General features: G+C 43.0%; 1 long non-coding RNA gene across 2 annotated transcripts; it reads right to left on the bottom strand.

Annotated features, from left to right (window-relative positions):
* Positions 1-57,556: 57,556 nt before the first annotated feature.
* On the bottom strand, positions 57,557-143,747 carry LOC132325496 (uncharacterized). 2 transcript variants are annotated; one of them, XR_009485967.1, is made up of 5 exons: positions 143,460-143,747; positions 142,612-142,786; positions 111,706-111,787; positions 109,088-109,142; positions 106,155-106,767 (listed from the first exon to the last, which is right to left on the bottom strand). It is a non-coding gene; the product is annotated as an uncharacterized LOC132325496 (long non-coding RNA). The 2 variants fall into 2 exon arrangements; XR_009485966.1 differs by lacking the exons at positions 106,155-106,767; positions 109,088-109,142; positions 111,706-111,787 and adding exons at positions 57,557-59,595; positions 59,682-59,807.
* Positions 143,748-144,179: the final 432 nt, after the last annotated feature.

Raw genomic sequence — 144,179 nt, 5'->3', positions numbered from 1 at the left:
TTAATCCCAAATGAAATAAATGTCCTTACAAACTGCTGTAGAAATAAATTTGACTTCACACAAAGGTTTCTAATTTTACCAACAGATAAAATCTTATTTTCAGGTGAGTGAGCCATGTCATAAAGAAGATAGAAGGTCATATCGAGGGCTTTTTAAAACTGTGTTGTTCACCTGGGGATGCTACAAAGGAATAAGGACAGGGCATAAGTGGTGTTTTCCCCTATGGCAGGTTCTCAGCTGACAGAACAACTAGAGCGTAACTGAGCAAAGGCATAAAAGCTGCTCTAGGACCACTGAATATTCTGCCTGTCAGTATTTTACTGAGTTTGAAATGAAGGATCCTTTTTACATTAAGAGAAAAAATGACCATCTTGCCAAGCTAAAAGATTTGAGGCTTGACTGTACTGTGAACTCCTCCTGTGCTGGCTGAAGGAGATTACCCAGAGCAGCAGACCCCCAGATGTGCCCACAGCCACAGAAATTGCAGCAGGGACTGCCTACAGCCCCCTCCATTAGCAGCCTCAGGCAAAATGACTTGCCTTTGGCTAGCAAGAGCCTAAACTGATGGCTTGTATTTTGCAGTGTTTCACTTTTTGACTGCTATTTGCACCATCTGAGTTTCTGTGCCCAGACGCTGCTGCCAAAGCCGCAGGTGAAGTGCTCAGAGCAGCCTTAGCAAGAGCCTTTCCCAGCCCACACGCCACAATTCATGTTCCTCATCTCAGCTGTGCCATGATTCACTCCTTCTCCTGCGCCCTCCCAAGAAATTGTATTAAGTCCTGTTGTGTATCTCACTGAACTGTGACATCTCAGTCAGGGCGGGCTTTTATTCTTGAACCTTGATAGCAACAATAACAGTTTAGCAGGGATACACACTGTGCACAGCGAAAAAAACCAAAGATCCCAAAAGGTTCTCCTACATTCAATCATAAGAAACAAAACCCAGTCTTTCCTTGTAAATTTTGCTATATATTGTTACACTGGGTCACAGATGTTAGTCTCCCCTTGGCATTCTCTCTTCCCACAGTTCACAAACAAACGATTCTCTGAGGTGTTGAGAAATCTGCACAACGTGAAATGGTAGATATGAAATGTGATTTTTTTCCCTTGGATTTACTCATTTCTACAATATCATCGGAGGAATATTTCAAAACAGTCCCAGATCTGTTTTTCCTTACTAGCTCATTTAAATTGTCTCTTGGGTACCCTAACCTACTTTCTGAGACTATACAACTGCCTTCCCTTGTAGCATGCTTGCTTTGCAAGTTTTCCCTTTAAAATAAGGTTGGGTATTTTACTCTCAGCTACTTTGGCTTTTGTTATTTCCTTAAATAGTACTACAGTCATTGAAATACACAATCTGTATCCTGCCTTATGTCACAACCTGAATAAAAAAAGCAGTAGGCTGGTATAAAAACATAGATGTATTACAGAGCAAAACTGTCATTAGAGGGAGAGGAACTCAATTCTCCTGCAGTAACTCAGAAATGTTTTCTACTTCATAACCCTCCATAATGTCTCCATTGAAGGACAAATAAAGCACAAGTACATTTTGACCTGAGAGTATAAGAGAGGTTTACATTATTCTTACTTTGAAGAAGGATGAAAGCACCTGAACAGCTGTAATTCAGAAACAACCACCTTGTAGCAGTGTTTGGCTGGGCTGATCATCTTCCCCAGACTTTCATGACCTACTGCACAAGTATTTGTTCTGTCTACCCTCTAAGAATGCCTTTTCATTAGGTTTCAGTTTATTATACTCTTGACTTTCCCCTCAACTGTCTTTTGCCCAGATATCTTCATCCTTTGCAACTTCCTACTTTGTTTCCTCTAGAAAACAAAATCAACTGTTATGTAGCTAGTAACAAAGATCACGTATAACATTTTTTCCATTCTGCAAGTCTAATCCCTTATGAGCCAGATAATAATCAAATTTTTAATTCTGTGGCAGATGAAGTAATTAGAAGAATCTTTAGTTGAAGTTTAGTTCAGTTGCTTTACTCAACCAAGCTACCCCTCTAAAGGAATGAGATTTTAGTGCTGAGTAACCAATGTCATGCAAAACAACACAGCCCTTACAGCAACCATACTGTAGTAACTTGTGCATTAAGGATACAGCCAACAGTAGAGTTTGTGGAGGTTGTCACACTCTACACACACTGCAAGTATTCCTTAACAGGGAACAAACCAAGGCCAAGATTTGCCTTGTCCAAATTAAACTACATAACCAAAACAAGGTTATTGACAGTTTAGGATACACCCATTGTTAGAAAGGTTTCACCAGTATTGGGAAAGCAAACTGAGCATCTCAGTGAGATGGCAAAAATGTGAGGCCTAGTGACCCCTGCAACTTCAAAAGAGAAAAATGTCATATCTGGGGCGAGGATCAAGCAGAAAAGGGCAAGGAGGAGACAGGGGACATCTCACCCAGGGCCTGCTGAGAGGTGAGCAGTATGATGGGCTTCAAGGCAATAACTATTCAGACAGTGGCAATGAGCCCTCTTATGTCACAGGGGCACGTGTATATCTGGACCCTTTGGGGCAGCAGAAATGTTAAACACTTCAGGAACTGTAGGGTATCTGCTATTTTCCAAATTCAACTAGCTGGTTTTAATGGTATAGCACCTAGCTCTGTGGAGTCTTCCTGTACAGTCAGGGCTCACAGGCACTGGCACAAAATAAATACCACCCCTTTGGAGGTGTAATTGTGCTCAGTCATGAAGCATTTCAGGATTTACAAAGCAAAAATAATACTTAACTCAGTGGAAAAATATTCTTGTCCAGAACTTAGTGAACGTGAACCAGGGACCCCAGGACTTGGAACAGCAATTTTTAAGTAAACATGGATGCAGAAGGCCATGGAGATGTCTCTCTAGCCCTCAGTCTCACTGAAGAGACAAGCTGAGAACAGGGATATAGTGGGTTATAATTAATATTTTAAGCTCTGCTAACCCTTTCAGGCCTTGCCTGAAGCCATTCCCTGGCTCAAGGACCATATATGGCTCTCAGCTGCCTGTTTTACAGTAAAGCTGTGTATTTTGACACACTTACGCCACATCTGCACCTGCTGAAAATTCTCTGCTGCAGTGTATGCCCACAGAGCTCTTCCAAGGCCATGTCTGAGAAGGCTTCACTATCAGGACTGGTGTAATGTCCAACTCTGTTTCTGTGGATGCATGATCCAAACCCCACAGGACCTACTCTGAGGAACTGGCAATTACCCTACCTCAGCTGGATGGATGGAATTAGACCTTCTGCAAGAAAGAACATTTCCCCCTCACCATTTTATCTCCAGGTAGATGACAGTATGATTTCTTTGCTCAGGAACTAGCCTGGTTGTGGTCTGTATGGAGCCCATTCTCTCTCTGTAGTCTCTCAAATCCCTTTAGATCTTATCTGACCTTTTCACTTGGCAGCTTCCTAAGCAGGAGGCTTAGTTTCCCTTGACTGTCATCTATAAGGAGATCTGACTTCAAATCTGCCAGCCAGGGGATCCAGGAAACAGGACTTAGAAACAAGCACCAAGGGAAGGGAAGCCAATGTCATCATTGAGAGCAGTTGAAAAAGATGGACAAGTGTGTATGCACTAAAGGAAAGGCAAGCCAAGGAGGAGACATCAGGATCCCAAAATCTCCAGAGGCTGTGGCAAGAAAGAGGGCTGACTGGTCACCAGGGCAATGCAATGGTTTGACAGGACATGTGGATAGCCTGGTCCAGGGGCAGTGTCCACAGGTCTCTCTCAAGCACCCTTACAAGTCTGCTGAGCCATGGTTCATTCTGCAGGCTCATGACAGACACAGAGAGCTGTGAGCACTGAGCTAGCAGGTGGATCCTGTACAGTGGATGCCCCACCCCTGGAAGTGTTCAGGGCCGGGTTGGACGGGCATCTGAACAACCTGGTCTAGTGGAAGGTATCCCTGCCCATGGCAGGGGGGTCAGAACAGGATGATCTTTAAGGTCCCTGACAATCCAGACCATTCTATGTTCCTGTGATACCATGCACCCACAAGGTTTGCAGCCCCAGCCTCTGCTCTGTCTCCATCTGTAACCTGCAGTAGTACATTGCTTTGGGCTTTTTTGCAAGCTGCCTCAGCCAGCAGGCAGAGCTGGATGGTCCTTCTCTCATTGGCAGAAGGGTCTCTCCTTGCTGGTGGCCAACTAAATTCTTCCCCTCCAACTCTGAGTAAAGTACCAGTTTAATCTCAAACGCTGACTAAAACCCTACTTCGATCTTAAATTTAAAAATCACATCAAGCTCTTTGAAAAAAACCCCAGGCCTTCATTATCATGAAGTGGGGAGTTAATCAAAGGATGTTTTACATTTTCCAGGAAAGGAACCTCTGAAGCGTTTCCACTTAACTTGCTGGAATTTAAGGAACAAGCCAATTAATTTGTGACTTGTGGAAGAACTTGAGGGCCTACTGTAAATTCTTAAAGACCCTTTAAAGTGATTTAAATGTTACAAAAAGTACTGAGACACCACCCTTGGAGACTGAAAATACTTTATTTTCTGCAGAGGAGCTCGAGTTGCCCTCTCAGTAAAGCAGCGTGACTTGGACCAGCTAACCTGAGGATGGAAGGCAGGTGTTACCCTACACTGGTTCTGGTTGAACAGACATTTGCATGGACCCTTTCTCACACACACACATTTGTCTTGAAGCTTGTCAGACTTCATTGGAAGACAAACTTTGCACTAAACTGCTGTGCTGAATTAGGTCCTTGTACTACGTGGCTTCTCTGCAGAGAAGAGTAAATGTCAGCAGTTACAGCTGTGATTCTCTGCCACGTAAATTGAAATAATACCAGAATTAAGCCAGAATGCCATCTGCAAGAGATGACGGAAAGGTAATAACAGCTTTGGCCTTCAGAAGAGATGTAACTACTCAATATTTTGAGGAGCAGCTGAGCTCGCTTGGTCTGCTCAGCCTGGAGGAGACTGAGGGGAGACCTCATTGCAGTTATAACTTCCTCTTGAGGGGAAGAGGAGGGACAGACACTGATCTCTTCTCTGTAGTGACCAGGGACAGGACAGTCTGAAACTGTGTGAAGGGAGGTTTAGGCTGGATATTAGAAAAAGGCTCTTCATCCAGAGGGATGGGCAGTGGAACAGGCTCCCCAGGGAAGTCGTCAGGGCACAAAGCCTTAGAGAATTCAAGAAGCTCTTGCACAATGCTCTCAGGCAGACGGTGTGGTTTTTTGGGCTATCCTGTGCAGGGCCAGGAGCTGGACTTGATAATGCTTGTAAGACTCTTCCAACTCAGAATATTCTCAGAATATTCTGTGATTCTCAGAACTACCACTGAGCAGTAGTTAAAGCCACCATGAAGGCTTTACATTTGAGAGTTGGGAATTCACGAGGGCACAATTTCTTCCCTGTGTTTCAGTACTTTACACCATATCTCATTTTTCTTCTCATGTGAGCTGCCATCTCCTTCCCCAGTCATTAGCCCCAGATATTCTGGCCCCTGATTTTGGAGTGATCCATCACATTCTATGGATGTGAAAACAAGTGGCTCTTCTGACTGAGTCGAAGGATGCCTCTTCTCTCTTTAGCAAGAGCAGGCAAAGGTAAGTGACTATAACACAGCAAAAACACAGCACTTCCCACTGTGCCTGTGCCTCTACTTCATCCCTCACATCCTGCAGGATTTCTAAACCAGTTTCTTTGGAATCCATATGGGAGAACCTTAGTTTTCTCCCTAATACAAGCTCCAGTTAGGGATTGGTAAATGGTTCACTCCTTGTCAGCTGCCTGCACCATTCCTGACATTGCCTCCCCGGTCACCTGGCTATACTACAGGAAACCTCTTTCCCTCCCCTCAATTTCCTCCAAACCTGGACTTCAGGAAGGTGGTGTCCACTCACCACAGGTGTCCCCATCTATAGTGAGAGCAGCAGACCTAATTTTTTGTACTCCCAAAGCAAACTCACTGCTCCCAAAATTTGGAATAGAAATGAAGGCAGCTTTAGGAAGAATTAACATATCTCTTTGAGGGTCCTTCCCTCTCTCTGGAGTGGGTACATGGGAATTCAACACACAGCTCCCACAGACCATCTCCAAGAGTCAAGAACCTAAATACTCCCAAAAGTGCTCAGTAAGCACTTTAGTGCACACAATGCTCTGCTTTCAGCCTTGCAGGCAGTGTTTTCTTGTCAATCTGTGCACATTATATGCAACATTGAATACAGGGAGGAAAAAACGGGTGATTTTATGAGAGGAAGGCTGGCAGCAGAACTTTTGACTGCTACTACACTTCAGAGCTCTGAGCTTACTCACTTGCATAAGCAAACCTGAACCACACTGAATAATTTATTTTTTCCCCTTTACTTCACTCCTGTATTGATTCGAAGGGACATCTCACATGCCACAGACTTAGTATTGTCACAACATAATCTCATGTGAAGAAGTCAGAAGAATATTATTTGGCCTGATAATATTGTTTCCAAAAGAAAATTACAGTGGGGCATCAAAGGGAAAGGAATTATTCTGAATGGTAGTTCATTAAATCTTTTTATTTACTTAAGGAACAATGTTGTAGGAGATAGATAGAAAAACAGGCATTATGTGGAGGTGCAGGCTAGAAATGGGAGAATCTATTTTAATTATAAAGAAGTGAAAGTTAGAAAATATTTAACACAAAAAGGAGGTATATTTTTGTGAAGGTTTCTGTATAATCTAAACCCATTTCCTCTGCTTCATGTTGACATGACATTCTAAACGAGCACTTGGGTTCAAACCAGAACATCATTGCCAGACCAGTTTGCCAGACCAGCCAGTGGGCTGATATCCCAGCAGCTCTGCACAAATCAGAAAAGCCAGTGGCTGAACTCCACTGGCAGAAACATATTGCAGCCCTTCTTCTCCTGACTCATTAAGCAGCTGACAAGCCAAGTCAGGGAAGCATTTAACATTAGTTCCCACTTATAAAAGACCCACTCAAGAACTTTAAAGAGCACAATGTCCTCAGTATCAAAGAGGAACCATAATACAAATTCACATCAGAGAGACTGTGACAGTGAGAGGACATAGCTCCACCAGCTTGAGTAAATGTCCTACACAGAGCATTCAGGCTTATGCCTCGCCCTGTGCTTTATTACAGAGCTACCAAGAAGATAATTCAGACTCCTCCTGTCCTTGACTATGCCTACAATATCACTCACTAAGAAGCATCAGTTCTCTTGCAGAGAGCACAAGAGGAGCATTAGGATCTGTCATGCACAGGCAGGGGCACCCAGAGCCAGCACTGCTGGGACCTGCCAGCTGATGCAGTCCCTGTCACCCTCGTGCTGCACCATCTGTGCCAACGGGGAATGTGTGATCCCTGGGCAGCTCCAGCCCCTCCAGCTGCTAATGCAGACAGGTGCCAGCACATGCCAGCAGTGTGCAGGTGCACACACACAGCCTTGCAGGTGCAGCACACACAGCCTTGCATGGAGAGCAAAGCATGACCTGACCCCAAAGGAGCCAGCTCTGCTCTCCAGCTCAGCTCTGCCAGAAGGTGCATCCCAGAGATTCTGTGGTGCTGGAGCAGCTGGGTGCAGTGGTCACATCCAGGGGGACTGGGGGTACACCAGCTCAGCTACTCAAGGCGGTTTTATGCAGCTATTCATAGAAATGTTGATTTTTGCATCAAAAAATGAAATTATAGCACATATGGGACTCTTCCTTTTTGTTTTATAGAAAGGACCTTGTCTTGCAAAGGAGTCCAGCTGGGCAAGCCTCTACAGCAGTGGGCACCTTCACGAATAAGGGCCAGGGCAAAGGCAGGGACAGCTACACCCCTGCTGCTGAGAGCTGAGTGTGGACTTGAGCTTCGTAACCCTCTCCAGCCCAAAATGTTGCATGGACCATTCATCTGTAGCACCTTTAAATCTCTAGGGTGCAAATGAGGGACACCTCTTAAAACTAAAGTTGAACCACTGCTCTTAAGAGAGTGTGGATTTTTATAGCCATGCATGCTAGAAAAGCTATATTAATATATGCAATTGTGCAAAGCTACAATTCATTAGTTTAAATGTCACTTAGTATATTTAATCAGTGTACAAGCTCTTTAAAGGGATAATTCAAACTAATTTGACACCCTTCATCTGCAAGATCAATATTTTGCAGGTTTATTTAATCTGTCGAACTCTGTTAACACTCAAGCAAAGTGGTCTCTCCATTGTCAAATTTCAAGAAAAAATGAGAGGAGAAACTTCCATTAGTTCTGAGAAGTGGAGACAGCCAGGAGCTGAAGATAAAAATACCTAATCACTTGTAACCCAGAGATTCCTGAAACATATGGACACTTTGAAAAGAAAATCTGAAGTCAGAATTGGAGAGCTAATATATGCCTCATTAAATGAATATTTTTCTAACATTTCTTTATTCAACCTAATTTTCGTGTCAAATTCTAGCACATACATTCAAGTTTTTTCTAAATTTAATATGATAACAAGAAAGTACTCAGGTTATTGTAAAAAAGCTAACAGTACTCAGGAATAAAGTATCTGTCCATCATCCCTGTGGTTTTGTATGTGCTTAGAGAAGGAAGAAAATCCTTGAAGAACTTAATATTGTCATGAGTAAGCTTCACCTAAAACCCTGTCTGATTAAAGACATTTAACAGCCATCTAGCTGGACATGCTTCAACATTTCCACAAGTTCAAGTACTGAAAAAATTCATTCCCTTCTGTAATTTCAAGGGGAGTGTCCTGCCAAGATGTTTGACTCAAGCTGTTGTGAATATAGGAGGACCAATTTTAAATTTATTGCCACAATCCAGCGCTACATGTATAAAAAAGCAGAGAAATCTGAGACAGCCTTCCACTGTTTCTGCAAATCATTATTATTTTGTACACTCACATTGCTTAACAAAAAGTTGCAAGAGTTTATGTCTTATATCACAATAGAATTATAACCTATCCCTTTGGCATACTCTTACACTTGACAGTCCATAATGAGCAAATTAGTAGGTAAAATTTGCATAAATTATATTATTCCTGTTTTTACAGGTCTGTATGAGATTTCTCAACTCACAGAAAAGAGTAAATCTCCTCTCCTTTCATGGGGTCTATCTTCAGATGCTGCAACAACTACCAGTGTCATGGTCATCAATTAGGTGTAATTTCAATGGCTAGGAATATATAAATAACACTGGGATTCAAACCTAGATTGTGACTGTTCTCTCAGTTCAGCACCTTCATCATCCCAGGCCAGGAGATCCTGGAGACAATCCCTTGTACAGCCAACATCCAGGATGGGTACAGGGGTATGAATCAATAACACCCTCAGCAATCAAATGGTCATGTTGTCATGGTCATCCTTACAGGCAGATGACCCGTCCTGTAAAAATATTTTAGGTGTACCCCTTTGCCTTTTGGTAGCTGTTAAAATAATTTCTGATTAATAAAGCTGATTTTATAAATAGCTGATGAAATAAAGCTGATTTTAAATATACTGCATACATGCAAACTGCTGTTTAAGGAAACAAAACAGCCATCAGCAAAAATATTAGAGACTGAGTTATTCAGAAATTAGTATTTCCTTTCCCAGGGGTATGTCAGTCATCTCAGATCTTTACTTCAGTCTGACCACACTCCTCATCCTTCTAACAGCAGCCTTGGTGGACATTTGCCAGAACCACTCCCCGAGGGTGTCTTGGCTTTCCAGAGACTTTTACCTCCCTTTCTCCTCCAGCCCTCATCCCAGATTTGTGGGGAGCTCCATCTGAAGGCTGTGCCACCATCCAGCTCTAATCCCCTTGGCTGTGGTGGAGGCACCAGCAGCTCAACCACCTCCATGTCCATGGGCTGCTTATCTGGGAGGAAAGTTTATTGCAGCTCCATTAGTGCCCTCACCAGAAGGAGAGTTTGCTGCCATTACTCAAGGACCTGTCCAATACAGAACCACTAAACCTTTGCAGGGGAAACACAAGCATCTACTGACAGCAAGATTTTGTGTTTGCACAGCCATGAATGGACCTCTTTAGACACCACTTTACAGGAAGTGTCCTTCCTCTTGATGCAGGTAAACAAACCACAAGCACTTGGCCAGATAACATTTCTCCCTGTGGTCACATCTCCCATCTAAAACTACACCCTGAATTTTTTGTGGATGTGCAGTGCAGGAGAATCTGAGGTAAGTTCAAAATGGGAATGTGGTTTTTGGGTTTTGCTCAAGCTCTGCTGTCCTTTGTTAAAGGTTTGCTCAGGATGACATCAGAGAGGGAATCAAATTGCATCAAGTTCCATAGCATAGTCATACTTTACAGAAGGTATTTTGATTGATCCTGCACTCCTGAGAACGACTTAAAATATGGACCAGGTACCACCTTACTGGGAAATATTAACCAGAAAGAACATCCTCCCAAAAAGGGACAATTATTTTAAAATTATTTGAAATATTGAATAAGTGAATTTTTACTAGAGACCTAAGTAATGCATTTGTGAAAGTAATGCTGAAATGCATCAATGGGCAAGCCTGGCAAAAGCATTCCTTTACATCCTGGAATCTTCCTTCTCCTTAGGGATAAGCAGTTGCTTCCTGGCTGCTGTAGGTACCATGCAGCCACTTGCTGGTGATGTCAGAGTGACAGATGTCTTGGTCCAGACCAGGGGTCCATGTGGAAATGGGCTTTCCTGTCTGCTCAGAGCCTCACAGGAACCTGTGGAGCCCAGCCAGACATAGATCACAGGGCAAGGACAATGTTCAATTTCCTCACAGCAAAAGAGCTACTAATGGAGCATGCAAAAACTATGGTACAACATACTGGGCAGCACACACAACTTGGTAATTGCCACTGAGTCTGTGTGAGACTCCTCTGTAAAGTTTCCAGTGACCTTAAATTCTCTGTTTGTGGAGTTAGACACCCCACCCCCAATAGCTCCATGCTCTGCTATTTCCCATTAATATTTCCATAGCTCACATGTCATGATCACAACCTTTGTTTGGGTCCTCCTTCATCCATTCACCCTATTTATTCTGAAGACCTATCCTAAAATGGCCTTCCATTCTTATTTATAGGCAATGCCAAAACCCAGTTTATCAGCACATTGCACTTTGTGTGAAGACCTTTATTGCAAACATTGCTGGGAGTTTTCCCACAGGGACAGGCCCAGGGAAACTCCTCTAGCAAATTCCTGCTGCCAAAGCTTTCATCCTCACAGCATCCTCCCTCCCTGTAAGCCAGTTCCTCACAGACAGTGCAGTTGCTAAAGCAGCAGCAGTTCTGCTTGCCTGTCATTCCTCCCTGCAATATCATTTCATGTATGCTCAGTGCAGTGGCACTTTGCCCTGTTCACCAGGTACAGGTAGCAGAATCCACCCCCACTTTATACCTTATTCTATCCATTCTCCTTTGTTTCCAAAGTTGTCTTCAAGTCTTTTAGGCTGTTGAAGTCAGACTAATGAAACCTATTCTACTAGCACTCACCAGCCTCAAAAAATTATGCAATGAATGCTTAGGAAACCATCATACATTTCCAGCAAGGATGAAAAATCTGTACCAACAGAAAATGGCTTTAGTCTGCAACTCTGTTTTGCCCACTGCACACAAGAAAGAGGGGCGAAAAGCAGGGTAGTTGTAAAGAGAGGTTAACTGGTATGAGCAGGAGATTACAGTTTGTCATGAGGAGTGAAAAAGAATGGTTCATTTTGCTCACCCTGGGCTGAGAAGAAATATGATTGCACTTTCTAAAGACAGACATCACAAAACAAGGCATAAACAGAGGGAATGCATTTTATACTGTAAATGGGACACAAAAGTAAGTAATTACCTGGAGACAGGATAGCCAAGCTAAGGAGTATCCATCTCCATATAAAGCAATCAATGTATTTGATAATGAGACACTATTGTCTGCTATAGGAAGAAACTCAACTCAGTGCTACTGCAGTTGGAAACAAGCTTTCAGAAAGTGTAGTTTCAAGCTTCTAAAATGGGAGCTTGCCCACCTCCCAAGGAGCATTCTGACTACCCACCTCTGAACTCTCCAAGTCCCTCTGTTGGAGCATGGGACCCTGGGGAGTGAGGAAACAGCAGCACTAAATTCTGTGTCCAGTGCTGCCCGCCTCTGCTGGAAGCAGCAGCAGCAGCCCTGGGGTTTTCACCTACTCAGTAAAGCAAGTTCAGCCCCCCTGTCAGAGCAATGTGTACACACACCCAGGAATCATCCTGTTCCTGGGCTGTCCAGCTGCCTCCATTCACTTCCCTTGGCTGTCCTTCCTAAGGGGTACCTCCTCTCTTCCCTCCCTCTGGTAGTACTGCCCATTTCCTTCACTTTTCTTCTTTGCACGGCCTCTGCAGTTTACTTGTGTCTACACCCTGTGATGTGCTGATTTGGGGGACAGGGCATCCCCTCTTTCCTGCCCCATGCCAGGTTCCTGCTCCCTCACTACACTGTGCCTTCCTGCAGCTCCAGTCTACCAGCAAAAGCTGAGAAGTTGCCCTGCCAAGGGAGCATCTGCTGCAAATACATCCTCCCAGAGCAGAAAGCAAGGCTGCATCAGCTCACTGTGAAACTGCAGTTTTTGCCTGGGAAAGCCATTCAAACATCACAAACAACAAAGAGACCGCCTGGATACTGTGCCATTTTTGTAGTCACCTTTTGAGTCCAGCCACACACTGAGCCCATTATTCCTGTTCTGTCCTCACTCATTAACAGTGATACTCCATCCCTGACCACTTCACTGTTTCCTGTTGTGTACCTGTAGCCATCACATTTCCTCTCAGACAATCTTATTTAAGCTCAGGATGTTGTGATAAATCCTGGATTCCTCGGCTTTTCCACCCAGGCTTAATTTTCAGACAATTTTGTGGGCTTGCTTCATGCTGAATTCCCTCCAATTTTGTCTGCTGGAGACAACAGAATTGTTTATCAAGGTGGACAGCAGTACTGTGCTTTCACACATGCTAAACCCCAATCCCCCCTTAAAACAAACAATTTGGCAGCATGGGTGGCATATGTGTGCTTTGGATCCATCTTCCACTCCCCGTCTCTCGATCTCTCATGCCTCCTTCCCCATCTCTGTCTCAGTTCCTCCTAATTAATAGTCCTTGTGCATAAAATTTTCTCAAAATAATTATTTGCACAAGTTGTCTGATTATGTCATTTGAAGGCCTGTTTTGATGGCCTGTCAGATGTATCAAGATGACCTCAAATGAGGGCAGCATGTGTGAAAATGCAGGAATTACCATTGCAATGGGGTGTGAGGATAAGTGCTCCTGCAGCCTCAGCCAATAAATCCTAACAGTCAAGCCCCACCAGAGATGTGAATACCTCTCCTTGCACTGCACTCCAGGGAAGAATACCTCCCCTGGTAAAGAAAAGAGACACTGTTGATTAGCTGGAGCAAAGAAAGATGAGTGTTAAAACTAAAGAAGGCAGAGCTTCCTGAACATTTCCAAATCATCCCCCACATCACAGGGTCTGTCTTCCACATCCCTCCAACCCTGGCGTTGTACAAGCAGCATCTGGGCTAGGAACAGTCTGGTGAGGCTGCTGGACATAGCAGTGCCCCAGACCAGAGTAGCAGGCATGAACCCACCAAGGTAAGTGCTGTTTCTCTAGCTTTCATTTTTCTTTCAGACTCATTAAATTTTATTTTATATCCCATCATCTGTAAAACCACAATAAAACCTGTAACAAAAGTAAAGGAAGGGCACTCCAAAACAAAAAGTATCCACATACATACAGCAGCCTACCTTCCTGAAAGAGAGAAAAACTACCAAAAGAGCATTTAAATGAGCTGAGATGTTTCATACTTTATTTTTGCCTTTATACCACATCTCAGCTGTTGGATCACAAAGAAAATTCAGGGGAATGTAATCCTGATGTTATAAATTAGACGTCTCTGGGATGTCAATCCATAACTCTAATATAACCTCTGCAGGTTCTCTCAACAGCTTTAGTCTTCACAGATGAAGGGTTGACCTTGTAATTCCTAACAGGAAGAGGCTTCCCTCTGCTTTCACTGATCACTGCAGGAGACAATAACTCACAATAAAGATTTCAGCCCAGCAAGACTTCTCTCTTCCCTCCCTGCTTTTATATTTGTACATTCAGAGATGATCTCTGCAAGTGTTCAGTCTGTATGCTGTGTATTCCAAAGGAAAGAGGTTTCCACACACATGTAGAAGGAGACACACAGGTAGATTTCTCTTAAGGGACGCTGAATTGCACCATCCCTTTCAATGTGTTAAGGCATCTGCAAGACACATGCAGCTCCTGGAGCCAGTGGGAAATTTCAGATTCATGAAATGGATGAGGCTGGAATGCTCCTCAGCCCCTTGTAGCTGGGTTTCTCCTGGAGGACACCTCATCCAACCTCACCTTTTCAGAGCAGGATGCTCAGGACTATATCCGGTCAGGTTTTGGCATCTCCACCAGCAGGAATTCCAGAGCGTCCCTGGGTAACCTGTGCCAGAGTTTGGCCACCCTCAAGAGAAAAAAGTGTTTTCAGATGAAATTCCATGTGGTTTAACTTGAGCCCAGTGCTTCCTGCCCTGTCAGCATCTGGCTTTCTCTCCCTTACTCCCCTCTTTCTTCCTTTCCAGCAGGTGTTTATACACATGAAAATCCAAAAGAACCACCAGCATCTTTAGCCCCCAAATTCAGCATGAGGCTATTGTTTTCTCCTCTGAGAGTGCTTTAGGGCCCAAAAGGCTCGCAGGGGATTTCACAGTAACAATGCCACGAATCCTTTGGGCTGGAAGCCTCGAGAAGATTTGCTTCTGAGTTTTTGAAGGCAATATAACTTGGAAGAGTGGTGGTATATAATATCAGTTCCAAATATTTCTTTGGGAACACCTGAAAAGGACATATCTGAAATGAATTTAACTCTGGTTTCTAACCTGTGCTTATTTTTAGCAAAGTGTAGGTGTGACAATAATAAAGATAGTGATGTCTTAAAAGAAATTATGAAGCATGACATTTATTTTCACCCTTCTTCAAAATCCTTTTTTATTGATCTGACTTGTACAATTTATAACCATGGCTGTATAAAGATAAGAAAAGGGACTGGGCATGCCTAGAAGTGAACTGTGAAAATCCTTTGAATGCTGCAGAGCTGAAAGGTAGCTTTAACCACTGAAGTGATCTAAGATGATGATATATTATCTGCTGAACAATTTCCAACTAATCCCATACTAATAATATGTGTTGATCATGTGTGAGCCAGAGATAGTGTTCAGGACAGAAGCCTGCAAGAAAGAAAATTAGAAATTCCTATATGATGTTATTCAGTGCAGTAGCTTCACAGTAAAGCAGACAAAATCAATACAATAAATACAAGTGCTTTACTGAGGTCAAATGTGGGATAAATAGTTTAAATATTTGACCAAAGGAAAAACATTGTCTCTTCAGATTGGTGAGGGAGTAGATTCTAAGAAATACAGATCATGTTTCCAATTTGAAGTTTACCTTATTTTACATTTGTTTTGTCAGATGGACTTCGTGTCTGCATAGACAGGAAGCACAAATTCTGCAGCTGGGAATCGACTCCAAATTTGTAATGTTCAACAAAGCTTCAGTGGTAAGAAATGCCTTTACCTAGAACAATTATACTTCTAGAATGGACCCATATTATGTCCATGCTTGGTGCCAGCCAAAGGACTTGTTACCATCTACAGGGCTTTCCTTCTCTATCCAAGAAAAATTCAGATTAGACTAGGTTTGCTCTTACTATGCTACTAATATCTTGCTATCTCTTCCCAGCACAGTGCTCCAGAATATTTTTGGTTGGTGCAAGGCAAGTTCTCCATAAACACCTTTCCTTGTGTATTTTCATGAAAATGTTGTCAATTTATTCATGACACCATCATCCCAGACATTCCATGGTGTAACAGTTTATACTGGTATATGCAACAGCACAGGAAAGCTGCAAGATCATAAAGAGTTGAGACAACCCAAATAAAGGGGAATGTTGCTGAAGGATCACAACAAATCTCTGATGCTGCTCCTCAGTAGCCAAACTGGATAGATTTATTTAGCTGGTTTATAGTAGTAAGGCTAAGGATGGCTTTCATCAATGTCTACAGCACAGCTCAGTTTTGTTGTAGCCACAACAGAGATAGAATTTCATTCTGCAATATTCACTGAACAGAAAACAAAACAAGCAAAACACAATAACTGCCCCCACACCAAACCCTAGTGACTCATGCTGCAGGTACCTCAGGACATCTGAGCACCCTCCTGAAGGCTCTGGGCTGCAGACCACTGCTCACCTTCTTCCTCCAACCCACAGAGCTTCCAGCCAGGGCATTTTCACTGGTGACAGCCTCATCTGTTGGAGAAAGGGAAATTTCTGGGGCTAGTTTAGGACAAAATGAAGCCTTTATCCAAGCACCAGCTCCCCAGCCTGCACTGCCTGTGAAAGGCTTTCCAACAGCCTCACGCTATGTGTGCAACACATACGTGCGAAACTCCTACTCTCTAAGAACCTGCCTTAGAAAAGAACAGAAGAACCACTAAAGTGTGATACATATAAGTCACATCACTTAACAGAATCCCAAGTAGCACATGGTGGTTATAAGAAGCTGCAGCAAATGAAAGTGTCTAGAGCAGAATGAGAATATGTGCTACAGCTAGTAATATATGCAGCACAAACGTTTTTAGAAAGAACCATCTGGGTGGTGTGTGTTACCTCACTGCCACTACCACCACTCTTCCTTTTGAAAACTTGGGGGTCTTGATAACATTGGTGGGGGAGGGAAAACCAAACCAGGAGATTTTCTGTTTTTTCAGCACCTACCTATTGTACAGGTCAGATCAACAGAATTTTCAGAAAACTAAATTGTAATAGAAACAGTTTGCATGCAATGTGTTTCAGTGAGTTCAGTAACTCTCACTATGACTGCTTTCAGTACAAAAAAGACAAACCAAATCAAAACAAAACCAGTTTGCTTCTCCCTACCTTTAGCCATTTACAGCCAAATTTTCACAAGCATGACAACCTCTGACCCCATGCTTACACCTTTTAAGACATTGCATTTTTCTGGTGTTTTCATCAAATTCCTTTATTGTTTTCTTCTATTTCCCCCCATTCTCTCTCCATATATGTATATTAATTAGATCATGTTTAATTTAAAAAGCTATTTTTTCTCTTTCAAATTTCCCAGAAAGAAGAAAATTTAGTTTTAACATTTCTCAAGGAAGATTTTCAGAAAAGTTTTTTTTTGAGAGGGAACTTCTTAATTTTTGACATCATCTGGGCTACTCCACTTTCAGCTTTCCCATCCTATACCACATGAACAGGGTGCATTTTTCCAGAGTTCATGGTCCTTACCTATTGATTTTTCAGATTTCTGAGAATATAACAAGCAAATTTGCAGTTAATGGGGTCATGCTAACAATTGTATCTTAAAACAAACAGCATGGTTGGTTGATGTTTGAACAGCAGTCAAGTTTACTGAAGCAAAAATATTTCTTTACTTGCGCTTTCCAACACTTGTTGGGACCTCTCAGGGTGAAATGCAAGGGGCATTGAGGAGTACAGTAATCTATGGTGAAGAGGGGATGAAAAATTCTAGCCAATATATGAAGCAGGACTCACCAGACAAGAATCTAGATGAAGTTAGGATAATACCTCTGGGGGGAAAAAAGAGAAGAATACCCACTGCATTTTAATCTAATTAATGTGAAGAGAAATCAATAATCCTACATTTTAAATAAACTTAAAAAAAAAAAAAGGTGGGCAGCAGGAGAGGTTTTAATTAGACATGTATCTTTTGTCTACTTAGGCACAGAGTTTTGTTTGGAGAGCTCTTCATCAAGTGTCAGGGCTCACAGAAACAAGCAGTGCCAAGGCTGCTGCTTTTTGAGTCATAGGTCAAAGAGCCAAAGGGAATGGTAGGGCAATTTTTCAACAAGAAGGAAATATTGGCCCAAAATTAAGTCACAATGAATTACAGCTGGTGGGAGGAATTTGGAGACATGCCAAAGTGATTTTTGTCACTCTTGGTTAACTTACTGGTAGCTTTAGTGCTCGAGAAGCAGGAAGAATAGTGACAGAAACAAACAATGTGCAGTAGGGGCACCCACGCTGCCCCTGTTGTACTCACCCAGCTGGGAGCCACCACAGGCACTTGCAGTGTAAGTCAGAGCAAATTTTATTGCTTAATGCAGTTTGATCTCCCAGTGAAAACTTCAATTTCACCTCTGTTTACTTGGAAGCTGCTAGAGAATTATCCCTCTCAATAACTGTCAGGCAAAGAGCACATCCCACCCCTGTGCTGAGAGCATGAAACTCCCCTTTGATTGAAACATCTACACCCTGCATAATGCAGGTTTGACAACAGCAGTACTGCAGTTATTACTCTGGTGGCAACCAAATATTTCCCCTCCTTTCCCTTATTTTTCAAGCCTCTAAGCTTTGGTGACATCACACTATTAACTTACACTAGTCACTCCTGCCCCAGAGAAATACAGTTTGAGGCTTTTTATTTCTATGTTAGTAAACCACATCCCTGATTTTTGATAACTTGCACTGCAGCAGGATAATCTGTGTTCTGATCCCAGGGCAGCAGAAATTCCTGCTCTGTTTTAATCACCTGGACTCAGCCAGCATATCATGAGAAGATGAGTTTGTACATATTTTAGAGACATTGGGAGCAGCTAAATTCCTAGCACAGGTGGAGGCTTGCTGGCACAACCAAGAGGAGAAAGCTGTGACTGCCATCACAGCAGGCAGACAGACACAGGTTAATTCTGTGCACCAGCAAACTCAGGCCTTGCTTAACTGGTTCAGCTACAGCAATTCTGTAAGTTGTAATTTAGGAGATTGAAACCAGATATTAGTTGCCAATTTTTATCTCTCTTCAGGACCCCTGAATTGCCTCCTTTTCCAGTTTCATGTCACAGAACTATTTCCAAAAGCTCAGTATTTTCAGAAGTTGACTTGCAGCTTAGTTTAGAATATCAGCACTGAGGCCAACACAGCCACACCAACGTCCACACTTACTGGTATTTAGTTGACTCAGTTCACTGTCAACAGTTCTGATTCCTCCTGGCTGGCAATTACAGCATCTGTGATATGAACCTGGTGTGCTTCAGTGTGCTGATTAGCACTTGGACTCGCTTTAGGCTCATCCACACTAAGCTTGCTCTGTTTACAGCAGCTAACACTGAGATTACTCAGTAATTGCACTTGTGGGAACTGTAGCAACTGTGTTAGAGCTCAGTATGTTGTCTGCATCACCACTGACCACATTCAAAGTTATCTCAAGCAATCTCCAAGGAAATCTCGTCAGCTATGTGTGGTCAGAAAAACAGCTATAAATATGTCTTGAAAAAAAAATGCACAGCTCCTTCTCTCTATGTACACAACTCAGAAATGAATGTGAATCAACACAGCCCAAATTGCAACTTTGAGAAAAATCAGATAAATAATGTGCATGCTAAAATGATGTGGAAGCAGGGACCCTCACAAAAAAGTTTGGTGCAACACAAAACCTGAGACACATCAACAGAAGAGCTCAGTGCTCACACTCTCTAGAAAGGACAAAAATAAACACGGGAAGAACCAGAAGGGGGGAAAAATGGCATAAGTATAAAATTTCCAAGGTACAGTCCAAAGAAATGGATGAAGACAAGAATGTCTTACAGCTCATTAAAATAAAAGCCAAATTTACTGCTTGTCCTCATTTCTTACTTGAAAGGCACAATAAAATAAGATATCATGAAAAACTAAAGGGTTGACTGCAGTGGAGCCAGGCAAGGAATACTTTTTAATGGGAGCATAGGGAGGGTAGGAAAAAGAGGGAACAAATTAAGACCATGGCTGTTTCCTCAGACTGCATAGCATGTGACACCATCTGATAAACAGAACTGGAATTCAAGATCTATCAATATGGCATCAACAAGGATCAGTGAGGACGTTTTCAGAGGACACTGGCCCACAAAATGAGTGTCTAGGAATTCCAGAATAGCAGCCTTCATGCTGACACTTGCTGGATTTCACACTTTATCTCACAATGACCTACAGATCATCCTTTCCAAATGGCTTGTGTATGCTGAGAACATCTGCCAGGACTCCAGCTCTGTGGGGATAGCCTTAGCAGCAACTTGACTACCATGTGTCTTTGCTGGAAGAAACAGGACTGAAGCCATGTATGAGAAATGTGTCAATATGTTCCCATTCATATCATACACACAACTACTCTGCTTTAATGTCTTTTTGGTAAGTCACCCAACCAAAGCAGTTCTTAAAAGTCTCACTGACCCCCATACCAGCTAATTTAGAAGATGCAGGAGCAGCCTTTTAAACTGGACTAGTAAAATTCAATTGGCTAAACTGAAGCCTGTTTGCAGCCTGCTTTTAACTTCCTGGGGGATGTACTGTTTAATATGTGGTGAGGTTGAACACACACTGAAGTGCATGTTCCTTACCCAGGAGAAGAGCAGCAGCCTGCTGGCAGGGGAACAGCAGAGGTCCCCTGCCAAAGACAGGGTTTTCAACACACCACCACCAGACCAAACAAACATCTGGCTGGATTGCCATGGCCACTTGCTCATCACCATAGGAAAACCTGAAACATGCTTTAAAGCAGATCTTCTACTGATATCAGGGAAGCTGCTGTAGGCATTCTGGATTGGCTTATCCTCCTACTATAGACTCCCTGCAGCTTTTCTAAAGATAAACACCATAAATGAAAGGCCCTTGGCAAGATCAGAGTAATTTAGTTATTAATTTTTTGCTTCTGTGCTTGTCTTCCTTATTTTTATGGGTGATATTTAATCTTCATCTTTCTTACACTATCTTACCAAGGGTTGCAAAATTTTGCCCATTCTCTTCATTTTTCCAGATGAAAGAGGGTGCCCTTTGCTTCCCTCTTCCCTGCCATTATTTCCTGTTTCTGCATGATCTGCAGATGCTTATAGTGAGTCTGGAGCAGATCTATAAGAAGGTAACTTTGTGGAGCAGAAGCCCTATGGTTAGCTAAAGCTGGGAGACAAGGCTACTTTTCAAGAAACAGAAAAACTATAGTTTAGTTTTGATTGTTTCTGCTTATCTTCCATCAAACACCGTAATCTGATGAGAAGAATTCAGTCCTTCCCTCAGAGTAATCATCAATAAGTCCCAGCTGGCCCTGCTCCAGTTCTAGGAGTCTTAGGAAAAGCATCAACAAGGCAATGGTGACAGAAGCAGCATATTTCACATCCCTGTTTTTAAAACTCTGCAGCAGTAACCTAACAGTCCTTCAAGGGAAAAGCAGCAGCAGGAGCAGGTTGGAGCCTGGGGAAGAGGGAGGACTCTGAAAGTCCAGGGAGCTGAGATAAACACACCTAACCACAAGCCTCTGCTTTCTATCAAAGTACTGATTTCTTGTGTGCACCTGCCCCCATCTTCCTCTCAGTCATTTTTATAGATGTACCTGAAAAAGGAGGCAAGCGGTGTAAGATGAAGTGGGATACATGCCTGGCTTCCTTATTGCAGTCTCTCCACTGCAGGACTTCTGGCAGAAGTGGATTCCTGCAGCAGGATTTCCATGCTTAGAGCCATTTGCATATGTTTATTGTGAAGACTGAAGAAGGCAGGCAGTATGAGTTGTCATCCTTGTCTGCCTGAAATCACTTCTTTGGTTTGTTTATTGTTTTGTTTTTAACTGTGATGTAGGATGACTTCAGGAAGAAACCCTTATTTGGAAGTGTAAATAAAATTAGCTTATCCAAACTCAGTTTTCTTTTCTTACTCTTCTTATTCATTCTTCATTTCCATTTATTTTCTTCTTCATTTGATCTGTGTTCTCCATGTCTGCTCTGCTCTTTCCTGTACTCATGGCTTTACTCAGGGCTCTTTTATTTATTTATTTATCAGCTCTTTCCTGTTTTTTAAAGGCAATCTCTCTCTTTTTCTCATTCTAGCATTCACACCCGCCCTTTCACTTCCACCCCCTAACTGTCACCCATGTCTCTTCATTTCCTTTGCTCTCTTCCTTTTCTTACTTTCATTGATTTCTATAAACTCTACTGAAAAAATAAGGAAAAGAAGGAAAACTGCTGCCCAGCCCAACAGGGGAGGCAGAAGTGAGTGGGTAGGGAGGTCTAGTGGCAGGCTGACAACTCAGGATGGGAGGATGGCAGGGAGAAGTTATTTTTCTGCTGTTAGCAACAGTGCTTTCCTTTTTCATTTGTGATCACTGTTGTTTTCTGCCTTTCAGCTTCTCCTAAAGGATGTGCTACGGTATCAGCACCGCAACAGAAATCTTTAATTCCTTAGAGGGGAAATGTTGTAACTAAAGAGAGAATGGAAATCAAGTCTAAATACACCCAATGTAATCTTTAAGTACCTAAACTAGGGTTGCAGCTCTCATAGGCTCACAACTGAGACAATGGAGATAAAAGCAATTTCAGGAGTCAATTCTTTTCTCCTTCCACTGACTATGTGGGAAGATTAGGAAATTTATTTCTTACTAGACAGGCAGAAACATATCTAAACTCAAAGATATGGAATTCAGATAAGATCCAATAGCAGCCAAAGATTAAATGTCTCTTAAATTCACCTTTTTGCATTAGACTATACAGCCTCAGACATTCAGAGGCCACAGAGGGCTGATTCTAAAATACATGTGTAGATCTCAGGTGTCCCTGTTGGGGCTGGGCATGATGTTTGATCCTTAGACTCCAACCCAGCTGAATGCAGGCAAAGCCATTGAGATGGAGCTTGTGCTCATGATGACCAAAGAGATGCCACCATACAGCTTTTCCCCACCAAGAACTGGTAATAACCAGATGCATGCTGTAAAAAACCCCTTCTGTCATGCACCTGAAATCCTCTTCATCAATATGCTAAATCTGCACAACAGATTCATCAGTGGATTATTTAATTTACATTTTTAAGATACTACAATGCATCTGCAGCTGTAGCAGAGAAGGTGATTAGATACATGATGATAAATGTACTTGGAAGGGATATTATTACACATACTAATTGCACTTACTTTGATATTGTGTTTTCCACTGGTTAGGAGCACTCCTTTTCCCAATTAAGAGTTTCTTAAAAGAACAGTAAAGACTTCTTATTACAGTCCTGGAGTACTTGAAAATCAGAAGGTCAGAAGCAGAGAGGATTTTTTTGCCATAAAACCTGGGTGGAGATCTTACATGGTTTTAACAGGCATAAAGCTATATTGAACCTGATCATTTTTAATGTCATCAAACACTCTCCCTGGCTGAAGAGCTGCTTGCATCAGATTTCTGTGAGCTTAAGGAATTAAAGCCAACCCAGTGGCCCCATCAGAGGCAGCTCTGGAGCTCCCTCCTCAGTGCAGCCTTTTTCAAGGCTATCAGTGAGTGCATGCTTCTTGCCCAAACCCCCCATGCAGCTCTGAAACAGCAGGGTATGTACTGCCTCCATCCCCGCCACACCAAGGGTGGGCTCTGTCCCTGGCCTGGGGCTGGGGCTGAGGAAGGGAAAAAATGTCACTCTAGAGAGAAATTGGTGCTTCTGTAGCAATATTAGGAAGGACAGTGAGGAAGGAAGGGGAGAGATTTTAGACAGGGAGAGATTAAGGACCTGACTCTGTTATGTTCTCTTCATAGGAGACCATCACTGGCCCACAAGCTACCAGAATAAGGACAAATGTGTCATTCTGTGAACTGTGCAGTTAATGAAGCTCAGATCCATACAGATTTGAAGCCTATGTGTCTATCCTTTTCCAGTGAATCAAACAGCTGAAGTAGCTAAGTAGCTCAGGACAGAGAGCTGAGATTGGTGAGGAGAGGGTGAAAAACCCTGTAGAGGTATTGAGACAGAGCAAGCAGAAACAGGAAATAATAGTGGGGAAAATAAAAGTAAGGTTTAGAGTTCTTGAGGTGTCTCTACATTGCGTGGACACCCTGCAGTGAGGATTTGGAGGCAGACAGAAAATGGATGGAGAATTGGAGTGAGTAATAGAGCAAATACAGTTCTCTCTTATTAAAATCCAAGTCAGATCTTATTGTTGTTGACAGGAGACAGTGATTTCAAGCAAGTTTTTCCCATTTATGCTATTATGAATAAGATCAAAATGCAGACCCAGAAGAAGCCAGGATACATTATAATCAGCTCTTTGAAGTTCAGGGAACAAAACACAGCCTGATTGCAAACAAGGGAAGGAGCACTCTAATCAGTGTACCTTTTCAGATTAAGATGTATTTAAAGATTTCCAAATAAGTGGAATCATTAGGTGAGTAGAAAAGAATACATTCAGACATGGAGAAAAATAATATCCTAGTTTTACTAATGCTTGGTTGGAAAAAGCTCTATTTAGCTTCAGAAAGAAAGGTTGAGTGACATCAGATACACAGATTAGGAAGGAATAATTTTTATCGTTTGAAGAATTTTATTTTCTTTCAGAAAGGAACAGCAGGCTTTGAAGATTTCACTACACATGTAAGGATATCAATCTATCATAAAAAGAGAAGGAGAACTGAAAACAGCTCAGAGTAAAGAATTTTCTGGAATCTATCTGCTATTATAACTCACCCTTAAAAGTTAGCAGTTAAGAAGGAAAGGGTTTGCAAAGAGCAATTATAATTTACTATGAAAAGCCGAGATTAATAGGCAGTAACTGGAGCAATTTAAAGAGGGGAGGAGTATCAATACTATCTTTAAATGTGTAAAACTGGAAATTACATTTTTTAATTAATTATCTACCAAAATATGGAAACAGTCAGAATTACAACAATCATAACTTTAGGTCAGATTCTAACCCAAACACAATCTTGGACAGTAAAAGTAGGCAGGATTGCCTAATCATCCCTTATTTGTCTTTCCAGCAAATAAACTTTAAATCCAGTGCCATGCTTGCTGTGGAACTTCCCTGCAATAGTCCTTGGCTTGCATTTATGTGAATTGATTGAAAGTCCCCAAATGCTACATTAGTCAGTCTCCACATGCTGCATAAAGATGAGCACTCAGACAGCAATTAATAATAACTTACTTGGCATCAAGTAGAAGAGATAATATCTAAGGCTGATGCTGGCATGGAAATTAAATGTTATATTTGGCAAGAAGTTTCTAAACACACCATAAAGGCTCAGGTGCTTTAAGGCACATTTGTTTAAATGCCTGTTTCTTTTCCCCCCTCTGCTGTGTTGTAGTCCTCGTAGTCTGTAGTTTGGCTCATTCAGAATTTCATGGCATATGTTTTTCCCTGGAAACACATCTCTGGATAGCTTCCATTGCACACCCTTTCTCCACCCAACCAGATGACAATGAGTTGCTATGTTTCTTTCTTGGAAAGACACTTGGAAACCGGGGAGGGAGGAACTTATTTTTACTTAAGAAAGAAGGAAAAGGTGCAAAAAACTATGGCAGTGTATCTCACTGACAATCCTAAGGGACTAAGAAGCAAGTATTTTGCAAGTAATGCAAAATATTTATCATTACTTTAGCTTATATGAAAATGGTACTAATAAAATTCATTGTCCAAATACAGTTTGTTTCTTGAAAAAAAAGCCTAAGGGATTAATCTCTTCTCCTTTTGTTGGGTTTTTGTTTAGCACAAGAATATGGGGAAATTTTATTTTCCAAATAATCTTCTTTCTATTCTGCCATTTTGAATTTCTCCTAAACACCTATTTTATAGCAAAAAATGTAATTAAAAACTAAATCCCTGACAACGTCTCTCTGGGATTTTGCTATTATTAACCATTTAACTCTCAGAAATTTCACTGGCCTTTTATTCATTCTCTGTTATGCCCCTGGGTTTGTTTTCTTCTCAAGACAATCCTCAGTGAAATTCTGGGGCCACTCACCAGGAGGTTTTACCATTATTTTCCCTCTTGATCTTTCTGCCTGTATCAGTGCATTGAGATGAAAGGTTTCAGTTTGGATCACAGGTGCAGCTTTGAAAGGAGTTGTCTCACACTTGTCTCCACTTACCATAGTCTAAGAGGAATTCAGTGCACAGGACCAGGAGCAGGACCTCATAAGCGCTGAAATGCTCTCAGGGTGGAGCCAGGGTCACCACCACCACTTGCAGTACAAACCACTCCTATCAGCTCACACTGCTTCTCAGGACAGATGTAACCTGCACCAAGTTGGGGCACACCAAGACTGAGCAAGCCAGTGGGAACCCAGCCTTGGTACTGGCTGGCAGGGCAAAGTCCTGGGGGGGCAAAATCAGTGAATGGCTGGGCTTCAATATGAAAGGCACCACAACCTGCAGGGGGAGGGAACAGCAGTGATCAGCCTCATCTTTCCTCCCAAAAGCTCCTCCTGCCTCCCTGCCAGCCTGATTAGCCTTCAGCTCGGAAGAGAAAACACTGTGCCACCTTTGGAGACTGCTCAGAGACCCATCAGTGTATCAAGCTCAATGGAAACATCATTGCAAAAATCAACCCACTTTTTCCTCATTTAATTGGATGCAGACTTTGTTTCTTGATTGAAGTTTGACATAGTAGATAGGAGTATCAGAATAAGTCTATTAACTACAGCATTTGGGTAAGTCATTTTCACAGGTGCAAAGCAGGAAAGGAAAAAAAAAGCTCCCACATAGTTCCAGCAGCATTTTGGAGTTGTTTTTTCACAGGTTTAAAGAGTTAAATTGCAAAGCACAGGAGGAAGAACTCCTGTCTTTTCTTCCTTGATAAAGCACTTAGAAATATTTGAATTCATCTTTTCAAGAAACAAAACATGGGCTTATAGAAGGTGTTAAAATGCTCATGCAAGCTCGTGTCTCTAAAAATATTGAGAATTTTTCGTCTGTTTTTTTTTTTTTTTTTTTTTTAAATAAGCAGGATTCTGATTATCAGTGTCATGCATAGCAGCTGTATTTTTTTGAGTCAACAGAATTTCTACCAAAGCTTCTTGGACTGGAGCCACCATACTATCAAACTGGTCCCAGCCATGGTGGTGCCAGTGAAGCTCAGGAAAGATTTCTGTCTGTAGCATCTGGGGACCGTGACCCAAACATTTTCATGCTCTACTCAATGCAGGGACACATCAATGAATTTTGATTGAAATCATGTCACAAATATGTAGCCTCTTTAATCCTATGTAAACTCAATAACTAAATAAACAAAACCTTGAAAACAAGAAGAAAAATGTATCAATCTAATCAATAAATGGGTTGCTGGTACTGTAGAGAAAAAAAATCTTTTTTTGCTTTCAAAGATTGCTACTAAACCCAAAAATGCTCTATTTCTCAGTAAGGTGGTTTTAAAAATAATACTGTATTGCTAAATAAAGTGATTGTTACATAATAAGAATATGCTTAAATAACCAAAATTGTCCCTTGTATTTTGTACTGTGAAGCAATTATTCAGTCATGATGAATATTTTCCAAGAATGACTGTGATCCAAAATTAATCTTGCTGCAGCATTGTTCTATTGATCCATTCACTGTTTTTAAATAAAAATAATGTACTATATTTTCAGAGCAATAGGCCACACAGAGCTTCAAAGAATACCCAGGACAGTGTCTTCTATCTGTCTTGTCCACAGTTCTGCTGGGAGACCATGGCCAACTCAATCCTTTACTCACTACTTGGAGGAACCTTCATGTGAAGCAAAGTTACTACACTTCAAGAATATTTCTCACACAAATGCAGTGAAGTTTAATAACTCCTGTCTAGGATGAGCTGCAAGTTCAGGATGAGGTGTACCAGTGAACCAAACATTAATTGACTATCAATCATGCTCTCTGAACACAAGCAAGAGCTATCTTCCTTTTAAATAGAGCACATTTAGGTAGAAAAGAGTATAAAAGTTATTAAATGTTAAGTTGGCAGCATTCAGAATAATCTGCTCTAGGTTTTTATACTCAAAACATTTGAGAACTATGGGTTTGATGAAGGAAAAAACCAATAATGTAACTTTTATGTAGGTATTACAGTGTCTTAAAGAGGAGACAGGCATTCGAGCTAGCAATACCAAACTTCTGGGGCAAACCAACCATCCTCACGGTAGAAACCACTCTGGACAGGGTCAGTGCAATTGTGACAGGGTGCAACACTGGGCAACATTTGCTCCCTGCAGCTGCAGCAGTGAGCACTGAGGTGTTGCAGCAGAGGGGCACCCTCCTGGTTCTGCAGCAGGCTGCAGGGAGGTAAGACCTCCTCTTCCTCACACCCTCAGCACTTGATGGAGTTCCCAGCCCACAGGAGCTGCTGAGACCTTTGCTGATGGAGAGTTTTATCTCAGTGGGTGTACTTTGTCTGAAGGGAACAGCCACTCTGGCTCCAAAGCAGGGGCCAGCTGTGCTTTCAAAGAGGCTCCCGGCCCATGAACTCTGAAACAAAAGGTCAGCCAGAGGTCCCTTTATTTCCAGAGTAAGATGAGCCATTGTAGGGGTGAATAAACCTGACTAGCTGATACGAAGCTCATTATGATGCCCATACCCATTTTTGTTCAGGAAAGTAAACCTGATCTCTTGGAAACAATATCTCGGGCTTTTATACAGTAATTATAGAGAACTAAGATCAGTATTTTTAAATGAAAGTGATGACAATGCTTTATGGAATGAGTAGCAACAGAGCTGATTTAGATCCTTTATACTGCTAATGAAATGTGAATAAGTAGGAGTCTCATTATCTGCACTTTAGTGTATGCCTTAGATTGTTCATTATCCTACCACTTAGTGAATTGGTATCTGTGCATATGAGTGATCCTAATGGTTTTTACACAAAAAGTTTCCAGCTTTGTTTAGAAAGTGGTGTTTTAATGATTATATTTTGGTTGTAAGCATTATATCTGCATACTAGCTGTACACAATGCCTAATGGTTTGCAGCTTCAAAGAAAAATTGTTTCAACAAAAACTAGATATTTTCTGAGAGAAGAAAACCCTGTAATATATACAAACCCCTTTTACTATGCAATAATTAGCATTTTCCAAGCATTCACTTGACAAATGAGACTTTTAAACATTATGAATCTCTTGTATTCATATTGCAGAGAAAGGAGATCAGAGACAGTAACCTCTTGACCACCTATGTTTGCAAAGAAAAGACCAGGAAAAAAAGAAAAAAAAAAATCATCAGAGAATGAGGTCTAATCCATGGGCTATTGCAGGAGGCAATAGCCCCTCTTATTCTGTAGGCCATAATTCAGCATCTTGCTTTTCCTGCCTCCTGTACTCTTCACATTGGTCCTTCCTGAAGTCCTACCAGCTGCCACTGATAGGACTTGCCATTGCCATCCCAAGGAGGAGATGGCACAGATGAGTGTGTGTTGGAGAAGCTAACCCCCTTGTCAACACACCTAATAAAATAAATAATAATAACAACACACCATTTTTTCCCAAAGCTCCAAGCAACCCTGACAGAACTTCTTCCAAGTGTGACAGGACTGGACTTAAGTACATTTCCTTCATAGTTAACATGGTGCCTCACAGTTTAATTAGATCTGCTGGATGTCTCTCTGCCATCTGCTCCCTTCCAAGAGCCAGCACCTGTCAGCATAAGCTCCAGCACTGACTCTCCAATGACTGACAGAATATATTTCCTCCTGTCCAAGAGGACATAAATTGTTTCCTAAGAAACCATCACCCGAGGGTGTCATCCACAGTAGAAAATAGAGCACCCTAACTTTGATATTTTAATTGGATTGTCCTTGTTGTACAGTATCAGACAAGTGGGAAAAATGATAGGAGAGAGTAAAGACAAATATTTTAAGGCTCAAGGAAATTACAAAAATTTAAAAGAAAAAAATGCTCTTGGGAATAAAACACAACCCTGTTTGTATTTAATAGGACTTTATATCTTCAAATGCTTTGCCTACAACACAGGCAGGCAGCTGGAAGAGCCAGCATGCACAGTATCACTTTACCTCCCAGTAAATCCCCCACTTGGAGGGATTCTCCTCGGCCACATTTCTCTCTGTGGGCTCTTCCCACACCAGACCACACGACACAGGTCCCTGCTGAGGGCCTCTCCTACCATCAATGTCTCCAAAGCCTTGAGGGCGTTTCTCCATTTCACATCTGCTGGCACACAGACCTGTCCAGCTGGGCCTTCTCACACTGAAGTCCCCAGGCAAGCTGGGGCCTCCTGTGTGTTTCCATCAGACCCCATATGTGACAGCAGTAATTTACTTTCTGCTAAGGCAGCGATGTGGTGCACTACCAAAATAGCACATGGCACATTAACTAAGCCAGCCAGACACCAAATACACACATCTGCAAACAGGACACCTTCTCTTCCCTCCTTTTTTCTTTATTTTTTTCCCTGTAGTTTCTAAGTTTCTGTCTCACATCTATATCCCTCTAAGCTTCCAGATGTCAGGAAAGCTCATTGTTTGAAGGACTGCATGAAGGGAGGATGTTTTCCCAACACCAAAAACTAATTTGGAACCAGGAGGCAGTAAGACTCATTTTAAGAGGACAGATGACTTCCAGTTTGCATTTGTTGGCTGGAAACAAACCATTCATCTAAAATTCACAGGTGAATTCCTGGCCCCATCAAAATCAGTGAGCATTTTGCCACTGCCTACACATTCAACATTTCTTGTGCAGAGGACCTGGAAACTACCAATGTTTTCACACCCAACACACACACCAAGGAAAAGGTTTAGAGCAAAGGAGAAAATTAATGCAAGTTCTACTATACCATGCTTTAGCTACAAAAAAAACTTAAGAAAGACTCAGCCAGCATTGGGATATCATGGTGATAGCTGGTGTTCTAATTAAATATTACCTTGGAGATCATCCCTCACAGTCACAAAGAGCCAACAGATACCAATTTCTCAAACACGCAGCACTTAGATGAAGCGCTGAACAACATTTGAAGGTTAATTAACATAATCTAGGAATTTGATCCGTGATTGCTGATACCTCAAAAGAATTTTCTATTCCTTCATATAGCATGAAACCACTTCACCTTTTGTGCCTTTGAAAAAGGAGCATTATTGTGCCTCTAGCTTTTTTGATTATTATTTTTATTTTTCTTTAACATTTTACTGTTTCTACTAAACATTTGTTTAACCCACATTTTTTTTAATTTGCATTTATTTGCAAGTGTCATTTCATCTCTGTTCATCTGGTAGATCACTGCTGTGTGCGGGGGCTGCAAGTTGAAAAGTTAAACTTTCTAGATTTTCTAAAAATTAAAGAAATGAAACAAACAGATTATTCTCCCCCCCAACCCCCTAAAATCTGTGCTTTCTTGGAAAAGTCAGTAAAACCATACAGCTCTATCTTGGTGAATGTATTTGTATTCTCAAGTAACATAGCTGAATTCAGGTGTTATGTGTCAATGCATTTTTGGCACTAACCCAGGCTTAGAGGTATATTGGAAGGAAGCAAAACTCTGATCTTTCCAGAATGCTCGAAGCACTGGCCTAAGCTTATGAAAGGGAATAGGAAATGTGCCTTCAGCCTCAGCAAGCACTGAGTTATAGCAACAGTTGCCATGAATGATTATGAACACACACAGGTGTTCAAAGGTACCTAGCAGGTTTTCAAAGGCTCTAGAAGTCTAAGTGCCACTGAAGCCAGTGCTGGAATGGGAATAGGATATTTCTTAAAAGCCACAGCAGATACCTGAAAGCAGCTGGTTTTCCAAACACTCAGATTGAAAATCAGAGTCTTCTGGAAACTCTTCCCCTACAGGATTATGATCTTCAGTTGTCATTGAAGTTTCGGCAGAGATCTTCAGGATTCTTCCTTCATCATGTCACAATAAGAACCATGCAGGCAAACCTTGCATTTTTGGAAACCACTATCTTTTGAAATATTAATGACATATCTTTTCAATCAATTCTCTGATCAGTATACCTAATTTGCTGGTTTAACCTTTTCAAATACAATTTGAGCAAATGTCCAGACATATTTTTGCTCCATGTTCTATACTGGCCTATCTTGTCTTAGTCCAAAAGTATTGGAAATAGCAAATAGTAAATAGAGAAGAAATAGTTACATCTAATTCTGTAAAATTTTTACTTGCAGCTCACCTGTGTAAGAACCAACCATACAGAGATATTGCAGTTCACATTCAAGTGCTGTATATCACACTTCCAGGAATTTCACTCCCCTTACACCCTGGGAGAAGCTAGGGCCTGGACATTCCCCAAGTTACAGGACATCAGGCACAGCTTCCCTTGTAATAACTGACCTGCAGGATGTTGATTCACCTCCAGGATTGGGATATACATTTCACCTCCAGGACTGGGATATGCATTTTTATTGTGACCATAGAGTGTTCATTAGACACCTAAGGCTTATCCTTCTGCTATTAGCATTTTTTACTATTTGCCCTAAACTGATAGGAAATGAGAAAAAGATGTCACATGGCAGCAGGCTGGTGGAAGGTGGGTATCCATCCCTACACAAATATTAGTCCACAAACATAGCTCATTTCCATGAGGGATCAAACTTCCAGCTCCTTCCAGCTACTTCCTGAGGGTTATTGTCAGCATCCAGATCCTGAAAGGAGATGCTGCAGCAACTAATTCAGAATTGAATTTTCTCCCATCTCCATTTCTGAAAGCTTTTTTTACATCACCAAGCCTCCCATCCCAGACCTGTGGAGTTGTAAAGATGTACTTGGGATTATAGCTGCTTTATTATTCACAGACATGTTTTGACTCCATTTAAGCCCAGCTGCAGATGTAACAGGTTACACTCCATTTGTGAGAAAGAACATTTTCCTTCTACTTTGAGAGTTCAGATATATATTATTTGATGTTTTCATCTATTCAAGCAATTATACCTGAATCATCTTGATGCATCTTACTGGAGGAAAAAAAAAATCAGATTCCATGGGGGCTGCTACTCAACAATGTAAATCATAGAATCATAGAAATGTTTGGCTTGAAAGGGATCTTAGAAATCAACTAGTTCCAACCCCCCTGCCATAGTCTCAGATGTCTCTCACTGGATCAGGTTGCTTGAAGCCTCATAGATCCTGACCTTGAATCCTCCCTGCAATGGGGTACCACAACTTTTCTGAAATGGCTCTACTGGTGCTTGTTTTTTGTTCAATGAAAACTTCTGTGGCAAAAATAAACCTCAACATTTGTCTCTGAGTCATGAACCAGTTTTCATTAACTGAGAGTTTCAATGGAAAATTTTCAGCCAGCCTTAATCATACCTATCAGCAGGTCTGTAAGGCTCTCCCTGAGAGTTTGTGCCAGACTATCATTTTAATACCAGGAAACTGGTTGAAATTCTAACTAAAAATAGAACAATAGAATGTTCAAGTACAAATGCCATAAGGACTAAGCAGAGAGACTATTGCAAAGAAAATCAAGGCTTAGCAATCTATCTAAAATTTCACCATATATTAATAAAATCAGGGTGAAACAAAACTAGATGATGATATTTGATAGGCGGACCAGAAACAATTTGAGAAAAACCTTCATTATTTTACAATTAAAATAAGAGCAATAGAAATTTGAATAGAATCATAAAATCATTAAGGTTGGAAAAGACCTCCAAGATCATTGATTTCAACCTCTGACTGAACACCATCATGCCAACTAAACCATGGCACTAAGTGCAATGTCCAGCTGTTTCTTGAATACTTCCAGGGAGGGTGACTCCACCACCTCCCTGGACAGCCTGTTTCAATGCTTAATAAATGGGAAAAAATTCTTGATTTTCAACCTGAACCTGCCCTGGTGCACTTTGAGGCCCCCTTCTCTTGTCCTGTTCCTGGTTGCCTGGGAGAAGAGGCTGACTCCCGCCTGGCTACAACGTCCTTTCAGGAGCAGCATGGAGTGATAAGGCCTCCCTCAGACCCTTTTTTTCTCCAGGATAAACACCTCCAGCTCCCTCAGCCACTCCTCATATGCCTCACTCTCTACATCCTTCACCAGCTCTGCTGCCCTTCTCTGGACATGCTCCAGCCCCTCAGTGTCTTTCCTGCAGTGCAGGATCCAGAACTGGACACAGGACTGGAGTTGCAGCCTCACCAATGCTGAGTGCAGGGGGAGACCACTGCCCTGGTACTGATGACCAGGATGCCACTGGCCTTTTTGGCCACCTGGGCACACACTGGCTCGTGTTCAGCTGGCACCCCCAGGTCCTTCTCCACCAGGCATCTTTCCAGCAGTCTGTAGCAATGCATGAAGTTGTTGTAATCAAAATGCAGGAATATGAGGAAGAAAAGGTTGAAGACTCTTGTGAAACAGAAAAAAAAACTGTCAAAGGTAGGTAAAAATGTATTGCAGGCAGTGATGTGTTCCAGGCCAAATAAATGGCATCTGAGCAGTCCATCTACCCATTTCAATATTTAGGTCAATATAAAGCTCTAGAGATATGGGTGCAGATATAGGGATACAAATGCAACCTGATGCCACTGCACCTTGCATCATTCCTCTCCTGGTCCCTTGGTAGCATTTTGCTTGTGTCACACACTGCAGGTGTTAAAAGAGAAAGGAAATTAAAGGCGTGGTGACCAAAAGCAGATTTATTCTTTAAGGAAAGGATTAAGACACAAAATGGAAAATTTACCTTCCTCTGAAACCTGGCACAAAAGAACTGTGTATTAAAGATTAAGAGTTAGTGTTTCTTCAGCCACAAGATTTCAAGCCCTGTAATGCCAAGGTTGCCATGGATATCCCTATTGATTAAAAAACAGTGTTATTAAGTCCCATGTAAATAGTGAATAACTGTCAGTTCTGAAAGAGATGTGGACTTTTTAGGTAATAGGCTTTTTTAATTTTTCTTAATTAAATAGGGGCTAGCTGAACATTTGAACTTCAGCTTAAATTTCCTCCTCTGCTTCACTTCTTTGTGCTTTGTTAAGCAAGTATATCCCAATAGATGGCGTACACAAGAGAAGAGGAAACATCAAATAAAACACAAATTAAAACTGAGACTGGCCCAGAGTCCAGGTTCATCTGGTCAAAAGTCAAAGAAAGAAAGAAAGAAAGGGATAACTGCTAAACAATAAGAGAAATACTGGATTATTTCAGAAAAGCCTTCTAAAGATAGCAGCTCCAGGTCTCTAGGAATAAATTTGTCTCACTGGCAAGAACAGATTTGTCTCATAACAACAGCTACAAATCTCACTGCTCAACATCATCATGCAAAAGCTCTGAAAACGTTCTTCAGACATGAACTGAGCAGCAAACTCCTGTGATATGATGGAGAATTGGGCTTGTCATCCCATCAAGAGAAGCTGAACATAAAATTTACCTGATCCCACAGCAACTCGGTAGGAGAAGTAGAGCCAGGGCCAAGGCTCTTCCCCCTTTACAAAAAGTGACATTTGTAGGTTACAAGATGAAACCAGCAGCAGTCTGAGATCTTGAGGACCTCAGGTGGTTGGACTGAGCTGGGTATGACCTGGCATGGTCCATGCTCTGGTGCTTCCCTAGTTTCTACGTGCAAACAAGGGCTAATGAATGCAGTGACTGAAGGTGAATGCAGGCATCCTGACGGGTTTTTCTGCAATATGTGTCTGTTTTTTCCATAAAGATTATTGCAAGTGAGATGGTGCTGGCATGAAATTTGTCCAATAGTTATTGAACTCAGACTCTAATATGCCCACTCCTAGGAGCAAAGAACATGCATATACCATGACTTACGCCAGAGGTGCCAGCCACAGGCATTCAGCCAGGAGCAGAAACAAATCTGGGTGATTTAGGTGAACATCCACAAGCAACATGAATAAATAAAGAACCATCAAAGTTCAAAATCATTAATGCAAAGACTAGGTCCTAACCAGCTAAAGGTACAAATTCCTGCTTTTGTGGGTAGCAAATTTGTGAAGGTAATTCAGATCCTAGTGAAAGACAGAATCTCTAGTCTAGATGAGCTAAATCTGTATGGCTACAGCAGCAGCAGCATAACAGCAGTTCACATCAACTGAGAATCAGGTCTAAACCTGTAAAAAAGGAAGCTGAAAATAGAAAAAAAACTAAATTAAATGGATGAATTGCCTACTGCTAATTGTTTGTTTAGCTCTGTTTAGGACCAAAATGCTAAAGAAAAAAACCCCAAATTATTGTCAGTCAGTTCTGGGTTGCCCAAGGTAACAAATATTCTTCTCAGCTTGTTACTTAAGTATATAAGGCAAAGTTAAACACAGACTAAATTAATACTAATTAAAAGATTTTAGTAATACCACAAGAAGAGGTGAGCAATTAAAATTTTCAGATAAAGATGTTGTGTTAACTCTCTTCAATATACCACCCAATCTCTACCTACAATCCTAACAGAAACAAGATCCTGCTGGTTTTATCTTACTGTAGCTAGACAAGATAAGCCTTTGGCTGGTGATTTAAGACTGACCTTCACTAATTGCTTGATGACAGCTGCCTCAGTACCTCACCTTTTCTCTTTGTGGAAGAGATGTGGAAGAAAACTGGGTTTCAGTGGAAGGGGATCAAGCTGCAAAACAGATTCTTTTTGAGGACTCTGAGTGGACTGCACATATTTTAAAACTTCCCAGCCCCTTCCAGGACTACTGGTACTATGGTGACATAAATACAGAGAGCTGCCTAGAATTTTTTGCATTATTGACATATCAGACATACAGTTATTTTGGTTATAAAAAGAAATCAACAAGATTTTGGTTTTCAAAAGCTGCAAATGGAAACATTCTTCATTGCACGGGAAAAGATTAAGGTCTTTGGACCAAAAAAAGCCACAAACGTTTTCAAGAGGTGTTTTTACATTTGCCATTAAAGTCTTTCTTCAAATGGAATTGCCTTTGAAAAAATGTCAAGGGAATATTTTTTACTCTATTCTGTATGCAGAAGAATCATATACTAAAGAACTGACTCTGAATAGGCACTGAGCATGATCCTATCAGACGAGATTTTTTTCATATAGCTTTGGAAGAATTCTTCAAGTGAGAAACCCCTGAAAAATGTGGATTCAGTTCTAAAAGAACCGTGTGGCTCACTGGTACTGCTCAGCTCTTGCAGACAGGTCACAGGAGCATGAAAGCCTAGCAAATGGAGCAGTGTAAATGCAAACTGGGCTCTTGGCCAGGGTCAGCTCAGGGCCCATTGCAGAAGCAGGAAAAACTGAGCTCTGCTGCCCTAGGGAAGAGATGGTAAGCAGGAAAATGCACAGTTCCCTCTGTAGGAAGAGGAACAAAGAGGAGACAGCAAAGGTAGATGTGAAAGTAGAAATGTCCTGGAGATTTGGGAACTTTGGCCCACATGTATCTGCTGCTCCATTGCCCAATCTTCAGCCTTCTTCATTAGGGCTCCACTATAGTAGGTGGAAAATCCATAGCTTTTGGTGCTTCCCTCTCCTGTACCAACAGCTGTCAATACCTCTGGGGTTTCAAAATATTTGGGAAAACATGGCAAAATATATTAATCTTTCCCTCACTGCCAGCTGCAGTAGCATGAAGAACAGCTACTTGTCAAAACTACTTGACCAAAAATGTCACACAGTTGCCTTTACTGTTCAGTTAGATTATCTTAGAGAAGCATGAAGGGCTATAAAAATTTTAGGATGAATCAAATAACTTCATTCCCAAAAGCTCAATAAACACAACACCAAAGGCTTCCCTCTTGAATTATTTGCTAGAGAAAGCCATCATGGCACATTTGCTGTGGTTGAACTCCACCACGCCGGGCATTTCAGCTTTACCTTGCAGGAGAACAAAGTTAGAAAGGAGGTTGTGATGGAATGATAAGTTTAAGACTTGAAAGTTAATTTAATCCAGGTCTCCAGCCTCGTTAGTTCATTTGTGCTGTCTTGACATCCAGCAGCCATGGTACAATGCTCAGAGCCACCACGGCCAATTGAAAGGGTTCAGCTCATTAAGAATTTTCATTTCTCGTCTGAGCTCCTTCAAGATAGTGTCATTTTGTTTTAATGAATTCATTGCACATGATACCATGGTGGTTTTATGAATATGGATTTACCTTCTAATTACTTTAGCAGTTAGAGAAAGGGAGACAGGAAAGGCAGAGACTTTTAAGGGTGCTACCATGCAGTTCTAAACCTTCTGCAAAGGCCATTTCTTGCCTTTTTCCATCTTAGATATTTCACAGGGGTTTGTTTACTCACAGCTGATGCTCTTTTCAGTGCAAGCACTCCCCAGCTCAAATAGTTTTCAAGAAACAGTTTTTTAATGATCACATTATGAAGATATAAGGCTAACAGAAGGGTCATTGATTTCTACATGAGATACTCAAAGAAAGATGGAAAGAAGGTGGGAATAAATGATTAACATGGGAGACATTCAGGACTTCAGCTACTGGTGCCTTGTGTAAGCACCATGGTAACTTCTCTTCATTGATTAGGTCATGCTCTGGTAGTTTTGCAACTAAAATTATCTGGATGGCTTATTGAACTCAAAACTTCACGGCCCTACCAGCTGTGGTAGGCTGGCTCAGCCAGGCTCTTCAAGGACTTGAATGTGGCTCTTGATTTTTCTGAGTAGCGAAGGGAATAATGCAGAAGTACATGTGGTGCTGGCACTCAGAGACAGGAGGGATAACCTCTGCTTTTATATTTGTAAACAAATTATATTAGGAAGCTCTCAGTGTGGCCAGAAGGTTTCAAGTCCCTGTGGGCTCCCAAGGAAGAGCTGGCCACCTGCTACTTCCCACTGTTCTATGCGCAAGTAAGGAAAAGGCAGAATATCTTAGCTTCTTAATAAATAAACAAGCAACCAACAGAAGCTTGGGCTATTAAATAAATCAGTAGCATTATACTAAACCATAAGGCTCCTTTTTATCAGAGCACCAGCATTTCAGAGCCTCCTTATATTTGCACTAGACAAATACTTAAAATATCTCCGCAATTATTTCATGTTGGCACAATAACAGCTTAACTAGAATGGATCTTCTTATACATGAGAATACAGTGAATGATTGTCTTGCTAAGAAAAGCCTAACCCTTAAGAGGGTTCGTGTTCTTCTTCTAATGACTCACTTTAGGAGAGGTAGATAGGCAGGAAGGATGATTCATCGTGGGACACCTACTGTACACTATTCTGGAATACATTTTTCTTCATCTCTCTCCCACTCTACCTATCAGAAAGGGATAAACAAAACCATAAGAGCTTGGGGATTGAAAGAGAAGGGGAAATTGGTTAAAAGTCAATGCTGGCAATGGGGCGTCTTTACAAATGAGTAAAATAGTGGTGACGGCAGCACACTGACATATCGGCTTCACAGGTCACATTGACCTTAGCAGATAGAACCAATAAATCTGTAAGCCTCAAGATGCAATGCTGAGTTAAAAGTTCAGCTACTTTCTCAGGCATTGCTTCCAAGCTTTTGCAAACTGCAACTTGTATTCCAAGACCTGTTTCCTCTGAGAGCCCAGGAGTGAAATTTCAGGGAAAACAAGAACAGATAGAACAATTCAGTCACAGGCTTGATATAGCAAAAGGAAAATGACAGTGTTATGATTTTCTGAAACTCACCTTTGAAAAGAGGTCAAGAGAACCATCTCAATAATATACTTTGATGTCACAGAAAATTTGCTAGCGGTTCAGCCATGCATTAAGTGCCATTCAGCACTAGCAAGCCTGGTACAGTCCACTGACTATTATCCTTTCCTGATCACAGAAAAAAAAGTTGGTTCCAACACCTCAGGCATGGGAAGGGATGCCATTTACTAGATCAGGTTACTCAGGGCCTCATTCAACCTGGCCTTGAACACTAACAGATATTTCTTCTGGGAATCAATGATACAGACAGAAGGAATCCAAGGAGTATCAAAAAGGGTTACAGTGTGGTGTGGTCAGCATGCTGGAGAGATGGGATGTCATCCTAAGGCACCTGGACAGGCTGAAGGAGTGGTCCCATGCAAACTTCATGAAATTCAACACAAAAAAATGCAAAGTCCTGCATCTTGGTGAGGGTAATCTCAAGCACAAACACAGGCTCAGTGGGAAATGGATTGAAAACAAGCCTCAGGAGAAGGTCTTTGGGAATATTGGTCGATGAGACCCAGCAATCAGTCATCAACCCAACTCAGCAAGACCCAGCCATGTGCCCTTGCATCCCAGAAAGCCAAATGTGTCCTGGGCTGCATCCAAAGCTCCGTGGGCAGCAGGTGACGGAGGGGATTCTGCCCCTCTGCTCTGCTCTGGCGAGACCCCCACCTGCAGTGCTGCATCCAGCCCTGGGGTCCCTGCACAAGAAGGACACTGTTGGAGGCCACAAAGATGCTCAGAGGGACAGAGCACCTCTCCCATGAGGACAGGCTGGCAGAGCTGGAGCTGTTTAGCCTGGAGAAGTGAAGGCTCCATGGAGACCTTAGAGCACCTTCCAGTGCTGAAAGGTGACTACAAGAGAGGTAGAGAGGGATGTTTTACAAGACCATGCAGTGATAGTGCAAGAGGGAATGGATTTAAACTGCAAGAAAGTAGGTTTAGGTTGGATATTAGGAAAAAATTCTTGACTGTGAGAGTGGTGAGGTACTGGAACAGGTTTCCCAGAAAAACTGTGGACACCTCACCCCTGGAATTGTTTCAGATCAGTCTGGAAGGGGCTTTGAGCAATCCAGTCTAGTAGAAGTTGTTCCAGCTCACAACATAGGGATTTGGAACTACAGGATCTTTAAGGTCCCTTACAACATGAACTGCCCTATGATTGATTCAAGCAAGTTGTGTTCCAGTCTGAATAGTGACACAGGAAAATAAATTTTAAGGTGGTGTTCACATGCCCAGGCGACAGATGCTCAAGTCATTTTTAACAATGGCTAGAAAAGAAAAAAATCATCTTGTAAAAGCCAAGGGCATTAGTAAAGATGATTGCTGAAGCCTGTTCAGGGATTATGCAACTGCAGTTGGCTTAAACATGCACTTAGAAACACTAAGTGGTGATTTCACAGGACTGATAACCCTGATAACCCTACATAGCAAGTGACTGAATACATCTGCAATCGCAAGTGCTGAAGATGTCAGGATAGGATTCATGGGCTGGAAATTAAGAAGAAAGCTGCATTAACAGAGGGAGGGCATTTGTAAAAATGCCATGAGGTAATTTATGACCACATTTAGTGACAATTTAGTTCACTAGCTCATCAGAAATGCACAAGCTGCAGCAAAACATTCCCCCCTGTTAAAGCACAATGTCTGTGGTGATAATTTGCCTGTTGAAAAAACACTGCTACATCCTAAGATACTCCAGATTCACTTCTGTCCTCTGATCTCAGGTTCAACACAGATACATATCCTATGGCAACTAACCTGCAGTGATAGAGAGAGATTAAAATAAATGGAAGTCAAGGGAGAAAATTATATGTAAAATATAAACATTGCTGTCTGCTGGAAGCTTGCATGCCCTCAGTTAGGTCTAGCAACTTCATTCAGCCATTCTGGATTTGTGACTATTGCAGGTGACTTTAAATCAGCAGGAGCTTGTAGGAACAAACTTTCTTAAAACTATGACTGCTATTCCATTGCTTGCCTTGGAGGCCTTGCTATCCAGGGATGTAATAATAACAATGACAACAACGTGATAGCCTTGTGTCAGCTGAGCTAAAGAGATCATGTGGAATTTGAATGCTCTTTAGATGGGCAAATAAGTTTGGGCTTCTTATAGAACCAAGTCCTTGAAAAGTGTAGCTGGCTTACAAATACAAATACAGCCGAAATTTTCCCACAGAAACAAGTTAGTTGTTACTGGACAACTTCAGAAATCCAGACTCTGAAGCTTGCTTTACTGAATATGTTCTTCCAGCTCTGGTGGTGCCACTGAGGGCATGGACCAAATCCCCATCCTCAACACAGACTATTCCTGAGTTAAGGATAATAAGATAGAGCACATTTTCATGATTATGTATCTACAACACTCTGGGGTAGTTTCCCAAAGGAGCATTTGCTTGGTGAACACAAAAACTCTGTTCAGTAGTGACAGTGATGATGACAAATATCTGCAAGAAACAAATCTGTAGCTTCTGAGAGACTACAGATTCACCAGGCAACTCCAGCTGATCATCCTAGGACTTTTCACAAACAGGCACATGCCTGGCAGCAGAAAGAGGGGTTTCCCTTTTGTTGCTTATAGATGAGAGCTTTCTACAACCTCTGTCCAAGCACCAATTTCTGGGTTCAGTATTTATGACCAGAACCCTCATAAAAAGCTGTGTTTTAAACCTGCCATGATTCAGGTTTTTAATCTGGATTCTGGATCAAAGCTCATACAGACTGCTTCTATACCAAGAAATGAGGCAACACAAGCAGACACTGGGAGTCAGTGGTCTGTATTCTCAGACTGCTAGAAGAGTCCTGGCAGTCTGTGCAAATGCTACAGCACCCACCAAAACCCTTCCCAAGCTCAGAGAAGTTGTTAGCACAGACCAGATTTTGCCCCCAGCAGGCACTCTGATTGTGGCCTTCCTATTTGGAAGGCTGAATTTTGACAGTGTGCATGTGCCAGTTGACCTCAATACTCAAACACAGTTTAATATGTGTTTCATTCCTTAGTGGAAATCTATAATAGATTCTGAAAATTTCTCCCTGCATCTAACTGTCAAGAGTGGAGTCCAGAGCATCACAGTGAGATTTAGGGCTTGTGAGAGACCACCAGAACACACTGAGCACTGTGCTCTGATTTGGCTTGTTGGATCTGGAAGGATATTGTTTAGCACAACTCTATCAGTTGAGCTAGGGATTTCTAACCTCAGTATTACCAAGAGTCTCAAGTTGCTGAAGGCTTAGAGCCTTGGTCTGCTGCTGGACCTACAGATGCCACAGTCTCAGTGACTCTTTGCATCCATCTCTGACTGTCCAGGAATGGGAGGTTCCTCCTTTTTCTTGTCACTCCATGCAAGACCCAGGCTTCTCCTGGTCTGGCAGCACACCTGAGAGCCCAGGCAGGCGATGATGAGCACTGAGCACACACCTGCCTGTCACCAGCCAGGGAAACCCAAATACACCAACCTCAGTGACAGCTCTGGCTCTCTGCAGCCCAGAAATGAGGCACTGCTGACTGATAACTCCCTTGGCAGACTGAGGCCAGATAAGCAAAGCAGGGTGAGCTTTCCAACAGCCTTTGCCAAGCCACAGGGCACCTTGCCAGGAGGGATATGGCAGAGCATAAAGCATAACTGTGTTGAATGGTGCCTTGGACTCTCATTCAGGTTCTCTGCTCTGGGCACTGTCTTGGCTTAGCAGGGTGATTGAGAAGGTTAAAAAATCCTGTCCTGTCCTGGACCAGATGTTTGTGTCCTCCTTGCCCGCTGTGTGACCTGTCCTGTTCCATGGAGGAGCTGTTGTGTTTCATCTCCATCTGTCCAGAGGCAGGCTTCCCATGCCAGGAAATGATGCCATCAGGAAGCATTCACTATCTGCACTGCCCATGGGTGGAATTGATGGATCTGGGCCAGAGACACACATGGGTTTTGGGGCTCCATATCCACAGAAGACTGCAAATAAAAAGAATGAAGCTGTCATGAATGGAGAAGGTTGTAAAAGTGGTTGCGCATCCTGCTCTCCCCTGAAAGGTGGAAGTGAGATGCTGGCAATTTGGGATCGCTTGTGGGAGTAGTTTGATTACAAAACTTTGTATTTGTGACATTTCTGTAAATGTCATTCTACTCAGATATATACTCTGCACTTGAGTCAGGCTCTTTCCTTCTGATAGCTGAAGTGTTAATTATTAATCATGGAAACAGAATTACTGGCACTCTGCTCCCAGAGGAGATAGAGGTTTAGCTTACAGTGGTATCCTCCAATACCATAAATTCTTACACTAATTCTTTTCTTGAGCAACAATCACATTTGACCAAAGACACAAGCCATGGCTGCACGTGTGAGTACATGAGCATGTAATTTATGAGATTTGATTAACTGTGGGTCCACAGTCTATGTATAAACTTCTCACAGTATCAGAATAAACAGTCCTTTTCGATGGCTGGCTCCACACTATCTTTGTTTGTTCTCTATCTGCCACAGGTTAACTGGCTCTCAACACTGCTCAGAGCTACTGGCTTCCCCTGTAAAAAAATAACTCATGAACTGCAAGGTTTTGTCATGGACTCCCAACCCAACTTCTTTGTGCTCTGTCTACAATGTCCTGTTAATTGTAGGTCCCCCTTTTTAAAGGAAGAGCCCCCTAATTCTGCCCCACAAAAGCAAACTGTCTTCAGCATTATTTGGTTCTCACTAAACACTGACTTTCTTGCTAAAAACTGTATTCACCCATAACCAAAAGATGCTGGCAGTGACACCTGCAGACTTCTGCAACAAGGCAGCTTTCAGGTAGGATATGGTATTTGGGGGCTCTGGTGTTGGAATTACACAGGAAAATATCCACACAAGCTCATGCCTGCAAAGTCCCTCACGTGTCAGGCCTCCAGCAGGATTGTAGTCATCTCAGCAGCATGTAACTGAGCTCACATCAGTCTGTGTACCTTGGCTAGCCATCATTAAAAGCTCATATCTGACCACAGGTCTTCCATCATTTCAATGAGATAACTGAGTTCAGCTGTTGACAGCTCTTCATATTCCTTCCGTGCCAACTGGGAATAACATCTAGCTTTTATTTCCCAGTCCCAGAAATGAGATTAATCTTCCTGTCCTAAAAGATCATAGCACTGAAATCAGCAAGGAAATGTTCATGCTTTTCATAAAAATAAATTTCCCATAACTCCTACAATCATATTTTAAGCTTGGGCTGATCTCGTCTTCTTGGAAGTCCCCTGCTCAGAATGGCAGTGAAGTCTGTTTCAGGCTGCCAGCTCAGATGTACCACAGTGATAAAGCTTATATCCTCAGATGAGCTGACAGCCCCACACAAGGCAGTATTTTCTTATATTGCCTATTCTTTGACGGGTCTCAAACTGCTTTCCAGAAAAAAATAACAAAAAGGGATTACAACTTTCTTTGGAGAGGAAAGCAGAGCAACATACAGAAAGCACCTTGCTGAGATCAAAGGAACCTGACCACATGTTGACCTACACATGGCTGCAGATTAAACAGGGAAGGCAGGAGCATTTTCTTTCACCACTCCCTTCCTGAGTACCCCAGCAGGGTCAACACAGCACACAAAAATAAACTGAGGTGGGTGTGAGGTTAATTCAACTTCCCATTAGTTGCAGTCGTTTGTGAGCTGCTCAACAACCCATCCAGAGGTCCTTGTCATGAATTCCAGGGCACAAGCAGAGAAGCACACACTCACTCCTGTTGTTCCAGTTTAATCTGCTGCCACATATGTGCCAACACTGCCATTTAGTGTGCTGGGCCTGCTGCAACAGCTTGGGCATAAAAGAAAACACTAACTGCAAGCAATGATCCTACACAGAGGCAGACACATCACTACCTGTTGAAAACCTCTATCAGCACAAGATGTTGGAAAGTGGCAGAGGTGGGGCTACCTTTTACAGAAAGTAACAGTGAAGGGTGACAGTGGCAAGAGCTCATGGAAATATGATCCGAAATCTTAGTGAGTTCCTGTGAAAAAAACAAACAAAACAAAAGAAAGGAATAAACAAAAAAAAACAATCTGTTTGGTTTGCAAGTAGAAAACTATAATCCAAACTTAAAAAAATCTCATTGGGATTAACCTTGTGATTCAATTTCTGGTCTTACTGAAGCTCAATAACCAGATGAAACAGTAATTATTAGTCATCTTAACCCTTTCTTTGGAGAGTCAGGATATTCTTAGCAAGTATTTTAAGAAACCCTTGATCTGTTGATATCCTCGAAGCTACTCACATGCTTTGATCTACAGCCTTGATCTGCAAAGACAGCTGAGACTTACCCTGCTCAACAAAGAAAACCCCCAACCAGCTAGCCTTGCAAATGCTTGTGCTTCAGTACAGGATCTGGCAGCCTTTATTTGCAACATTGCTCCAAGCTTTGTCACGGGTCTCCCTCTCCACCTATTCTCAGAGGACATTTACACCCTTAACCTCTTAGAGTTTTCACAACAGGCCACACAGGCAGTCTGAAAACTGCAGTGCTGGGCAGAGGTATCAGCAAGCTCTGAACAAATCTGCTGTGGTACTGAAGGCTGCCCAGACATGGCCATGGGGAGCTGATGTGGGATGCTCTGTCCTGCTCCTTCAAAACACACGATGGTGCATCCTCCATTCCTGGTCTGATACCACTGGGGGTACTTTGCTGACCCTTGCAGATGTGCTGCCCTTCACTCACCACAGGCTGTCCCTGTGCTGCCTTGCCCTTCTCCTGTGTCTGTATTTAACCAACTGGTCAATCTCAGAAATGTGCTGCCACACCACTGGGGAGAAGACACAGGATGTCCTCCACCGAGTGCCAATGATGCAAATCTCAGCACTGAGCTATTTCCTGGGCATTGCCCTTGGAGAGATGGGAGCCACATCCTGTTTGGCACTATCCAAAGCTCAGAGCCCATCCAAAGAAGTTGAGACACTTGGTTAGGGTCCAGCATGGGGCTTCATGAAATTGGTGCTGGATGCAGCAGCAGAGAAAGAGCAAGAAGAGACATGAGGAGAAAGTGAGAGAACATGCATTTCCATAGGTCAGCTCTCCTCAGAGACATAAGAGGTTCATTGTAAGAGATATAAAAATAAATGTCAGATGGCTCTCTCTTGATTATTCAAGCTTGGCTTTGCTTTAGAGACGTCTCCTTCAAATAGCACTTTTTCCATTTGAAAGTCAAGGAAAAAGCCAGAGAGCATCTGACTCCTGAACAAGCAATACTGAAGGCAATTCAGGCTTATTTCTGTGGACATGCTTCCCCTATTATTTTAGCACAGCTGTGTAATCCCTGAGTAATTAAAACGTCTCCTCAAAGCTGCCACTCTCTTTCGCCTTCTGATCTGTGTCAATGCTGATCTGTTCAGCTGTGTAGGAATATTAAGAGTGCCTGATATAGCTAAGTCTCTTCAGCTTTTATCCAAATGATCTCTTCAACATCAGCATCAGCTGAAGAGAAGGACAAATTCTTCTTTTAATGTAATTCAGATTAACTGTTGCTTTGAATGCAGTTTTAGTCTATTTACACCAGTCTGATAGGTATCAGCATTAAAAGCAGCAAAGCATTTCAGGAGGACATGAAGACATTTTTAAATATATCAAGGGATCAGAGGTAGCTGATTAAGAAAACCATTAATAATTTGATTGAATATGGAATTGTCAGTCACTCAAAGCAGCTGAGACCTCTGGAATCTAAAAACACAATTTAACAAGAAAAAGCAGAGTGAAGTGCAGTAAGTGAGGAAATGAAGAACCCTGTGTAAAAGCCACAGAAGGTCATCAACGTCAACCAAGACGGGTCTGGGCCATTTGCATTTTGTGGAGCATTCAGTGCTCTGCAGACGGACAAGCTGCTCTGGCTGTCTGCTGTGACAATACTGGGGCCAAAGCAGACTTTGAACAGGCAGCTTTGGGGACACATGGTCCCCAAAGGACCATGTGAAAGAGAGAAAAGTCAACACAAGTACAGAATCTTGGTTAGAAGGAGCATCCAAAAAGCATCATGGCAGAAAATAAGTACAAAGAGAAGCAATGTGACTGGATGAGCAGTGTGACAGAGCTTTGTGGAGGCAATTGGCAGCAATAAGAGCTCCCTCTGCAGCTCCCCTGTGCTTGGGCCAAGCTCTCAGGAGATACCAGTGCCATACCCTACCTGATGGCTGTGTACAGCCATCCTTAGAGACCCCTCTAGACCCAAAACCACATTTGGTCCTGGACACAGGAGAGAAACCAGAGGAAAATATCAGCAATGGACTGAGGAGCTCTTGCAGAGCAGTACACACAAAAGTGAGATATTGTCTGACAAGTCACGGTAGAAAAATGCAAAACTGCAGGTATGTGTCAGATATATATGTGCAGGACAGAAAGAGAATTATTAGAGTAATGTTGAGGTAACAACATGATTCTTGTTTTCTTGCTAAAAATCCCAAGGCACTCATCGCTTCACGCACATTTCTGGGTTGACAGGTGACACCGGGGCACTCTAAAACAAGGCTACACAAGTAGGAGAGCTAGGCACTTTCCTAACTCTTTCCTACCACCACACTCCATGATTTCTCCCAGTGAGGGATGTGGAGCCAGGTCTTGCTGAGCTGAGCCCGCTGTGGGTGTCCTGAGGTGAGCAGGCAGAGCAGTGGTGCTCTCACGCAGACCAGCAGCAGCCATGCCTCATGACTGCTCCCAGAGCCATGAGCTTGTCTTGGCAAGTTTCCTTCAGATGTCTCAGATCCATCTCTGCCTTGCATTATTAATTGCAGCATCCACAACCACATCAAGTCTCATTTTCAGTACTACTACTAAGCTACTTTCAGTAGCTTATTCTCAATGCCTGTCCCTTGGAAATGAGTTCCTGGCCTGTAAACCCTTTCATTGCTTCTGAAACACAGCAGATATCCTGGAGGCTGTGGAACTTCCTTTTGGTACACGTCATTTCCCACCCTGGAAAAATGTGGGATATGCACCTGTAAGTCCTTGATATCCAGGAGATAGCCCAAAGAGTGACTGAGCAGTGACCACTCCTCTGAGACACCAAGGTCTGAGCTTTCCTGCTGGATTTCCCTGTGTAGGTCTGTCCCTGTGCTTTGTGGCCACTCAACAGACTGGCTGGGAGGTGCAGGATCAAACCATCTGCTTGCTCAGGAGAGCTCTTTTGCACACACTAACTCTGAGAGCAGAGACACTCATGTCACTCATGCTCCAAATAAGAGGCTTGGTGTCAGTCTTGAACTACTCCTATATTACTCCCAGGTGCCCCCACTAAAGCTGGTCCGGAGCTGATGTTGTTCTTCAGTACCCTCTGGATCCACCACCCTTTGCTTCTACAGCAGAGAGGTTTAGATATGACAAAGATCATACATGTGAAAATACACATCTCTTAGGAAAAAAAACACGTATAAATATTTATATAAAATTTATAAAGGCAAAATGATCAAGACCTTTTCTCATCACACAAAACACTGCTTTCCACACCATGGGCAGGCTGCCCTGTTCACTGGATACACAGTGGAGCAGGCAGGGGAAAACAGAGCAGGTGTCTCATCTGCAGGGGGGGCACCAAAGGATTTGTGAGGCCAAGGAATGCCCACTTGTGCCCAGGGATCCTATAGGGAGCAACGTGGCTACAAACTGCTGTAGCAGCAGCCCTTGACACCCTCAACCACAGCAGCTGCTGCAGTGTGTCCCTGGGTTCACAGTGGCTCTGGGAAGAGGGACATGCACTGACCACCAGGGAACCAGTGCTCAGTTTGGGCAGTGTCTCTGTCTGGAGGGAGTGAGACAGCAAAACTCAATTAGCACAAGCTCTAAGCACACATGCTTTCAACTCCAGTGGCCCCTGATTCAATTGGTGGCATCTACCCAGGCAGCAGCTGTCACCTACCTTTCCCTCCAGAGATTAGAAAAGGTTTGTGTGAGCAATCAGGAGCAGCAATTTTCCTTGACAGAAAAAGTCTGGAAAACAAAGAACTTTGTGTCTGGTAGGGAGGGGTGTCCTGTTCCAGGTTTTGTTTTCTAGAGCACACATCTGCATTCAGTTCACTTTCCACACCTCAGCCAGGCATAGCCCTTTTCCAAGCCCTCAGCATCCCCCTTACACCCTCCTTTTTTCTTGCCTTTGATTTTCCAGGACACACCCAGAGAAGCTGCACACATACTGTCTGCTCCTTTGAGCTAAATGTTTAATAGCTTTCCTGTCAAGGAAAAGCATCTTGCCTTTTCCTCTATTTTTCCAGCATTTGCATTATCCCTTCTCCATATATTATGACTCACTGTTAACTTGAGACCACTGGCTCCCTCCCCCTCCCCCTGGCCCAAGAGCTCCTTACATAAATCACTGGGATTGCTGAACAAAAAAAAAACTCAAAACCATACAAAAAATTAACATGCGCAGACTTATTGCTGCTTTTGTTTTCTCAATGCACAGACAAATTAATATTATGGAGATTAGGTCCCTTTGCTCAGCTTTCCCCAGCACAGTGCAATATGACAAGAAAATCCCTGTTCTGTGCAAAAAAAGAAAAAAGGAAAAAAGACTGGATAAACTCTGCTATTGTACAATCACAAGATCCTGAAGAAAGAGGATTATTAAAGTAGAACGCAATGTGAAATGTAATCAATACAAAAACAGACTAAGATGACACTGAATTGCAGAGGGACAACATCTCTTCTGTATTTGATGTGTGGTGGGTAAGCCAGGGAAGGGCTGCTGCAAGCCCCATGAGTTTAGAAAAACTGTGTGTGTTTTCCTGGACTCTGAGCTATTCACAATGTCCATTTCACAAGGAGGGAGAGAGAAAGTTTAATAAGTCTTTAAGTGTCATCCTCTTTTCAAATCGACTCAAAGCAGTCTTTGTCAAGCTGACAGGACCTTATTGCTAGGTGGAATCATTGAGACTTACAAAAAACATTTGTCACCAATCTTCCATAACACACATAAAGAGCATCTGACCTACTCCGCAGACAGTAGGGAAGCCAAAATACTTTGCTGTCTTTCTGACTTGTGTATGAGAGAGGAAATTTTAAAACTGTTTTTCATAATCTAAAAAAATTACAAAGTGAGGGGTCTGTCTAGGTAGATGCATGCCTCCAATCTCCCCCATGCAACAATTTCTGGGAAACATAAGGACCTTTGGTAAGTTTTTCAAATTATTAAGTCTGTGAGAACGGTGGACAAATAACCCCTTCAATCCAAAACCTTCTGCCTCCCAAATTTATTTTCTTCTGTGAATAAATGCTACAGACACTTTAACAAATGGAAAGTCAAGTTATATAGTGAAAGTCCTATACAAGGTTATAGAAGTCCTTTAAAGCAAGCTCAATCTTCTGTACTCTGTTTAAACCAAGACAAAGCATTTAAAGTAAATCCAAGGAAAAGAATGATCAGTGGGCCATAACTACATGAAGGTAGTCTGAGAGTACTGGAAAAGTTCTTAAGTTTGTTGAAGACTTTATCTACCTCTTATACCTCTGAACAGACAGATTCAGAGCAAGGCATTTCAGACAATTTAACTTCTTTGGCCTAAAATGATCATCTAGGTTCTTTCTGCAACAGTGGAGAAAAAATCAGACAATATGAACATCTGCCAGAGACATTTCTGTTAGTATAGGGTGAATTACTCTCATATGTTAATCCTATTTTTTTCAACACACATTCAATTTTCAAGGGAGCCATGACAAAGTGATGAAGCCTGGGACAGACTGCTTGATCCCTGCAGAGCGGAGACAATGAGGGCTATGTGCTGAATCATAGGACAGGCACTCAGGCAATGTAGACCAGCCCAAGGATCAGTGCAGAGGAAAGCAATGGCACCAAGCTGTCCATGAAAAACTCCAAAAATATCTCTCCTGGCCCTTGCACTGTGGTCACCACAGGACCACAGCTCCCAGTTCTAGCCCCTTCTTCCTTTAGAGCACACAGGTTCATACTCAAGCCCCGCTGCAGCCTCCAGCCTCCCCCGCGAATTTGGGCTCAGCTGTTCAGGGCGTGGTTTCCAGGATGTGACACCTACAACTGTGATTGCTCCCAGCTCTGAAAGTCTGGCCCTAAATGCACATCCATTGCCTGACAGAGAGAATCAAAGGAGTGATGTCCTACTGAGTTGTACTGGCATGTGAGATTGAGTTTCATCACCAGCCTGTGCAATCACCCCTTTTGAGGCAAGGCCAAGCCTCAGATTTCGGTCAAGTTGCCACAGAAGTTCTGGGATCTGGGATCCTCACCAAGGAGGGACTCTCAAGAGCTATATTCATCTTGGATTTCCAGGCTTCTGACTCCTCCTTCCTTTTGTTTCTTAGAACATTATAGTATCTTCCCAAGTCATTCATCTGCTTGAGCCACAAAGATTTTATCAGTGAATTAGCCTAGAATGACAATTTCCACCTTGAAAATGCTTTAATATTCTAATACTTCAAACACCTTCAAAGCCATTTAATCACAATGATTCTGGGAGATAGATGAGTAGAAATCCTAATTTATTTGCAAAGAATCTGAGTTTCTTTCCAAGAAGTTCAAGCTCAGGTGCTGTCCCCACCCTGGACACTCCAATATCCCATGTGTCAGCCTCCCTGTGGACCCAGACACCCAGCTCATGCACGTGGCCATCTGAGCAGGCTTACCATTGTGTTTGGGGACGCAGACAGGAATTGCCTCCCTTACTTACCTAAAACTCCACTGCTGTGGACATAAGACACAACCTCTGAAGCTTTTTTCCTCAATCTGCCAGTATAAATCCTGCTCCCATTAGGTGTTATCACCAGGACCAGCCAACTGGTGGGACACCACCCCGGAACTGAGGGAACCAAGTTCAACCCTGCTGCATTTAACTAAAAGGCAGGTCCACCCACACACACTACAGTGGAATTTTGCTGAAGGTAAAAATCAAGCTGTGCCTCTGTCCTCCGCTTCCCCCCCATCTCATGCAGTTTAAGACGACAGTTCGGCGTATGGAAGTTATTATGGGATGCCTGTGCATCATGGTCGCTGGTCTGGACCATTGCTATTCTTCTCCTACACATACACAACACACCCATGCACACACAGAAAAGCTGCTGAGTGCTTATATAATCTGATGTGTCAACAAAGTCCCTGCCAACTCTCCTACGTCTGGGGACTTTAAGTGGTTTCAATTTGTCCCAGACAGAGCATTTCAAACATGTGAAAAGTTCCCCTTCAAGGCTACCCAAAACCAGCCCATCCAAACCCATACTGATTGTCACTGTGTAAGCGAAAGAACAAGTTCAGTTGTTGCTCAACAAGCATTTGAGAAAGCTCAGGCTGGCAGCCCTGCCTGCTGCTAGACCCCAGTCCTCCCATGGAGCTGCAGCACAGCCAGCACTGTGTCTGTGTCTGTGTCTGAGCAGTCACATGGCATCTGTCTGCCAGGTGGGTGTCTGAGCACTCTCTTTGAGAGGCTGAGGGTTACATGAGACAGCTACAGCAGGCAGGGCACCACTGCTGCATCTCTGAGTGACAGCCCCTTGGTACAACAGTCTCATGCAAGTCAAGGGCAGGGAGTATCTATAATTTTTTATGCAAAAGGCTGTGGTCAGGTGATGGCAAAAGTTTATAAATCTGTATGTAACTTAGTCCTGGTTTTGCTTTCCCAGTTTTATGAGAGGTGGGGTCCCTTGTGACTCCTGATGTCTTTTGTCAGGCATGTCCTCATGTCTGATGCTGGTGGGGGCTGTATGCCAGCACTGCCTGACACAGCTCTCAGCCTGGTTACCGGGCTGTGGAGAAGTCAAGTGGATTCACCTTTAGATCCTGCCAAAGCAGGAGGATGTGAGTATACAGCAGAAGACCCCCTTCCTAGGAGACAAATGTCTTTGTCTGTTAGGTGGTGGAATAGCCTGACTTTTTTCCGTGTTGCAAAGCTACCTTTGTATTCAAGCTATTTTGAAAATTTGTTTTAAGTGCACCATGGCCACATGTATTTCAGCCCTCAGAATTAGCAAAGATGAACTTCAATGGTATTGTTTGCTTAATTGCTTTGCTGAACTGTAACTTGATGAAATTCCAGACTGGAGAGCTTAAAGCCTGTAGGCATCCAGAAAACAAAATTCAGTTTCAAAAGAAAGTTACCAACATTCAGATCTCTTCTATACTGGGACAAGTTCAAGGGAGTTTTTGCTTTTTTTAGTTTAATAATTACACCCCTGCAAGATGCAGAGAAGGACAGACAACCTCTGACCCCTTTATAGCCAAACCATTCAGGTAATCAACCTAAAATTCAAATTGCTGGAAATCCAAATTGCTGGAAATTCAAATAATCAGGGTTAAAGAAAGCAAAGAAACCTGGGACCATGAAGACCTCAAACCACTGGGCTCCGTATACTTTCTTGAACAAAAATCCTCTTCTAGACTTTACAAGTTTACATCAAGTTTTGCACAGTTCTTTAAAATGGCTGTACTTTGGTCAGACGGAAAAAAATGCCATTAAACCTTTAAGACTCCTTCAAAAAAGAAAACAAATCTGTTTTGAACAAAGGGCCCCAGGCATAATGCTCCTTCATGTGCCTGGGTTAGTGCTTGGAAAGGTGCAGGCTCCTATAGTAGTGTCAAAGCCCTCTCTACCAGCAGTGCACCTGCAGAAGGACTGAAGGACCTCCTTCCAGAGCCTCTGCCCTGCAGCTGTTCAAAAGATGCTCTGGCAGGTCTGCAATTAACCCCTTCCCACCTGGGGAGGATCCCTGACCCCTTCTGTCCTGGGCCTGTGCTGTCTTAGGAGTCTGAGGAAGGTGAGCAGCTCAAGTCAAGCAGAGACATCAGAGAGTTTGACAGAAAAATGATGACTCCTGACTTCAACGTTGAAAAAGGTCCATGAGCTAGGAAGATAATGAAGCTATTAATGAAAAGAAACATCATGTTGAGGCAGAAACCCATATGTGGCTATGATTCATATATTTGAAAGGTCTAGAGTAGAATTTCAGTAAGATAAGCACAGCTTCCACACTCAGACTAAAGTGACTGGCGTCGCTGCCCAAAATGTAACAAAAAAATTCATGGTTTTGTTGAGTCATTTTTCAGCCCACTGAACACATGCTCCAGAGCTCCTGCACAGAGGCAAAAAAACACCCTGTGTACACACTGTCTTTTTGACCCCTCTTCTGCCTCCCTCCCTCCCTCCACACCCTGCATCTCAGGGTTTATTACAGAGGTAATGGCTTCAAAATCATTCCATAGAGATGAACCTCAGTGTGTGCAGTGTTATACTGGCTTGTGCACCCAATTACCACTCAAGAATGTGCTAAATTATTCCATGGAAAGAATGAATGCTCCTCTTTCCTGTTTACTTTTCAGTATGTGAATATTTATTTTCTCGTGTCAATAATTACTCTAATGTTTCGGAACACTCCATTTAAAACTGGCTTTCATTCATAGAGAGAGTCATTCACAGAGAGAGCCATTTTTGAATGATAATGAGGCAATCAATGTTTTTAAAGGATCTTATTTTTCAAGTGAAAATAAGCACAATTTTACAATTTCTTCTCAAAATAGAGGCTAATTTTTCAAGAAGCTTAAAGGAAATACCAATGCCACTGTAAGCATGTGATGTAATTTTCTAAGCTTTTATTTTCAAGACTAATTAATGATCTGGATATCTCAAAGTACTTAATTTGAATCTAACAAGAAGGAAATTTAAATTCAGGCTGTTTCCAGTGTTTTTACCAATGCAGAATATTTATCATTGTCCTTCCACTTTATCTGAGCTGCGCTGGCATTGCAGGACCTAGAAAGGGGGTTAAAACTCTTCAGATTTTATGCTCAAAATCTTCAAAAATAACCTTGCTGACTGAAGAAAAGTAGGATTTATTTCTGTTAGAAATACACTGTAGCATGCATGGGCTAAACTTCACAACCCAAATCTCTTTTTAAATCTGGAGTCATATGCAGACGGAGCCAGGCAGCTGCTTACAGATTAAATGGATACAGATTTGTCCATCTGTATGACTTGGTGACTGATAGGAGAATTCAGAGACTATTGACATGAGATGCTGGCCAATGGTCCTGGACTGTCAAGAGCAGTGACTTCCCCCACACAAGGCTTGGGGAAGCATCAATATGAACACAGGTGGGCAGACCATGTCAACGTGGGGTTTCTGGTTTAATGTGCCACAGGACAGCCTGTACCACACTGTGCTTCCCTGCCCACCCCCACCTGGAGTCATTGCTCCTGATGATTGAAGGGAAACTCTCCATGAGTCAAATGGCAATAAGAAAAAGAAGCATGGCTGTGAGAGCAGATCCTGGAAGGACTGTGACCTCATCCACACACACACGCTCTCATTCCTGGGACTGGGTATTGCAGTGCCATGGCAGTCATGAGCACAAACATGGAAAAGGCAGAACATAAGGGTAAAGGTCTTAACAATACCTTCAGGAATAATGCTGTCTGCTTTGTTGGCTTTGTTTGAAAATCAGAGAGAAACAAGAGAGTAGAGCAAGAGAATAACATGATGCTCCACTAAAGGGTTTCCTCCTTGCAGGGAGAGCAAAAAGCAGACCATAGGAACCCTCGAGAATAGTTTGTGTGGTGGTTGCAGTTCATACTAGACGGGAATCTGGTCCCCGCAGAAGACATTTGACATGTATTTGATGAAAACACAAAACAAACTCTGTCACTGGTGTGGAATTTTGGCTTAACCACTTCTCATTAGATGATCCCAAGTGTTTTAATGTGCTGAGCTCTGAGCTGACTAAATACTTTGTGCTTTCTTGTCAGCTTCTTATTAAGTTTGCAACTAAGGAGGACTTGAAGTAGTTCTGGTCAGTATGTTTGTACTTCCTTCTGACCTATTTGTCAAAATTTAAAGGAAGGCTCCCCTCAATTGTAAGTGTGCAGTGGGATACATTACTCATCATGTGTAGAAGGCACATTGTAATGCAAGAGTATTGCAGAGGTACTGCTGGAAATCCTGGAGTCCCTGCACTAAAGTACATCCCTACAGTAATGCACACCTTGCACTTGTCAGGCTTCTGTAAACCAGATTAGCTTTGAAGGGCAGTAAAAATTAAAGCACAAGTACATGTGCATTGCATCTGTGTTCTCTTCTATCAGAGAGATTGTACATAAATTCAGGGGTAATGGAACTATTTGTGCATTGGAATTGATTGCAAGAACACTTCTGTGCACTGACAGGTAATCTACTGAGGGGCTGGTAAAATGTTATATCTTAATTTAAAATTCTTACATAAATTCAATAGGACAATTACTTGGGGACAATTAGTAGAGAACCTGCTAAGGGGACTAAGTCAGCAACTGGTCTTAATGGTAGAAAAACAAGAGAAAATAATAGAAACACTGGGAAAAAGGAGAAATAGGAAGAGAAGCCACCAGCGGTGGGCTGCTCATGCCAGGTGTTGCCATGGTGCCTCAGACACCATTCTGTACAGTGCTGGTTTACCCCTGGTAATCCCAGTGTGATCCTGGTAAGAAGGGGATCTCCATCAAAGGCAACCCAACACCATAAGGGATGGGGTTTGCACTCACATCATGCTTGTACTCTGCCTCCATTTTAGCAGTGGAAGGGCAGAGGACCCCCATGCAGCACATATTCTTCTTGTAAAAACTGAGGTATGTCAACATTTCTTGAATAACTTTGAGCCAGCACAGCATCTTTGCACTGGATCAGCACTTTGCATCACAGAGAGCAGTGTTTTCAAAGCTCTGTGAGGAGCCTTTCTGACAGACTTGCCTGTCATGACTTCTCTCTCAGCAATGCTATTAATACTGCTGCATGGGCAGGCTTAAATCACAGCAAAATTGCAGGTGTGAACACAAATTACAGTGGTTACTGACAGACAAATAAAGAACACGATCTCATGATCTGAAAGTCCACTCAGCAGAGGCACAGTCAGTATTAAACACTCTGCTTAAGAAGTTCCCAATTGTATTAGATGATTTTGGGTGAAATTCAGTTTTCCTGAAGTCAGCAGGAACATTGCCAAGGTTGTCAGTGAGGCCTTAATTTTGCAGCCTGGCTTTGAAAACCTTGTTCCCTTTGTTAAGACTGGAATTTTGGCTGCTGAAAAGAGCCACTTTGGTTCTAGGCAGCCAATTTCTTTTCCTTGTGGCTACTTCTTAGCAAACTCACATCAGCCACTTTCCTGACCACAACATCCCTTTATAAATGGAGAAATAAATGATGAGCAGTACAAGGAAAGCTGCTTTTCCCAAAAGATTTTAACTCCAGCCCAATGACAGCTAATTCTTCTCCCCCCAGCCCATCCCTGCTCATGAGCCTTCTGTTAGGGGCATTGTATGCCCCACATCCACCAAACACAGAGCAGCTCTGCTTCTGTAATGAGGTCTCTTTATTCACCATTCATTCAACATTACTTAACAATCAGACAATGACATGGGTAAAATATTACATTTTTCTTTCTTTGAGGACCAATCATATAATATATATGTACCTAGCTTATTATCTGGGTACACCATGCTAAAGTACTCAAACATTCATCAGTGGAGTTTGGTCTGGTTTGGTTACTTTTGACCAAATATTTACTGTCAGAAATATGGGTAAACCCCAGACTTCTTGACTTCAGCTCCAGGCTACCAAAACCAAATCAGCAAACTCACCAGAGCTCTAGTTTCCCTATTGATTAAACAGTATTTACCCAGGAAACACACTCCAGTTTCATTTGTGTACTTTGTGGTTTAGGGTCTGTTCAAGCAATTGAACTAGATCAGCTGGTTCTCCATAGCTGCTAAGCATGAAACCCAGGCTCTGGCAGGATGGCACTGGCACTCTCTGAGTGGAGGCTTGCCTGCTGGTGATCCCTCAGCAAGATCAAAGTCAGGGGGCAGCGTGCTTCCAACAACCAGCCATTAGTGATCTCATTACTCTGACTTGCCTTTCACACTCAAAGTCTGAGCTTGCACTGACATTGCTGATGCTAGGGGAGCACTGAAGCAGCCTCCCTTAGCAAACAGAGTGCAGGAGGAGCAGATTAATGTTCAGGGTGTTTTCTCCATACCAGCTTTATTCTGCCTCTGAGGACTTGACACCCACCAGAAACAGGAACACGCTCTGCTTGCTCTGTCCACGTGAAAGGAGTGTGGCCTATGCCAGCCAACATGATTCCTTGGTGGCAACCATGTCCCTGGAGGAGGGGACTAGCAGGAGTTTCAGTCAGAAGTGAAATTCTGAGTGGACTGCAATGCTCATGCAGATGCATTAATGATCCTTAGCCAATCCAGGATTTATACCTGCTCCGTGATCTTCATTAAATCATGGAATCTTTTTGCCTCTGTTCCTCACCTGCAAAAGAGGATTATAGTGCTTCTTTGAGGATATATTCACTAGTGCTTCCAAAGGCCACCTGAAAATTGTGATGATGAACATTCAGGAGTAGAAGACACTTCAGCCTCACATTTCTGCAGAGGTTAACATACAAATTAACTCTGCTATCTAGTCCTTTAGTCCAGCCAGTCTATGGTGAATAACGTTGAAGAGGGTAATCTTGTGTATTTTTCCAATATTCATCAGAATTTCTGAATCCCCTGAAACACACCATGCTGGTTGAAGCTGCCAGTCTCCTGAAGCACCTCTGAAGAGCTTGAAAGCATTTTGAAGAGCCCTGCACAGCTACTGGGTTTCAGTCCTCATATCAGGGCCTCCAATGTTCTCCCATCCTACGTCCCACTTGTGATCACTGTTACTGGCTGAGTGGTGGAGGTTTTGTACCCACAGCTACTTCTCCAGCTTTCTCTGAGACAGATAATTGGAGTGTGCAATTAAAGTGCTACTTACAGCAGGTTTGGAAATGAAAGTATTTTGGGTCAACATCTATCAATTCCAGCAGAACAAAAACTAAGAGGATTCACACATAAGGTGCAAATGACCTAAGGATTTTGAGAGGCTTTTTAATAATGATATGTTCCATAGTTGCTCTCCATTTCTATCCTTCCTGCTTGTACACTCACTGCCAGAAAACTAGATAGCTGCTCTCAAAGGGAAAGGGAATAGTCCAAAACTCACAAAAAAGGCCACAGAGAAAATCCACACTGCCTTCCCAACAGACTACACAGCATCTCAGGCATGGTAGGACAGAGACTAAAGCTGTTACTGGCCTCAGTTCACTCTTCCAGCTACACCAGTTAGTTTGCTTGAGAAAGGAAAGCAGACACCCCCACACTTGTTCATACTGAGTTTGTTGCAAGCTGGACACAGAGCTCTCAGTCCTCCACCTCTGAAGACACAGAGGAAGAAAGTCTGCTCACAACATCTGAGCAGCGAGCCTTCCACACCATCTCATGTGCCTGCAGTGAGTGTCCACACCATCTCATGTGCCACTGCCATGCTGGGGTGAGGCCAGTGCTTTGCTTTCTCAGGATGCAGGTCTGGAAGGTGTCCTCTATTCCCTAACAAGAAAAGAGGGAAAACTGATTGCCAGAGCAACTGGAGCTGTTTATAAGACACAAGGAAAGCTGTGTGCATTTGATGATACCTAGGGGCAGAGATCTTGCCAGCAATGTCTCTCAAGGCTATTGTCACACACCACACTGCACACAGCAGTCGGGATCCAGTCTTTTCCATGCAAGGAAACAGGCTGCAGGACACAGCTCCACAGCTCCTGCACAGGTGGGAAAGGGGAGTAACAAATTACATGTATGCACCCCAGACATGGGATTTATGGAGACCAAGGCTCCTACAGACACTCTAGGTATTTAAGGTCTCAACATAGCCTGCAGAGAGCCAGCCCCAGGGGCCAGTACATCCTAAAATAGACCCTTTAGATCCTGGCTCAGTGGGGTCACTCCTCAGGCTGCACTGGGAACATCAGCTGGACTCACACTAACAGCGGGACCCAACAGGATTTAAATGCTGCTGCACATGTAGGCTCCTACTCTACAGTCAGTTCTAGACTGAAACCCTGCCCAGGTGTCAGGGTGCCTGTACTCAGACTGCAAATTACTTTCCTGAGCTGGTCTCACCCTCTCATGTATCTGCTGCTGTTGATGGATGAGACTGGCAAAGTCTTCAGGCTCAGGTTCACTAGCTAATGCCTCATCCTTCAGTAAAATGAATATGAGGACAAAAACTTGGCACAGACAACCGAAGGGTAATATTCTTTTACGTGAATCTAATTTCTGGACTAAAAGCACCTTTCAGCCTTCTGCATTTTATGGTAGCAATTTCTTTTTCTCTATGTAACCCACACAAGTGGTAGGCTCTTCAAAACTATTATCAGTAAAGTGCCTTTCTCTTAACACATTAAAATCCTTCCATTTCTAATACTTGCTTCTTTTATAATTTAATGGTGCCCAAATCAGTGCTTGCCAACAGAAGCAGAACAGAAACACAAGCTGACAGTCACCACAGAGAAGCATCTAACTAATGTTCCACCTTAAAAAAGGTGACAGGAGAAATCACCACCATGATATAGATAAAACCCAAAGCAGCACAGTTACACAAAAGCAATCAATAATTTGGAGTCCAGCTTCTGACATCTGCACTTCTGGACCAAGTGCCTGGGACCAGCCATTCCACACATTTCCAGGGAATGGAGTTGCTCACACCCTCAAATGGTAGTCACAGCAAAAGGAGAGTAAAGCTCCTTAAATCCCAGCTGGCTGACACGGGTTTACCACAGAAATGGTGTTATCTAATAGCCTTGGTGACGTCAAACAGGAGCAGCAATATGCCCTTACAAGCATGTGCTGCCCTCCTGGAGGCAAGCCCTCGGCATCAGTGCTTGAGCGCGGCTGTGGGGCCAGACTGCTCTGGAGGAGATCCAGAAATGTGGATAGGATATGGCCAGAACAGCCTACAGAGCTCACTGCAACTTTCCATCCCTCAGTGGTTGAATTTATCTTCAGGTTTGAGTTTCTTGTGAAAAAAAATCATGCATTTGTGACAACTGCCTTGGCACCTGCCTTCAGCCCTAAAGCCTTACAGCATCAGCCATCTTTATTTCTCTTTTCCTCTGCCTTCTGGCTCTTCACATCTCATGACACTGGTGATCATGAGGGGGAAACCACGTTGAGCCAGGCCAAATTCCTGAGACACAACTCAGACTGTGGTGGGCTATGACCTTTTCAGACTGGAAAGTTGCCACCTGAGCAACTTGAGAGCAAGCAGGCTGCTACTGCAAGCCAGGCTACAGAATGTTTTCCAGGACCTGAGGACCTTCCTATTTGGAAGCCCCTCCAAATACTCTTTGTCCTTGAGAAGCTTTCCACATCCATGTGCACAACCAGCAGTCGCCTAGAAAAGTATTCCAGTTCACTCCTGTGACTATTTGGCAGCTTCCAGGAGGGCAAACTTCAGCATCTCCTCACTACCACTGAAATTTTAAAAAGCTGCTGAGCTACTTTATCCTTGAACAAATCCAGGAAAAATTATAATAACCATTGATTATAATTCTTGTGTGAGGGTCAATGCACCCGTGGCATTGTAACTTCATTTACTGATTCAGTGCATGAATAATTCAACTTTTTAATGCAAAATTTGTGTGTTTCAATCGTTCTTGAGCTTCAGAGATACAGTAAGCTTGCTGAGGCTTTAACCTAAGCTACACTCATCTGCATTTTTTATTTACCACATTCACTATTAAATCAAAATTATCTTCAAGCACTGAACTGCCTTGCAAAGTTATCACAGCTGGCAATCTCAAAATAAATCTTTAGAACAATAAGAGATGTTGGTTCCTGAGTATCTGTCCTAGGGGAATTTTTTTGAAGAGTAGCATAGCCCACAGGGGTTTTTTGAAAGAGTAGAATAGTCCAGTGTCTTTCAAAAAATCTTTAAAATTGGATTTTGCAAGTATTCTCATAGCTGAAAGCTGGCAAGTAAAGCTAAACACAACTGCCTTTCTCACAGGAGATCTAAATAGCAAAATACCAGCAGCAAGTCCTTCTCCCATTCAAGACAGAAAGCCTTAACTGAGGGTAAGATTTCACCCCACATTTTGAAGCAGATTTTAAACTGTCAAATGCTCTCTCTCACAGAATTAGTCTGTCTGTGCCTCACTCTCTGAATCTACACATGCACGAATAAACAGGGCTGCTTATGGTCTCACACAGCACCCTTTTAATTTCTGTTTTCAGTCTAAGAGAGCAGAGTCTTAGTAAATGTCATTATTTCACTGTAGTATTTCCTATCAAAAGATTTATCTTGAGCAATTAAATATTCTACTCTCTTTTATTCTGTTCAAGGAGGTGCTTTGTGCCGCCAAGAGTTTAAAAATATACTTATTAATCTAAATGGTTATTTTGGAAGCACTGGGTTTATCATTTCCCCAGCCTCTCACTTTGCATCTATATCTCTTTCTCACAAAAGTGGGAAAAAACCCCAGGATCTGCAAGAGGAGTTTTAAACACCTCCTTTCCCCGGCAGCAATCTCTATTCTAAATGTCATCTGCAACATGTTTACAACCTAATAGGATCAGTATTCCCAGTGGGAAACTCCAGATGTTGGTGTAAAGTCCTTTCAAATTCCACAGCACTTGTGCTGCTGCCCTCTCAGATCTGTTCCTAAGCTGACAGAGGAAAGAAGGGGAAGGAGCAGGCACTGCCATCAGTTTTCCCACAAGATGCAGATCCTTGGTGCTCCAGAGCATGCAGGATCCAATCTGTGTTATACCATTGCTACATAAATGTTTGGAGTGGTCTCAAACTGCTGAGCTCCCTTAGACTTTACACCTCCTAAGGTATGGTATAAAGCACATAAAACAGAGGGACACATGGAGCCTCTTAGTCCATTCAGCTGCTCAAAGGAGATGGGGCTGATCTCTAACAAAAATCAGCCTTATTAACAAAATTCACATTTAGGTATGGATAAAGGCTGCCTCAGGATCAGGAAGGTGGTTCCTCAGGCTTTGTGTCCAGTGTGCTTGCTCACAGAGCAGAAACCAAATGTTATGGCTTGAAGAAAATCACTGGCAGGATTCAGCAAAGCACTGTTGTTGTGCCAGTTAGACACACGCTGTAGTGTAGCCAGGTGCCATAGGGATGGATCAGTGCCAAGTATTACTGGCACTGAGAGAAAAAGGCAAAATCCCTATTGGAGCACCCACTTGTTCTTTGTATCCCTTTACAGAAGAAGCTTTCCTGAAATTGTCTGTTACATGCCACAGGGTCATCTCTTCCAGGCACCTTCTAAAGAGACTCTGACACTGTATTCCAAAAAAAACCTGCACTCAACATCTTAGCTCTGTTTGCAAGTTCAGCACAGTATCTGCTTAATTTTGACTGAAAGAGCTGAGTGCTTGGCAGAACTGGTAGTGACAATATAAAACCTGAACACGCTGAAAAATAACCTGAGTTTCTTAAAAATAAGCTTTGATATTAGCTTGGTTTCCTTCAGGCTCATAATAACAGGCTGGAAACAGCAAAGACTGTAGGGAGGTTTCTGTTCAGTCAGTGAGCAGTCTCAGAATTGTCAACAAGGTGAGCTTCTGGGGCAGGGTCCAATTCCCCTCGTCCTCCTCTTACACATTCCTGTATTTAGGCTCATAATCTGATTTTATACATGTAGTCCTGTCCACCCCTCTGACAGGAAATGCAGACAGACAGCCTTTAAGTCACACTTGCATTAAGGTGCCCATGAGACCAGGCAAAGTGGGATCAGCCCCAGGTCTTTTGTTTGCAGGGCTGCTCCAGCTGAGCCTTCCCGGGGCGGAGCAGGGACTCATTGGTGGCAGAGAGCTTTCTTCCACCCCACGTGAAAGCAATGTGTGCCTTGCTGTCATTCACAAACACACTGGTCAGGTTTGACCACCACTTGCCCTTTGCATTTTCAACTTTTTTTCCTACTGAGATGCCAAAGTTACATTAGTGAACGCTTGGTAATTAAGCACAGACTGCATAAAATGCCTCCTTTAAGTCTTCCACTAGCAATTAAAGTTGTTAGAAGGAAACACGAGGCAAAAAATAAGGCAGAAAATATGTAGGTTAAAATATAATTAGTAGTTATATTTATCACTGAGCTAATTCTGAGTAGAAGCAAACGAGGTGCCAGACTGCAGGCAGACATGGCCACTTTCTGGGAGGCCCACAGCAGGTCCCAATCTGCTGCTCCAGACTGTTTTGCCACTGAGCACTACACTGAGATGCAAAAAGAGTAAACCAATTGGTATCTGAAGAATTTGTTAAAAGGGCACACAAATTCTAGATACACAATTACTCCTGGCAAAAAAAATCAATAGCATTTTTTACTCCCACTCCTAAGGTCTGCAGAAAAAACTCAGCCTACATATGTTAAAACTAAAAAAAAAATATTTCTACTAATATTTTGTATCGATATTCATTAACAATTATATAAATCTACTTTTAAACTGCTCATTTCAGTTCTAGAAATCAAAACTTATTCTTTCTGCACAGCACTTTTAAGCACTGTACAGCTTTAAAGCACTTTTTTGGGGGGGAATAGAGGGGAAGGTGTCTGAGCTGTATTTGAATTTTCATTGCTGAAAGCCAAACGTTTTCAGTAATAATCACATTTAGCTGCAAATATATTGATCCCTTCTAGTAACTCTATTGCCTCATATCAGAGTTTAGCACCTCGGGAGCCAGGTCTGATGCAATCACCTGACATTTCCCTCGGCATGAAAATTTAGTATTGTGAAAACCAATGCATTTAGAGGGTTAAAAACCAAGTCCCAGGTACTGAACTGACTGCCACTGGATCTTTCAGTTTTGGGGTTTATTTTTTTATGTTATATATTATAGGAGGGAAGAACACACTCACAAGAGTTGTCCTGCAGAAAGCCTCAGCCTGGTAGCAGGTGGGGTTTGGGGTGCACAGAGTTTCCAGGGCTGGGATGAGAGGAAGGAAACAGTTCCTTTTTCTCATCCACAAAAGACATTTAATTTGAAAGCCACTGAGGTACAAAATGGAAACTTGCAGTTCCCCTCTTTTCTGGCTTACTTTTCAGGTGAAACTGTACTTTTTCTTCAGTGCCATGAATTCTGTACTGCAAAATGTTATTAATAAATAATAACTTGAGTATGTATACAAGATCATTATTTAATCTTTCAGTAATCTTTTTCTATGCATAATTTATTAAATGTTTTATTTATGGCTCATATTTATTAAAAATTGATTCTATTTCTTCTACCTAATGTCAATTTCCAGATGCAACCAATTATTAATATTTAATAAATTGAAAGTTGCATGGAAAGAAATATAAAAAAATAAAAGTGCTCACTCCACATGTCTCCTCACAGACATATCTTTTACTATCTGTTAAGCAACCCCATCCTTTCTTTCCAGTCTGGCATTGCACTTTAGTTTACAATTTGGGCAGTAGTGACAATAAAAAGTTTGAAGGTCCAAACTCACCAACCTCTTGCCCCAGGAAGCCTGTGGGATTGGGTTCAGCCAAGGAGAGACTCTGAACTTAGCACTCATCTCTGAGCCATCAGACTCTGCTTTTGAGATGTCTGCTTCAACCCCAAAAGTTAGAGACAATAAATAAATATAAACTCCAAACAAATAATATGGATGGAAAGCTTCCAAAACACCTGAAGAAATGATGCAACCTGTCATAAGGTGATTCAAAACATTAATTCCAGACACTTCCTAGCATTTGCAGATGGAAAAACATCATTTTTAGATTAGTTCCCAACATCACTGGGAGCTGGGGACAGCCAGCAGAGGTCCTGGGGCATGCTGCCCTGCACATCATTGTAGCTCCAGCCCAAACTCCTCTTTAGCTTTTACCTGTTGCCCTGACATTGACTGGCAGCACATCTATCCTTGCTCTGCACCACCCAGAGTGCCTGGGGCTGGGGCCAGCTTCTTGGCTAACCCTCTGCCTAGGCTCATCAAGAAGTCCACTTGAAAGACCAGAAGGGTCTTCATAAGCTCTGAGGTCTTTAGACATGCCTGCTGTACAAAACAAAGCTTGAACACTGAGAAATTTGAAACAATTAAAAGCAAAAATCAAATAGTAATGACTTGGTTGTCTGGAAGGAATTGAGGAATGATTAAAGCAATTAAATCTGGATAACTTGGTAAGAGATAACTGCAGAGAAGCCCTTCCATAAACTTGAAAGGCTTAATCACCATCTAAGGGGTGATGGCACACACAGAATTAGAGCCTGCACACAAACTATGCTGGGAGATGCAGGGGCATGAGCAGGGGGACTTCAAACCCTGGGCAAGGCTGGGGAGCCAAAACTCTCATAGCTGAGAAAACAGAGGTGTCTGGGCAGGAGGAAATCGATGAGACAATGCATCTACCCTCATTGGTTAAGCAGATAGAACAAAATAGCAGGTCACATCTCCAAAAGGAGACCTGCTAGGAGCCGGGCAGGGACAGGGAGAGCAGTAACCAGTGAGCTCTGCTCCTCATGCCAGCATGCACCTGGGGCTACTCACTGCATCACTCTGTTGGAGCTTCAGCCTCAAGGGTTTAAGTGATCTTTAAATTGACAGGGGCTCTTTCTGAGTCTGATGCTTCCTCCCACCCCTCCCTGCTTTCCACACACCCAATACAGATGTAGAAATTAGGCTGCAGGCAGCGAGAGCTGGGAAATTAAATGTGATTGCTGGATAAAACTTTGCAAGTGACAAATCCAATGAGCTTGTCTAAATCCTCTTGAACTGCTAAACACACTGACTGCCTGGGCCAATGCACAGCTCTGTCTGGCAGAGCCAGGGACAGCCCTTTCTGAGGGACACGGGCTGCCAGCTGTGATATGCACTTTGTTCTTCTGATCTGGAAAGCTGAAAAGTAGTGTTTATGGCCACAAGCCCTTTTAAAGTGGTCTGGGTGCACCCAGCTCATGTGCCAAGCAGGTCTTGCACCCATTTCTGACTGCTTATGGCCATAGCACCTGAGAAGCTGCTGCATGGAGCACTGCCACAGTGCTCCTCCACACTGGCTCCCCTCCCAGCCAGGCAGTGCCATACCCCAAATCTGCCCCCCTTTCAGCCAAGATGTTTGCAGTTACCTGCCTGTTCCCTGGGTTGTTTGGGCTTTTAAAACATTCCCAGCACAGCCCTGCTGCCCCTTGCTCCTTAACTGAGGGAGATTGGTCCCACGTTCCAAAGGTGCCAAAAGAACTATTCACAATTTAGCACTTTTCCCAAGACTCCAGAATGAAAGTTCTTCATCAGTCCTCCCTCAATATTAAAAAAAAAAAAAACCACCCATCTGTACATGTGCCCAAGCAGCATTGCAAAAGCTAACAATGTAAACAAAGGTGAGCTTGAATGTGTTCAGCATCCTGCCCCAGGAATTCAGGATGTGAGGGAACAAAATTCCTGGCTCAGGTTCCAGCTCTGATCCTGTAATGTCTTTAGGAAGGGGGCATCATAACTAATTGAGGTACTGAAAGATGTAAGCAAATCTCATTTATTCTGGTTATAAATTCCTGCCAATAGTTGATGGTAAAGCTTTGCACTCTAGTACAGGGGAGCTGAGCTAATTTAGGTGAGCACCACATCCTGTTCCTTGTCCATCAGTGCTGCTCCTCACAACCTCATTGCAAATCTTACAGCAGCTGGTTTGAAAGGTTCTGTTCTAGAGTCAGGATATTGCGTTTTTGTTGTTCCTTTCTCTTCTATGCCCCCACTAAAGAAAATTTCAAAACCTAACTGAAAAATGTCACCCAAATTTAATATAAAGGGTGAGAAGCAGACAATGCACGTTTTTCATTTCATTATTCCTTCCAAACAAAATCTTACTGTTTTGGTAAACAATCTCAATTATCTACCCAGGTGACTAGAATTTAAAGAAGATCAGTGTTATTTTCTAACAATCAGGCGAAACGTCTCAATTAAACAAGAGTCTGAAAACCTTTTCCCATTGCTCCCTCACTTTTAAGGCTCCCTGCATGTCCCAGGCAAGTAATTGTCTGTCCAAAATAGTAATTCTCTCCACAGAAAATAATAAGTCCAAAGTGTACTCTGGCCACATTCTTTGGAGTCTACCAACTCATTTTTTTACTGTTTCAGTGCAAAACCACAGGGAAAAAAATTCTCATGATCCCACCTTATTGCTGCCTGATATCCATCACCCACAAAAAATCTCCAGCTGTCAGTGCTGAAGTCTCAGTATTTTCTAAGGCATGGACTTCCAGAGTGGAAATTTTCCTATGGAAAGCATTTTGAAACCAGCTCCCTCACACAGTATTCCCTGATAGAATGTGCAGCCGTTTCCAGGGCAATATGTGACATCTCCTCCACTGCAGTTAAAATCCTTCCAGATTAAGGCAAGAATGCAGAAAGCAGCCAAGTGGGAGATCAGAAACATGTAATAATTTTGAGAGTCTCTGTCTCACTTATCAGTGCAAGCAAAGTATTTGCTTTTTAAGATGGGTATTTGGAATTACTCTGCATATGATAGGGTCCTGAACAGTTTCCCCTGCTCCTGGGGGTTTTGTAGCCTGGGTTTGGGTGGTTGGTGGCCTCACTTAAAGCCTGGGCCAGGGTCACCCCTCTTCTCTGAAGCTGTCCTTGAGCTGAAGTGCCATCCTCAGTCCCTGCCTGAGCTACACCACATCTTTGCTGTGACCATGTTGGATGCTAACCTATTGCACCAGCTGATGTCCTGCCCAGCCTCAGCCCACCCTCACCTCCATGGAGACACTTCATGCCCTGGGCTGGGCCTGACAGAAAAGGTATGAGTTGAAATCTGTGACTATTCGTTTAAAATTTTGCCAAAAATAGATGGGGTGTTTGGGGGAGAGGGGGCTGTAGAATGGAGACACTTCGGCTGAACAGTTTAATTTTATCTGAATTCCTATGTTCCACAAAGAAATGATTTTGACAGACATTTTTGTTCCAATTGTCATTATAAACAATGTCTAGGTACACTTAAAGTAGCATTTTGGTCCAAATCAAAAGCCTGCTTGTGAAGCAAAATCTTGTGATGATGACCCCTATTTAGCATTGATTTCCATCACTGTGGGAGAGTGGACCACGCAAACTTGTCTCTTTCTGGATGAAGCTAAATCCAAAGGTGGGCTTCAACTGCTCGTGGATGTCCAATCCATGAGATCAGACTGAAGCTAGTGTGAAGTGTCCTTGAAATGTCCATAGTAGAAACTTTGGGTCTTCAGCATTGGTTTTATCCAAAATCATTCAGTTAATATGTCCTTGAAATAATTTTTCAAACTATATATAAACTATCCAGGCATATTGGGTTTGTATCTCATTAGGATAAGCAAATACTTCTTGTGGAGATCTTGCACTATCTGTATACTCAGTTGACAGATACAAAGAGTAAAAATACTTTCTCTGAAGCTACAGTCATTTTTGCAAATCACTGATTTTTTTTTTTCCTGAACATTTTATCTCAGCGTATTGAGGTTGCATGTATCTTGTTAGATTTAACCCAGTGATGACTCCTTGCATCACGTATTTCACATTTGTGGTGTGTACATGAAGAGATGTCACAAAATGAAAATTTCCTGAAATAACAGAATCACAGGTGCCACCATAGCTGAAGGTCTGTAAAAACTGAGTCATTTACGTTGCATCAGAGGAAATAATTTTTGTATGAAAAGTTGATATAAGTGAGACTGTAAATAATTACAACAAATAAAGAAATTTCGACTTTCTTTAAAAATGCAACACAAGGGAGACAATCTGATGATTAATGCAGGCATTAGAACCTTGAAGCTAATAGCTGTATGTGTGGGTTCCCCAGCCACCCACAGACTGCTTCCCAGATGGTGCATCTGAATCTTGTGTAAAGGTGCCCGGGGCAAGGTATGATGTGAAAGGAAGCAAATGTAGTAAAACTTGCCACAAAATTAAATATTTGAAGAAAATTATAGCTCACCACCTTAAACAAACTATGGAATATAAGTGCCCTTCCAGCAGGAACAGGGAGATACTGGAAAGGCAGCACTGACTCCATAACAGCTGATCATGAAACCTCATCTCACTGCAGCAAACAGGACATTTGGCAGTCAGTCTGTTCTGCCCTATCCTGTCCAGGTGACCTCTTGGGAACTGTCCTCATGAGGTCCTGAAGGAGCTCATGGTTTCAGCTTTCACATGACTGTGCAGCACACCCTCAACAAGACCAGTAATTAAAAGGCAAAAGCACTCTGACATTTAATACTTGGTACAATCACTGAATTTTAAGCAGTCACACAACAAAGATTAAGATAGAAGACAAAGTCAGGAAGCAAGGTAGGAAGAGCAGGCAGATATTAAGGATAAAAATACAGCATCACTTCCCTCACCCTTCCAGTCAGAGAATCATTTTGTCCCAGAAGTTATTTGATTCTGCATCATATTGGTTTGTGGTTTGATGTTCTCTCTTTTTGACTAGTCCAATTTCAGCCATGAAAAAATGTAATTGGCCAGAGCTCTGCTTCTGTGCTTGAAACTTCAATTCAATAACCTCTCTCCTATTGTATTCCACAGAGATCCAGAAGTAATGTGTGCTCAGGATATGAGAGGAGTGATTCTCTGGGAGAACTGAAGTTCAATTCCTTTATTTCATTTCAATAAATGGAGGTTGACTTTTAAATTGGCAGATTTGTCAAAGGTGATTTTTTTATCACAATTAAATACTCAAACATGTAGTGGTCTTATCAAAAGAAAAAAATAGGGTTTTTTTTCCAGATTTCTGTGCAAGTATCAGCCAGAAAAAGCAGAGTGGAGGGAATATGACCAAAATATATTTTCACAAATACTCGCGATAATTTTATAAAATGAATTTGTTCCAGCTGTGTTTGCTTCTCTCAGATAGGTAAATAATTCTGTTATGGTCACACGCATGCTCATGGAAAGAAGACTTTGGAAACTCATGAGGATGCATGGAAAGCAAAGTTTACTCAGAGGAGAAAATCAGCCAGACAGGAGTCAGACTGCATTGATCACAACCAGCACTTCAAACACATACACTTACCCATGGGAATATCGGGGAGAATTACAGTAACACCTCGTGCAAGACTTCAGACATGGTGAACTCGGCCTTGGACAAACGCTGGGTCAAACACAGCAAGTGTCAAGAAATGTCACTTCTTATAGTATTTAAAACTGTGATTGTCTTACCTGAAGGACCCCAGCCTTCAGAGGGTTCTAGTTAATTCATTTCTATCTGGCTTTAATATTTACATTTATTAATATCTTACATAGGTTTATATTTATCCAAATGAGGAACAACCACCTTTGGATCTGAGAAAGCTGTCTCCCTAGACACCACAGCCAGGAATGCTGAGTATTTAAAGCAGCTGATGCACGGGGAAAAAAAGAGGCAAGAAAGACATCAGCTACAGATGTAAAGAGGAGACAGCTGTGGTGTTGTGCCCATAGAGCACAGCTGTAATTTCGGTCTTGCATGACCTGCAACACATTGTGCCCTAACCCAAATAAGTTGGATACTTGCTAAGGCTGCAGCTGTGACAGAGCAAAATGGAGAGAAGAAAGCCGGGTGACAAATACCCTGAGCAAGGTCTTACAGCAAGTCAGATCAGCTGACAAGCCAAATGGTTTAAAAGCCCAGTTTTGAGCCTGTCCTGCTCAGGAGGTGCACAGACCCTCCTGACACCAGTGACCAAAAGAGGGACAGGCTCAAGCCATGGAGCAGGGGCACCAAGCTGGTTTGCCTTGAGGCAGGTATGGAGCTCTCGTGGCCAGCGTGGCTAGCGCAGCACAGCTTGCATGGGTTTCATGAGAATGGCTCCCAATTGCCTAAATAAAAATAAATGTGGGCAGACCCATGCAGGTGCTATGAATCTTAGGACAGCACAACCTTATGCCCGTGACCTGGTGCCATGAAAAGCTCATCCATGCAGCCACTGTGGGAAGAGGCCTTGGGTACCAAAGAAGCAGCAGTGAGAAAAAGCAACTGTAGTATTTAGAGGGAATGTAAAAGGGCTCACTTCCACCCAAGCAGTTTTCTCTCAATATAATTTTTTGCCAACTGATAGCAGTTCATAACCATGCAACTGGGGGAATCCCTGTGCCATCTGGAGCATTTCTGAATATGAGTTTCATGAACCATTATGCAACACTTCTTCCTTCATGTGCATATTCCCAGGAGGGCATTGCCTAGGAGGGCCTAGGCAATGAATGTTTTAAATCCTCACAAAACTTGATCAGCTCTACCCTGCACCTTCACCACCTCCTGTCAGATGGCTCCACTTGGCAGATCTTGACATCCCACTCTGAGCAATAATTCCAAGTGTAGTTGAGGAGCCTGCCCATTCCTCTACACAGGGAAATAACATGGATTTCTGTTTCCCTGCATGAGTTAGTCACAATGTGAGTCATAAGCAGAGCACACAGTAGCACTACCAGACTCGCCACCCTTCAGAGATGGGGAAAGAGGGGCCTGGCACTGCATGCCACAGTCGTCCCACCAGGCTGACATCCACCTGGTACTGTTCAGTCATCCTGGAGATGTCCAAAACCCAGCCCAAGAGGAGAACCAGGATTTCTTTTCCCTGCAGGCATCGCCAGGAAAAAAGGCAAGGTTTAGAGCTGTCCCTGCCTCACCACTAAGGTAAGCACAAATATTCACTGTCTTCAGCCTAGAATGGTAATTGATCTAGCTGGAATTGGGTCTGCCTGTCCCATGTGAAAGCCATCCTGTCCCTATCCTATTGCTTTTGGACATTCTTGGCCACCTGAGGAAAGCAAAGAAGGGCTGCCCATCCTCTCCTGTAAAGCCCTTTGTGATACTGCTGAAGGAAAAATGGTAGGTTGGCAATTCATGGAGCACAGATTAGTTTGTGGCCTCCAAGAAAGACATAGCCTGGCACATTTCCTGTGAACAGCTTCTGCAAATACAGAACTTTCTTGTTATTATATAAATAAATATATAAATCTGGTTTATTTTTCCAATGGATTAAGTGTTTTGTGAGTAAAGTGCATCTGTCTTTTCACTGGCATTCCACAGAGAAGTGCTTTGCCTCCCAAAGTTCTCCAGCCAGCACAACACCACCACAAGTCCAGCAGTATCGTTATAGCCTGCACACTCCTGCCTACCAGCAGAAAAAAGGACAGGCTGATTCCAAATAACAAATGTACTTGGCCTCTCATTGCAACCTCTCAGTGTGCAGGGACATTACTTGGTGTCTCTCCTCTTCCCATAGAGTGGATAGAGGTCAAATGTCATGATATAAATATGAATACATCATCTTTGAGATCTATCCATCAGAACTGAAATGTCTTGATATTTGCAGGGCAGTTGAGACTGACAGATGGAAAGACTGGATGGATGGATGGATGGATGGATGGATGGATGGATGGATGGATGGATGGATGGATGGACGGATGGGTGGATGGGTGGATGGATGGATGGATGGATGGATGGATGGATGGATGGATGGATGGATGGATGGATGGAAGAAAAGACCAATGGACACAAACTGTGTGGTCTCATTGCCTCTGAAGACCATACTGATGTGAGATAGCACATATGACCATCACAAAACATGTGGTGGCTGAAGTAGTCAGACTGCTATTCTAGCATCAGAAAGGTTAGGAGTTGGACACTTAGAGAGGTTGTCTCATAGATTAAAAAAAAAAAAAGAAGAAAATCATCTTTGTCTGTGGCCTGTAACAGCCTTTTTGTGAGCACTTACAGACTTGGTACAGGAGAGGATGTCAACCTGATAACAGCAAATGAACTCTCAGCATCTCAGTCAGCTCTGCTACTTCATTCTGGTAAGATCATATTCATCCTGAACATGAAGCTCTCTGTTAATGTGAGGTGGACATCCCCTGGGACACCCTGCAGGCCTTCTTCTGGACCCAGAGGCACCCTGGAGTCACTCCATCACTGCTGCAGCACAATTGGTGTTTTTAAACTCTCCATTGATTTACAACTGCTCCAGACAATAATGATCTTGTTAGCTGCATGCTCTTGTTTTCATTAACAGCTCTTCCTTTCATCCTCACGGTCTGTGAGACTCTCTTGTATCTATCTGTATGTCTGCCTCAGAGCAGGATTGCACTCTGCAGAGCAGGAATTGTTTTACTCTATTTTTTTTACCGCAGTATGTGGCAAACCACAGCACATGGCAAACCATCCTGTCTGGGTTGCATCAGACTTCAAGGCTTCCTCTCCAGCAAAGCCCACTGCACCACAGCTTGGTGAAGGCTGAGGAGCAAGAAGCTCTGGCTCATGGAGGCTGGTTGGGTAAAAAGGACCATCTCAGGGCAGGGACCGCTGCAAGACTTGGTGTCTCAGCAAATCCTTCTTGCTCTTTTAAAAGTACATTTCTAAATGTGCTGCCTTGAGGCCAAAGAAATTCCCAGAACAAGCATGAATTTTTCAGGACAATGGAATGTGTCTACTGCTGTTCTTTAAGACACAAAGGAGAAAAAAAAAAAAAAAGGGTTATTTTCTGATTTCAAAGAAGATATTCTTAGTTCAAACTTCCAGCAACACATCCAGACAAACACACACAAAAATACTACATATATGAACATGTTTGTGTGATTACCACCACCACGAACATTTCGACAGAAGCCCACCCTGGTAAAACATCTTCATGTTCCTCTGCTATAAATCATTTATCTTAACACTTGATCTGGAAGAAAAGCACTTTCTCTCCCAAGAATATACTAACTGACAAAGGGGAGAGAAATAAGCCAAGGAAAATTTGCTTTGCCTGTTCCTGAAAGCCCCAGTAATGCACTGTCTTTTGCTCTCTTTTCGTGCTCAGTATCCAGAATGGCTGCAGAGCTGTTACCAGGCTGTTGGGCAGGGCTGGGGAGTGGAAATTTGTCTATGGAACCCTTAGGGCTAATTACATGTGCCACCTTTCAGGTGTATAGAAAACTCATACACTTGCCTTGTATCCAATGTGACAGCCTTATCCCCCGTGTCACATAAACATGTTTAGAAAACAATTTTTTTTTCCTCCATTACTGAGCATTAAATCTTAACTAACATGCTGCTGAGCTGAGAAATGCTCTTTGTTTCCAGCAGTGGATCAGTCCCCCACTGATGATGCAGGCTCCTGATTTTGTGTCCTTCAAACCACCTGCCCTCTGCACAGGACACCCGGCCAGTGCAGCATTTGTGCTCATATTAGCAGCCAGGATGGTGCAGAAATTCAGCCCCCGTGGTTTGTGGGAGGCATAGGAGTAAGGTTGGGATGGGACAGAGTGTTCTGAAGCAGCTGCAGACCAACCCAGTCAGTCTCTCTCTGTACTTGTCTATACGCCCATGTACATGTACTCAGAATATTTCCACTCTGATATGAAATCCTGATGAACAGAACCTATGCATTTCAGCAGCTGTTCCTAAAGGCTGAAGCCTCAGCAGGCTTTTCTAATGGAGGTCAAGGCATTAACTATTTTTTCTGCTAATATGGAAAAAATAAGTAATCCTCTGTTACATGGCTTTCTGGCAAAGAAGTCTGATCTCTGCTTCTTCTAGATACTTCCAATTTGTAACACTGCACAAAAGGGGATCCAACCATTTGGAAGTGGATATAAACAAATAAAATTACTGACACTCCATTCTTATTATGGGTATATGTTGCTAACATTTCTCTTCCACCAACGCTTCACACACACCCAGGGAATGATGCAGTCTTGTAGCTGATTTACCACTAACCAGTTCAAACAACAAACCCAGAAGAATCAAATCCCCTCACATTCTCACATCTGAGTAGTCAAACTTGAACCAAGTTTTTCAGAAAACCAGTTTGGAAAGGAATTCAGGGAACCCTCCAAACCATCTCCATGCCCTAAATCCTACCACTGGCTGAGGTTAGAAAAATTCTACGTCTGGGGTCCAGCTAGACTTCATGCATCAAGAAAATGGTCCAAACAGTGGTGACTGACCAACATTTTATCTGGCAATTTCTTTTTTTTTTTTCTAATTGGAGATATTCAGCTGCCAGCTAAGTGTAAATTCTCCTCACTTCAGGCAGGTAAATATTTCCTTGAAACAGTGCCATGAAAAACAGGAAAACAGGCCCACTGTGAGTCATTCTATCTCAGGCAATTTTTCATAATTGGACTGCATGGAACAGACTCCTCTTGTTATTGGTGTGATATCAGATAATAAAATAAATAATTTGCCACTTTTGTAAGCAGAAGGGAAACAAAACAGATTTATAGCATTGGGATTTGGAGACGCTTGTTACTTGCTTGTTTCCCGTTTTGTGTCTTCTCAAGAGGTTAAATAAAAACATCAGTGTCTGTCTGCAAAGAGTTACAGGGGAAACAACAGTGTGTATTAAATTGAGACTTCAGAGGGGAATTTCAATCAGTATATTATCAGGATGTTCTGACAAAGTTTAAAATCTCTAGAGATAAAAACAGTTACTATAACTCATACAGCTATTTGATGCTGATCTGTGATTGCTCTTGCAAACAAAAAGCAAAACTTGGAAAAAAAGGGTTGAAAATTTTAGCAGAAATTAAGGAATATGAAAGACAGGAAGGAAAGAAAAGGAAGGTGCAACGAGCAGAGAATCACATAATAGGTACTAGTGATGCAAAGCTAAAAGAAAATGCCTCAAAGTAAGAAAGAAGTCACTTACATTCCATACTGAGTGATGAAACCTGAGAGTGCATTACTGCAAATTCTCCATTTTGTGATGTCCTTTCTAAAACCGTGTGTCTTAGTCAAACAGAGTTCACAATAGGAGTAATATATTCAACTTGAATCTCTAAAAGGATAAAATAGAAATAAGAGTAAGAAAGGATAAGTTCAAGCCTACAGTCTCCTTCATCAGCAAAGCCTCAGCAAGTCAGAGCCCCTCAAGAAAAAGGACAAAGTGCCAAGGGAAGGAAAAGCAGGGTTGGCTGTAGGGTAGATACAGTGTCAGGTAAGGCAGTGCCAAATGCCCCACCAATGCCAAATCAGACTTAACCCAAACTCAGGCTGGGGAGATCCATCTCCTCCTGGATGAGAGGCTACTGGGAGCACCCCGAGTGGTGCAAGGCACACAGCAGCATTCAGGAAAACCTCTCTGAAGAAAATAATGATGATCATGAAGAACCTGAAAGCTGGAAAGCTTTCCAATCCATGGCATTAGCAAGGGAAGAAGCTGCTCAAGCCCTGCCCTGGAGGTCAGAGGCCTCCCATATTTCCACCTGTTCTCCAGGGTCACAGGCACCTACATCAAAGCCCAGACCAACCCTGGGTGCCACAGGGAGCTCCTGCAAGCTCTGCTCCCTCCCTCCTCTCCTCTGGCCCTTTCTGTGCCAAAAGGAGAGCACATGTCAGGGTAGAAGCTCTGCCCCTATTTTTGTCACCTCCCAGAGGATATTGTCTTTTTCCATGTGCTGTATAGGATGCACAAGGCAGAACCATGTGCCTTCCCTGGGCATCAGATGTTCTGGGTAAACGGTGAAATACCCCTCAGACTGCCACTTGCCAGCTCTGCTTCTCCCAAAAGGCCACTCAAGAGGTATCAAAGTCACCAAGTCAACGCATTTGCTTTGCACAAATTCAGTTTTGGAGTTACTCATTAATTCTGTGACAAGAAATGGTAGACTGAAGGTTTCAAAACTGCTAGGTATGACAGATACTTTGCTTATGCCTCACTCTCACTTCAGTTCATCTTCCATGCTACTTGACACTTATTTTTGAGTAGTATATATTGGTATGGAATTAAATACTAAAATCCTCTGAAAAAAGGAAATTTCTTCTGTAAATTCCTTGATCACCATGTAAACCATGGAAAGAATAACAATACTGTATTGAATAGCCCCCAGATTAAACACACTGAAGGGGAGAAAAAAGGAAGACATCTCACCCAGGAAAAGCAATTTGAGTTTTAGGAAGGCTTTGAACATGTAAAACTTATTGCATTTTAATACAAGGAAGGACTTTTACCAAAGAAACCATTACTCAGACATATCTCAAGTGTTATAGACTACTGGAAGGAATCAGAAAAGAAGAAAAATCAGGAAAAAGACAATCAGCAACTGAAGCTGAATTCTAAAACCACATGACAGCTTCAGCCTTCTCATTGAGTGTACTATGCAGAAAACAGAAACATATTTCAAAAAATTTGGCATTCAGAGGCATTGGAATTATTCAGTTACTGCCGTCACTCCCTGGGAAACATGACGTTCCATCACATGAGTCACCTCTGCAAGGAAATGGGCACAACATGTACTGTGATCCACACTGAGCAGTCACAAGTACAGGACCCAAAGAGAGAGGGAGTTTCTGATGTGCAACAAGAGCATGACTTTTGCTGATACCAACTGTGATCATGCCTTTAGCTTGGTGCATGGGATGGGCCACAGTGAGGAGGTGGAAGTGTTGCTGGCACCTCCCTGGAGGAGACCCACTCCAGGTGGGAAGGAGACATGGGAACATTTTCCTACCTGCTCTGTGTCTGGTTTTTAGCACATGTTGCATAAAAGCACCCAATAAAACCAATTACTGCAACCAAGAGACTCTCACCAGGTAGTGCAGCAATAAAACAAGGGAATTTTCTAGGGCTGCTCTGCTCTTTCTGGTGCCTACTAATCCATGGCAGAGAAGGGCACTCATCTGTCTCATTTAAGTGCATTTTATATCCCTCCAAAAGCCATAACTGTCTCCTGAGCATGTTTGGGGAGGACATACCAAGGCCTCAGCATCAAAGCAGAGGGAGGCTGACCCTCTGGAAACTGCTCCACTGCTGCTGAGCACGTTGGCACCTGGAGACCAGGCAAGGCAGTTCACATCACTGTCATCATTTCTTCAGGGGTGTGTCCCCATTCTGGCTGTCCAGGTGGGCATAAATCCTCCTCCTGCTCAGGTGGGTCTAAATCTGTGCTATATTTTCTACGTGCTCTGGAGTCCCCAAACCTCAGGGCATGCCCTCTACTGCACACAAGGACCTTCTAGCCTCACTCATTGCCAAGCAGGGAGCTTGAAACTTCTCCATCTGAAGCTCTTGTTTCTGGACCTCCCCAGAAGCAGCACATAAAATTGCCCCAAACAGCAGCTGATGCTCCTTCACAGTGGCCCCTTTTCCCTCCTGTGTCCCAGCTAATGCCCTTGACCCCTTGTACCTCAGAGGTACATACCCCAAATGCAGAGCTCGTCTTGGAGAACGAGAGGCCAAAGACTTCCTACAGCATCAAGTACACAGAGTTGATTGCACACGGTCTTCCCTCGCTGCTGTAGCTGCTCTGCAGTGTAGTTATGTGGCACAATTCAATGCAGTTCATGACCCATTCCTGTTATGTGTGCATCTCATGCCCTTTGTTGCAGACAGCTGTTATTTATTCTAAGACTGTCTCAAAGTCCTACTCAGAAAAATCCTCCACAATTTCAAAAGCCGTGATTTTCTTTATCTCCTTTTTGTTCCACAATCATACTGGGAAATTGCTGGGGATGTTTTCCCCCTTCACATTTAGAAGTCAGGATTGTATTTCACATGCAAACAAAGCAACTGAATAATCTTACAGTCAGCCTCTTTCCTTAATGGAACATGTTTAACTTTTTCATTTTAAATGAAACTTTTTCACTTTGCAATGAAAGTCCTTGATTAGCTAAAAACACGTATTAATTACTATTTTATTATGAAATTCCAGTGCATATCTTTTTAATGGAAGCACTAAAGAACCTAGACTGCATCTTACCACCTTTGTGATCATTTGAAAAAATTGCCCTGCCTCGTGATGACGTAGGGAATCTTATGAAGAGACAGCCCAGACTGTGTGAAGGCAGTATGTGTGCAAAAAGCATTCAGACAAAACCAGTATGGTATCTTCACTTTAAACAGGTCTTGAACAGTTTGTACAGGGGCCTAGAAAATAGCAAAATTGAAGGAAATTGAAAAGTTCCAAATGAATGGCTCATTACAGTGGAAAACAGTCAACCACATCTGGTCCTGCCAATGGAAGTTTGCCTCCATCACCCTCCAACAAAACTCCAAAAGAGTAGGTGACATACTAACTGTGTTTGTGGTGGCTTTTGATTCCCCAGCATGGAAGGACCATATGAATTTACAAAAGAAGGTCAAGGAGTCTCAAACCACATATTACCTATAGGGGTGTTCAAAAGCCCAAACACAAGAGAAAAGAGACCACTTGACTTGTCAGAGGCAGGGCACAGCCATCCTGGCTACAGAAACTGCTGAAGAAGGACCAGTAGATTGTGTCTGGCTCCCTCATGTCCTTGGCAGCTTCCCTTGAAAGCCAGACATGGCTCAGCAGGGGGGTGCACTCACATCCTCCGTCTTGTGATCACCCAACAGCTGAGCACAGGGGAAAGCTATGGATTTCCTAACCACGAAAGGACACGTTTCTGGAATCAGATTCCTTGTGGGTGCCAACCGCAAGATTGAGAGCTAAGCTCTTTTTTGAGTCATTCATCAGCTCAGATGTGAGTTGTCAGCCATTTGAACGTTTCTCACAAAAGCTGCCACACAGTCTGTGCTCTTTATCCATTCTCCAAGTATAGCAGTAGAGATGTGTCAGACCCACTATTTTCATTTATTTAAACTTTCTGCCTAGTTTGACAAACTGGAGGAAAGTTCTAGATAGAGATGAGCATTAATTAACCTGCTTGCATTCTCCTAAATCTCCAGTTCAAAGTAGTATATACTGTAAAACATAGGGGGACTGATCCTCTCTCATTTAAGATACCCACTGAGATCCTGTGTCAGACTTTCCCTGCACTCAAACCCAGGCCACTTCCCTCATGCTTCAGAGACTTCCAAAGCTTCTGCCCAGAGCATCAGTTATACATCCCCCATTTTTTAAAGCAAAAGAATTAGCTGAAACATAATCAGAGAATGAAGAAGGATTTTAGGGTAAGTCCAGTTCCTCATAATTTTTAGATACCCTACTTAGGATAGCATGTTTTTATGACTTTTTGGGGGTGAAAGGTTGGAGCATCGAAATCCAGAAAGTCCCATATGTCATGAGGAAAAGGGGAGCAGCATGTTGGCACTGCTGGGGTGAAGCTGTGGGAACGTGTGTCCTGTTCCCAATGGAAGCCAGTGATGCTGTGTCTTGGTTTGAAAAGGCAGGTGTTTGCTAAGGAAGGCAGGAGCTTCTCTTGAAATGGAAAATGTAAACTCCCTCTCTCTGAATTATTATACTTTTGAAATTAAGGGGTTCTCAGGCAAAGATATGGGAGTAGGAATAACAGTTCTTTACTAGGAGAAATAAAAACACAGTAATATAAAGCAATATTAACAGAGTCAGAATAAGACCTGACACCCTGTTGGTCAGGGTGTTGGCAGCAGTCCCATTCCATGGTGGCTGCAGCTCTCCTGCAGTGCCAGCTGTGGTTCTGTTGGAGCAGGGATCCTGTAGAAGGGGGGAGTTTTCCTCTGAAGGTCCAGTGGTGGTGTGGATGGGCCTGCTCTCCCTCTGGGAATCCAGTAGAGAAGAAAGCTGCTCTTCTGGGAATCTAGTGGGAAAATGCTGCTGTGGTGCTCCAAACCTCGTATTATATCCAGGTAGGAATGCTTGGCTCCTCCCCCTGGGCAGAGCACCTCACAAAGGGTTGGTCTCATTTTATCAGCCAGGCAGTGACACTCAATGGCCCATTAACAGAAGGTATCTCCTGGAGGGAGGATTGGTCATGGAAGAGATAAAGAAAACTGCCCCACCCTGCTTTGGACAGGTGGCTTATTAACAGAAGGTGACTGCCCCACCTGGTTCTAACAGATGGCAATAGAATACACACCCCTGGCCACATCTTGCATTTGTAACCTAAGACATGCTGCCTGAGACTGTCCCCAGGAGAAACCAGGTCTGCTCAGATCTACTGTCTGAGCTGCTCTTAGGAGGGATCCCTGTGCCATTTTGGTCAAAATGCCCTGGGTCAGTCCAAACAGTTTAACAGTGGGTCCAGAGATTCGCTAGCCCAAGCTCCCCTATAAGGCCAACAGAGAGGAAAACATTTCTGTAGGGCAGCCCAGGCTCTCAAGGTCCAAGTCTGGGCATACCTGCTCTCCCTTTGTCCCATAGAGTCTGAGGAAACTGAACTCCTGAGATGGATGGTTTAGGAGGAAGTTCACAAGATGAAGGTGGACACAAGGTTTAGACAGGCACTCACAGCTGAGTGGGGTTCAGAGGGATTGGAGACACTGGGCAGGGAAGCAGCTGGTCAGGGTAATACTGTACCTGGGGCAGCCTCTGGAAGAAGGGATTGGTGCCTCCCCAAAGGGGACAGTGGGTTCTTGCCATCAAAATGGGACAGTTAGCAGAATCCTGTGGGAATTGTGTTCAAGTACCATGGAGCAGGGACACAATATTACACCACAGAAATCTGTAATGTATTTACTGTGAGGAAGCTGAGGGCAGAACTCTAATCTGACTCAGTACTCCTTTTGTAAAAGTACATCAGTCTTTGCTTTTAAAAAATCTGTTCTGCAAAGAGTACTTGAGAGATCTTTGAGTCATGTGAGGAGAGTCCAGCTCCTCTAGGACCTGCAGCAACTGAGCCACTTTGCATAATTTATAACGTAAAGCCTAACTAGAAGGAAAGGAATCCCAGGGGTTAACGGGTTTAACTCCACTAATTTCAGTAAGTTATAGCACTGACTCCAGTCCTCAGTTCAACACACCATATTTTTAGTGAATTGGATGCAAAAAATAAACAAGCTTTTTCTGCAGTTTTTAGGAAGACAACGTATACAGATTCTGACTTTTCAAAGTTACTCCCAGGAAAAAGGCAAGAAGTAAAAATGAGACACTTCAGGCTGAGAAAGCAGCAGCAAACTGAAAAGCTCAGAATGGAAATAACCTTCTTTGTCCAGTAACTCATGATTTAGGTACAATATTCTGGCCCTGAAACTAAAGCTGAAGGAGGTTTTATTACAAATGCAGCTGCATTTTTAATTAGACAGTGAAAAGTTGTAGGAAAAAATAGCATTGGAACATTTTTGTATGGGGACTGTGTGACCTAATAGCTGTTTTTCAACTCTAATATCAATGATTTTGTGCTCTAGTTTCCTTCATCAACTGACTGGGGACTGTTTTTCGAGTCATTAGGAAACTAGGAACATACCAATTTTATTTTAGAACCACAGAGAAATGGCACCTGTTAGAAAAATGTGGGGGTTTTATTCTTACCTAAACAGATTGTGCATTCTTTAAACTGGGCTGATACAGTGGCCATGCTTTTTTTACTCCTGATAGACAGAAGAGAGGAATCAGAGCCCATATGATATTACCAGACAGCAAGTTACAGACTGAACTTGTAGAAGTGGCAGCTCTTTGTGTTTCCATAGCAACCCAAGCTGCAGTTGTCAGTAATTAAAATTAACTCCATGGTTTTATTGGAATGCCAGGAGCTGCCTTCTCAGATGATGGAGACAAAAAAGAAGCCACAATATCTGCAAAAATAACAGTTTTCTATATACAGCTCTGTCATTCCACCAGCAGCATTCAGCCACATTGCATCTAGTTCTTGCAGTGCTTTTCCAGCATCTGTTTGACCATCAGTGGAAAATGGTATCTAGAAGATTTTTAACCCAACTCCCACAGCAAGCCCAGAGCCTTGCAGATGCATCCTGCTGCTGACACGTGGTTCTCCTGCCTGGGCGGTCTTCTCTCCCCAGCCTAAGAAAGGTGAGAACAGCTTTTCTCCAGGCCAGGCTCACCTAGAGCCCACTGAGGCTGGGGCTGGTGAGAGGGTGCATCCTGTGACTCCTAAAAGCTGGACAGAAAAACCCATTGAGATAGTCTTGCCAGGCTTGTCATTGAGATAGTCAGCCAGGCTCTGACATGGCAAGACTTTGGGTGGCTCCTTTCATTTGTACCCTGCTACCCCTGAGCTGCCATCCTCAAAGCAATTGTGCCACAGATCACATAGCAGGGGCAGGCTGCAGGCTGCAGCAAGCAGTGGTGCTGGTGGGGAGGGGAAAATTGCAGCACTCCAACCCTCCCCAGCCTTCCCTCCTTCTAAAATCTCCCAAGAGAAAGTGCTTGTCACACAGAATATATCTATGTCCCAAGTAAGGGAGACAGGGGGAAAGCCCAGCACTAAGCCCCTGACCATCAAGCACTGCTTCAGTCAGGTGATTGCTTGCTTTGCCCTGAACCTTCCCCACCCAGCTGTCTGCAAAGCAGGGTTTGGACATGTGAGATTGTTCATTGCAGGACTTTTCCCCAGTGGGACCATTAGTGGGAATGATTTGAGAAGAGAGCACCCCCACTTCTCCAGAACCATCCTGGATGGCTTTGCAACCTCACATGTCCTTGTGCTAAGTAGCAGCAAAACACACCACCAGGATCATGGGGAAAACCCACTGCCATGGTGGGCTACAATACCTCCCTCATTTTCCTTTAGACAAGTGAAACTGGAAAAATACAGTAAAAATAATAATCAGGGTTTTATGGGAGGCTCAGGGAAGAGCCAGGGCCAAGTGATGTTAAGTGTAGATGCAGCCAGTCTGCTCTGGAGGGAGCAGAATGAACATGAACCTGTTTGTTCCCCTTGGCCTCCCACACAAAGATCAGTCTTTTATTTACTAGTATACATAGAGAGTATACATAGAGAGTACTGAAAACCAGTCCTGTGTCCAAAAAACTCCTAACTTAATAGAAAAATACATTATTTTGCTACTTAGAGAAAGATTATATTTTCCAACTGGCTAAGTATAAATTAAAATTCATCTCTTAGGGCCATAGCTTACCAGCAGCTAGCATCTCCAGCAAAACAGATTGCCATTAGTTGCTCTTAGTTGTTAGATAAGCCAAAATAAAGTGCTACATTAATAAAAAATATTTTCCTAGTGTTTACCCTGAGAGGATAGCAGTTAACAGCAAAAGAAGTACTTGCATTTCATGCTAATAATTTAAATGAGGCAGGAAATTGTAACACAATTGATTTATATCTTTAGGACCAATGGGAATACAAAATATACACATACATACATGTATCATGAGCTCAGTAATAGCATCAAAACTATATGCAGAGAGATATTTACTTTAAAGGTAATATCCATTACTAGCATGATGTCTCCTGCCAAAAAAATCATTGGCAAAACCATGCCTTCTGCAATGAAGCCTTAAGGGGCTTCTGTGGAAACTGACTTCAATAAAGAAGGCTTGAACCAGAACACTGAGTTTAAAATCTTTTTTAAACACAGTTTGAAGCAAAATTTTGTTGGGTTTTTTTAAGTTTGGAAATCAGCTTTCATTTTCTGCTTGCTCATTTCCTTTTATTTAGACAATAAATACCAGGAAAATTTTGCTCTTCCTAATTTTTACCCCAGAAAGCCTCAAAGCACCAGTTCAAGAATCTCTCACAGAGCAAACCAGAAGTGCCCCAGAGCTATGATTCAATAATCCATCCTGCAGATGGAACAACCCAGTCACACTATGATTATTGTTCACCACTTCCAGCTCTGATTTCATGCTGAAACAAAATTCTGGTAAGGGCACAAACCACAATTTCCAGGAATGTCCATACAAGCAGCACAGCTCAGCGCTGATCTTTCAGGGCATGTGAACAAGAAGGGTCCCTTTGGAAGCAAAGCAATGTTTAGAAGTCTCCAACTTGCATCTTGTTATACAATGTTATCAATAGTCAAAATCCTGCCAGGAGTGACAATATTTTTCAAAACGAGCTTGTGTTGCTCCGGGGTTGTATTGGTTGTATTGCTGTGCTGCTGTGTTTGACTGCTTCCTTTCCCTCCCACTTGAAGCTTGATAAGATCATGGTGGGAAATGGAGCATAAGATGGACAAACAATGCTGTTACTCCGTAAGAAATGCACTCAGGAATAGAGGAAATCCTACATTTCCTTATGAAGATAACTTTTCAAATAAGACTTTAAGCAAATATGCAGTCGTAGTCACAAGGGAAGCCTGACGTGAGCCAGGCAAAAGCTCCAAAATGTGTGCTGGGAAGGGACACTTAAGCCTCTATCTAAAAGGTGTCTAACAAGTGCCAAGGCAGAAATCCATATGCAGACCTCGGATTCAAAGGACTTAATGCCAATGAGCATTAAACTGAAATGTGCTCATGCAGGCTGCCCAGGAACCTCTCTGGCTGCTTCACTGCATCATCCTGCCTCTGGTGCTTGAGCAGTCCCCCTAGAGTGCTAAATGTGTCCCACATGTGCAGGGGGGATCCCTGCAGCTGCCAAAACAGAGTGACACTCTTGCTTGTGCCCCTCAAGCAATGCACGGTATGTGCACCATGCCACAGGGTTTGTTGCAAGGATGGCGTGGGATGCAGAGCCAGAAATCTGTGCAAATATGATACCACCCCAAGGGAAAAAAATTCCACATGGGGAAAGAGGGTACATGCAGGAAGAACAAGTCAGCAACCCCAGCCCATGTGGCCAAGGGGTCCTCAGGACAGCCCGTGGTTTTAAACAAAGCACATGCTTAAGTGTAGTGTTAGAAGCCTCGTGCTGGTCACCATGTCAGCAGCAGCACAGCTCTCCCAAAGCAAGCTGTCTGGGAAGCTGGCTGGCTGTCTCTCTGCTTCAGAGACAAATTGCATTTGAGGTACATACACCAGGTACATATCTGCACAGATGTTTGGTGCAGTAGGACACAACAATCTGTGAATTGAGCACCTCAGTTTAGGAGAGACCAAGCTCATCTCACGCAGCCTTGGGTTCAATACTTGATGTCAACAAAACAGAAGCAGAATTCTAACACCTTCATGCAGATTCTCACATGCCCAACACACTTCTTTCACCTCAGGGAGGGTTACAGGTTTCAGAGCCAGGTATCACTGTGCCGATTTCTTCTGACCAGACAAAACCCAGGTCAGCAAAGGCCTGCCCAGAGAGTGGAAAGCAGACCTTTCTGCATAGCTTGACAGAGGTAGGAATGAGGGGGAACCCCAACTTTCAGCATTGCCTCTTGGAGAGCCCAGAGCTGCAAACAGCTTTTCCACTCGTCCTGCCCAGCAGGACACCCTCAGCAGCAGCAGGGAGCGTGAGCAGTGCTGGCAGAGGCACTCAAACACAGCCAAACCTGGCAACACGGCTGTGCTGCCTGGTAGAAGTGGAGAGAGGTAACAGCAAGAAAGATTTAAATTAAAGATATGGCTTCAAAACCTCAGCATCTGCTCTGAAGGAGTTGAAACCAGTTCTGTGTGTCTCTCTGACCTGTCAATAGTGATAAAATTGCCTCCTTTCCTAATGCTTTGTTATATACTGCTACACAGTTAGATTCCCACATGCAGGCATGGCTTCTCTATTTTGTCACGGTTGGCTGCATTTTTCAGAACTCTTTCTTTTGCCTTCATTAAGCTTGAATAAAAAGGGGTCTATTAAAAAATGCAAAGGACTCATTTTTCAAAATCAACCCCCAACCTTCAATTTTTCAAAGTTAGAGCACTGCTTCTTTCATTTGGTTTCATCCCAACTGCAAAAGAAACGAAGAAACCCATTTAGAGGGTAACCAAGAACAAAAATGCCTCAGGACCAAGCAGGACAATCCAACACTTCCTTCTCCATTCACAAGATGGGCTCTCCATGGTGGGAGGGAGACATCTTATTGGTGGGAGGGAGACATCTTCCCAACAGAGCCAGAAACAGTGTCCCCGGTGAAGTGGTCACAGCACCAAGCCTGCCAGACTTCAAGAAGCATTTGGACAATGCTCTGAGGCACATGGTGTGACTCTGGGACTGTCCTTTGCAGGGCCAGGAGTTGGCCTTTGATTATCCTTGTGAGTCCCTTCCAACTCTGATGTCCTTTGATTCTATGACTCAGAAAAAGAGACAAACTGTGGAGCTCCAGCAGTTCTTCTGTGGAGCCCTTTCTTTCCCTGTCTGGCATTAGATGCCTGAGTTTAAATCCTTCAATCAGCTGTACAAATATTCACAGATGTGCAATCAAGTTTTCCACAGCTGTGATCAACTCTTAAAAGAGCACTTGGCCATATCTTCAGGAACTGGGTCAGAGCAATCAATATCTTCCAACCACACAAGACAGAAATTTTGGGTCCATTTTGGATTCATAACTAAGCACCCATTTTCAAGGTGATCTTGTCTCTCAGGCTTCTAAGTCAAGCTATTTTTGAAAAGTTAGGAAACAATAAAAACTCCATATTTTAAAGAGCTTAGTGCACAGGGTTAGGCACGAACTGTTGTAAATTGTCAGTGCTCTTCTCACATCAATGGGACAGGCAATGACATTTGGCTTGGGCAGCAGCCAAGAGATGCACGAAAGCTCAGGCTTCTTGAAGCTTAGAAACACTTGTATAGGCATCTAAAATGACAGCTTGTGTTGCTGGGGGAGGTCCAAGGAGAACAGACAAACAGACAGCGTAGTGGACTCTGCCAGGATACTACATCTCTAAAGTTGAAAAGACCACTGTCAATAAGCCTGGTTGGATGCATTTTAGCCCACTGCTTTAAAGAGTAACTCTCCACCAGGACCTGTTGCTGCAAACAAAAATATGATGAGAGTGTGAGTGTAAGATGTCAAATTAGTCAACACAATGTTTTTAAACTCACAGTAACAGCCACCAGAACAGCTGCTTTGTCTAATATTTTCCTTCAAGCAGAGAAGACCACAGCAGCATTCCTGGCATAATATGTAACACAGTAAAAGTCTTCAAGAGTTTTTAAGCATTTTTTGCTGTGAAACATCCAAAGCAAAGGCATCAAAGATCAGGAAATATGTGACACCTGCTCATTCCCTATATCTGATGGAATCTGGGGATTAGTTTATGTTGTCGTTGGCTTCTGGTTGTTTCCTGCTCCAGACCAGAAAAACATTTTTTTTAAGACTGCTTAGGAGGAGGAATCAGTTTAGATGTTTCAGACCTAAAATCAGGTCTGTAGCTGAGCCTCTCTGAATTAAAGTCACTATCCCTCCTTACTGGAAACATCAGCCAATGCTCTAAAAAACATCTGTCATTTAAACCATGTTGTCTTTGTTCAAGCCTTTTGAATCTACTTTAATTTTCACATTGCAATTGTACAGCCAATACCTTTATTTAAGCTGACTTTTCAAGGCAGGCTAATGCAGGCAGAAAAGAAAACATCTTCCTCCAAGCCCATAGGGATACTCAGGCACAGACTTATCCCACCTTATCACTTGGGACAGGTGTAGGGAAACCAAGAACTCCACAGCACGACTCAGCTCTCCCAAGACACAGACCATCTTAGAAAGTGACCAGCTCTTTCCATTACCATGCAGATAGGCAGAACTGAGAGGTGTGCCTCTCCAAGGGCTGCTGTTAAGTGCTTAAAACTGGGATCACTGGAGAACTGTGGCAGGTCTGAACACAGCCTGAAGTGTCTTTTAAAAAGCCACATTATTTAGCTGGACTGTTCACTTTGCTTTCTGTGACTGTTAAATTGGAAGACAGTTCTAAAATACCATTCTATGTACCAGGGGTCTGTTAGTCAAAGGTTTTCATCCCTCTCACAGAAACTTTAACTATCCTGCAGACCTTGATGGGCTCAAGTGGTACACTTGCTGCAGATCATGCCTCATGGTCCCCTCACCAGCCAATTCTTTGTGCATACAAAATTGACCTTGCTAGTAAAAATGAGCACCAAAGCTTCTCCTTGAAGCATCTGGGAATATTTCCCTTCAGCTGCCTTGTGAAAGCTGTGTTATGTTGGAGCAATATTTGTAAAGTATTTTGTTAGACTCTGGCTAATGAAAAACCATCAAACAATCTTTTTAAATCAAAAAGACCAATGACAGACTTGTCCTGAGCAGCAAACTCACCATAGATTATGATGGACTCCCATTGTGGGTTGTGCACTGGAATTATATTTCCAGAACTAAAGGGTAAAAGGAAAAAAAGAAAAGGGGTTTTCTTATACATGAGCAATGGATGGTATAAAATTTTTCCCAGCTTGAAGGAAAATTAGAGCTTAGATCTTCCAGCTGCCACTAATTCACTTGTAACAAAGCATGATCAATTATTGCTATAAACAAAGCACATTCCAAAACAATTGAGGCTGAGGCAATAAAACCACCCATTAGAACAGACATGTTGGACAGGCTCCAGCCAGTCTCATTTAGGTGAGTAATTTAGGCAAAGCTCCACTGCAATTTTAGGCATCTGGCCTGGGAAAGGAGGGAGAAGTAGACAGCTCAGGCAGCCTGACACACTTCTCTGTAGTTTTCTTCTGGAATCAGTGGAGAAGAGTGGGGGCTGATAAAGGTGGGGGAATACAGGCAGCCCTGCACTGGACAGGGGACTCTGTCCTGCCCTGTCACAGTCCTGCAGGTTGAGAGGTGGCAGGAGGTGCCACAGCCAGGAGAGTGGAGAGCACACAGCCTCAACAGGGCTCATGAGCTCCATGTTACCCCCTCTGGTAGAGGAGGGCAGCTGGGGCCACCTCCCTTCACACAGGGGAGTCTGAAAAGGCAGCTGAGTAATGCCACACACTGTACATGGCCTGAGTGTGTCTCACCACCAAATTCTCACTGTGGTTCCCCTGGCACAGCCTAAGGGGCTCAGAACTCTCCCAGACACCACCCAGGCATGGCCTGGGGATGGCATGGGCCAAGTCAAGGTGCAGCCCTCACAGATTGGAGAGCAAGGGAATATAAATGTATGAATGAAAGCTGTGCTCTGCCAGTTGTCTTCAATACAAAAGAACAGTCTCTGGCCCATCAATCTATTTGTTCAGATATAGCCACAATCAAAGCAGGATTAACAGTCAAGCTCCCTTCCTCCTCAAAGGGGGCCTAGCACCAAGGCTCAAGTAACTTGTTTTCTAGCTGCCCCTCACCTGAACTCATGACACCTGCTCCAAAGGGGACCAGCTTTGCCAGGAATAGTGTCAAGTGTAGGTACTCAGGATACTCCATGGCAGATTGTCTCTTACTCTCCCACAAACCCACCAAGGCAAGCACCATTTGCTTACCATGGTGGAAGCAGCCACCAGATAACTAGAAACATGTTCTGTGCCCCATGCCACTGGCTGGAACACTGAGCCTTGGACAGCAAGTATTAGGGCAGCAGGGCACCCCAGAAAGACTTGAGCCACACAAGGGGACTCATTTCCAAAACAACCTCACAGACACCTGGGTTGAAAAGTGTGGCATTGTGTGGGTTTATCATCTCTCTATCTGTGAAAATCAAAAATACAGGAGACTGTTAAAGCCAACATTGAGAATAGTGGGTGGTGGGACCTTCAAACAATGGGATACACATTTAGAAAAGGCCACCTGGGCAGTCAGCACTAGAGGATCTGCCAGCTGTGCTCAAGCAAAACTTCTGCATAGTGTAGCAGGGGATAAAGTCCCTGTAGTGCACACAAAAAGCTTCTGGGGAAAACAATCGGAGTTATTCCTGCATCAGGCAATGACAGCCCCATCTGTGGGATTGCTTTTGCTCAAGGACCTGGGTGCACTTGGTGGGTAATGTGGGAGGATAGGGAGGTCCAGAGTTTTGTTCCAGGGGATCTGGTTCTGTGTGAGAGCAGCCAGTGATTTGGATTGTAAGGTGTTGATTGCCATATGACACTCATGTCACCACTGCTGAGCTGGCTACACACAACGTGAGGGGTATCACAGTAGGAATCACCCAGATTAATGAAGAACAAACTTTGATGAAACTGAGCAAAGATAGAGCCCAGATAGAGCTGAACAAGAACAGCAGTGATGGAATGAGAAGTGACTTCAGCAGGCAAAAATCCAACACCACACACCACCTCTCCTGTCCCAAAGAAGTAAAATGACAGATGAAACCCAAACTCATGGACTAAATGAAGTCAGTGGACTTGTTAGGGGGATGGCACATAGACTAGGGATGATCTCTGTGTTTATATATCAGAAGACAGGAAAAGTGATGGTGGTTACTTGGGATCTATTGAAAAGTGTGCGACCTGGGCATGACATAAATGGTACAGAATAAGGGGTGAATATTGTTCTGATTTCAGATAGGATAGAGTTAATATTATTCCTAGTAGCAAATATAGTGTTGTGTTTTGGGTTTAGGATGAGAGTAATGTTGATTGTTATCAGCACACTGGTGTTTTAGCTGTTGCTAAGCACTGTTTACACTAAGTCTGGGACCTTTCAGGTTCTCACCCCACCCTACCAGCAAGTAGGATGAGGCACACAAGAAGCTGGGAGGGAACACTGCTGGGATAGCTGACCCAAACTGGCCCCAGGGATATTCCATACCATATGGCTTCATGCTCAGCATATAAACTGGGGGAAACCTAGCCAGGGGCCAGTGCTTGGGAGCTGGCTGGGCATCAGCTGGTGGGTGGTGAGCAATGCATTGTGCATCACTTGTTTTGTATACTCTAATTCTTGTATCATTGTTATTAGTGCTGCTATTTTCCCTTCTCTTTCTGTCCTATTAAACTGTCTTTATCTCAACCCACGGATTTGACTTTTTTCCCCAGTTCTCTCCTCCAGTCCACTGCGGGGAGGGGGGAGGGAGTGGAGGAGCAGCTGTGTAGTGCTGGGTTGCATCATGACACCCAGCAGTCAGGACAGCTATAAAGTACTGGTGTAGGTACTGTGTCATGTAACTTCCCCACAGGTGAGGTCCCTGGAGGAATCTCCCAAGTGCTAGATTGTAACATTAAGACCAGTATCCATCACCACCCCAAATCTGACTGCAGTCCAGCTACACAGTCTCGTCTATTTAGGCTGCTCTGGGGAAAGATCAAGTGGCTCTTTGTCCAGCCCTGGATCACAAAATCTTTTGAGGTGACCTGCTTCTAAGAACTGGCACATCAATTCAACCCTGAGCAAATGGCATTAGTCACCCAAGGAAGTTCTATGCTGAGGCCAAAGTTGAGTACAGAAAATTCTGGGAAGCTGATGGACAGGCATGTCCAAGGCTTGAATGGAGTTCAGAGTGGTGAGATCCATGCCAAGACAGCAGGAGGAGCTCGTCCTTGAATGCCACTTGTGAAAAATGCGTATTTTATGATTGGCTTTTCACAAATATTAAAATGAATATTATATGTGTTGTGTTAGAAAGTAACGCTGTATTAATTCTCTTCAGTGGTGTGTTAAATATAGTTTTAGGTTATAAAAATTGTTAAAGTAGAAACTACACTATGTAGGATACTTTTTTATAAAGAAAAGACTTGCAGCGAGATAGCAGCCACAGGACACCTAAATCTTTCAGAGAAGAAGAATTCATTGCCCTCTTATCAGAAGGAATGAACTTCTTCCCGCCTCGAAGGCGCTCTTAGGATTAGGAGGAAGAAGTTAATGATGACCAGGCCGAATCCTGTGTTTGAATGGAATTTATGCATCATGCATGAAGTGTATGAATATGCAACAGGCTGTTGTTTATAAGGGTTAATCCTTTGTTAACAGGTGTCCTTTTTCGGGCTTGTGCTGCCCAGAAAAAGGTACCCGGACGTCCGTAACTCTTTGTTTTTATTGTCTCATATTGTCTTAATTCAAATTGTCTAAATTATTATTACTCTAAGTGTATTATTATTTTTTTAACTATTTTATTACTATTAAATCTTTAAAATTTTAAAAAACAAGTGATTGGTGTTTTTCACACCACTCAAAAAGCAAAGTCAGATATTAGTATTGGTATTTATTTGTACTACATGCAGAGCTGCCACACAAGTTTCTGATACTGAATAGCAGCAGGTGGCAATGAGAAGGTGTAAGAAATGTGTGAAGCATGAACTGTTCCCACTGTTCCAGATCATCCAGCAACTGACATTTCAGAGAATGCTTGCACTGAGGGCTGCACTTGACTTTTGTGCTTGACTGACACAATGAACTGTGTCTTCCAGCCTCTCTTTTCCTTTTGCCTCTACAATATTTTTTCACAACTTCCATGATTCAGTCATATACATTTCTTCCTTTTTCTTGTGCGAAATGTTCTGGTAACAGTGCCTTACATTCTGATGACACTCTATTATAAATTGTAGTGAATAATTATCCTTTATTCACCTCTTCTAACCATCTGGCATCACCCCCAGTCATCTCTTCTTGGCATTGAAAGTTTAGTCTATTCAGTGTTTTCTGCTATAGAAACAGTTTCATATTTCTGCTTAACTTCCTCTGCAACTTTCAATGTCCTATTGTCTTTGCAAAATTTATTTCTTATATAAAAATATAAGAATAAATTTATTAAATATAAGAAATATTTATTTCTTCTATGCAGTTACGTGCTGCATAAATTCTGATTACATTGACCTAAATCTGCTTGCTCCTTGCTTTTGGGCAGTATCCACCAGCTAGCTGCAGACACAAGTTTAGATTTCTCTTTTTGCTCCTACTCTTCAGCTCTGCCAGTTCCCAAATGGTATCAGTATTACTTATCCTGCTACAGCAGGTCAAAGTTTTGGGATGTTGGATTTTTGCTACCCAGACTATTTTTAAAAAATTATATTTGGGGAGGAGGAAGTATCTAATTTGTAAAAGTCAAATTAATCTAGGACCTACACCCCAGCTGTCAGTATCATTTTGGGGAAAAAAAAATAGACTAAATCAACAGAACCTTTTAGTTTAGATGCCATTTATTAAAATGCAACATTCACATTGTCTGCAAATAACAGCCAGATGAAACTTCTTGGAAGATTAAGTTTCAATTATAGCTGACATTTCCAAAACACCGTGTGATAGAAAAGCCTTTCACACCCCCAAACCCAGACTGCCACCTCATATCTCCTGTTTCTGGTCATCAGCTTTTCAAAGGGTCATCTCTAGCAAAATCCACTGCAGAGACAGTGGCTGACATTTTTGTGCCCCAGCAATCATGGGAGTCATCAAGAAACCAGAGCCAAATAAGGAGAGCAATCACACAGCATTCCCAGGAGCCTGTGGGATGCTCCAGTGATCAGCACAAGTTGATGCAGTGATTTCACAGGCGATATTTGATTGTACAGGCAAGTGAAACATCCATACATGTGAGGGGAGCAAAGGGAAAATGCTCATCCATCAATAGTAGTGGTTTGGGGAAGAATGGTTTGCCTGGACGTTTGAGTGTTGTTTTTTCACCTCTCACAGAATTCCTGTGAGTCTCAGACAAGCTGTTTATGCCAAGTTCAACAGAGGACTACACAAAGTCTTAGATAAGGATGGGTGCCTTCAGTTCTTGTCTTTCTGGGCTCCTTCTGGGCTTCTCAGGCTCATGTGACCAGGGACCACCCTACATGGGTATTGAGAGCATCCTTCCAGTGTAACTTTTTAAGTATCTTTGAATCTACTTTCCAGCTAAATACCTGCAAGTTTCAGCTACTCTACTAAAAAAAAGGTGTTGGCTTATGCATTCTAAAATGGAGCGATCAGGCTGGAAAACAAAGAGGCCAGCAAATCTCCAGTCATGCCTGAACTCAGACAGGCTGTCTGAGCATCACCATCCCTGAATTCCCTCGCTGTCTCTCTGGAGAGTTTGGGCAGGAATACCTGGGTGGGTTTCACAGCTCATGCCTGTGAGCTGGGTGGAAATGTTTGGAAATGCCCAAATCAGCTGCCGTGTAGAAGGACCTTGAATTGCACACCTGTGGCCAGGATTGTCTATTGATTACAGCCAATATAATCAAAGTAGCCTCTTGCAAAAAAAAGGGTCTGTCACTAGGGTTGTTAGACACTACTAAAATATCCATTTGGAATAACTGGTTATAAGAAAGAGCTTTTGCTGAAGGTGTATTCTGAGTGTTTCTTGTACCTCTGCAAGCCCTTTGGGAAATGGGACCTGTCCAAAGAACAGAATCTTTCAAATACAGTCATATGAGTCACAAAAACACCATCTAAAAGTGCCTATATGTGAGCAGATTTGTGCTGTCCAGAGTATAACTAAAAATAAAGAAATAATCTAATAAAGAAAGCTACAGGAGGAAGACTAAATGACAGGAATTTTCTTGTCATGTGCCCCCAGCTGGACTAAGCAGCTTCTGATTCCACTGATTGAGATGGTTTTGAGGGGCAAGATGTAGGGTTAGATAAAGGGCTGTTCTTAATCTGACTTACTTGAAAATACACAGCACACATCTGTCTCATAGCTGCAACACAATATTTATCTTCATCTTTGGGACAGGAAAATTACAAGCTCAATTGAAATAAAAAACGTACATGTATTATGCCCATCTCCCCTTTGCCTTGAAAAATTATAAATATTCTAAAACTCCAAAGCAATATTCATAGTTTCGGCTAAATCACCTCTTGACAAGCAGAAATTTTGTAAAACTACATGATACAAGAACAGCAGCTGAACTCCCTCAGTTTGGGAAGAAATCTTATTTAGGAAGAGGTCTTTTCACAGATCCAGTCTCTTGCTTAAGGCTATTTTGTACCAATAACACTATTTGGACCATCAGTAAAATGGATTGACCACTGCACCCAACACAGCAACTTAGGTTTCTCATCTTTCAACCACCTGGCAAATCTTGCATTACTGAGATGCATTTCCCATCTACATTAAGTACCTCAAACCATCTTCAGATTTATACATTGCATTAATCTTTTCATTGATGAGCATTTCCTAATGGTGGGGGATTTTTTTTGTCTCCCTTATTTCCTCCCTGAAAGCATTTAGCACTAGTCAGATTACTTGGCCCATCAATGCTGAGTGCTGTTATGTACACTGCAGGGCCATTACCATCAGCTCCTTTTTCCAAAAGAGAGAGTGATCTACACCCACAGCTGACAGCTGTCCCTCTGACAGCACCTTTCTGATCACAGCATATCTTCTTCCATCCCAGCAAGCCTTTAAAACAAGGCTTCTGACCCAAACACCAACAGAGTCATTGGGCACCTCTGCCCACTGTGAACAGCAAGACCCAGGAGTCCCTCTGATCTGCACCTGATGTCAGGATGAAATACAGATGGGCTGTGCATCAGCCTCCATGAGCAGACTTCAGTGGGAGGAAAATCAGATTGCACAGGTATGTTTCAGCCAACCTACTGACAGAGAGACCTGAGAGATCAGGACCTGAGGGCTTGCCAGGACCTGGCCTGATTTGTACTCTGCACACAGGTGCTGCTTCCCAGGAGCACTAGATGCAGTGCAGCACGCCAGGAGCAGTTTGAATGTGCATCCCTGGAGCTTCAGGGCACCCACTCCGCAGGGAGAAGCAAACCGGGGCATGGATAATGGAGATGAGCTGAAAGGCCAAACAGGTATTTTATACCTGTGTATGACAGATAAAAATCAAAGGAAAAAAATCCACTCTTGTTTACATTTCATGCTCATGGAGGGCATTGAAAAGCTAAAGCAGTGCTGCTGAAACCCAGTCTGGGCTTTGATGAACTTCAGTTAGATAAGATTGGAGGGTTATGGTCACTAAACTAGCCTGTTTACTTGAGCTGTTATTTCTGTAAAATCTCCAGAGTGCTTCCTTTAAACACATTCCCTTAAAAATGTGTTTAAGAATACAATTCTAAAATAAATAAAATAAAAAAAATCATATTATTGGCAAGGAAGATGATTTACTGGGATAACTAAGATTAGTCGTACCTTAGGCCTTTTCCTCTGATAATTTGAGCGTGAATACACATAGCATTCCTTTGTTTTGCTTTAAAATAAATCACTTGCAAGTATTTGGAAATGAAATGGTATGGTCATTTCCTGCCTTAGGCTGAGTCTATTTCTGATAGCCCAGTGCTTTCCACTAATACAATAATTTCTTTTATTGTAGAGCCATATGCAGCTTGTTGTGATACCATTAAGGAGCTCACTGCAGGACACAACAGAGTGATTGCCAAGGGAGGAGAGATGTGTGACCTCAAAGTGCTCAGCTTTTCTCCAGTTGGGGGTCCAAGGAGTGCATTTACAATAAACAACAAAAGAAATACATTTCGAATACAGCCCATGGCTAACTGAATAAATATTGGAAAAGCTACTGCTAAACACTGTATTCATACAGTACAAATAGCAGGCATCCATTTCAACAGCTGAATGCCAAGCAGTACATCTATTCTTACAGTCATATTTTTAACTACTTTTTAAAAATATTTACCATTTCTCTGCTAACAAAAAGGTAATTTTTATCATGATCCTTATTTTGTCCCAAACCACTTACATGCCTTTTTGACCCTCGAAACCGAAATTTTTCCAAACTTTTCAAAATAAAGTCACCATTAGTTTATACTGCATTTTAATTTACATATTGATGCATTCTTCTAACCAGTATCTCATGCTTCCATTTTCCCCATTCTGTCCTAAATCATGAAAAATAGATAATTTATTTCAGAATCCAGTGCATTACCAGGAAAATGAATCTACATTATTTCCCTGCATCCTTCCATTAAAGACTGCAACCCTTTCTCCAGAGATGTCAGCATACATACCAAAGAAATTATATCAGCTAAAACTGCCTTATCAATGTACTCAGATTTACTAGTCTAGCCTCTGAACTGCAGCAAACACAGTAATAAATCTTGTCAGGAAGAAGTTCATTCTGATTATTTCCTCCCTCAGATCAGAAAACCAAGCATGCGTGGCATTATAAATTTTTCCTCATCCGTAGTTAAAGGTGAGCTGTGTGCACCCCCCACACAGCACCACCCCCCTGCCCCGATGGGAAATGAGCAGGAGAAGCTTGTGCTGGCACGGGGCTTGCAAGCAAGTGGCATTTCTTTAACGAGGCTCTGTCAGACACACAGGGTGTTATACAAACACAGGAATCTCAGATACCTCACACTTCTGCTTTGGGCACCCAGCAGAAGCTGTGAGGATCCATAGTTTATTGTCTGTCCATCCCTGGCTCCAAGGATCTCTGTTTATCACCCAGGAGGGTATTACCCCCAACCCCCCATCCCACCTCACAGTCCTCCACCTAGTGCTCCACTACAATATTTCTGAGTTTAAATAATTCCCATATCTCTGCCTACAGAGCATAAGACTCTGAGCATCCTCCTCTTCCTCCACAAGATGCAGTGCCCCAGGACTGAACCTCAGCAAGTGTATGAGACCAACAGTTCTCAAACAAGGCAACACCTTTTAGGAGCAGAAGGCATAGCCTTGTTTTCCATCATGCCCTCTCCCAAATGAGGAAGGGCCTGCCTCATTAGTTGAAAAGGGGCTCAAAATCCCAAAGAGACCAAGGCCATAATCTGAGTGTGCCTGTCTCTAGGCAGGGTGCAGCACCAGAAGAGAGGCCATGATGGGTAGGACAAGAGATCCCAGTAGGAAATGCTGTTTAGGGAGAGCATGCAAGCCTCCCCACTTCCTCTGATCCATTCTGAATGCCTTCTGTTTGCTGATGGATCTGGTGAATCATAGTTCTGTCTTCACTTTATCCACTGCCTTCATCACTCCCACACTAACTCTTCTCCATCCTGCAAAGTGACCTCTAGGCCCTATCCTCTCCATTTGTTAAACTCCTTTCCCATTTGTTACCTTCCCATTGCTAACCTTCCCAACAGCTAACCAGCTTTCACCCTGTACCCAGACTTTCCTCCTGTAAGCAGTGAAGCTGCTTACTTCCTTGAGCAACATCTGGTGTTCATCCAAGTATCCACCCAACCAAAGACATGATGTATCCTGCATCCCCTCTCTCCACCAGTGTGGGTGCCATGGGACAGAGAGAAGTGGCAAGCGTTTCTCACAGTGGCTTGTGAGAATTTTTAGGGAGTTGTAAAGACGTGGTAACTTGTTATGTACAAACAATCTGCAGGTGGTATTTTTCTACTTCTTTCTCTTCTTCTCAAAGACACTGTGTGAGGAAGATGTTTTTGTTAGCTAACCAATCAAACAGAATGTATCATATCACTCCATAAAAACAGCACAGTTCTCTTGAATAAAGCCTTCTTTGCTCTTTTCTACAACACTGTCTTCTGCCTGTTCCTGTGTTATTCTCAGCACATGAGTGACACACCAGCTTCCTGAAATATTTCCAAAACTGCAGCAGGATGCTGGGGCAGGATTCCCTTCCCATGACATCTCCTTCTCAGGAGTTATGGGAACATGAGAACTTGTCAGCTCAAGAATACTCAGAAAACTTATTCTTTATTATGAAGTCCAGCATTTTACAGGGGATGGAAGTCAGTTCATGGTTCATCATCCCCATGAACACTCTTCTACAGTCCCTTCTTGGGTTGTTGGGAATTACACTGCCAGCTCACCAGTTATCAGGCGTAAAGGCACTTTGTAAAGAGAGGTTACAAACCTTAGCCTGCACTATCTAATTCAACTATTTGAGCTATTATTTCCCACATATTTTCTTCACACTGATTTCACTCCTTTGACCCACAGGCCCTGAGGAATGTACTCAGTGTGGGAATGTCTTCAACACTTTCAGCATTGCATTCATCAAAGTTCCAGTGGCTGTTCTGCAATGTCTTAATGTCCATGAAGTTCCATTTATCAGTAAGATCCCTTTTATATTTTTCTACCAATTCATTATCTTTCTTTAGATGTATCTATGGAACTTTTTTACCCTTGGCTTGAGTGCCTTTTGTGAGCTGTTTTCCAAAGGCTTTTTTCAGCCCTCTTATTCTCCTGTTTAAATTTCAGCTCAGATATTTTATAAGCTTTGCCATTACTTTTATTTTAAATAATAATTGTTTTTCTTGGACAAAGAAAATTCTTTGATTCTTTCCGATCTTTGTCTTCTCTAGAGCTACTCTAACTTTTTGTTGACCATGTTGCTCTTTATCACTCTTCATTTTTTTTTATTTTTGGCACACATTTCACCTGTGCTTCTAGCATTTCAGACTGTGGAGGGAAGTTGAGCTTGTTCTGTGTGACTTTTTTTTACTAATTACTGCCTTTTTATGTCACTCCTTGTTTCTGAATGTAACATCTGCATGCTGAATTATTTTGTCCTGCTCTCTCACCACAATGTTAAAATTTTTTGCAGTGTAGTTGTATCTATAAGCACCTCACCCACTAATGACTCCCAGGTAAGACCCAGTACACCACTGAAGAGCAAGTCCAGGCTGGTGACTTTCCTTGTGCATCTTAGGACTGCTTGTGATGTGAACCCAGCACTCATCACCATTGCCTCATGTAGGATCTCTACAGGTGTCCCACATTAGCAGAAGCAACAGTATTCAATAACAAAAAAGGAAACATGGGAAACATACATTATTTCCTTCTTTGGTTTTACTGATGCACCACATCTTCTTTGTTCACTGTTAGATCACAGAACCATGCATCACAATGTCAGTTCATTAAAAAAAAAAAAAGTGATATTCCCTCCAAAAATCTAAATACACTCACCTGAGTATGTACCAGATGTGTTTACATCAGGCTCCTATGTCATTCAGCTGAATACACTGTTTACATCCAGAGCTGCCTTTTTCATAATGAATGTCCTTGAAAATTTTGTCATAATATTTTCCAGTGAAAAATAAAAAATGACTACATATAAATTTCTGCTAAACAAGATTCTTAGCAAGAAATTTCATGATGGGGGAAGAATCTTTTCACCACTAGCTCTAATGTTGACTTCATCACAGGCAGGGCCATCACTTAAAATTTCTCCCCAAGGCATTGTAAATAATGTCACAACACACTGCTCCATTTTTTAGCATCAAAAATTCAAGACAGAAATGGCAGAGGCAGTGGCCTTTGTGAATGCTAAGATTTGTTCCCCTATAAAACTTAGTTATTACCAGGTATTCTCAGAAAGATGTTATCACCGTATCATGCAATTATAGGACTTTATGTGATGGCAGACTAGTTTACAAGAAGAGCATATGGAAAATACAAGAGCAGATCAATTAGTTTGAAGATGCTTTTGATTAAAGCACTGAAGCTGGCATGACACTTCTCGAGCCTTTGAGACTATCGATGTTTCATGAATATCACAACACAAACCTTTTCTGACAGATTCTGTTTCAGCTTGGTAATATCCTCCACAACTCTGTGCCCAGAATCCAGTGTGCGCCAAGATCTTAAAATTTGATGTCAAGGACTGGGAAAACACAAGAGTTTATATAGAACTGCCAAATTACAGGAAAATCTCCAAACATGGGATATCTTGTGCTCCAAACGATCCCATTTACTTCTGCAGCATCTTTGGCCCTCATGTTCCTTTACAAATGGTGTGGCAACATTTTTAAGTTCTTACATAGGCTAAATGAGTTTCTCTGCTTTAAAAGAAAATGCATAAAATATCATGGTTGAGAAAGCCTGTTAATATTATTATTGAGTAATTGAAAATGCATTATTTAGTTTCAAATAGTGTCACTTTACATCTTATAGAGCTATTTGGTAGAGACAAAGCTACACTGTACAAAGAATAAATACATTTTTTGCCTCTTGTTGTATTTCTACTATGCGGAGGACAAATTCAAATTATGGAAGTAAATTACATTTAAGCAAAAGGAAGGTTATGCTTAAATAGACTATAATTGACTAATACAAGAAATTCTAAAATACCTATTAGCAAGAGGAAAGAAATTAAATCCTTTCTCTTTTAATTCAAAGGAAAAAAAAATTACATAAACATTTCTGCCAGAATTTCATTTTTCCATACCAAGGAAAATCAAAGGCAAAAATGCTGGTTTTCTTTTTAAAGTTCCTATTTTTCTCTCTAGCACCTGAATCCAGCCCAGTGCCAGCTGGGGTAAAGGAGACAGATGGAAGGATCCAGAACAACACTTCACAGGTTTTTGGAAAATGTAGCACTTTTTTGCCTCTTTTTTTGTACTTTTTCTTCAGTGGTTGCAATAATTGTGAGGACTACTGGTCTTAAAGCAGTCTAAAACTCTTGCCTGCAGAATTTTTCTCCCAACTCCATGGCCCTGGGAGCTACCTTTGGAATTGAAGCTGAGCGGCCAGCAGCCAGAGCCAGCTTTGCAGCTCTGGGCACACAGAGACATCCTCTCTCCTGGAGCTGGTGAGGAAGGAGACAGAGATCTGGGAGGAAGAAGTCTTGTCCACCTCATGTTCAGCTGTGGGAGCCTGGCAGATGTGAGGAGCTGGCCAGCAGCTGGCTTGAGCTCCGGGCTGTTCCAGTTCCCATTCCAGCACTCTGCACAGGACTTCTAATTAGTTAAACCCAAGTGTTTCAAGGGTAGTGTTGGCTCTAAACCAGGGAAAATAAATAATAAAATTTGATCATATGCTTTAACCTTCAGTTCATGGTTGTTATGTGTCAGAGAAAGAAGTAGGTGCTGTCACTCTCAAGAGGAAACACGAGCAATGAATTAATCAAGCTTTTGTCTCACTATCTAGCTGTCACCTGGCATTTATTAAAAAAGGACAAGTTTGTTGTCTTTTGTGATTTTTCCATGGTGGCTGGCCAACTGCTTGGTAGCAGTTCCAGTTGCAGAAGTGCCTTTTACTTGCCAGCCAGATTAGCTCCTTCCCAGCATTCCTGGGCAACTACACAAGATTATCTGACTGAGACCTCGACTGCGTCAATGCAGACATGAGTGATAGTCAGTGACGTGGTCAGACAGCCCCACCAAGCTCCTGGGCTCTGGGCAGCTGGCAAGACCTTGCTGGGGCCAGCCAAGGTCCTCACCTGCCAGCTACTGGGCAAGAGGAATTCTTTGTAGCAATTCTCCTCTGGGAGAGGCCACTCAAAGCGGAGCACTGGTATGTCCATGCAGCTTGTTGGAAAAAGTCAGGCAGCACCAGCACATGAATCCTTGTCACAGGGTGTTGCATCCACAGTCCACAGTGCTGAGCTTTGGGATGCTCTGAGTGATTGCCAGTTTTCCAAAGTAACAAATTACAGGGCTTTCTGTGTTGAGCAACAGAAGCTACTTCATCACAAGGATCAGTGTCCTGGAAACTGCCCTGTCCCATCCTGGCCATGAAAAATTCACTAGTGAGATTCTGCCCTTGTGATAGACATGTTGACAGTAACATGGGCTGGAATTGGACTAGATGATCATTCTAGGTCCCTTCCAACTGAAATAGTTATCCTATTCTGTTCTATTCTAATCTATTCTATTTCCATTATATTCTTTCTGCTTTATCAAACGATGAAAGGCCTGAAATGCACAATACAACCCAGCTATTTCTGATTCATTTGACATGCCTAAGAAGTAAAATTGAAGATCTCTATGGAAACAGTGGGATGCATCATAGGAAATTCATTGGATGGGTCAGTCTTTTCAGGTGACTTGGTGTTAGATACCAGTTATTTGCTTATCTACTTCTGTCTGGAGCTGCCCCACGCAAAGAAACCACATCATTGTACAATCTTGTGCCCCACAAGTCCACAAAGAGCAGTAAACCCAGTCATTTTCATCAGCTACTCCAGGTCTGAGCCCTCTCCATCTCACTTTCACCTCCTGTTCTGCACCTCAAGGGAAAAGCAGCAGGGTCTACCTCAGCAGACTTCTGGTGGCTTCTCTTGTGGCCATCAGCAGGCCATCCCTGGAGTAAGGTGACACACAGCATGGAGCAGGGGGACAGACTCAAACTGTGTCTGCTTGCAGGGAGGCACAAGTGACACCTGAGACACTTACTGATGTAACCTGTTTGCTGGCAGGGAGGCAAACTGAGGTGCTGCCCACAGGACCACACGCAGGAACTCAACTGCCCAGACAGTGACCCCTGGAAGGTCAGGGATGCCAGTCTCACACACCTCACCAAACAAATGAGGATAGAAGCCCTGCTCCTCAGAAGATATTCACATGAGCAAGGTCCAACAGAGCCTGGAAAACTTCTGACACAGAGAGACATGACTGGAGGGTGGGTGGGCAGAGGAAGTCAGCCCTCAACTCTCACTGACTTTCAACCTGACTCAGACACATGAATGTCCTTCACACTGTCTGAAAGTTTCCCTTATCCAGTGCACTTAAAATAACAGTTATTTAGTTTTGCTGAACTGTTCAGAGCTGATTGTGCCTTCTTATCAAAACCAGAGAAACAAGTGGTGCCCATTTTTATGTACACACAGTGCAAAATACCATCAAACAGATGTAGGTGTAGAGCTGCTATTTGTGAGATGCACCAGCTGGCTCTGCTGCCCCTCAAATGCAAGGTATCTTGCAGTCTTCATAAAGGTTATGTATGTAACAGGTTGAAAGCAGAAATGTGATGTCTGAAGGCGAAAGCAGGCACAAAATAGTGGGGTGGATTTTGATACTGCATCTGAGATAAGATTTTTAGAGAAGAGAGAAGGAAGATTAATGGGCTTAAAATATAGTTTAGTTTTTTTAAAAAAGAGAAATGTATTGAGAGAGTTCTCATAGCATGACAAGATTTGATAAATTTTCACAACTGGATATTCTGGAGTTTCAGAACATATCTGTGCATACAATTAGTAAAACTCGTTTGCACTGTAGCAGTAATCAGAAAAGTACAGAATCCACTCTCCTGTAGGGGCATTTGTGTGTGCACTGGCTTGGCTAACTTGCATGTTTGGCAGGTAAATATAGGGGACCTATTATTTCAACACCGTAGGCAACATTTCAACAATACATCTCTTCTTTCAGAGCCTAAGGTTGATTTTCTAGGGTGATTTAAACCTTTCCAAGGCTAACTAAGGCTGAGTTATAATGAGGGTCAAAAGCTGAACAGTCTGTTTCACCTTTCAAAACAGGACTTGAGCACTTTCAAATATCCTCCTCTTAATCTCCATTGACATGCATTGTTTCTGCTGCTCTATTCTGGGCAGAGTGAGGCTTTTGTAAATATATGAGTCAGTTCCATAGTACTGAAAATGTGAGACTTGTCTTCTGCAAGGTAGTAAACCCAAGGGTTGTCTTATGCCCACACATCACACCCTGGATTTCAATGGAAATAGCAGAAGGATGCCATTGCTCCTCCAATAACTACTCTAGCAAAAGTAGGGCTTAAGGATTAGTGCCTTGGTTGTCACTATGATTGGTGCATCCTGATACCTTTTGTATGGCTATGTAAATAACTGCAGGGGGAAAAACACCCAAACACAGAACAGCAGTTTCAGTGACTCCCTGCCTGGGTGATGGAACAACCAGTACTGAGAAATAAAAGATGTGACTGATGATGATCCAAGGCAAATTATAAATGTAGATTGAAATGGTGGGGGGCAGAGAGGGGAGAATTAAAAGACCACCCCTTGAATAGATGGAAATTGAGAAGTTGGTCTGTAAAATAAATACTGTGTACAGCTATACTTCTGTCATATGCAAGCTGGAGTGAGAGGAGAATGTGGCATCCAACCCTGAGCTCAGTGCTGCAGCCACAGTGGAGCCGTGCAGGAGGGGCTGAGCACCACATGCTGCAGAAGAACAAGAAAACATTCAGAAGGGCAGGTCAGAGCTGTGAAACAAGGGATGCCAGTAATAAGTTCCCAGGAACTTCAAGTAAATTATCTCAGCTCAATGACAGGTTTATTCATTTATAACATGTTAGGAAAAAAGTGGTGCTTGAAAAATAATCCAAAAATTCCTTTGTCTCTTAGGCTTTGCATATACATAACTGCTCTGTGCTGCTTTCAGAAAATAACCAAGACAGACATTTTATCTGAGGAACACACATTTTCTTGTGTTTGGAGGTATGTCAGGCTTCCATTTATCACCGTATAAGCAACACTGAAATGCCATTGCTTTCAGATGAGGATCTCTCATCTCTGCCAGGTAGCAATTTAAAAAACATTAAAAACAGGCAAGTCTCATCACCAGAGAATATTGGGCCAATACATTGTCCAATATATTGGCTCCTTTAAGGGTTTCTTTCTTATTTGTATTTTAGGTTTTACCCTTATAGTAATAATTTCAATCAAAGCACTTTTTATTTATCAGACGCAAGCAGATGTTCACCACTAATATATCACAGAGTCACTGCACAGATGAGGTTGGCAAACACCTCTTGAAATCATCCTGTCAAACTCTCCAGCTCAGGCAGGGCCAGGTACAGCAGGTTTCCCATGACTGTCCACCTGGGGAATGGATAGCTCCAAGGATGAAGGCTCCATAACCTCTTTGGGCAGAAATATGCCAATTTGACCACCCTCAAAGGAAAGAACTGTTTTCATGCATTCAAACTAAATTTTCCTTTTTATTCCTAATTTGCATCCAGTGCTTCTTGTCAAGAAGACTCTGAGAAGAGAGGAGTGTCTGGCTGACTCTTGTTCACTTCCTCCCAGCAGGTATTTATGCCCTCCTTGAGCCTGCTCTTCTCTAGGTTGAACAGTCTCAGCTCTTTCAGGCTTTCAGCACAGAAGAAATGCTCCTGTGACTTCAGCACCTCCATGGCCCTGTTCTGGACTCAGTTCAATATATCCATGTCTCTGTACTGAGGATCCCAGAACTGGACCTGGCACTCCTCATGTGCACTAACCCATGCTGAGCAGAAGAAGAGGTCTTTTCCCTTTACCTGCTGGCAGCACTGCTCCCAGCACAGCCCAGGAGGCTGCTGGCACAGTGGTGCATTGCTGGGCCATGGTCAGCCTGCTGATTACCAGGACCCCCAGATCCTTCTCTGCAGAGCTGCTTTCCAGCTGCTCAGGCCCCAGTCCGTACCAGGGGCATGGGATTGTTCCTGCCCAGGTACAAGACTTGGCATTTCCCCTTGCTGAGCTTCACAAGGCTCCTCTCTACTCAGTGCTTCAGCCTGTTGAGGTCCCTCTGGATAGCACAACAGCAATCTGGTGTCTATTTGCTCTCTTAAAGTCTTTGGAAACCTCTTTCAATCACCATCATGGCACCACTGTGCCACGTGGAAATTTAAATCTGGTCCTGTTGCAATCCTACTACCTGTGGACACACCCCACAAGGAAGAGAGAGGGCTGCCTTTTCAGGAAGTAGTGTCTGTCCCACTCCTCAGACATGGACTGAAATTCATTGTCCTGGCTTGTTAGTTGAGGAAACATTTGATTTTGATTTGAAATATTTCAGTGTTTGCTATTTCTCCCAAAAAGCACAATTTTCTGTAGCAACAAAATCTTTTTTTCTCAAACCAGCTGTACCACAATAGCAAATCTGGTAACAGAGAGATTCTACATGGCAAGAATGCTCTGAGATCAGAAGGAAAATACATCAATACCAGTGGGGCCACCAGCAATGACTAAACTGCGTTTATTGTTTTACTATTCACTCCCTCAACGCCAGGAGCCAGGCAGCAGGCTATGCTGACTCCATACAATGTTTTCTTCTGTGCTGAGCTCAAACTACTGAAACCCCACTCACACTCTCTGATACTCCCACTCATCCCACCCAAGGGTTGAATGGTGCTTTGTGACAGGAAGATACCTGTTCTCCCCCATCCATCAGGCTCTGGGGGTAGGGAGAGACAGGGGCAATTCTCTGCCATCAGGCAAAAAGCAGACCTACAAGAGGAGGCATAAATTACGCTTGTCACCACTCTCCTACTCTCTAGAAAAGGCATGCAGACCTTCGAGAAAGCACTTTTAATGTATGCATTATAAATAGAAAGCTAGTGCACAGTAATAGCACTTTCTGCTGCTACTGTTGTCTGCAGCAGGACGAAAGAAAGCCACCAGAGAACCACTAGCTCTGGATGAGAGGCATGAGTGATTATTATAAACTCATGAATAATTCTGGTTTACATTTGAAAATTGCACTTGTACACACTCCTCTCCCAACAGAGGCATTTTCAAAATGCACAGATTCCCTGAAAATCCATGTTCAGATGATTTTGCCATTGCTTTTATTTTAAAGATATGTAGACAGGTACTAGTGGCATGGTTTATTGGTGGAGTTAGCAGTGTTAGGTTTATGACAGGATTTAGTCTTCTCCAATCTAAATAATTCAAAATCCACAGTGAAAAAGGTAAACTTTCCAAATAGCAGCACACCTAAACCTTCTTATACAGGCCTGAAACAACAAAATCACAAGTTTCTTTCCTGAATCTGAGTACTTTCAGGCAAACCCAAGAAGAGAAGGGCACAGATGTACTGAAAGGATAAGGGAATTTCCTTTACATTATTTCTACTTGTTTTTTCAATGATGATTAATCCACACGAGTTTAAAGAACAACTTTTATCCTACCTCAGAAAATTCCCAGATCCTAAAGCAAGAATTCTGAAACAGTAATTTTATTTAAGTGCTGTGCTTCACTGAGGAAAAACTGACCAAAAGCAGGCGTGACAGTAGCAAGGGAAGAGCTGCAGGAGCTGATCACCATCTCAGCCAGCCCTGACCATGGTGGGAAGCTGAGGCACAGAGAGGGCCTGAGACCTTCCCCGTACAAAGCTGGAAAACAGCTCCTGCTTTTGGCTCACATGTACCCATGACTGTCACTTCTTCCAGACCAGACTTTTTCTGTGCAGACTCACCTGGCACCACAGCTGTCAGCTCTTTCCTTTTCTCTGCATCACCTCTTGTTTCTGTCTGGGGATAGAGAACCACAAAGGCTGCTGTAACATGCAATCACGTTGCTGGTTTTGGGTATGATTTACCAGAAACCATGATGCTCCCTCTCCCTCCTGCACCACCTAATTCATGTTTCCACTATCTAGCTGCAAGGGTGCTGCCAAATGAAAGTTGAATTTAAGCTGTGATTGACACTTATGAGAGTATCCCTCAGAGAAACTCTATCTGAATCTGATGGTAGAAGAGCAAAGATTATTGACTCACCAAGATCAAGGCTGTACAAGAGAGCTCATGGCTTGTGTCATTTGGCTCAAATAGTCATTTGACTATTTTTGGTTTTGGGTCATTAACTGAAAGGGATGAAAAATCACCCAGTTCCCAAACCAACAGCTGTGCATCAGCCTTTCAGTCAAAGTGAATTGGCAAAAAACTATTCTGATTTGAATTTTTAGGTCAGGCTGTACCAGAACTTCATAAACTGCTCACACGTGCTGAATTTTTTATAGTGGTATTTTCAAGAGAATGGTCATTAGGTTGAACAGTGTTTATTCTGGCAGATACTACTGTTTCCATGGCATGCAAGAAAGGAGAATTTTATATTTTAAGTGTAAGGAAGATAAGGTCATGGTAAAAATCCCCCATCTGCTCATCACATGGCTCCTTCCTCCCCTCATCACTCACATTCAGAGTATCCCCTGCTGTATTAGCAACTCTTGATTTCTGGGAAGCATTTTCTTTGCAGAGGAATATTTATTTATTTATTGACCTATTCAAAGCCTTAGGCATGTACAAAGTTTAGTCTCTTAAACATTTTGTGAACTGCCAGTGGAGGGAAAAATTCCAGGAGTTACTTGTTAGTTATAATGATGCCAAAGTCTGCCCTCATAGGATGCACTTTGCCACTCATGACGGCAATGGGAAGCGCTCCCGTTTATCTGATGGCAAAGTGAGCCTCTCCCAGGCTGGCTGTTTTGTCCACAGGGAAAGCAGCTGGCAGCCTTGCTTTCCTGAGGAAAAGAAGAGCAAACATCCCTCCTCAAACCTGAATTGTGGAGAGCACAAAGCACAACAATGTGCTGCGTTTTGTTTGTTTTCTAGTTTTCATTTGCACATTGAGTCCTAATTTGTGAAACAACTGTTCAGGCTCAGATCTGTTTTGCAAATCGTTGTGAATTGAGCAGCAGTGGCAGATTTGTTTCAGCCATTTTTTTTGTTGAGCACAGTTGAATGCAAAACTGGGATTTGGAAAGAACAGGCAAAACGGGAGGAGCGTTTTGAGCTGCAAGTCCCTTGGCAGCACTGCCAACCCCTGTGCAAAGAGTAACTCTCCCAAAGCTGCCTGGTTTATGGCTGCACCTACCTAAAAAGGTGGGGAAACCAACTGTCAAGGTGGTATAAAGTATTTCCTGCAGACATGATCCTAACACACCAAACCTACTGACAGCCCAGTATCAGCATCCAGAGCAGGAGCCACTCCCAGCACCCAAAGGCAGGGCCCCTATGGGACCTGAGCATCACTCAGGGCCAAGTAACATCCTGCAGCTTGTAAATGAGCAGCCCTCACCCCAGCACCAGGGGACAGGCCAGCTCCTCTCATCATGCCCAAACACCATATCATTAAGTGCCAGGGGCATAGAACAAAAAATGTTTCTCCTTGTCTTTATTTTTCTTCACACCTTTTCTGAGGTTCCTCCTTTCAGAAAATCATGACCAAGTGAGATGCCATCTTGAGATATAACAGTGATGTTTTCATGATACTACACTGACACAGCCCCTCTGAAACAATGATCTCAGGACAAATAACTTAGTCTTGTTCTTCAAAGTCTGTTGGTTGTAGCTAGGATTTCCTTAGGCTCAATACCTAGAACAATAAGAATCTCTCTCCCAAAATACAGCCAACAGAAACTGAGGCAGGCCATGTTTCCAGTGAAAATACCTTAAAGGTCTCCCAGTCAGTGAGCAAACAGCTGTTCAAATGCCCCCACACCAATCTGGGCACTGCATTGTGGTGCCTTGAAGTTCCCTTATTCCTCCAAGGTTAGTAGGTGAGGGCTAATATGGAAAAATCAGGAAATTTGTCCAAGGACAGCAAGCATACAGTGTCATTACAGCCCTCATAATATGCAGAGGACCTGCATCCTTTTCCTTGCATTTAATTCACTGCTTGCAAGCAGCTGTAGATGCAATCAAAATAAAATTAAGAGAACAGCCTCCCACCCTCCAGCTTCCGTGGGGAAGGCACCCTCTGTGAAGCCACAGCTTCTGTGGTCACTGCTTGATTTGCATTATTGAACAGTCTCACAGTGTCTGCAGCCAAGGCACCGCCCTGCTGCAGTGTCAAACTGCTTCATCTTCACTGAGCATCTCCAAATTTACATAAAAAATGAGACATACCAAAGCATAATATATTTATGCTATATCTCAAGCCACCTGCGCATTATCATTCCAGTAACCTCTCCAGCAGGAAATGAATTCCACATCTTCACAGAGTAGAAACGTGAAAATTAATTCTTAAGCTACAAATTGATCATTGGGAAGCAAAATGTGTGGAGGATTGTTCAGCCAAAATTAAACCTCTTACCGCTGGAGAAAAGAGATTTATCACTTTAGTATCTTTGAGCCAGGTTCAGGGATTTATTAGTGATTGCTCCTTAATCAAGTATCTGCAAAAAAAGTGTAAACAATGTGTGTGAGTGTACAACTGCAAGTCAACCAAGAAAATGTCCTGAGCTATAGTAGGGTTTATGCATATATATGCATGTTTGTATGTATACGTGTGTGTATAAGTACATAAAGCAGTGCCTACAAGTCACCTGCAGTGATAAAAAATTAAATCAGAAATATGGTCATGGGAATGTTGAACTCACAGAAGAAGAGAGCTATTCTGTCTTCACTTCCTCTTCCTTTTGAAATGTCAGGAGTGGCTTACCTTGACCTCTGTATATTATATATTCCCTTTTTGAATGTCACACAAGAGGAATAACTGCCACATCAATATCAATATCAATATCAATATCAATATCAATATCAATATCAATATTGTCCTTCTTGAGCCAGCCCAGGCAGCAGAGGAGTACAGTGTTAGTGTAGAGAGCACATTAACCCACCAGCTGGTTAATTCCAGAGCTCAGCTTCAAAGCCAAAGTCAAAGGTTACACTGCCCTGGGCATTGCTATCTGGCTCATTCCCTGCAGCCATGACCCTGCTCCACCAGAGCTCCAAGCCCATCCCCAGGGTGGACACATATCCAACAGCTGCCTGTGACCCATCCAAGCCTGTCTGTGTCCAGGTCAGCAGCTGGGCAGCATCGTGACAGCACCACCAGCACATCTCCATCTCTGCTCTGTGATCCTGATGCCTCGCTCAGTTGCAGGGTTGTCTAAAAGCCAGAGAAGGCAAGAGGATTTTCTGTGCTCTTGATCAGAGTCTATAAATCATCTGTCAGTGGAGTCCATCCCCTGCCAAGGAAACAGTGCTTGATAGAATAAAAAAATAGGTCTTCATCCTAGTGCAGAAAAATTACACCTGCTATTATTTCTGAATTTGAGATTAAAACATAGCAATAGCATGACAGCCAAGCAAACCAATGATACTGCAGTCTCTCTTTTCTGGTCAGGTCTTCCCTTTTTTTTCAGTGATCACATTTTCTCATTTAATCCCATGTATTGCAAAAAGGTTTTTCCTCTTACAGTCACCAGCATCTGGGCTTACAGGAAAATGGATAACAGTGGTTATGTACAGTCAAATTAATGAAACACAATCTCTTCCTCCAATGCCTACCATTAATAGAGGTCCAGCTCTGCTGCAGCCCTATGAACCCCTCATGGAGAGGAAAGCTGAACTGGAGTAAACAAGAGGAAGGATTGCCATCCAATCCCCATCCACCGCTGTGCTTTCCATTTATTACACAACCACTGACCACCAAAGCACACAATGGAGACTTAGGGCACGCAGAGCCAGCACTGGACACAAATACTTGATATACACCACAATATTAGTGAAAACGGGATGATTTCTGCTCCTTCCCCCAAAACAGCCATGTTAGAAATCCCACGTGCCCTACCTACTATCACACTAAGAGGATTTCTACCACAGACACATTTGAATGTTCAGCTAACTAGAATTTACAAAGTCTGCAATCCCTTTGTCCTTGTCTTGTCTATAGAGTGAAGCTTCAATTCCCCTCTTCAGCCTCCATCCTCAGCTTCTTTTGGGTGGCCACTTCTCCCAGTGTGGTCTTTGCCTCAGTGTACATACCTGCGCCCAGTCTGCAGGCTCTGTGCTGCACAGCACCAGGCATGCTCCTGGTGCTTCATGAATGCTAATTAATGGGACATGTGGAATGGCACAGAGATTAAAATGAAGCATTTTCTCTCACTGAAGAATGATTAATTTCTTGTACAGATGTGAGTGTTGTGCTTTGTTAGCAGGACATTGTGTGGCAGATAGGCACACACACAAACAGCACCCCATTGGAATATTAATTAGTGCTTCTGTATGCAATTTATTAAATAGACAGTGTCCCACATTCCACAAGACTAATGTTACAATTGAAATACTTGAACAACTCTCATGATAATTTCCATAGCCAAGTGCTCATCCATGCCTACACACTCAGAGGAAACAGAGCTGGAGATAAATTCACTTTAGAACATTTAGGTCTTTAGCCAAGAAGAGCCAAAGTGCGAGAACAAATGGAGGATCCATCTCCAAAGCCAGGAATACACTGTGCCCAGTGGGAGTCTGCATCAATCAATCAATCAATCAATCAATCAAACTCTGTTTTCACATTTTTCGTATTTGGCAGCTAGTAGGGTGTTCTAGTATAACACTGAGGTTAAATCCCAGTAGAGTTCAAGTCAGGCCCTGAAGCACACACAGGAATCCCACCATGTCCTGTTTGCTCTGTGATTAAAACCTAGTTATTGGTAAAACTCTGACTGCCTTCCCTCCTGTGACTGTGTTGACTGACAAGACCACCACAAGGAGATTCTGGTCACTCCTGACACTGGAGCTTTTTCATTAACTAGACATACTGCTCAAGTGACCATCTTATTTTGCTGGCCACAGGCTGCAGGGCAACTGCACTGCTGCTCTGGCAGCCTGTCCAAAGCAGCAGAAGACATGTGACACCTCCAGGCTGCCCAACCACATTCCAAAGAGGACACTACCTCTTTGATAGAGACCTACCTCCACGTGAAAGAGAGCGAGACATAGAGGACTACGGCCTCTATCAACAGCCCCAGGCCACAGAGCCCTTCATTTTCAAGGATGTATTATTGAGGTTCATTAGATGGGTTAACACAGAGTCCTCAGCTCGATTTAGGCTGTGAACACCTTGGGTATAAAAATGCCCCTTTTATTTAAAGGAGGATCTGCCTGCCTGGCACAGCTGTACCATGTCCTGATGGGACCATCCCAGCAGAGACCCACCACAGCTCCCAACCTCAGGAGCAGCTGGGGCCTTGGCTGCAGGAGGAGGGATGATGGAATGAGAGAAGTGCTGGCAGGGATGAGTGATCAGGGAAGATGAGCATATTTTATCTGTCATTGTTAAACTACATGGAAAATGGCATTGTATAAAGAAGCATTCTGATGTTTCTCTGAAAGAGTTCTATCTTGATATGTTCCATGGAAAAAAGTTTCTGAATAATTTAAAATCAAAATTTGTTGTCTTCCTTCATGTCCAACTGTTCTTTTCTCGTCCTATTGCACTGACAGTAGAACAGAGCACAACAGGGCAGGTTGGAATATATTTTTCACCTTATTAGGTGAAGCTTCTTGACATTTATGGCACTGTTTGACACCCCACTGAGCTGCTGCATTTCAAGAAATTTGTCTAATGTTTCCACCAGAAATATTTTTAGCTTTTCTCTTCTGCAAAACATTTCAAAATTCCAGCTTTTTACCCCAGTCAAGGACAGAGACAAACTTCATGATGCTGGAATGTCTCACAGTACTTACAATTTCAGTGGGCTGCAGTTCAGCTGATGGGTATGTGTAACACCAACCTCTAACTCCATCCTTTCTATAACTGGAGAATTTCTAAGACAGGTTCAAGTACAAACATCAAACCTGACTGCAGGCAAAACTGAGCATGGTTTTCTCTGGGGCTGTGAATCACATGTGATGCTACTAGAAATGAAGGATATAATGTATATCAAAACCAAAAATCCAACCTTGCAAAAAAGGGCTGTGTATTCAATATTCACCTTGCTCTAGACATCACAAACTATTTCCAAGCACATTGGTCATGTCCCTCTCTCCAAACCATGCCAAGACATACTACTTTGTCAATGCTAGTTCGACATTAATAGATATTAATGGCTTTTTTCCTCAGTTTCAAATTGACCCAAGATCTTCAGTATCTTGACAGGTTACTTGAAATGACTGTTCAAGTCAGCTCACATTTGTCACATATTTAAGTCACAGGTATTGAGCTTGTCAGCTGAATTGCCAGTATTGGACTTGTCAGCTGCATTTTTCAATTTGATGGTAGAGAAAAGCAAATTGTTATTGACATACCACAGGAAACATTCTGCTCTCTGGATACAAAAAGTGAAAGGTTACCACAAGAAACACCTGGGGAATTGAGAATATAAAAAAGGGAAGAATGGGTTGTCATAAAGTCAGCAGACAGTCCTGAGAAAAAAGAAAACAATCTGTTTCTGCTTTTTGATATTCTACCAAAAATTTCCTTGGCTGAACCTTTGTTAGTCAAGCCCAGTAGGGCTCCTGGCTTTCCTTGGTCCCACCAGATTTTCTATTTCTCTTGGAAGACTTTTAATTCTGGACCACAAGTCTGTGCTCCTTAGGCACACTTGGTTTTGCATCATTGTTGGAGATGAAAGATGGTTGACAACAGTCATTTACCTGTAGTCAAAGTCTGCAAAAGAAGAGTGTAAATATTTAACTGTTAGTCTAATAAGTAAAGCGCACATTATAGTGGTTACTGTAATTTAAAATACAAAACCAACACAGTATCCAGAGATAAAAAATGGTAAGAAGGGAGCTGAGCTGCATTCACAACATTTCAAACAAAATTATTGGGTGCAAGACTGGTATATGCTTTTGTGCTCAGCTGGGCATTCATTTTTCAAGCTGCCTCTTTGATGGATAGATGGCCACACAGAAGATGTGCAAAGCAATGTCAGAGTGTGTGCAATAATTTCTAAATGACATGGTGTCACAGGGAATCATCTCTAATAACAAAGGCTCCGTGCAGGGTGATGACAGTCCTGAAGAGGATCCTGTGATACTGAGCCTGTCATGAGCAACACAGCTTCAGGTTTCTTCCTATCCCTTTTTCCTGACAGTCACTTAACTGAAAGCACCACCTGATGAAAACTGGCAGCAGTGTCCTAGGGAGAGCAGGATGATGACATAAATTCAATAACCAGGGATCTTCTCCCAGAGATCAAATGAAAGCTTGAAACAGTTTCACACACACTGTTGTTTGGGTCAAGAGTAGTTATTAGGCTTTCTTTTTGACTTGGACTTTGAAAAGTATATACTTGCTGTTCTTCCAGCACAGTCAGTCAAAAGAAAAGAACTACATTTTATGTGTGGTAAACCTTTTAGCTTTAGTGCCAGGTGTGTTCCCCTCTCTGTGACCTTCCCCAAGATCCTTTGGGAGCTCCGTTCCACCCCCGTCAGTGGGGAGCAGGAGTAGTAACTCCATACACAATGGCTGAGTCAGATGTGTACATTTTGTCCTTTATATTGACTGCAGCAAACCTAAAGGTATTGAGTAATAATTTCCAGGATCCCTTGGCAGCAATCCCTTGAGCAGCTGCCAGCCACTGCTCTCCACAGGGCCATCTCCATGCCAAGGTGGAACTGAACTGCTTCTGCTCAGCCTGAGCACCTCAGGACCAAAGGGAAGCCTCAACACTACACATGTGGCTCTCTCCTACTGCTCCCCAGGCTTCAGAGGTGACCTGGGCATGAGATGAGGGTCCCTGTGAAAAGGCAGAGAGCGAGGTGTGAGTGCCTCAGCCACCAGCACAAAACCTGCCCTCGCTCCTCCACTTCTGAGCTAAAGCCTCCCCAGCCTGTTACTGTGAATGCCTTTCCAGAAGGCTTAGTGCCATGGTACAGCAATGCCCAGCAGTATGGCAGGATGCCACAGATGGAGCCCATGGGTGTGTGGCTGCACTGAATTCCCCAGGAAGGGATTACGGCTGATGTGTTTGATGAGCAGATTTATTCATGCACGGGATGCACTCAGTCTCCTCAGCTTCCATCTATTTTCTTGTGATTACAGGGACATATGGTTGTGTTTCGTAATTAATTTCCACAAATTAAAAGCATTCAGAGAAGGCTGCTTAGAATGAAACAGTCAGGGTCTTATGTGAGTTTGTCTTTACATTAATTTATTTTAAAATATTTGTAAGTAAGTTGGTTGCTCCAGCTGCAACAAGAAGATTTGATACCTTCAAAACCCATTTTCACTGGGAACCTCAGGGCCCTTGGTGAATCTAAACAAAATTAAATTCCCAACACTGTTCCATGGCCAGAAAATAATTTGTCTCCAACTGGGGAGACAGAAACACAAATAGTGAGGGTTTCAATTCAGCCTTGTAATAGAAACTGCAGCAGGGAAAATTTAGGTCAAAATGGTTTTGTCAAAAGAGAAGAAGAATCCACAGGAATGATAATAAGATCAATGCTTCAATTAATATTTTTAGAATTCCTCTTTGTAAATGGCAAAAATGCTTTTCCTGCTAACATATTACTGAATCATAATGGCACCAGACTTTTTACTACAAAGAAGTACTGTATGCATAGTTGTAACTACTTGGATTTAAAGAGGATCGGGGCATAGACCTTAACAAGTATCAGAAATCCTGGCAGAGCTTACAGATGTCTTGGGCCATGAAGATTTGCTTTGCTTTTACTTCAAGTATATGCCATTAAGAGATACTAGTGATTCAGTACTTGACACATAGAAATAAACCTGAAAATAATAAGAAGGAATTAAGAGGTCCTGACATTTCCCTGAATACCCAGAAGAATTCCTGGAAAATGAAGCAGTGGAATAATTCCCCAGGTAAGCAGTCTCCCATTACCTTCCAAATTTAATTACAGCCTTGGATTGTCTGGATAACTGGAAAAACAAATAGCAATGAAAAAAAATTCTGCTCTGTCAATAAATATTTTCTATTTCTGATTTGCCTCAGTACAAGATAAGTTTCTCCCTTTTTTGATATAGAGATTGAGTAAAAGACCTCAAGATACTTTGCTACTTTTCAGTGGCTCCCTACAAATCTCTTCAAACAGAATATTCTGCTTTCACAGCTCAGAATTCAAATATACTCTAAATTGACATAAATTAAATTGTCCTGCAGGAAAATAATAATAACAAAAGATCTGCTCCAGGTAACTAACAAAACCTTGTTTAATGACTGTAGAATACAAAGGAAATTCCAGATATTTGAAGATGTGTCCCCTCTCCACACAGCCATTTGTCCACTACTGTTAGCAGTGAAAGGAAATATTCAGTAGAAACACAAATACTATAGGAAGGTATTTAAATAAATACGTAAAGCAGATCGCCTTGTTCCATTCCTTTATTTAGAAAAAAATCACAGTGAATTTTGTTTGGCATTTCCTGATGATTGTCCTTCTTAATAATTGCACTTAATATTCTCTGACTGTAGAATTGTGGAAAAATTCAAGCTAGAAGGGACTGTTAGAGGTCCTCAGTCCAATCTCCCACTCAAAACAGGACTAGCTTCAAAGCCCTTCAAATTTCAGGTTTTATTACCCTGCATATCAGCTCTGGACCAGTAACAGCAATCTGTGTGGTGCTGTAACATTTAGAGCAGAACCACAGTGGCCAAAGATGCCACTTTGGGGCAGTCTCCTCCATTACAGCCTGAAGGTAGTTTGAATAAACTCAACCTGTGTATGAATTTTGCACTTCCCTGGGCCCAAGGCTTTCTCCATGCTGCAGATGGGTGCAGTGGGAGGCTGCCCACAGGCTCCACAGACCCATCCCAGCACTGCTGAGTGCCCCTGGAGCACATGAAGGGCACAGGGGGTGCAGGGCAGCCCGAGTCACCTCCAGCTGCCCTGAACCCAACTCACCCAGGACTGTGCTGAGCCCAGCACACAGCCAAGATAAAGCAGAAGCGAGCTGGAGGACCTGACATGAGTGTGCCTTCTCCCAGATCTGTTTTTCATCCCTCCACAGCATCACAGCAATGGAAGAAGCACCAAGGCTCCTCAAGGCAGAACTCTGCCCTCTCTGACTGCATGAATTAGATCCAGACCTATTAAATCCAAATTATTATTCTTAATACTGTGGTGGAGCGAAACGATGCAGGCAGGACCACAGAGAGGCGAGACTAACAGTGTTAGATCTCCCAGTCTCCAGTGGGATTTATTATGGCCATTTTTGACAGTCTTTGAGCCCAGCAGCAAAACCACTGCACTCCCCCAGCACACACAGAAACACATTTTCACAAGGAGAGAATACCCTGTAAGCCAAGCACTCCCTGCACTTGCAGCAGAAAGGGATTATTCACAAAGTGGCTGTTGAGAAAACAGCATAATGGAAATTTAATTCTGCTGTTTGAAGGACTGGCAAAAATCATTTGCCCAAGGAGAAAAATAACATCAGAGAGTAAAAGCATGAGCAACTGGGTGTGATGGCTGTGCACCTCCCTGCCTTTGCTCCAAGAGATGTGACTCAGAAATACCCCACACCTCTGCTGCAGCAGAAGCTCTCTCCTGACTCCCAACAGCGCCGCGCAGGTAAGCAAACGCGCAGGAAATAACGACAAGATGGAAAAGTAAATGAGGGAGAGAGGATCCCACGTTATGTAACACTGCATTTAAAGGATTAATTGGGACAGCCTGATAAGGATGAATTGAATGTGTGAGAGCTACAGTTTTTTTAATTGAGCAGCTTTTCTCCAGGGAAGAGAGCTAAGTTTAAACCATCTGTCCAATTTCAGTGTCATTTGCCAAGGAAATGATTAAATATTTTAAGATTAAATCAAAAGCTGGGAATCAAGGAGAAGCCTAGAAATAAACGATTTTGGGGTTTGTTTTACATGCAGTAATATGAAGTTCAAAGTTGGTGAATTTTAAACACCATTTCTCCCTCCTGAATGCACATACACATACGCATATATGCTCATCCACAGTCAATCAAAACATTGAGGCACAAGGCACTTGGCAGCATCTGAGTGAGCCAAAGCCCAGTGTGCAGCAAGGGACCAGAAAAACAAAAACAAAAACAACACCACCAAAAAAAAAACCCTAAAAAACCCCCCAAACAAACAAGCAAAAAAAAAAAAACAGTGAGAAAAGCTGAGGTGAAGGATCCTCTCACATGGGTGCCTCAGGGGAAGAGTGAACATGGCAGCACTGACCCCACAAAGTCATTTTCCAGGAGTCTAAGAGCATTTCTAAAGTCTGACAAAGGATCTGAACTATAGCTGTTAATCACAAGGCAGCTGAAGAAATACAGGATTTCAGAGGATGGCTCATACAAAACAACTCCTTCACCACCCCCACATGTTCTGCATGCCCCGTGGTGTCCACCACCCCCTTACCCACCCAGGTAAGAGAGAGGTGAGGGCACAAAACAGAACTACAGTGCCAGCAAGTCCCTGAGCATCTGCTGGGGTAAGCCAGGTGGCCAGAGTTCATGTTTCCCTTCCTGTTCAGGGCATACTAGAAAGATTTTTCCTTTCCCATCTTGCAGCTGAAAAGTATCCAGCAGCCAGGACTGGAAATAGGCCTGCTGATAGGATTACCTGCTTGGAGTGGAGAAAGGTTTGTCTGGAAAGTCACTTAGCTCTCCTGACAAACACAGCACATTTCACTTAACCACAGCAGTCCTGCTGTGCCCATTGCTGAATGGTGCTGGTGGGAGCTTGGTCATGATTCAATTTTACATTAAGAAGCCTTCATTTCAGATGCTTACATTTACACTGAGTGCATGAACTCCCATCATGGTCCTTGGTGTTTTAGGGATCATTTTAGCTCTCTAACCAGAGTCGACTGCCATTTGAGGGTTCTCAGGGTGTCTGCAGAGGGCTGATGGGCACATCACAATGTCTGCACAGACCTCTGTTCTGCTAGAGACACCCTGGGACCTCCCAGGACCTCCAGGTGATGAAAGGCACTTGTGTTTAGGACACTGCATCTTCTTTGTGCCAGCACAGCCTTCCCTGCTCCGCCCCTGGGCTGTGGAGCAGGGCTCAGCCAGCTCTGCCTGCAGTGTCCAGGCAGGACACCAGCCCATGGTGGCACCTTTTCCGCAGGGAACGTCCTCCCACTCCTGCCCCTCTCCATTTTTAATGTGTAAAGCCCTGTGTTCTCCCAGGCAGACAGGACAGCTGACAGAGACAGACCTCACCCCCCCTTGGGCACCCCCAGACCTCACTCACTGTGAGTGAACAGAGAGGTGCTATGGTTCCACTGGAATTTAATCAGGGGCCAGTGGCAGTGCAGATTTTTCCATAAGTTTTAAGTTGCAGCTCCAAGGGTTAAAGGGAAAACCCTAGCTTTTATTTCTTATTATAAAGAAAGTTTCTGTCCTTTCTGCCTAGGAAGAAGCCTGGAGAACACGAGGAAAGCAAACCAAACCAATGAAACCAAGGTGAGCATCATTAGTATTTTCCTGTAAAATCTGATGGTTTTTAACCCAAACTCATAATGGCCCAAGCACTCTTGCTCCTGGCAATGCTGGAGGAGAGGAATTAATCTCAGCTTTATCCAGCATTTGTCTAGTCTGTCAGTGAGAGCTCTTTTAATGGCAATGAAGTGAAACAGGCACTTTCATCTCAGCAGGGGTCTCAGACACCACGTTAGATGTTGGATATAAAACTTCACTAACTCTGGGCCAAAAAAAAAATCATATCCTAGCTGATCACTGCTGCAAAATGATAATAGATTTTTTTGAGGTGTCATTTAATCAGGTTTTAAGACATAAATGTTATTTTTGTAGGCCAGCCAGCTCCTTAACCTCATTTACAGATTTTTTAATTTCTGGTTTTATCTTCCCTCAACAACTGGTGCATTTTCTAATGTCCAGCTAATCACAATCATCAGCTTCCCTTTCACCCTTATTAAATATTCATTTGTTTACAGACCTTTTCACACCTCATCTTAACCAGAACTACTTTGTAACCAAAGTCATTTTTATCAATGAGAAAAATACCATTTTTCTTCAGGTATTCCAATAACATTTTCACATTATTAATTTTTCTTCTTTGAAAAATAGCCACTTATCAAGTACCCAGATTATGCAACCACTTGTGGAATTTACCTCCTGCTTGCACAAAATCTGTCTACCTGGAGTATGATCTCTTGCACCCAGGAAAAAAGCCTTCACTCTCTGTCCAGTGGTTTCTATACCCTTGAAACAACTCTGATATTGGCTTCTCCACAGGACAAATAAAAGGCTGACCTTCCACTATGGAAAGAGGAATTTTACCTTATTAAACTGTACTGAGAAATTGTATAATGCATTGTAATTTTTGGACTGCCAGGGCTATTTTACTATGAGTAGCAGAAGTTCTTGAGCATCTTGACTGGAATGGTGAGGCGTTAGAGAATAACCAAATTCTGAGCATATCCATTAGCATTTATTTCTTGGTGAAGAAAAGACATTTGCAAATATGGGAATTTTAAAAGTGAGAGTATCTAATATTTTTCCTTCCTTATGAAAAAAGCAGGTATTATTTTGTATGCAGAATTTTTTTTTCTGTTAAAGAAGTTATTTAACCACTGATTTTTTTCCCCTTTTGGCAATATTATTTATTTCCAACCTGACTTTCAATTTAATGAAGGAAACTAGAGCTGCATTTCTTCCTGGTAAACTTAAAATAAATCAGAAGTATTCAGATGAAAACAATATTTTGAATAATAAATCATATTTTCTTCTGCCATTGCAAAATGTGTTGAAAAATACAGTCGAAAATGACCCAGGTACAACCAGTCTGTGTGTCTATTTTAAAACAAGTTTATTGGATATTTATTCCTCTTTGCTGAATTATACTTTCTACACAAAACCACAGCTTGTGCAGACTAAGATTCAATTTCTTGATAGAGCTACTTCAGAGGAAAATTATAGAAAAAGGAAGATATGACGGAACCAGATTCCACAGTCCCTTTTTTTTTTTCCTGGTAATTTCTATCTTATCTTTAGAGGACTTTGTTGTTGAAAGACAGCAAAATGAGAGAAACTCTGTGCCTGTGGGCTGATCCCTCTGACCAAAGTGAAAACCCCAGCTCTGGTGCAATCAGTGAGCACCAAGAAGATGTCTGCAAGATTTTTGTCAGAGTGAGGGACTGGACCATACCCTTGGTGGTTGCTCTAGCGGGGACAAGCATCCCTTCCCAGCGCTTCCTAAGGAGCCACAACCTTCATTTTTAGTACCAGCTGTGCTTAAGTGATCACAGTCTGTTCTAGGCTAGACAACTACAGATGTGGAACTGGAGGAAGAGAGGGTAGGATAGCCACAGGAAGGCTGGAGCACAAGTGTTACCAGGAGCAGCTGAGGGAGCTGGGAGCATTTAGCCCAGAGAAAAAGGAGGCTCAGGGCAGACCTCTTCTACAACCATCTGAAAGGAGCTGTAGCAAGGCTGGGGTCAGCCTCTTCTCACAAGCAGCAAGCCAGAGTACCAGAGAAGACGGCTTCAAGCTGCACCAGAGGAGGCTTAGATATTAGGAAAAATTTCCTAACTGGAAAGGCTGTCAAGCATTGGAACAGGCTGCCCAGGCATGTGGTGGAGTCCCCATACCTGGAGGTATTTAAAGATGTAGCACTTAGGGATGTGGTTTAGGGGTGGAATTGACAGCGCTGGGCTAATGTCTGGACTTAAAGATCTTAGATTTCTTCTCAGCCTAAATGATTCTGTGATTCTCTGATTCCACATTTTTATGAAAATAAAAGGGAACTGAGAGTCCAAGACTCACATCACAAAACCACCTTGCCAACCACTAAAAAGATGTTTTCCATAGTTGGCTTGATTCATTGTTTTAATTCAATTTTCCACCTCCAGCTGCAAACAGCTTCAGGACACGGCTGGTGGAAAACTTCTCAACCCCACCAGACCACCCTGGGAGCCACACAAAGAAAAAGGGGCTGTGGCTGGGGCTTGACAATACACCCTGCATTGGCTGCTACATGAGGTGCTGCCAAGAAAAACCCAAGGTCCCTTCATATCTCCTTAGTAGAAGAGATACTGCTGGTCAGCAGAAATGAGACTGGGAAGCTCTGGCTCTGGGCCCCAGCACAACAGCCCTGCTCTGCAAGCTGAGAGGATCCTGTGACACAGGGATTTTATTGAAATAGCCTTCTTGGATGGTAAAGGCACTAAAATGGGGAGCACCACCATCTCCTAGCAGCAGAACCAGAGAGCAGCTTGCCTGGGTTCTGCTGCAGCAGCTGCAGACCACATCCTTACCTTCTGGGACCTTCTGTGCAGCCACAGGCTATGGGCTCCAGGCAAGGCTCCTCCAGCATCTCCAAGAAGGGATTGTCCCTGAGGCTCTGGGTGCAGCTTTCTGTTTAACTCTGTCTCCTATGTCAATCAAAAGTCAACGTGTGTCCTACAACATCCTCCCTCTGCTTGCAAGTTATACCACATGAGACCACAGATGAATCAGTTCTGGCAAGGAAGAATCCCAGACAGCAAAGACTCCCTAAATAAAGCTAGTGCACTGTCTGCTGTAACTTGCTAAAGCAGGTTAAGCACCTCTTCTCCTAAGGCAAGAGGGCATTCATGACTACCAAGTCTGTGGTGTTGCTGATATTACTGTCCTTTGTCATATATATATGTGTCAAATAGCCAGAACTCCTCAGATCTTATTCCTCGGCAGTGCAAAGGTGTGGGTGTGTAGTTTGTGCACATCACTGTAGAAGTGCAGGCCAAAAAACTGAAGTGAACTCAAACTGAGGAGCTGTGAAGCTGCAGAAGAGTCTGCACCAGACACGACAGCTCACTGCACTCTGCAAGCTCAGCCCTCCCTGCCACGAGCGTCCAGGGATCCCACGGCAGCTCACCAAGCAGGTACCTCTGCCCAGCTGGCACATGCCCCTGCATCACTGAACTAGACCAGTTTTGTCCTGAGTACACCGTGCTCTATCCAGCTCTACAAGCCGCCCATTCACTTCAGGAGCTTTCAGGCAGGACATGTTTTCTTCCAGCTTTGTAAATCCTGACTGATATTCATGAAAAGCTTCGCTAACCCGCGAAGCAGCAGGGGAAGGGATATGGAGGAGGAAAATTAATGCTAGTACAGAGATATTCTGCACGACTTCAAGATAAAAAATAGCCAGGGAGACTTAAAGAGACACAGCTAATCCAATAGCTTGGATTCCAATGGTCTTGAAATAAAAGCAGAAAAGAAGGCAAAATATCAGCATGAATCTAGGAAGTGGTGTAGTCTGGGAATTAGAAACTGTGGCTGAATCTCTACACTGAGAGAAATTTTTCTGGAGAAGCTGAGACTGAAGTAAGTGCTGTAACCTAATTTCAATGCTCCAGAAAGCCAGTGGCAGAGTCAGGACTTAACTGGCCCAGGCCCAGTGCAGTGCCTTTTGCATACCACCTTCTGTGTTTGAAAGGTGACCCCTACATCCTCATACTCCTACCCCAAACAGAGAGGGACAACATTGTCTTCACTGAGATCAGGAAATATATCATCACTAACTTGGACTCAATTCCAACCCTAACACCTGTCTTGATGCCAACAGAGCCCATTTGAGCAGCTCATCAAACCAATTTTTTGTGCCAGAGTTGAACACCTCACCACAGGAGGACCTGACCTGGTGTCTGCCGCCTCCCTCAAGAAATTAACACGCCCAGTATGGGGAATGTTTGATAGGAAGGATGTCTTCCCTCTCCAGGAGACAAGTGGTACGACTGAGGTGCTTTGCTAAAGGCACAAAATTCACCCACAGTTGTACCACAATGACAATCTGATGTCTTCCAAAGACCTCCAAAAATGGTTTTCAAAGGGATCTGAAAATGATCCCTACTTCCCATCGTATCTGAGAGGGACATTGCTGTTGAGAACAGCCTTTAGGAACACTACTTTAAATAAAAGTATAAATGACAATTAAATGAAAAAATAATCGGCATTTAATGCTCTCTTTAAGTATTTTTCTTTTTTGGGTAAAGTTTTGTGTGATGGGTTTAAAACTAGATCTAGATTGTGCCTCTCATGCATCAGACTGGCTAACTATAAGATACTGAGACACTTGAAAGTCAGAAATGTAGGTGATGTTGATAACATCTTCAAATAGTGCAATAATAGCGTTCAGTCACTCAAGGTCTTTCATTTTTGGAACTGCCCCATATGAGCGTGACATTCATTAGTTCAAACCTGTATCGTGCTACAGCAGTTTGGGAAAAAAAAAAAGTCACTAGGAAGAGTATTAAAAATTTCATGAAGAAGTTTTTCCCTCAGGCATTTTCTTTCAAGGTCAGAAACCTCACTCTTGTTTTTTCTGCTGGCATGAAAACATGCAGAGAGATGATGAGATGTGAAGACCCACACCTAATCCTGACCTTTAATTCTGAAAAACCTTCATCTTTACACATTTTTTTCAAATGTCACTTTCTTTGATCTCCATGAAATTAAGAAAAATACGTGCCCTGTTCCCTGGTATGGTTGCTGTAGGATGCCCACATAGAAAACTTCTCAGAGACCAGCAGAGCCTCATGAATAAAAACTGCTCCAAACCCTCCTTTAGCCAAGTCAGAAGGAAATATTTATGACAGCTGAAAGCTATGATAAGGGCTGCATCTCTCAGCTTTTCACTTTCCTTGTAGCAAAGCAAAGTCCACTTGGTTTGTGATGAGGGACCATGTCCCCCCAGAGGCTCCCATGCAGGACCAGATCCCAGGAACACACATTGCCTGCTCCACTCTCCATGCCAAACCCCAAGCCCCTGCTCTCCCCATCATCCAGCCCTTCAACTCCTCAAACCAATGTTTACAGCACTTGATCTCAAGGATCATTGAGGAACAATCAAGATCATTGTTTCTCCTCATCAAGAGGAGAAACACGTTCATTTGGGTTCCTCTGCCAGATAAAGCATGGCTATTCCCAATGCCACTTTCAAACATCAAGATTTTCAAAATTGGGTGAAAATAAGATTAATGGAATTGTGCATGGAGGAATTCTATCAGCATTAAAACCAGAGCTTGTCAGTATTTTATTACTCTTCTTTCCACTCAGCTCCAGCCCTTTTCTTTTTTTTTTTTTCAGAAGAAGAGGGCATTTGTTTTAGTTCAGATGTGTTTTCAAAAAAAGTTCCATTTTCTGATGACAACATTTATCAAAACCACACAGTAACAAGGAAAAAGATTTTGAAAACAGCAGTGTGATTTAGGTACCTAAATACTCTTCTGTAACAATGATGAAGACCCTGTTCTGCCAATTCATCAAATCTGGCTTCAGGGCTCCTACACAGGAGTTTCAGGAGCAAAATCACCCCATCAAATTGGTACAAATTCACCTCTAAAGTTTTAAGTTGCTTTTTTTTTTTTTTTTTTTGAGAACTTTATATCTGTATTTATTAGACTGGAGTTGAGTACCACCTGCCCAAACCACCCTAAATTCAGACAGGAGTGGTCTCTCTTAAAGGCAGCTCAAAAACTTGAAGTTGATGCAGCCCATGCCATGTCCTCTGACCAGTTTGGGGGCACAATTGCATTCCCAGCAGGCTCTGACAGGCTGTTGGCAATGCCCAGTGCCTTCTCCCCTCTGCTGCCCCAACTTCTCATGTTTGCAGTTTGATGTCCCCTCTGGTTGTGCAGACACAAGTTTTCACAGGCCTATGATGGAGTCAGGATCATGGAAATGGTCTGGGCTTTCCAAAGGACAAAGGCAAAGGATCTCCAAGAAGAAAAATAAATATCAATTTTTTCAGGCTCCTTAGAGTTGATAGCATAGCCCTATACAAATAAGAGCAGCAACAAGAGAGGAAAAAGTGACAGGACTCTTCTCTGGGGGAAAAAAAAAAAAAAAAAAAATTGTAGATGGCAACCCAATCTGGCCTTACTGAAAATCAGGAGGACCTGATCTTAGGCTCCCCTCTAAGACTTTTTCCCCCTCCCTCAGGTGCACACCCTTGATGTCAGCTGCTGATGCTGGTGCCCAGAGCTCCAGCCCCAGCTGCACAGCAGGGCCAGCTCTCCCTGCAGGCCACCCCCAGCACAGGCAGCCCAAGCTCAGCCAGCATTCCACACACACTGTCACTGGCATTTTGACTTATACAGTGAAGAAAAATACCTTAAAACAAAGCCCCAAACCAGTGGAGTTTCTTTGCTATGCTATGGCAGGATTCCCTCATGGCTTAACAATATGTAAGATGTGTAAGGAAGTGATTGAGTCATCTTCCCTGGAGGTATTAAAAATATACTTAGATGTGGCACCTGGGGACACGTTTTAGTGGTGGACTTGGGTTAATGGCTGGATTCAGTATCCTAGAAGTATTTTCCAATTTAAACAACACTATGGTTCTAAATTCAAAGCTTCCTGCAAGGTTGGGAATTTCATAACCACACCCTTGTGGCAGGAGTATCCGACAGGGCTGAGCTCTCAGTGCAGCCTTGCCCTTATGGGAGCACATCAGAGCAGCTCTTCCACACCTGCCCCTGCTGGGACATTGCAAATTTGAGACCATTGACCACTGCCCCTCTGTGAAATTTAACTGAAACTAGCTTTTTTGTGCATGTACAGGGCTTCTTCTTTCCAAGCAGAATGACAGATGCTCTGGCGCAGACTGCAACTCTCAGCTTCATTTCCATAGGAGGTCAGCCTAAAATCTTGTCCAGCCAAGCACAGAAAGGTGATAGCCACAGTTACTACAGTGGACATCTGGGCAGGCAGGATCAGCCCAAGCAGCTCTCCCCCATCTTCTCATAAATTACATCCAGGAGGGCCCCAACACTTCTGAGTCTTGGGCCAAACCACAGCACTGCATCCAGACTCAGCAATCCCCAAGGATCATGATCAAGACCAAAAGAAGCCTCCTCTAAAATGACACCAATGGCCACCACTGAGTCAGCTGATGGATGTGCCCAAGGGCTGCACACAAGCCATGGGGACCCAGGGGAGCTCAGAGCCATGGGCACTCAGACCAGTCCCAGCTGCACACGAGGAGCAATGACTCTCATGGGTGGCAGATGAAGAGCAGCCTGACAGAACACAATGCCATGCCCTAGCATGGCACTGCTCAGACAGACACAAGCCTCAGCTTCACTGTTTTACTGGGCACAATCCAGCAAATCCATTTACTCTCCAGCTAATGCTCATTTTATCACCCTCTAATTTTATGAGAACTTCCTAACACAGAGAGCTCCTGCACTGTGTACACAGAAGGCTTCAGTGCTGACCTTTAAGGCTAATGGCTCTGTCTGCATTTGAGATATTTGGACTTGTACATTTAAAGCCAGATCTTGGGCTGACAAGCACTGTGAGCAATATTGCTGAGCACTCCCAGCAGGCCAAGCAGCGTTCCAGTCATAGGTGTGCAGGGAGTCTGTGTGGAGATGGAGCAATAGAGATGTCCTGCCTGGGATCAGGATGCTTCTAAGTTCAGTAAAGGAAGATGCTGCTGCTAGCTTTTGGGCAGCAGTAGCGTTTTTTCAGCTACAGAGGCAAAATCTGAAAGCAAAAGGACCAAAGGATCTAGAGTGGCTCAGTGCTCACTGCCAGTTTTATTTTCTTCCTTGTAACACCCACACAAGAGGTTGAAGCAAACTGTCCAAGCAGTGCTTTCTGTAAAGTTCATGGATCAGTGATGCCAAGTCTTCTTGGGATAAAGTACCACCACAGCCCTGAGGTTGCTGCCACTGCCACCATCAGCCTCCTGTCCAGTGGCAGTCCATCCCATGCCCTGACCCCTTGTGTTTTCATACCCCAGTAGGGTCTACAAGCCCTGTGTGCACTCACTGCCAAACACAAGAAACTGGTGCTCCAGGGAGCTTTCAGCATAGAAAGAACACACAGGAGAGGAAAACAACATTAAATGACTGTCCTATCCATAGCCAGCCTGGCTCCTGAGCACGGTGCCCACCATGAAGTTATGATTAGGAGTTAAGTTTATCTGTTCATGCACCCTGCAGAACGGCACATCCTTGCGAAAGCCAGTGTAATTGATTTCATCATACTTTTATCATCTTACTAGTAAGATATATGAGTGCTCATATCCTCTGCTGGACCAGCATAACCTTGGGCATTAGGCTACTACATAGCTGAAGGCAAATGGGAACTTTCATTACCTGAAAGAAGACTAACATTTATTTTAAAGTCCCAAAAGGCAAGCAGAATTTTGGCATTAAAATTGTATTTTTCATCAAACCTTCATGCAGATGGAAATCTTCATATAGTATAGAGCTGTGTTAGAGACCCACATAGAAGAGAAAGCACTTTAAATATGCACAGAAATACTTAGAAGCAACAAAGACCTGGTCAAAGGAAAAGAGAACAGACAAAAAAATAGGCATTTCCCCTCACATCTGACTACAACACCTGGATCCCAAAAGCAATTTTCAAGTAATTTCATGGAAACATTTATTGTCTCCAGTAAAGTATTTGCAGACAGTGAAACCTGGAATGGCTAATAGGCACTTATCCATGATCTGCATCTAAGGAGTTGCCTATTATTAGTTAATGAGCAGACAGCAATTCAGAGTTCTAATTTTAGCACCAACACATGCCAGGAACTGGAAACAAAAGGAAGCAAGGAGAAACAGGCCAGAGCTGAATAAAAAAAGGATATTCTGCTGCCTTTCTGTCAGTTGTTGAAACCATCCCACCTGCCACACCTCTGACACCAGTTTAGTCTCCAGACAGCAGCAGTCACACCATGGTGTGGGACAGAAACACAGACATGGCACTGACCCCAGAGACCAGCCAGTCTGCATCTTCCTCCCTCCTCAAGGCAAGCTCAGGTCTCCTCTAGCAGGTCCTGATCCACCTCTAAAGCTGCCCAAAAGAAATGCTGCTACTAGAGGTTCCCAAGGGCTAGGGCCATGTCTTGGAATATCTCTTCCTCTTCTAAACTGGGACATGCCTCAAAGACTTCACTGTCAGGCTGGAAAGTCCCAACACCACCATCCTAGTGAGGTGTATGTGACTGCTGTGAAGAAACAGTGGATTGGTGCTTGGTGCTGCAAGGACTCCACACCCAGCAGGGAACAAGGATCCAGCAGCGTCAGTCAGGGTCAAACCCCTACAAATAACTACAAGAGTTTTAAACACTGGATCATAACAGCTCAGCTCTGGCTCTTCAGAGAGTTTGGCAGATTTACCCATCTTTGGCTTCACAGCTCCTCATCAAACATGGCCAGGCCCTTGACTGGGTGTCCAGAGCAAACAAAAGCTGAACATGGTGCTGTGACATTGCCACTTTTCACTTAGCAGGCAGGCAATTATTCTCATGTTTAATTGTATCTGATGAGTGACACTCACAGGCCCCATGCTGTTTAAAATGTGACATATTTTATTTATCATAGCAGTTTCTACAGTTCTACAAATGGATGACACACAGTCCATTATCATTTTGGAAGCATTATTATTCACACAAACATGTCCCAGAACCTTAGAAATTTTTTTAATTCTTTTTTTTTCTACATTCCTTTTAAATTCAGAATGCAAATTCCCTATCTTGCCAATGAGATTTCCTCCTCCTCACCAACCCAAAATAAATTAGAGAACAAGCTGCTATCTCTAAAAGCTTTATAAATAAAACATACAGCACACACACACATAAAGGCTACAATTTTAGAGTACTTTTGTATCCTGGATGGATTTAGAGATGTCATTGCAAATGCACAGATGCTGCCAGTCACGGGCGCTTAACAAGCGCTCTGAGGTTTGACATCCCATCAGACTGCAGCCCTTTGTGGCAGCTGAGGCCTCCCAGGGCAGAAAGAAACATGACAATTGCTTCTATCAAAGAGAGAAAATAATGGCAACCACACCGGCAAATACATCAAGGGACAGAGCTGAAATTACTCTTTCCTGGCTCAACTAAATAAAAAATTATGACAGTTCAAAAGAAAGTTAAAAGTTTTCTGGAAGTGGCTAAATCACACTATTCCAAGCTGTCAGTGGAAACATTTGCTTTCTTTCTTTACCTCAAAAAGGAAGCATTTTTCAAAAAAAAAAAGTTTAAAAATTGACTCAATTTGAGTTTTGATTTTTCTACTTTTTTCCCAACCAAAGCAGACAAAATGCGAGGAGAGAGCAAGAAAAGAAAGTAGTTCCAAAGCTAAGAAATCCTGTTTACTCGATGAGATTGTGCTGGTTTTTAACTCAATTAACACAAAGCTGCTGTTTAGGCACGGCCCATCTGTCACAGATGCCCGCAGGGGACGGCTCTGGAGGTGGCCTGGCAGGGACAGAGGCTGCGCTACAGCCTGAACACCCACTCCAAGCTCTCCGTGCCTTCCAGCCCTCCAGCTCAGAGACTAAACAGGCAGCAAAGGTGGAAAAAGATAAAAACTGGAGCAGGAAAACAATACTACATTCCAAACTGAATAGCATGAAACGTTTTAACTCACATTTGGAACAATGAGATGTCATCTATCGAAGCTGTGCTCCTATGCCACAGCACCCAGTGCGGGCAAGGAGGCAGCTCAGCCACTGCCTGCCCAGGCTCACAGGGACTGGCCACAGGATCTGGGTGTGATCCCAGCACAGAGCAGGCAGAGAAGGATCACCAGCCCTCAGCAGCTCTGGGAATGGAGGTGGTCCTGCATCAAGCCTGAGGTGAGGGGTCTGGGACAGAGGTCTGCAAAAACCTCTTGTCTGTCCATCTAGCTTACTAAATAAGTTTCCAAATAATCACCTTCCTTTCTTTAGGGCTTAAAAGGCTCCCAAGGGATCAAACAGATAGATTCAACAGCCAAAATGGGTTCTGCAGACAGGTGCCTGTCACAAACGCTGTTTTCCTGAGCCAGATCACAAGTGCGGTTAGCTTCAAGTGGCCACTAAAAAGCTGAGACAAAAAGAGTCATGCTGGAAGTTCTAATAGGTGAAATGCATTTTAAACATTTTTGAGGTCTGGCTCCTTGGCTCTGCTCCTACAGAAAGCTGTTAGACTTCCACCTGAGCAGATGACACAGCTTTAATGCCCAAACTCCACTCTCAGCTCGAGGCACACACAGAAGCCTTGCACGCCTCTGCCCAGCCGAGGTGATGCTGACCCCCACAGCTGCTTGCTGAGCTGGGATGGGCTGGGAGACTGCTTGGGAAGCCCCCAGCCCTGACCAACCCCCTGCAAAGGGAAGCATCTGCCCTCACTGGCATTTCCCATGACATAGGATACACACAAACTTCATATCATCTTTTTGTGCCCTGACATGGGAATTTCATCACCCATGTGTTGATGTTTTTGAAAAATGCTGAATTCCTGGCCTCAGTAAAGGCCCACAGTAAACAGACCTAAAGAACAGCTTCCTCACTGCCATTACTCACTAACCTCCATTTTCTCTGCATTTCCCCTGTTCTTGGATGAGGAAGAGTAAAGCTCACCAAGCTGACCTTCAGCACCCTCCTGCAGTATTTCCACACCGTTCTCCCAGCCCATTTTTCTCGGCTCCTTTGCAAGCAGACAGCCCCATCCTGCTTTGACAAACCTGGCACCACAGGGGTTCATCACATCCTATGTCTACTCTGCTTTTTTGGCAATGGGGGCCACTTTTTCCCCACCTGTTACTGCTGTTCAGTAACCAGGACACAGCTGGGTCTCGGGTCACACAGGCGAGGCTGCCACAACAGGCAGACAGCTACAGCGCTACAGCTTAAAGCCAGAGTCCAAGGGAAGGTGGCAATAGGCAAGGCACAAAGGAGAAAATCAAGCTGCCCTCTTAAGAGTGATTTCAGTGATTCATTGGAGTCATTTTAGTCAATTCACTGGTTAATGACTTAGCAGCACTGGCACAAGGTCAAATCACAAATGGTAAGAGCATTTCTCCAAAGCAATCACTTATTTCTCTATTTCCAGCTCTCCATTTCAACTTGAAGAGCAGCCCTAAAAAGGAGAGAGAAATCAGCTTTCCATCTAAAAAAGACTTGTGAGAAACCACAAGTGCCAAGCATATTTCCTCTCCACCCTTGTCTCTTTTCATACCAGCCCAGTTCCTTAATCTGCTACAGCTGCCACTTCTTCAGTGGTGAAAAATATTTGTAATACACATTGCTGAATGTACGAGAAACACTGAAGAGCAACTAGAGATCAGTTAAACAGCTTTATCCCTAAGCAGCAACACGTTGAAATGCAGGAAAGACAAGTGATAACCAGCAATGGATTGATGCAATGCACTAGCTTCAGTAAAATCTACCTGTAAATATAAATCCTGCTGAAGTACAGCTGATGTTGCATCCTATTTGCATGGAATCTTCATGTAATTGGTGGTAACACGATGACAGATAAAGGCAACAGAAAAACATGGTAGTAATTATGCAAACTCCTTGGTTCTAAGTCCTAAGCACATCAACTTGTCCACACAGTAAGAGATTAGGAGAATTCCAAGTAAAAGCTTGTCAGCTCCTGTCCTTCCCTCCCAGAGGGCAGAGACAGCTGAAGCAGCACTCTGGGATCAGTCCCTCTGGTCCTCTGACCATGCTGCCCCAGAGGGATCATCTTTCACTTCAAAACCATTTTTAGCCATCCCTCTCCCTTCAGACATGGTTTATTAAAAGTCATACTAGAGGAAGACTGACATGGAATAAGACAGGAAGAAAGCATGGAGGAGCCCAGATATTCTTAGCTCTGACAGGTCTGTGGGGACATCTCTAGGTGGGACTCTGAAACAAACAAAACAGCAGATGGTGATGGCAGCAGATCAGAGCCTTCTCCTCATCACCACCCTCTCCAGATTTGACTGAGGCATTTAGTGAGCATCCATTCCAGCCATCCTGGATGCTATTTCTACATGTCCTCCCAGCTGTTTCCACCAGACCTGAAACCCTCAAGTATTTTGTACATGTTGTGGTTTAACCACAGCCAGCAGCTCAGCCCCACACAGCCTCTTGCTCACCCTCACCAGTGGCATGGGGGAGAGAGTTGAAAGCATAAACATGAGAGAACTTGAGGGATGAGATACAGGCAGTTTAATAGCAAAAGCCACATGCACAAGCAAAGCAGAACAGGGAATTCATTCACCACTTCCCATGGGCAGGCAGGCAGTTCAGCCATCCCAGAAAAGCAGGACTCCATCACACACATCACAGACTTCTAAGAACAAACACCACCACTCTGAATATCTCTGCTTCCTCCTTTTCTCAGCTCTATGTGCTGAGCATGAGGCCACATGGTCTGGGATGTCCCTGGGGTCAATCAGGGTCAGCTGTCCCAGCTGTGTCCCCTCCCAGCTCCTTGTGGTCCCCCAGGCCACTCACTGAGGGGGTGGGGTGAGGAGCAGAAAAGGCCTTGGCTCTGTGTGAGCCCTGCTCAGCAATAGCAAAAACATCCTGGTGTTATTAACCTTGTTTCCCTACAAACCCTAAACACCGCCCAATATGAGTTATTGTGCAGAAAATTGTGTTTTGCTGAGACTAGGGCACTTGCTTTCAAAAACAAACAGGCCAGAAATGTTTCCTTTTTCAAAACCATCTCAGCTGTTTAAAACCATCCTAATTTACTATGTTCAGTCTATCAGAGGTACCCTAGCAAGGGCTGGGACCTGAAATAGCACTACATTCTTAATGAGATGAGACAGCACACTACACCTGAGAATTTTTGACCATGGGTGGGGTTAGTGTCAATCCAGGACAGAATTTCACAGGCTCACAGTCTTACACAACCTTTTCCAGTTTCCAAGAAAACAGTTCTCTTCCATACTGCCTTTTGTTATTATTAACTGAACAAACCTGAGTGATTGGGACATACAACATGACAAGAAAATAAAGATGGTTTGAGATGAGCATTTTTCATTTGTACTGCTCTATTGGATTACACTAAGACTGTTGACCTTATTAAGATTCAGGTTAACAGCCCACTTCAGAAATATCTCGGTGCGCACCTGAGTGTTAAACCAAATGCTTGGAAGACATATTAAATCAAATAAAGATTGATAGCTTGCTGTTTCTATCCCACCAGTCATCCAAGCACGGCTTACTTCTGCATATACATGAAACAGTGAAAACTGACAAGGGTGTTTCTTTGAAGAGAGGCTGCTCTCTCTTCAAAGCACACCTATCTTTACATCGATACCTTTGTTGCACCTTTTTACTCCTGCTTGTCCAAATCTAGCACAATGCAATGTGTGTTGTGTATCATCTGCTGCAAACCAAAAGCAAACTTGGGCTGGAATTCAGTCCTTCCTACTTGCAGAGGTTATAACCCTGAGATCAGCCCCACCAGATTGCCTTGGGATCAAGTTTGAAAGAAAAGACAGGACCTGAGAGGCAGAAGCTCTGAAATACACACCTTTCAAGGACAATCTGATTTATTTTTGTTAACACACTCAGTCACAGCCCACTTGGTGCACATATGAGATGCCCCAGAATCCCTTCCCACCATGCCACCTGGGATGCAACTTCATGAAAGGAGCCCAAAGAACCCCTCCACCTCTGTTTGCCCCTGGTCAACCAGGAGCAGTGATGGGGAGTAGGATTTACCAAGACAGACACGCATTTTACTACATCAATAGTCAAAATTCTGCCTAAACCTCATCTCAAAGCTTTCTCCTTACCCAGACACATCCTGTGTGTAGGGACCACTATTCCCATTCTCAACATCCTCAGCAGCAGAAACAGACTCAGAACAATAAAAGTGTTGCCTTATTTCAGGTTGTCTTCTCAGACCTCCCATGACAAATGGTTTCATTTCCCAATTACAAGAGGAAAGATGATATTTGTTCCAGCTGAACCAGACACTGCAAAAATCATTTAAGTGATCCCACCAAGACAGGGAAGCACAGGATCCCAGCCTGTCCCTGGCACATGCTCATATAGCTTGTTCTTGAAAACTCTGATGATGACTGTTTATAACCTTCCCAGATGATTTATCAGTGCATTCTTCCCTTTCTAGTTAAAATGCTCTTTCTTCACCCACTGTAAAAATTAACCCCCCCTCAAGATGGGGTGCTCATGGACATCACCACAGCCTGGTGACTGCTGCCTTCAGACATACCACTTTGCCCTCATTCACTCCATAATTTTTTTGATGCTATACTATGTCAGCCTCATTCTCCATCTAGCTCCTGTCTGACAGATCTTTTTTTCCATCATATCAAAATCATAATGTATTTTCCTTCCCTGTTTTAAGCTCTTCTTTGCCTGTTCTTCTTCTCTCATGCTGTCTCTTGGACACAGAGTTCTCAGTAAAACTTTTAAATCCTACATTAACCTCTCCTTACAAGTCTCCCGTGCCCCAAAGCAGAGGGATTGTTCTGTCAGGGAGCTTGTGGCTGGTGTTGATTCAATACCATCACTCTTGCTTGGCACTCTCCTTTTGCTGCACCACCTTGCCCTATCTCATCTTAAAGCAGACATTAGGGTCACAATACAACTGCTGTGCTTAACAAGCCTCCTCCAGGCCCCAGCAATAGTCTGTGTTCACTCCAAGCCTCCAGGACACTTGTGGCAATTAGATTTCACCTGTGCTTCTAAATCAAGCTAAATTATTCCATGTTTGCCATGGCTAAAAGCAAATACATGAACAAGACCAGAAGGAAAGGATCAGCAATTTGTTATGCAGCAGTCACTCGAGTCTGAGCCCTTGATCCTGGCCAAAAGAGGTCACAAGCTCTTTCTCCCCTGCAGCACTTCATAAATGGGGTCCAGCTGCCTTGAGGGAACTGCAATTAAAAGTACTCTCCAGAGGAGCAGAGTTCCTCTGACAAAGTATTTCTGTGTTCCTCTCTATTATGTTCTGATCCATGAATAAATGCAGCAGGCTTATCTCTGTTACTCTGTGTTTGCTTTAGTAGCTAGCATGAAGCCTGCATTTATTACCCAAATCCTGTTTCTAAATCTCACTCCTAGATAAAGCAGTAATGCCATGGCTGCTCTGCTCAGAATGCTCCACAGCTTTTCTTTCTTTCATAAGGAAAAAACCATACCTCTACCCTGCCCTGATGGACCTGCTGCCATTCTGCCATCGGACATTGCTGCCAGAAACATCCTGGGTTGTCCCAAGTTGCCATCCTTCCTGGAAGATCAACTCAAGGGTCACAGTGACATCCCAAAGCAGATCTACACAATTCCAGTCTCCATTAATTCAAAGACTGGAGAAGACTGTGGTTATCTCCTCCAAAGTGACAAAGCTGCATCTGGAGCTTCACTGAGAGACTGCAGTAGCAGAGAGCAGTCTCCAGTAGGTAGGGGAGGGTCTCACTAAGAGAACTTCACCTTTGTATATGCTCCAGGTGTTTTAAGTAGAGTAGAGGCTGATAACCAGAAAAAGCTCAAGACTTTCCCTTTCTGGGAAACTACTTGGCCCAGGGAGCAATGCTCTCCCAGTGGTGCTCCTGCACTTCCTTCCAAACCCCAGAAGAGCAGTGCTGTCTATAAGAGGGACGTTGTGCTCAAGGAAAGATGTAGGAAAGTTGATGAGATGAGGAAAGGAAGCTTAGAAAGCAAAAAATACATTAAAAGGGAGAGCAGCCAGGAGGTTTTCAACAGGTACAAACTCAAATAGTTTTTAAAGCAATTCAAAATTGTCCTCTCCTGGCTGTAGTGAGATCAGCAGAGATCAGTTCCCAGTTGGTCACCAGATTACTTCATCTTCCTCAGAAAGCAGAGCAGTCTGAGGGAAGGTTAAAATCTGCTTCAGACAACAAGCACCTGGTGCTGTCAGACCAGGGGGCCTGGTCAACCTTGGCAGGAGCACCCAGAGCATCTTGGCAGGAGCACAGAGCTGATGGAGCACTGAGCTGTCCCCAGCACCCATCTGCCCTCAGCCACGGGCTGCTGGAGCAGCTCTGCTGGGTGAACACCTCACAGGGAGCTGTGGCAGGACATCCAGCCCACTGCCCTGGCTGGCCCAGGGACAGCATCTTACCAGGTCCCCAGCACTGCACTCAGCTGCTCAGTCACCTCCTGTGAATGTCACCCTCCAGCCAACCCCATCTCTTACCCCTTCTGAAGTTGTCTGCTCCCTCCAGTCCTCCAACACAAGAGCTCATGTAATCAGCCCCTAAACCTGGTTTAGTCTGCATTAGTGATCTGCATTAGCTTAAAAAAAAAAAAAAATTCTGTCTTGGTTCAGGATTTCTTTAACCCCTTCAACCCAGCTCATTTTGACCATCCAAAGCTTCTGGACAATCGTACATGACATGAGATGGGACAGCTGGGAACCTCTGGAAGGAGATCAGGGATGCAAAAGGAGCCTAACAACAACTGGAAGCATGCCAGGCTCCCACAGAGCCAAAGTCTCAGGCCACCGGGGTCTCAGATGCAACACTCCAAAGCAGTTGTGTTGTGTTGGAAGTTGTTAATTTAACACAGCTTATTTTTGGTTTTCAGTGATTTATACAGATTTAAAGCAAGACTGGTTAAAGCAGTCATTTTGCAAGAGCTGTGCCATCCATGTAGCTGCCTTTAATTACAAGCAACACCAAAGAAGCTCTTTTCCACTATCAGTTCTCTCATCAGTGCTACTTTGGGCAACACTCCTTATTGAAATAAAACTTAATTTTGACAAAGAGCTTTTGTGAGGGTTTTTAGACCAAATACCTGACTGATTCTAGAAGCCCAGCTTGGTACCAATTAAAAACAGGGCAGTGTGACCTAGAGAATTCAAGAAAATGTCATCACCTACTGTGAGCTCCTGGGCAGCAGCTCCGTCTGCTAAAATTAGAGGAGCAAGAATCTTTGTTTTTAAACATGCTAGATTATCATCTTTTAAGTAAATGCTGCAGTGTTTCAACCTAGTTCATACTACATCCAGAAAACTTAACCATTTTTGTATCGGTTGCTCTGACAAAACCTGGCATGTGCTGGATTTTCTAGGTAAGGAATTTTGTTGAATAAGTGATAGAAACAATTTTTAAGAGGTCAAACCCTAGGACTGGTGAGTTGAAAACTTTAGTGAAATCGGGTCACTATGGACAGAAACTTGCAGTCTGCATTCTCACAGTAGCTCCTACCTGGTTTGTGCCAAGAACACAACAGGCATTGTCCAAGACAAGAAAAAAGACAATTTCTGCCCTAAAAACATCTAAAACTCAACAGACAATGTGAACTGGAGGCCTTTGGGGTGTTTTTCTTTGCACATTAGTATAGCCACTACAGTTCATTAAAAAATAAACTGAAGTATTTGAAAGGGAGAGGAAATCAAAGTTTTGATGACTTGATGGTGAACATGGTGGTGATGCTGGGTTGACAGTTGGACTTGGTCTAAAAGGTCTTTTTCAACCTTAAGGATTCTGCTATTTTGTGATCTCTTGGATCGTTCGTCATCAGCCCAGATTAAATTTTCAGGAATCATTGTACAGCAAATCCCTGCAGGCTATGAAGGCATCCAGCTTCTCCTCCAAGATCCTGTGATCCTGCAAGAGAGCTACCAGCTGCCTTCATCAGTGTATCCATGGACATTGCACATCACATCTCACATGCAATATTCTTTAGATTTTAATGGAGAACTAGTTCTTCTCTAGGTTGATCTAGAAACCACATGCAAAGAACAGAACTGCCTCAGAATCTAGATTATGTCATTTATTTTCACCATTATTTTTATCCCTGTTGAATCCAGACAGACTTTTTGATGAAGGATATAAAACCCTGGAGTTCATTTATTCAAGCAACAAGACAAGAGTCTTTCTTTTATAGTCCAAAGCCTCCTGCAAAGGGCATCACTCCCTAGCACAGCTTTCCTATCCATGGATAGCTACACAAAAAGACATGGGGACCATTTAGAGGTCTCATCCTACCAAGTGACTGATTGTTGTGCTGTAAGCAAAATTCAATTAGGAGAGCCTGCAAGATCAGCCTCTGTGCTTGTTAGCATCCAGCACAGGGCAGCTGCTTTGGCTGCCTATTGACTGAGCAATCGACAGACAATCGCCGCATCCAGGCACAGACACATCTGAGGAGTGCAGTTCAGGAATGAGCGAGGCATCCAAATAAAATCAGCTGAAGGGGCTTGATCTACAAGACAATTACAAGTTTCCAAGTTGGCCAACAAAACTTCAGCATTACCCTTATAAGAAATCTTTTATACGTGTCATTTTGCTTGACTGCCTCTAACAATAAACAACTTTAACATTCATTTTGCTGCTCCCACAGCTGGAAACTCTGCAGATCAGGATTTGTCTTCTATGATTGTATCTAGGAGGTCCTGAATCAAACCATCTACACTGAAATGTCATGGGGAGGCCTCAGAAGTACCCCACACAAGTTACCAAAAAAAGGTCACAGACTTATGCATATCCCTGGTCCTCTGCTCCCAGATCATCAGTTCTCCCCCCAAAAGGTTCTCACTTTGCAAGAGAGGGGCCTAATAATTGAAGGCTCTTCCAGAGGAGGATTTACAGGAGGTTTCTAGGAAAGGTGAATGACCTGAAGGCATGTCCTTTGTTGTCTTCCCACTGTTTGCACGCATTTACACTGAATTGTATTTTTAGACAGATTAGAGTTGGGTAATTTCCTTCCAAGTACTTAGGAGCTGTCACAACTCCTCAATGACTTATCATCATGTAAGTCTCAGGACAGCCTGGGAACGGACATAACCCAGAAGGGAACTCTGTGCTCAGGGAAACAGCAGAGTTCAAGACAAGACTTTTAATTATTTCCCCTCTAAGCTCCAGCAAACTTTCCCCTGGCTGGGTTCACACCCAGTTCAGTGACCAGACATGTCCAGGCCTGATAAAGGCAAGACTACCCAGCACAGAGGTTTAACACACACAGTCCTTACACCAACATCTCACCTATTCCACAGGTGCTTTTATCAAAGTCACCAAGATCTGACACAGCTCAAATGCTCAAGTGTGCTGTAAATCTTGGTGCCACTTTGCCAGATAATTCCAAAATAAATAATTATTGAAATGGTCCCAAACCAGTTTGTGATTGTTGTGAAAGGACTAATGGATTACATGAGAGGGGTAAAAACTTCCTGGAGGCTGCTCCAGGATCAGGGTTTGCTGCTCCCAGCCCTTAGTTTCATTGCACACAGGAGCCAGCAAATAAAGACTTGAACTATTATTAAAATTTGCATAATGTCAGAAGCATTTGGTACCCTGAGGATGATGTACTCAGCAGGGTCTGACAGCCAGCACTAAATGATGGCAGTGATTTCCAGTGGGACCAGAGTCTGGACACAGCACAAGTTACAGAGGCACCACCACCAAGATAGACTTGATGCTGGCCATGCTGGAGTGCTGCATTTCAGGCAGCAAATGGAAAGTTTCCTTGGCACTTGCAAATGATAATCAGAGCAGGAGAAGTAATCAGACTAAACAGGCACTGCCCAACCACTGCAACTAAATACATTATAGCTTCGCTTTGGATTGACACTGGTGGATACTTTATTTAGAAAACAAAAAGGTTTACCTGTTTTCAGAGTCTTTCAGCTTCCAAATAGTTAAGCAATTGCCATTGTTTTCATCTTCTACAAGGAGAAACTGAGAAATTATTCCCAATCACAGAGGGGCTGCATAAGCAATGACACATGCACAAATCACAAATCCATGTCCACAGGAGAGTTTATCCTCCTCTAACTTCTGACCTGCCCAACAAAACCAAATAAAAATCACCTGCTCACACTTGTCTACAGATAATGGAGTTGTTTACTAACTAATCTTCTCCATGAACAATATTTCAAGCATTTGTTCCTCTCCATCTGCTTTGCTGTTTTATCCAATGTGATAAACATAGAAAGTTGTTTCCTCAATTTTTTGTTCATTTCCTTCTTATAATTAAGCACACTAGCTTTTTACAGCAGCATGAGAAACACCTCATTCCCTGTTAAATTGTCAATAGATTAAACAACAACAATTATATCCTGCTGGACTTACACCATCTCTAACAAAAATGATCTGGATAAACACCTTTATCTGATATCCTCTGTTACATCTTAGCTTTTGGGGAGGGATCAAAGATATAAGATGAAAATATACAGATGAAAATATATTTCCACCTTCCATCTATCTTTAAAAAAAAAAAAAAACAAAAAAAACCAGAAAGAATACAATCAGCAAACACAAAGTACTTCTCTGCAGGTTGATAGTTGGTAAAACAATCTGCAAAGAGTCCCTGACCTTAACTGAACAACCTCTGAACTGATGCATGATCCCAAGATCTGGCATTTGACCAGAGCACAACCACTACCCCATCACAACCACAGCCAGAATTAGATTTGAACCCCGAGACAAGAAACTCGATTTTATTGATCTTCTTACCTGGAATTCAATGACACTGTGGGGAGGCCAGAAACCTGGATTCATGGGCTGGGCCTAAGCTTCTCCTGTCTAGTGATTTCCAGGCAGTGTCTCTTTCAGAAAGCCAACCAACTACTTTTAATTTGGTGTCTGGCTTTGCAGCTTCCTTTAGAAAGCTTCACATGAGTGATAAACATGTAAATATAAAATGAAATTTGAATCATTACTGTTCCAATTACTGAAATCACCCGCATTTGCTAGAATTTTATTCTTTTACTTGTGCTCATTAATAGTATCTAAATGTCAAGCAAAAAGCATCTTTGTGTCTGTGCATTCATCCTACTGTCCAAATTTATTCACGCAGCAAAGGTCAGGAAATTGCTGAATTACAAATGCAATTGTTTAGAGCAACTTTGTACAACTTAGTGAAAGCTGCACTCAATTTGTTCAACCCAGCATCCTGAAGTTCCCATGTAAAATTTATTCTGCCAGAGATATTAAGTGCAAATTGCATTATAAATTCATTTATAATTAAAACTGCCATTTCTGTGCCTCCTGCCATACCCCACTTTCTGCTTCAGCAGACACATCACTCCAGCCCTTGCTGTTTCTGTATCTGTTTTAATCTGTGTAACTGTTAAGTCTATCCATACTCCTGGGAAATGCATGTGCCCAAGAAACTGAGGCAGGAGTTAAGCAATGTTTCATGGAATGGTCTGGATTGGAAGGAACCTTAAAGAT

This window comes from Haemorhous mexicanus, chromosome 3 (assembly GCF_027477595.1).
Source record: "Haemorhous mexicanus isolate bHaeMex1 chromosome 3, bHaeMex1.pri, whole genome shotgun sequence".
Lineage (NCBI taxonomy): Eukaryota > Metazoa > Chordata > Aves > Passeriformes > Fringillidae > Haemorhous > Haemorhous mexicanus.
This window is presented reverse-complemented; position numbering and strand designations above follow the sequence as displayed.